This window comes from Gambusia affinis, linkage group LG21 (assembly GCF_019740435.1).
Source record: "Gambusia affinis linkage group LG21, SWU_Gaff_1.0, whole genome shotgun sequence".
Taxonomy (NCBI): Eukaryota; Metazoa; Chordata; class Actinopteri; order Cyprinodontiformes; family Poeciliidae; genus Gambusia; species Gambusia affinis.
In genome coordinates, this window is record NC_057888.1 from 22,564,382 (window position 1) to 22,697,827 (window position 133,446).

Sequence of the window (133,446 nt, forward strand, 5' to 3'; positions counted from 1 at the left end):
GCCTGTGCCATCAATGGACGAGTGCTACCAGCTTCCATCGCTTCAATTAGAGTTTCTGGCAGATATGCCCCAAATATTCAGGAACCACAGAACCCTTGCAGGTGTACAGGAAGATGCTGGCTGACTGTAGGACGATACGGAGACATTTCTACACAACCAGTCATAAACAATCTCTTACTTGAGGGTGTACATGCTGTGTGTTGGTTTTGCTAAACATGTGCTGTTAACTGTACCAAACTGTGCCATGCAACTCCTCTTCCGTAATATGACATCCATTATCTTTCACACACATTAACGTTGTCTCTATTTTCAACAAAAATGAATAAAAATATATCTTTGTTGTAGTACAGACAATTGAAAATAAATGCATTTTTACTATGGCGAGGTCAGCGTCACATTTCAGTATGGCATGTTGTAGTACTAGGTTGTAGTCTGTTGTTCCTGATCATCACAAAAGCAGCAAAAATAAAAACTAGTCAACATTCTTCACATACATTTTATTTATTGTTTCACAAATTTCTTCAAAACACAGAAGGAGAAATCCACAGTGAATAGTCCCTGCATATTTCTTCATGGAGAACCTAGTTAGCTCTAAAAACCACAACAGGGACTATTCACGCATTTTAGCAACATCAACAAGCACTGCTTGAGATTTAAAAGCTGCACTTCTAACAACTAAGCATACAAACATAAAATGTAAAGCAAACCTTTTTGGGACAGACAGCTGTTAAGTCCAAGAAGGATTCTGCTTGTTAGAGGAGCTGGAAACATCAAGAATTAATAAGAAAATTTTTTCTTTCAGTAAGGAGTCTTTTCTTTCCTTCCTCCATTCTTGGAAATCCAGTAGAAAAGTAACAATGAAAAAAACAAGGAATTTTTTTGTGTCCCAAATATCCCCAAAATCTGGAGCTGCAGTTGAGATATTTGGAACTCTCCTAATTATTCAAATGAATTTAAGGAACAGTGATCAGCAGGACATGCCCAGATTGGAGCATATACCATAGGAGCTGATATAAAATGCATCATACTTCCTTGTTATCTACATCTTGCACTCTGCTCCCAGACTTGGGTTTCTTCTGTTCCCACAAGTACAGTACAGACACAACCTTCTGATTTTCTACATGTATAACCAGCTCCACGTTTGGACTTGGACACTGACACCTCTGAATCATTGACACCTGGTTTAGAATTTATATTTTCAAACAAAGTCTGTAGATTGTCCTGACTTACCCTGAGCTTCATTTTTTTTTCTCTCACTATCTACTCTTCCTCTGACTGTTTCTACTATTATTGCTCCAGTTTATATGCATTTCTCAGTCCATTATTCCCACTAATGCACAACCTAATGTTCTTGTATTTATCTGTGTCTTTGTCGTATCAGTTCACATATTATCTATCTCTCATGAGTCCTGGTTTGTTGGAGCTGTTGCCATGGAAGTATCCTATGCTCACTCTGATAAAGAAGTTAAATTGTTGGAATCTGGGATTTTCCTTAAGTAGGAAACAGACAACATGAAGATAGACATCTAAAACTGAATTGCATTTAAACTGAAGTCCTCTATGTTTGTTTCATCTTGAAGGTAACTTGTTTAAAGTGCTTGAAAGTGATCTTTATCATAAATTTATCATTTTGTGCTTTTTAGGTAAACTAAACAGAATTGTTCTACATAAATAATTATCTTCTTAAAATGTCAATCTAGTTAAGTAGCTATAAGATCTGTTCCGTAGATTTTCAGTTCTCAAAACTTTTGCACTGTTTCTTATGTCCGCCCAACTGAAGCATTGTACAAAAAATACAGATAATTTACAGTGAGAAACATAATGTAGCATTTCTTTTATCAAGACACAAAGTGACACCAAAATATGTTTTTAAAACTGAGCTTAGTAAGAATAAATCTATATTACATTTAAATACATTCAGGAATCTATGTAAAAGCAGCCAAATGTATCCAGCCTGATTCTAGATTAGTGGTAAAATATAGCCGAGGAGGAAAAAGGCAGTTTCAAACCTGTCAGCTCAGTCATAGGGAAAGCTAAGTAACATGCAGAGTGGAGAACAACCATATCCCACCATTATTACAAGTAGAGCTCTGGTGTACACATGTCACAGTCCTGCAGGGCATTGAGAAGGAAATTGAACCCACACTGCTTCAGTTCATTGAGGTTTGAGGCTTTTATTAGCTCTTTTGGTCTCAGCACAGCATTTCAATCAGGGTGAGTTCTGGACTTTGACTAGATCAGAGATCTCCATCTCCAGTCCTCAGGAACTACTGCCCTGCAACCTTTCAATAAATCCCTACACCAACACAGCTGAAACAAATGATTGAATGACTTATTTAGGATGTCATCATGTTTGGCAAGGATCTGGTAATTAGCCATTCATTTAACTTTGTTATTTTGGAGCAGGGTAACATCGTAAACCTGCAGGACACTAACTTTCAAGTACTAGTGTTGTACTAGGTCGATCCCTGGGCCAGATTATTGCGACACCTTGATTTTGTGTATTTACATAGCAGCAGTAATTTTGCAGCTTGTGGATCATTGTTCTGTTTATGATCAAACTTTTGACTGCTGGTCAGAATGCCTCAACTGTTTGAAATATTGGACGGTCAATATTTATTTATAAATAAGGTCAATAAAAGACGATGATGTACTGTATTGTAAGACAATACAGAATGTTTCCATATTGAGATTTTTTACCTCATCATATGGATCAAGAACTCTTTCAGGATAGATTTATGTTTTTTACATCAAATATTCTAATTACATTCAGTCTAGTTTTGTTTGTTTGTTTGTTTGTTTTGTTTTAATGTTTCTGGCTTTAATCTTTTCAAGTTTATTGACAATCAGCAGGCAAAAAATAACAGAGGTCACATTAGGATATGCTGTTAAGAAATGTAGTGTATTACACAAAAGCAGAGTACCCTTGTCCTTTTTAGAGTGACTCATTTTGGCATTATGGTCTTTGAGCCAAAGTCCACACAGCAATGTTTTCTTCATATTGTTTGAAAGGAATGTGCATGTTTAGAAGGTCTGCCAGTCTGAATATCACCACTTTAATAAGAGCTGATGTTGTTTGTAAGCAAAAGCTGAAACCAGCAGCTTTCCAAGCTATGACTACTGATTCACAGAGGAGAAAGAGAACCAACTCTTACTCACTAACATCCCATAAATTTAAGTTTCACTTTTTAAAAGTACTGTTTTCTTTTTAGCCAAGTAATTTTCAAGTCTTGGACAGTGACTCTTTAAATCATATTTATTTGTTGTAGAGTCCAAGCAGAAAGGCTGTACCACATAAACTGATTGGCAGATTACAATGAACTGAAATCAAAGAAAAGCTGGAGGGACCCTGTATGGGTATGATGTGACTGAAACCTGCAACAGGCTCAGTGGTGTGTAAGTCTCAATTTAGACCACAGGGTGGCGCCTCCTTCCTATTCCATGTAAAAATTCTGTATAAGCACTGGAGTCACGTTGCTCAAAGAGAAGACCAGAAATTATTGATTATAATATGCACTCACTACCCACAATGCATCCCGAGACACTGGTGGAGGTGCAAGCTATGGCAAACATAACATGGCTGAAATAGAACTGCGCACTGTAGTTATTAATAAAGTTAGACAAGGTTTCTAGTAAACAGGCCATTAGTCATGTGGGATGGTGACATGGAAGAGGCCTGGTGGAAACACAAATCACTATTTATGAGAGGATATGATGGAAAATCCCATTTTTACAACTATCTAGGAATGCTTGATCATTGAAGATATCATTTGGACATAATTTACCTGTAGGATATTCCAAAATAACAGCATCTCTATGTCAGTTCACAGACATGCAGTGTCTACAGTTACATTCCACTAATTTGGGCTTTTTATATGGAAATGTAACAGTGGAGCACAGACACTGTAAAAGGTTACAGTGTTTAGTTTGCGTGACTGAGTCATTCACAGTGGGATGAAAGGCTTGAGATGCAGTCTGATAAAACAACAATGCTCTGCTGTGTGTTACCACTTCCAACTTAATGGTATTAAGTGAAATAAATTCTCCAAAAGTCAAAGTCTCAGATAAGTACTTTGATCTATTGTTGGCATGTGTTGCTCTGTCATGCTGTTTATATATAAAATATTCAAGCAAAGGCTAAGAAGCTCACCGCCTGTTGCTAGCTCTCTTTCGATGCACCACACTGTTCACTGTTCAGACTCCTTCAACTTCCAGAAAGTATCAACTAAATACTTTATGAGAAACAGACCTAACTAAAGCTGCACAGAATTTTAATTTTTTTAAATTTATTTATTTGTTTACTGTTTAATTTGTGTTTTTGATGTTGTATAGCAGGGGTGTCCAAAGTCGGTCCTTGGGCTGCGGTATTCTGCACATTTTAGTTCTCTCCCTGATAGTTCCAACAACCTTTCCAGCTGTCAGTGTTCTTCTTAGACCTTCTGTTAGAAGGTCTAAGAAGATGGCTTGTTAGCCATCATTTGATCCAGGTGCGATAAACCAGGGAGAGACTAAAACATGCAGGATGCCGGCCCTCCAGGACCCACTTTGGGCACCCCTGTTGTAAATGTTCTTGTTTTGAAAGGCGCTGACAAATGAAATGCATTATTATTATTAATATTATTATTATTATTATTATTATTATTATTATTATTATTATTATTATTATTATTATTATTATTATTATTATTATTATTATTATTATTATTATTATTATTATTATTATTATTATTATCATTATTATTATTATTAGTTTCATGCTTAGTTAAAATAAATTGTGCAAGGCAAATCACCACTGTTAAGTAACATGTCAGCCGGGTAACAGTGGTGGCAAAAACACACTGGTAAAAAGCAACTTGTAAAGTGGAAACATGCTTCATCTCAGCTGCTAACTGGCTTTGATCTGAAAGTAAAAATTGTATATTGATTAAATAATTTAAAATATTTTTTTTCTGTTCAAATGCAGCAGGTTATTACAATAATCTAATCAGTTTATAGTTCATAAATATAATTAACATAGGAAACTTCTTGGAGCTTTTGAATCTTCTGCTCTTAACTGTCATAGAGGATGAAAAGAAGGTTCTCAGGAATGTAGGTGACCGTGGGGTTATTTTTCTAACCATCTGACAGTGATGACAGAACATGGGATAAATAGTAAATATAGTCAGAAAAAAACTCTCCATTGTTTTTCTTTCTTCTCATTTGATTTTGAAAAAATATTTTTTTATCAAATCAAAATGTTGCCCTCCTGACTAAAGAGAAGTAATCTAGTGGGTGCTTTACCATCACAAAATGACATAATTTATTGTGGCCTGTACTTGTTGAAGAAATTATACTCTCCAAAATGTTTAGAATTTGTTTGTTACCCCTTTATTTTGTAAACTGAATATTAGTTGGAAATAATTAGATTTTGGTGCTCAAGTAATTTAATAAATGATTTTAGTCCTCTTACCACCTCTGTTGATTCAGAAGTTATTGGAAAATGCTCGAACTGTCATTTTAAATGAAAATAATGTATAAGCTTTAACCAAAACATTGTTTTTCTAACTCATTTAATATACTGCAAAAACTGGTGCTGAAATTAAAAAGGGACTTCTCCTGACATTCTCACTGTTTTTCCAAAGTGTCACAAGGTTATGTCACAACATGAAACAAATAACGATAATAAATGCATCTAACTTGATTAAAAACATCAACCGTTGCACCTCCAATGGCAAAATGGCAACTTGTTCCACTTCAGTTGTTTTTTGTAAACTCGCCTGCCTCCCAGCGCAGAGCCATGGCACTCTTCCGTCTTCCTCCGGTGTAGGCCTCAGGAAACTGCTAGGCAGGTAAAGATTTTTCTTCTGTTATTACACAGTTATTACTATCATCTGTCTGCTCTCTCCAATTATTTTACTTCCAGCCATGCCACACATGGAAATCACCACAAACCGTCTGTTGGAATACACTAAGGTGTGATTTGTTTTTTTCTGTGACTGAAATATTTGGATGACTGTTCCTCTGCTGTTAGAAGGTTTATGTGATGCATCACCACTGATGTTGATCTCCTCATGCACCACACAGTATTTGTGCAGTATTTGCAGTATTTGCATTGATCTCAGCTACTGTTGTGTTTTGAGAACATTCAGGGTTAGCACTCTTAGACAGTCACAGAATTTTGGTCATTTTATTAAGAAAATAACTTGGCTGATATTTGATTCTGCATTGAATACATTATTTCCCCTTTATCACAGAATATTGCATCACTTTAGGTGAAGGTTGGGCAACATCCATTCTTCCCATCATCATGCCTTCCTCACATTGTATCTTGTTCGGGTTACAGGCTGATGAGACAGACTTATGATAGGTTTTTCCTCACCATTTTTTTAAATGTTTCAAGAGTGTCAGATATGATGCACAGGTTCTTCCTATAGTTTTTCACCGCTTCAATAACACCAATCTACATGTTTCAAAAAATAAATAAAGCATGACTATAATAAACTGAAAACGTTCAATTAGGAAGGTGTTGTCATGTTTTTTTGTTTGTTTGCTTTTTTTTTTTTTTACCAGTTAAACAAATTTAAACAACTTTCATGCATCTGGAATGAGTCTTTTTTAGAAGCTTTTCTTCTCTTTGATCGCACAAACATTAAGGAGAATAGCCCTAACTTTGGATTACTGTGCAGTTGCTCATCTTACAGCTAGCAGACAGAGATGACAGAGACTGAACCTGAGTAGAATCAGAATCAGTGTAGCTAAAAGAGAGAGAAGGATGGTTTTCTTCCTTGGAAACTCACCCTGTGATCACAAGATAAGGCAGAGCGATCCATCCTGTGGGTTGTTTTCATTGGTGATGATGGGGAGGACTTGCACTTAACTGGTACAATACCTATTAATGAGATTGCACACATGAATTATGAATAAACATATAAAATGTTGCGAGTGATGTAATGTATTGAGTGTTTTACTATTATACCTGAGGTATCAAATGTCAAGGTGTCCATGCGATTTGACAGGCCAGTTTCTGTGCTGAACATGTCTTTACCATACAAGGTTGCCCTCTCCTTTCTGAGTTCCTCCTCCCTCTGCTTAACCATCCTTATCTCTTCATCTACCAGGGAGATTGTGCTTCTTGACCGCAGTTTGAAGAAGGGGTTGTTGAGGAACATTTTTTCTTGGGGCTCTTCACAGGTTTTATTGAGGGAGAACTCAGAGGCACTTCGAATGATCAAATTAGACGTTTCAAGGATGATTAGATTGGAACTGCTTTCCTCAGAGCACCATTCTACAGGCCCAGAAGTTGTGTTGTCATTGCCACTTTTGGAGCTGGATGTGAAATCATTTCTTGGGTCTACAATTATAACATTGTTGGCAGACACTTCATGCTTTACCGGTTCTTTTGTTGGTGAGGAGGTTATAATAAATGATGGAGTAAGAGGAGTACTTGTGGATCGAGGGATACTTCGTGATGGAGCACAATCTGTTGATTTTCCCATCCTGGCCAGTCCCCTCTCTCTTTTCAAGTTTTCCTCCCTCTCTATTGAAATACGAATCTCCCTTTCAATCGGTGTTTCAGCATCATCATAGGGGGACCTGTAACTGGAATCATCCAGGCCAGAGTCTTCTGAGCAAGGGCTAAATTGGGTGTGAGAATAATCTGTGACCAGGTTTAAACTCTCCAGATCCCGCGCTTTCTTGGGAGTTCTTTCAATATTGCGGACTGGTGTATACATGAAGCTATGGCTGCTTTGGAGGTGTGACTGCTTTGTTGCAGGTGAGACAGTCTTATTTTTCATTTGCGCCTCCATTTCTCTCCATTGTTTGCGAGCTAGCTGGAAGTCTACATGTTCTGTACTGACATTTTCACTCTTTGTCTCCTGAATTACACAGAAGTCTTTGGGTAGCTTCTTGATTGTGTCCACATTGGTGTTCTCCTGGAGTTTAGCGTAGTCATGATTAGCATCTCTGTAGCTTTCACTTTCATCTTCAGATATTTTTGACAAACCTTGAAGGCTGAAAGGATTGTACTTAACCTCTTGAGAGGGCATCGGAGAGGAAGGCACTACCTCAGGTTGTTCCAAAACGTCTAGTACTTTTGGGACCTCAAAGCTAAACTCTTCAAAGTTGCTGCTCTCCTGATCATTATATTCTGTCTCCTCAACTTTCTGGACAAAGAGCTCCTGGGCACTCAGCTGAAGACTATCCAAATATGAGTCATCATCTTCTTTATTTATGGAAGAAGAGAAAATTGCTCTCCATTTTTCATCTGTATCACTGTCAGAAGAAGCTGCTGCAATCTCAACTCTCAAACATTCATCTATCTCTTCTGGGTTATGGTAGGACTCATTTGACACATCTGACATCGCCTCTTCTCTTATACACTGCTCTAACGGAGACTCTTCATGAAAAGGTGGTTCAAATAGGATTTCATCTGGCTCTGGGCCTTCATCTGGATATTCTGCTAGATTTTGATAGGGCTCATCATCTAGATTGATAATATCTCCTCCCTCAGGGTCAAATTCACTGTACAAATCCAGCTGGGGGTCATTGTCAAGTTTGGAGTATTGCTCAAGCTCAGTGCCTTGTTCAGGTTGAAGGTCTTGTTCGTGCTTAGAGTGATCTGGCATCTCAAAATCGTCATTAGTTTCTTGGTCTGTTTCTTGCTCTGACATGTTCACCAGACCACCATCTTTCTCTGGCTCTGGATGCTGTTCTGATTCTGGCACCATTTTAGTTTTGACACACTGCTCTGACTCATGTCCCTGATCAGGATCTTGCTCTTGGGAGTCTTGCCTCCTACGGCGGGCCTCATTCTCACAAACAGTGTCAGCACTGGAAAAGGTATCCGACACAGATGAGTTGATTGACTCATTCCTATTGAGCTCCTCATGCCCTTGCTCTAATTTTAATGTGTCTTTCCCCTCTTGACAGGGCATCAAGGTGCAAAGGCTGCTTTCAGAGCAGTTACTGTTGTTAGCCAGACTTGTGCTGCTAGGAACATAAGTTAATGATGAGCTAACTATTGCTTCCTGAGAGTCTGATAAATCTGTTGTTAACCCAGATAGCTCATCACTAGTGCTGCAATCCATTTCATGCACAGGTGAATCAGACACAGCACCCTCCATTTCACAGTCCATCACCAGCTTTGATTGTTCGGCTGTTTCCATGGTGACAGAAATGAAGTTGTGATTCTCAGTTGTGCTGCAAGGCTCTTTCAGTACTTCTTCATCTGCCTCTTTATCCACAGAGGTAGCTTTCTGTGTAAAAACAAAGAACAGAAAAGAGAATGGTAAAATGATGAACTTTGTGTTCCTTTAACTGCCAATGCAACGCTCAGACGTTATTCTTCCGTCCATATATCAAATGTCTTGTTGCACTTAATGTAATTTTTGGTTTCTTAAAAAGTGAAATGAGATTTTTATTTTTTGTCTGAAAATAAGAAACAAACAGCAGATCAAGCTTACAGAATTACGGAGGCAAATTCCCTATTATTATGTCCTTTGTGGTTTAGTATTTGTCAGCAATTGCACACTGTCAGGACAGCACCGCCACAGGAACAGCACTGTCATACCATTGTGACAATCTGAATTTCAGTCTAACTTTCCTTTAGTTCTCTCTGTGTTCATTAATGTGTGTGTTGTGTCCAGGGCTTGGCAGCAGGAGGCTGTGCTTGCTGTTGCTATACTTTCTGAATGCTTTCCTAAATCAGTTCTGTGTAAAAAGAGAGGAAGTTGAGGAAAAGCAGCTGAATCAGTTGGTTTGATGTGTGTTCTTATGTAAGGCTGCTGGACTGGATCACCTTCCCACACACACTCCCAGATGAGTAAGTGTCCCTGCACAATGACAAGCTGTTCTCACTCCTCCTCATTTTTCACACAAACACTCACTTGCTGTACTAAATCCTGTGTCAAATGTCACTGATTCATTTCTTTGCCCTGAATGTGACTATATGTAAACAAGTCATAAATAAATTGACTTGAGGTAAATTTCACAGTGGTCCTACTCAATTGTAAACAGCCATGGGGATTCACATGACCTGTTCAAGTCTCTCCTTCTTTCCTTTCTTTCTTGACTGTTTCAGAAAAAAGTTTTAAAATTAAGACTCATTGTGGAGACGCCTGGACCATCCATCCATCCATTTTCTATTCACCCTTTGTCCCTAATGGGGTCAGGAGGGTTGCTGGTGCCTATCCCCAGCTAACGTTCCGGGCGAGAGGCGGGGTCACCCTGGACAGGTCGCAAGTCTGTTGCAGGGAAACACAGAAAACATACAGGACAAACAACCATTTTCACACACAGTCACACCTAGGGAGAATTTAGAGAGACCAATTAACCTGACAGTCATGTTTTTGGACTGTGGGAGGAAGCCGGAGAACCCGGAGAGAACCCACCATGCACAGGGAGAACATGGAAACTCCATGCAGAAAGACCCCGGGCCGGGAATCGAACCCAGGACTTTCTTACTGCAAGGCAACAGCTCTACCAACTGCACCACTGTGCAGCACACCTGGACCAGAACTTCAAAACACAGAGGCAACAGCTTATTTGCTCATGTAATTTGTCATAAGAACTATTTTAGATCTCTGGCTTGGAAAATTGACTTTGGAGGAAAAGAAGATGCTGGTGGACTTTTGTAATGGAGAAGAACTCTCTGATTCTACAGATCCATTTCCAGAAATGGGAATGAATATTGATTTCTCAGAATTGACGGGGCATCTTTTGATCACTCAAAAAGATTTTAATTTTTGTATGTTGATTGGAAAATGTTTGTATAAACTGGTTCATCAAGGGTTGAATATGAAACAATTAAGTGGAAGAACTGATACTGTTTGGAGAGACAGGTTTAAAGTCGGGGATAATCAGAAACCAATATGGAAAGTTTTTTATGAGCCCCCCTTGAGTAAGGGGGTAAGCGACCTCCAGTTGAGGCTTTTGCATGGTGCTGTGAGTGTTAACAGTTTTGTAGTTAAATTTAGAAAAGATTTAAATGAATTATGTGCTTTTTGTGAAGAAGTAGAAACTATTTTTCACGTTTCTTGAGTGTAAACGACTTTCACCATTGTTTTTGTTAGATGTTTTAAAAAATGTGGTGTTTATTGGTGTGAAGTAGCTTTTATATTTGGTGCAGGTTATACAAAAAGGGATTGAGTAAGTGGAATTTGTTAAAATTTCTTATTGGACAAGCAAAACTTTCCATTTATATTAGTATAAAAATTAATTAAATAGTGTTTTGGGGGAAAATGTCAATAGGATGTTTATTCTGATAGTAAAACGTAGAGTAAAAGCAGAATTTATGTTCTTTTCAATGATGAATAACTTAATTGATTTTTTATCTTTGTAGTGTTTTAATAATGCCGAATGTTTTGTGGTTGACAGAAAGCTAGTTTTCAATTCAATGTTTGCATGAAAGATGAACTAATTTCTGTCAAAATGTATTTTTATTGAGAAATCAATGTGTTGTTAAAATCCAACTTTTCCTTCTTTCTTCCTTTCTTCCTCTCTTCCTTTCTTCCTCTCTTTCTTTCTTTGGCCTATTCAGTAATCCTGCAACATTAAAACAAGCTTTTGATTGTATTAACTAAACAAATAAAGCGAAAATATTTATATCATAACGCATCCTAAACAGTGTCATACCTCATGCAGTGTTTCTGGAAAGCCACCAATGGGTGCTTGAATCTAAATCTCTTTGCAGCAAAGACACAACTGTTCCAGCAGAGTGTGTTCAGAGTCATTTCTTACTTTATGAACATAATGTGCCGTTATCTCAAGGCTGACACTCCCACAACTCCTGAATGTCAAAACATTAGCTTTAACTTGTCATAATGCAGATTTAACAATGACAGTGTCATTATTAATTATGAGTTTAAGAGAGCCATTTATTTCCTGCATGAAGTTTGACTAAAACCAAAAATTTTGTTTTTCTTTGGCCTATTCAGTAATCCTGTAACGCACATGGGAAGTAGATACAACCACCCACATGCGTCTCTAACATGGACCTATAAGTGCTGGTCCTTATCACATGTCATTAGTTTTTAAGATTTTGGAAATGAGTACATTGATACATTCTCACAAGCTTTGTCAGGGACACGTGCCTGCAACAGACTGAGTGTCATGGTAACCATCAGCAGGCCTGACACTCACTGCAATAGTCAGCTGTCACCTCCTCCCCCTCAACACCTCATCAGCAGACTGCTAAATGTGACAGGAGGCAGGGCTGCACTGAAATGCCAGGGGGAATAATGGAAATCAGAATAAACACAACAAATTCTAACTGATGCAACTATTCAATGTATAATTATGAGCATCCACTTTCAGTCTGTCCAGCTAATTAAATGATGATGTAGAGCAACTACTGCAGCAGATCGACAATAGGATCAGATATAACTCCAGCAAAATCTGAAGAAAGTAATTACTTTAATGTCTTGTTCTGCTGCATGACGCTGTTAATATGAGGTTGTCAGTATTCACCCATCCCTTCCTCTTCTGTTTCTGTTTAATCCTGTTAAGGGCCGTGGGACGGCTGGAGCCTATCCAAGCTGTCCCTGGGCAGAAGGCAGGTACGCCCTGTCCCCCGTCAGACACACCACACCACCAGACAACCAGGAACCAACACCACCTCACCAGAGTGTGGTAGGATTATTGCTGGGGAAGACTGGATTGCTCAATAGATAACTGAAGCAAATGCAACTTGTGCATGAAATCGACATAAGAATATGCACAAAGAAATGTGCATGAATTCAAAATTCATGTATATTATAATATATGTCTGTATTCCTTGTTGGACTTAAATATTACAGCTTTGGAAATTATATCCAGGAATCTGACCAAACAAAGTACATTTTTATCATTGTTTTATATAGACAGTGGCAGGGAAGACATGTTTTATTTCCGTTATCTGAACTGGGTTCATCATATTGCAACAAACAAGTGATGAGCTGTAAAATGATTCATTGACATAGATGTCATCTTTGCTTGTTTGAATCACTAGCTGTCCCACTCCTTTCTAAGTAAGACTGAGCAGTAATGAGCAGAATACATGAACCACATCAAGGAAAGGTACTTGTAAGTCACCTGTTACTTTGACTGTTGAAAAAAAAAAAACCATTACATAAATATCAAATTTCATGAACTGCAAAAGTTTTTATTAGTAACCTATTTAGCAAGATATTCCGTTTTCAAGATGTCTTTACAAAAGAGGTAAAAGCAAATTTAATAAATCAATAACCTGAAAGAATTTAATCTCCTGTCAACCAGTGAGTGATTGTCCACATAGTAACAATATCCTTGAACATAATGCTGCGCTGGGAGGGAAAATCTCTGAACCAACATTTAATACAACAAATACACACATGTATTTTACATTAATGATATCAACCCTTTCATGCATGAATTTTCTCAAATGTTTTTGACTTTTTCAAGGCATAAAAAGTTGGGAAAAAGTTTTATAAAAAGAAAAATAAAATGTAATTTTTTCTAAATACAGATTTGTTATATGGAAAATACATCAGTAGTTTTAGTCTTTAGGGCTTACTACATTTTTTTTTTTAACTGCAAGAGTCTTTTACAATAGAAGGAGGGACTGGATATTGCTTTTTCATTTTTCTGCCATTTTGGATTTAGCAAACATTTTCTTGCTATTGCAGAAATGCAAGAAAATGCAGTGTATAGTCTTTACTATACGCTGCAGTGTATAGACCACTTAAGTGGTCTGTGTGCATTTATAACATAAAAATCCACAAGAAACATAAGAAAATGGCTTTTAGATACTGTAGCTTCCACTGCAGTAACCTCTATGCATGAAAGGGTTAAGATAAGGCTAAGGAGAAATGATGCCCTCCTGTGGCTCATGTGGTAGCAGTGATTAGAGAGCGACAACTTAAAGTGAAACTCAGCCCAAATCAACTATTTTTGGTGATAAACTGGGTAAATGGATTATTTATGGTTCTAACTGTATGTTTCTGTACAGTTCTTTTGCCTGAAACCGTCTCACTATGGGCCTCTCTGGTCAAACAGTTCTTAGGCAGTTGAATTTTAGTATTGGCTGCAGCTATACGCCTTGATACAACTTGGTCACTTTTCAAAAGCCCCAGTGGATGTTGGCAGATGACCGTTCACACTGAGCCAGGTTCTGGTTCTGTTAGAAGTTTTTCCTTTCCACTGTCACCACATGCCTGTTTAGGATGAGTGAATGCTGCAAGTCAATGACTCCATACAGTCTGTTGAGTTTCCATAGATGGAAACTTTTTAAATAATGTGAATAATAAACTGAATTTGACTGCATTGATAACTATGTGTATGATTGAACTGAACTGACATTTTTGAGAATGAGATGATTGAGTTCTGAATTGATGCTAAATAACATGAATCAAACTGAATTTCTTTTTCTTTTAAATTACTTCCCAAAATGATTTATATAGCAATGTCAGCTCATGGAACCAATGCACTGCAAAAACAATCTGTAAAGTATAGTAGTTTCTATTTATTCTTTGATCATTTCCTGATACTGTCAACTTTATCAATGATGACAAACTTTTCCATGTTTTTCCAGAAGCTTAATAACGGTAGTTATTTTTTTTTATTGAGTGTTTATTTTCCATAAAGATGTTTATGAAAAATATGAAATACTTTGATTGTGTTAGAAAAGCATCCAAACAACAGCAATATTGTGCTTCTCCTAAAGTATCCCCCAGCATAAATAAGCATGATTTTTTAAAATCATGTTGTTCACTGTGAGGGCTGCCAGAACTTGTTTTGTCTTCAAAGACGGCACAAGTGCAAAATCACAATAACTCTGTCATTATAATGACTACACTCACCTCCTCCCCTCTCCCCCGCCCACACACACACACGCACATGGCAAGACCTGCACAGAAAGCAGAGTCTGTTCCTGTCTGTTCCTTCATCTCAGAGTGGAAAGCTCCAACAGATCAAGATCATGTGGAGCTGCTGGATGTTTGTGCTCCTGTCTTATAAGAACTGATTGCACTATCACGATGCACAAACATGCACCTAATGGCAGCAAAAAGCATGAATGAAGACAATATGAAGGCAAGTTTGTGTAAAATTTCTACAGTTACAAACAGACAAAAAACTGTCTTTTCTTATATTTACGATGACTGAACTAACTGTGTGCACTTGGCTGCACTAGGTAAGATGGACAGTGATATAACAGGCCGAATGTCTGGTTGCTAATCATTGGAATAGACTTTCAGAACCCTGGACAGCAACAAAATGATCATTGAACTGATTAAACATTTTAAAATCACAATCTGCCCCAACACACACATCAGAGAAATGCCATTTAAAGGCAGAACATGGAATCTGGATGAACAGTATGATGAACAGTATGATATTCTCCACACATAATTAATGTGTGGAGAATATCTATGTAACCATGGGGGGCATCTAATAATTGGACAATCTGAGCCTTTAGTATTGATTGCTTTACTAGCAATCAATACTAAAGGCTTTAGCAAGTTAAAAAAAAATTTTTTTATCAGCAACAATGTATCTTACCCCATATGAGAAGTGAACTACGGTAATGATCTATGGAGACAAATTGATGCTGCACATAATCGACACACAGCTTAGTCTCAGTCCAGGACTCTGCTCTGCTCTGAGGTTTGCTGCATCCGTCCGTGCACATCCTCTCAAAACACATGACGTGATTCCTGTTTTAGCAGCTGAAGCCGACAATGCTGAAAGCACTGAGGCACTACCAAAAACATTTTGCTCAAGTTCTGAATAGCAGTGTTTGTTTAAATGAACCTACCTGAGCCAAAGTGGTGGAGTAATGCAAAAGGATCTGCTCTGTTTCTAAGTGCAGCCATCCACTGACAGCTCTGACTGGAAGCTGCTGCCTCTGATTGGACGGCTGCTGAAGGGGAGGCAATGCACAGGAGGCAGCCAATCCTGGGGCTTTCTCTTATAAACACACACTGAAGAGGAGGAGAGCTAACCTTGTACTCAATGCCATAGCTCATTCAGTTAAATCACCTTCTCTGCAAATGAGTTGGGAAATGATGGAAAATTACAGGATGTTTGTGCAATTTGTTACAAATGTACTTAAAATTGTTTGATTTGCCTTTAAGATCTTCACTTTATTTTCAAATGTGTAAGAAAATGACCTAGAAGGAATAGTCAAACTAATTTAGCAAAAGGAAAATCAGTGCTGTGCTGCGTCAAACTATTCTCCCCACAAACTGGATTTGTTAGCTTTACTGTTTTCTCCTCTGTTTGTTCAATGAGAGCATCAATAGATATCAATGAATTTTAAAATATAATTCATTATAGTTACTGTGCGCAGTGCTGTGATACAAAACACACTATTTATGTGACTGGTGTCCTAAAGAAATGCATTTCTCATGGGTGTACATTTGTGTGTGTGAGCTTCTGACTGCCATACAGTTACCTTAATAACAAGTAATAGTTCTTATAATCACCTTTATCATTATCACAACAGCCACACAAAATATCAAAATAAGACTCCATAATGTCCACCTCTAGCAACATAAACACAACCCAAATGCACACAAAAATAATGATTTCATTTATTGTGGGAGGGAGATTGCTGATTGGCCTTTACTTACTTGTGAAGCCAATCTGATATTGACTTATCTATCTTCCTCAACAAAAGTTTAAACATCAGCCACTGCCTGCTGTTGCTATGCTGTGACAAAGGTTTGACTGACAGACTGCCCACCAGGAGTCTGCAGTTACACCACTCATACTAACTCATTGACTGTCTTGCTATATTTAGTGACATTTCAGACAAAGAAAAGTCAGCATCGGCTAAAATTGTCATCAGCAGATTAGGCAGTTTTAAAGATTGATAATTGACCAGAAAACTGCAATAGTTGCAGCCCTAACTACAGGGAACAGATATTCAAGCCACACTGAGTCAAAAATAATCTGAATCTAATAACTGGTTTTACCATCAAAAGCAGCCATTACCAGTTGCTGTTTGCAACTCATAGTGCAACTGGTCTCTTATGTCACAGAAGGAATTTTGACCTTTGCTTTAATTCAGCCACATTGGAAGGTTTAAGGGTAAACAGCTATGGCTAAAATGCTACGTAGTTTACAGCAGACGTAACAGGATGCATGCCTTTCCATAATGATCACTACTGTGTTGTCAGTCACACCACCCAGTATGAGGGGCCAGACTGACAGCCAAAACACAACCCCAAGTAGGAAGAGACCAAACACACACACTGATTGAACGTTTTACAGAAATGAAGATTTTTTTGGTTGGATTTGCATCAAGCAAGCACAACATGCAAAAACAGGAAGACATGTTCTATTTTAATGGTTGTTTATAATATCTGAAAAGTGATGAGCACTTTTTCCGAGGAGATGGAGGAAGGGGGGGGGGAGACGGGGTACTAGTCAGGACAGCCTGAAAGTCCTTGTAATAACTGAACGTATTTAATCAGTCATGAGCCACAGCGGAGGAGGTGTGATCATTTTCTACCATTTTTTCCATCCTAATAGTAAAGAAATTAAGTAATTTTGTCATAAAATGAAACATCAAACTCTCAGTACTTCCATCTGCCTAGTGATGGAGCTGTTTCAGAGTAAATTCTTTTGTATCAAGGGGTGAAGTGTGAACAAACAAGCAAATTAACTTTAGAATCAGTAGAAAGTTTTTCTTCTTCCTGTGCGTGGGTTGGATTAGAAACAAAATGCTAAAACACCACCAACATGTTTTTATCCTGCAGAAAAGCAACTTTATTGAGGTTGAAAAAGAGATTATTTCTGACAACATTTTTACCACTACAGATTTTGACATCAGCTGGAATCAGGAGCTTCTGTATTCACTGATCCTCTGCAGAATGCTGAACATCTTCTACTGGATTTAAGGGAAATCCTGAGTTTGCCATGTCGGCTTCGCCATCTAACATTTTCATTTAAAACATGAAAAACCTAACATTATTTAAATAGCATCTTATTAATAAGCAGTGGCCTACTATAAATACACTTAGACCAGGTAAGCGTCAGCTGGTTAAAATTACTCCAGTTGACATAATGTTGGATATTTTAAGATTATGTAATGACAAGTCTTTGCCAGGAGGTGGCAATAACACAGTTTGCATCTATAGTTAACCAATTCCAATACAAGAAGAAGAAAACAAGCAGAACTCTGTCTCATCTTGTTGTTAAGCAGAGCTGCTGCGGTCTGATGCAGCATGACTCTGCAGGCTGTGCCTCGCCCTGGTCCAGTGCGGAGCGGCTGCCATTCCCTAGCTTGTGGATGAATGTTGGCTTGTGGAGCTCCAGATCCCTGCAGTGTGTGAAGCTGTCTCCACCTGGCTGTCCTCCTCCAGCAGCCCTGACTAGCCCCACTTTGGGTTGGAAGATTTTACTGATGCATCCTTCTGGGTGGTAGGACAGAAGTTCTTCTCTGTAGTGCAAATTATCAAGACACTTGTGGTGATCATTGTAATCCTCTTCACCTTCACTGTCACCTATGATCACCAGCTCAGCTTGAATGTCTTCCTCCTCTTCATCTAGAGCATTTTCATAGCCAATGAAAATCATTGTGACTGGTTCCTCCTCTTCCTCCTCTGGTAGTGTGTTGAAGAACTTCACAGTGTTTTCTGTGGCTGGGTGGATGTCGAAGTCACTCCGTGTCTCATCAGCTGTGGTTGAGTCTCTGACGACTTTGGGTAGAAGTTGATCTAACCCCCAGTGAATTGGCTGGGTTGCAGGTATTACGTCAGACCTCACAGTAAGTGGCACCGGTTCACCAGGCTCTGCACTGGTGGTGTCGGCCTGGCTGCGGGGGAATCCTGGTGAGGTTTTGGCATCAGAGTCTGACCTTCCTGTGAGATTCATGTTATTTTCGAATTGTACTGCAGTGTTACAACAGCGCCGCTTTGCTTCCTCATTAGGCTGGAAGGCTCCTGAATTGAAGTGCTGGTGAGGTTTAGGTGGAGGTTGCTGCTCTCGAATAAACGCAGATTTTTCTTGATCTTTTTGACTTGGTGTCCTTGTGCCTGTGTATGGCACAGAGAACACCGGCTGATGGAACTGAACCTCAGCAGGCACTGTTTGGTCTGTGGCCTGATGCAGAAGCTCTTCCACTTCAGTGCTGGACATCTCTCCCAGCGCGCCATCAGGGACTGTGTCCTCCATCGGCGGCAGCGCGTACACAGACTTGCGTCCATCATCGTATACCTTTAACCCTCTCTCATGAATGCTGTCTGGGCTTACAGTTGCTGAAGAAACTACCTGATTTCTGCCCGTTCTGTTATTATGTTCTACACTGATTTGAATTGCAAAGGTTGCTGAAACAGAGAAAAAAACGTTTATACAGTGAGAACAGAAACATTATAGTGAAGAAAATGAAGTTGACTTAGTTTAATGGTTTCTTAGATGAAGCAATAAAATAATTTTCTTTTTCTTCTACCTAACAGAATATACAGGATCTGTTACTGGATTATAAACAGCCAGATTAATGACTGTTCACATGATTCGGTTTTTATTTATGGCTTTCTCATTGGTGATTTTATGATGTTTATGACTTCTTATTCTTGTGTTTTTATGACGTAAAGCACCTTGAACCGCCTTGTTGCTGGAATGTGCAGATCAACATGATTTTTTGGTTTTGTTCATACATTGATGCATACAAAATTTTGACACTGCAGAACAAGTAAAAGACACATTAGCTAGATTGCAGCTTATGGTTTTTATTTAGTAACTATATTTCTAAGTTTTTTTAGTAGGTAAACAAAGAGTTGATCCACTTGTCTGAAAGATTTGCAAAACATTGTGCTGTGTTTTAACTGTTTTAATATTTGTCACCAGATTCTGCACCTGTTGTTATTTGTTCCTCCCCAGTTTCCACCTGAATATTCTGTCAGTAGTGGGATTATTTTGCTAAACAGAAAAAAATCTTTAAGTATGTTCAGTGCCTGGACTCCAGGCATCAGACCTTGCTTTGTTTCAGCACTGTTGGCTTCTTTAACTCCAGGGATTTCTGCTTTGCTTTGAGGAAACAACAGGATGTTTTGGGTCTTGAGGGGAGAATATGACACATCTGAAAACAAAAGAAAAATTAGTAAAATTAAACACTTTAGAAGTGAAAGAAGCCTTTTCAGATTGATCAAAATGGCTTTAAGAAGATGGTTTCATGACGTTAACAATATCATGCTCCTGTTTGTGTTTGTAAGCTCATTATCCTGTCCTCCATGTTCACTGATCCCCTTATTAAAGATGTGTAAAAGGCTTCAGTTAGTTTGGATTTTGGAAGCGAGCTTCTGTTTACTTGTTCTCAATAGTTTCCTTACATGTTGTATGACCAGGAGCTTGTTGGAAAAAAAGGTAGATCTGTTTAGGAGGTAGAAGCCTAATCGGTGGACAGATAGATCCCAAATTTACCTCATCAGCTACTTCAGTGAATCACTCGAATGTGACAGGTGTTTTATTTTCTCTCCCCAATGAAAAAAAAATTGACATGCACATAATGGTGCATTTTGAAATTGGGTCTTGTTCTGTGTCTTCTCTTGTTTTGTTTGGTAAGTGTTCATGCAGTTTTATTTTGTGCATGGGGGGACTTATGGAGAAGGGATTTTCTCTTGATGATTTTGTAAGTTCACCCTTCTTGGGTAAAATTGGAAAAATGTAGAAAAACGGACCTGCTTATTGTGGCTGACCATTATGATGTTGAGATATCTTGCATTGATCAAAAATCAGAACTGAAGGAAATGCCATATGAAAAACTGGTGGAGAAAGGTGTGTTGCAAGTGGCTGTAGTTGAGGAAGTCGGAGACGCCGCCCTTGGAGCGGTTGTTGACGCACCACTGGCTGATGTGCCTGCTGCAGTCTCAGAGATCAACAAAGGCTCTAAACCTCTTGAAGGTATGTCGTCTGAGGATCTGCATCTCACACTCCATATCAGGGAGGTGCAGAACTGCAACAAGGAGCTGGAAGTGGAAGCCATGCATCTTCAAATCAGAGCTCTTGAGCTCCAAAACAGTGCACCTACAGTTTTACCAAAACTACCAAGCACAGATTCTTCTGTTTCTGTTACTTTTGACATTAATAAGCACATCACATTGGTTCCACCATTTTGTGAGTCTGAGGTTGACTCTTATTTTGGCGCCTTTGAGCACATAGCCACTGCTTTGAGCTGGCCCAAGGAATTCTGGTCCCTTTTATTACAGTGTAAGCTGGTTGGAAAAGCCCAAGAAGTGTGTTCAAGCTTGTCTATTGAGCAGAGCTTAGATTATGATATTAAGAAAAATGTTTTGCAAGCTTACAAACTTGTCCCTGAAGCATATAGTCAGAAATTTAGAAATCTTAATAAAACCGCTAATCAGACATTCGTTGAGTTTGCACGAGAGAAGAACGTTTTCTTTGATAAATGGTGTCATTCGTGTAAAGCTAAAACTATTGATGATCTAAAATCGCTCATTTTGTTGGAAGAGTTTAAAAAGTGCCTGCCTGAACGGATTGTGCCTTATTTGAATGAACAGAAAGCGTTGTCTTTAACAAACGCAGCACTTGTGGCTGACAAATTTATTTTGACCCACAAGAATGTGTTTTCTTCACAAAATTTGTTTCAGGAATATTTATCCAAACACAAAAAAATACATCTTCAAGCTCAGTGAGTCAAAATGTGCCATCAGTTGCTTCAAAAGCACACAACCGTGATTGCTTTTATTGCCACACACCTGGACATTTAATTGCTGCATGCCCGGTCTTGAAGAACAAAGAAGCTAAAAGCATAAAAACCCCTGTGGGTGTGGGATTAATAAAGTCAGCTTCCCAGCTGAATGTATGCAGTGACATTCAACAAAAACCCAAAGTAGATGTTGATCCACAGTTTTTGCCATTTATTTCGCAGGGTTTTGTTTCTTTGACGGGTAAGGAAAAGGATAAAGTCCCAATCACAATCCTTAGAGATACAGATGCTTATCACTCTTTTATTAGAATCTGTGCTGCCTTTATCAAAGCAAACATCTTGTGGTTCAGATATTCTTGTGTGGGGAATAAAAATGAGCATAACCAAAGCCCTTTTGCATATGGTGCACCTATGTTTACCATTAGTTTCAGAACACGTTAATGTAGCCGTGTGTCCGCGGTTACCAATCAAAGGAGTTTCCTTCGTTCTTGGTAATGACTTGTCTGGCGAAAAAGTGTTACCTATACCAGAAGTTGTTGAGGTCCCAATTCCATTTACCCTAGTGGCTGAATCGGCTGCCTCATTGGATCCATTCCCTGCACACGCACAGGCTCGTAAAATGGGTGAAATTGTAGATTTTTCTGGGTTCTTCATGGCTACACTTGATGAAGATGGCTTTGATTTGAATGACTGTAAAAATGTGACGTCTCTGAACTTATTCCTACAGGTAAAACTTTGAGATTGAACATTACTAAGGAGATGTTAATCAAAGCGCAGCAGAATGATTCGTCACTGAGTTCTTGCTTTTCTGTTGCAGGTAAGAGTGGATCTAAAGCCCAGGTGACCTACTTTGTTGAAAACAGCGTTCTGATGAGATATTGGTCCCCAGATTCAGGTGATCTGCATAGAATAAACAAGGTGGTTGTGCCAAAAGATTACAGACCTCAGATTCTGTGTCTCGCACATGATGCCAGCTTGATTGGACATCTTGGTGTTAAAACAAAACAACTTATCACTGTGTGTTGCGTAATTTTTTTTGGCCTGGGTTAAAGTCTGATGTAGTGAATTATTGTAGCCAATTGGTAGGAAACAAACCAATTTCACCAGCCCCTCTTCATCCCATTCCAGCGCTCGGCGAACCATTTGTTTTATTGGACTGTGTGTGCCCTTTGCCAAAAACCAAACAGACACTTGTTTTCCGGAGGCTATTCCATTACGCACGTTAAAGGCGAAGAACATTGTGAAAGCCCTCATAAACTTTTTCTCAACTTTTGGTTTATCTAAAGTTGTTGAGACGGATCAAGAGACACATTTTATGTCAAAGGTGTTTACTCAAGTTTTGAATGAATTGAAAATTAAACATCAAACCTCCAGCCCTTATCATCCAGAGTCCCAGGGTGAGCTGGAGAGATTTCATCAAACCCTGAAAACCATGTTGCGCAAATACTGCCTTGAATTTGGTAAAAGTTGGGATGAGGGTCTTCCACTCTGCTATTTGCAGTTAGAGAAGCCACTCAGGAATCCCTTGGATTCAGTCCGACAGATTTGGTATTTGGACAAACTGTTCGTGGTCCACTCCAACTCATCAAAGAAAAATGGTTGTCAGAGTTGCGTCAAACTGAACATAATGTGCTGGATTATGTTAGTAGTTTTAGAGAGCATCTTTTTCATGCATGTCAGTTGGCCCAAGAAAACTTGGCTAAGGTTCAGAATAAAATGAAAGCTCGTTATGCTCTTCACCCCCACCATATCATGTGGCAGATGACAATTTGAGGGAGAACAGCAGTTGCATGCCTGTGGCTCGTTTATGGAATTCGGATGTGATGGGAAATTTGGAATCTTTTCTATCTCATTTGTCACAGCCTGCGTGAAAAGATATCACTGACCTGATTGAAGCTAATTTATTGCTTTTCTCAGATCATCCACACCAAACATCCATGGTATTCCATAATATTGATGTGGAGGTTGAAAAACCAATTAACCAACATGCTTACAGAATAAAACCAATAAAGCATGTTTTAACGCAACAGGAAGTGGCTTTTTTCTGCTCTTCTTGTGTGTTACCAACACAATTTAGCAGTAAGCCCAACTCCAATAAAATTAACACCTGAGTCTGGATGCAGGTTCTTTATTTCCACTTTATTCTGGTGACCCGAGTACTCGTATAACATGGAGTAAACTGGAACATAAATAAAATAACTGCATTTATTATGAGTACAAAATGGTTATAATAAAGAACACATTCTTAAATAAGATATTAAATAAAATCTACTCTTGAATATTAAATTAAAACTTACAGACGTTGATGTCGATGGCGTAAACACAGAGCTGATTGTGATAGATTCACCTCCTCATGTGACTGAGTAAAAGAAACCTAATGAAATAGCTGACTTCCTGTCCCAAACCTACCATGACCCTCAAAATAAAAGCCTTATTACTCTAACACAAAAATGAAAACTAAGAACCTATTTTACAATAAATTAAAGGGCAGAACAGGCTTACCTGGTTGAACATGGATTAGCAGTGCCCAGTAACAGCGCGTGGAGTTCCCCCTGTATTCTAGTCCCGAAACCAGATAATACATCTCAGTTTTGTACTGATTACAGAAAGGTTAATATTGTCACCAAGCCCGATTCTTTTCCACTTCCTGGAATGGAAGACTGCATTCATCGTGTTGGCTCCGCTAAATTTGTCACAAAGTTGGACCTGTTAAAATGTTACTGGCAAGTCCCATTAATGCCTACGGCTTCTGAAATTTCTGCTTTTGTAACTCCTGATTATTTCTTTCAATATACCGTTATGCCTTTCGGGTTGCTCATCGCACCCACTACATTCCAATGCTTAATGCAAAAGGTATTATTTGGAGTGAAAAATTCTGAAACATATTTGGATGATGTAGTCATTTATTCTGCTACGTGGTCAGAGCATCTGGAAACTCTTTCAGAAGTGTTCACTCGTTTTCGTGACGCTTCTCTCACATTGAACTTCTCAAAATGCGAGTTTGCTAAAGCCACAATCGCTTACCTAGGAAAGCAAGTTGGTCAAGAGCAAGTATGTCCTATTGCTGCTAAAGTGCAAGCAATAATTGATTTTCCTATTCCACAGACAAAAAAAGATTTGTGGCGATTTTTGGGAATGTGTGGTCTTTATCGCGGGTTTTGTAAAAAATTTTCAGCTGTGGTTAGTCCACTGACTGAACTTGTTAGTCCTTTGAAACCTTTTGTTTGGTCTTCATCTTGTCAGGTTGTGTTTGAGTCCGCCAAAGCATTGTTGTGCAGTGCACCAGTGCTGGCTACGCCAAATTTGAGTGTCCCTTTAAAATTGAAGTTGATGCAAGTTTATGTGGTGCTGGAGCTGTGCTTCTGCAAGAACTTCGAAGTTCATATTGGTTCTAGTGTGCACCCTGTACAAGTGTTTACCGATCATGACCCGCTGGTTTTTGTCTCCCAAATGCAAAATTCCAACAACCGACTGATGCGCTGGTCTCTGCTGCTGCAAGATTTTAACTTGCAGATTAATTACAAAAAGGGTAAGGATAATGCATTGGCTGATGCTTTATCTAGACGTTTTTAACTCATTTGTATTAAACACTTAGGGGTGTGTTTAATTCTTGTGAATGGAGGTGTTACGACTGGCGTCGTCAACTCATGTAAATGTGAGTGTGCAGGTGCCTGTCTTTGATTGGCTCCTAGAGGATGACGGAGTCGTCCAATTGGTGGACCCGTTACGACCCATCTGTAACGTGCAATTTGACTGCTTTTTGTAAGCAACAATTCCTATTGATTTGTGTTTACTAAGTGCAATGATTAAGCAAAGATTAGAGTGTTAAAAAGTCTTAGCATTAACATTTACAACAATTTATAACAATTAGCATTTGTTGATCAGAACCTGAAGAGCCCACTTCCCTAGAAACTTCCCGGCTTTTGTACAAGAGACTTTATCATGTGAAATAGATTCAACATGTCTCAGTACACTCAACCCACAGCCATCTCAGGAAAGAACCAATTACTGTTTTGTGATTACTGTGCTATAAACAGAAAAGGTGCTTTGTATTTGGATGAAACATTAAGAAGGGGGAGTTGTGTGTTTGAGATTTTTCTTCTTTTTCTAGGTAAATCAACATTTTGTTTTTTGTTGAAGAAAACCTAGATGCACTTTGGTGAGAACTGAATCATACAATTGCTGGCTAATGAACGTAAGCTGAAACTGCAACAATAAAAATGTTCTATTTTGTTCTTAGTATAGCTCTGCCATTTGGGAAGGTATCAATGTCTGATAATATTAAATTTAGCAATAAATATGATAATATTTAGTTTCAGTGGTTGATAGGAGCTGCAAATAATGGGGGTAAAACAACGAGCTTACCCTGAAACAGCAAATGTATCCATCAAAATATGAAAAGGTCATGTAGATAATAATAGATGGTCACAATGATACATCTTATTGCTTATCACAAAAATTTTAGAATCCAAATCAATCTATGGAAAATATTATAGCTTTTTATACAATAAGTATCCTAAACATATTCTGTGTTGAATTTGAAATAAATCATAAGCTAAAAGAGTAAAATTTATTTACCTGGCTGGAACTCTGTGTTTAGGTCCTATACATGAAGACAGAGAAGTTGTGAGTGAAAATTTAAAGGTGAGAAGCCAGTTATTCACTGTGAAACAGAATACAGCATTCCATAAACATTTAATCTAGAAGTTAATGTGTTAGTGAGACTGAGGGATGAGGGACCCTGAGCAGAACCAAGGCCAAGTCATGCACATCAGAACTGTGTGAGTAATCCATTTACCTGGAAGTTGAATGTGTGATGGATCCTCTCAGCCAACAAAACATGACCACGCAGTCAGTTCATCCCGTTAGAAACAAGCAGAGATTAGAGGAGGAGCCACAGGTGGTAAGGAGGAAGTGGAAGGTGGTCAGATTTAAACTTTATGATAGGCAGCTCCAAATGTCCAGCATGAAACCCTGTGAGCCCAATTTAGGCTACATTTAAACAGCAGGAAAATGCAATCCAAATCCCAGTTTTTCGCCCATATGTAACCTATACGCAATGTTTTCAAAGCAGTCTGAATGGGCCAAATCCAATCTTTTCACCCCAAAAACAGCCTTCTCTACAGATGTTGCTGCTCCAGAAGAGGCCATTGCTATTGATTGTGCTTTTTTTAAAAGAATAAATAAGAAGTGCTCCACTAGCATAAATGGTGACTTCATACTCACTATGAAATCTATGAAGAGAGACTGTGAAGCTACAGTATCTCCACATTAAAACATGCAACATAAAACATTCTTTGTGGAAATCACAAACAAAAATACCAACAATGCAACTTTCTTTATCTGCAAAAGTTAACAGGGTCACAATCCCTTCTTTGTCTGTTCCACCTGAACTCCACTCTGACATGGCCTACAGTAAATTTGCAAACTTCTCTGCACAGAAAATAAAAAAAAAAAAACACTGAAGGGTTAATTTAAACATAAATACCACATCAAAAATTAATGCTGTGCTCAAACATAACAAATGTAGAAAATGGTTACATTACACCATTAGCCATGAAAACTGCAAAAATTCTAAATCAGCTAAGCTCAGGTGGCTGCTGTCCTGGTGTCGTACTCACAACTTTCCTTAAGAGAATTCATTCCAAAAGATTTGATCCAAATAATAAACTTATTGCTCCATCAGGTGTTTCCCTTCCGAGGTTTTAAAACAGTTATCAAACCCACTAATTAAAAAGAACAATCTGGACAAATCACCACGGCAGAACCAACCTCCCATTCAGCAGTAAAATCATTTAAAAAAACTGTTCTGACAGTTAAACATCTTCCTAAAGATGACCAACCACTTTGATGTCTTTGAGTGTGATTTCCATGGTTGCCGCAGTTCTAACACCCTCATTAAACTGCTCAAGAACATCCATATTAATATGGGCTGTTGAGGAATGGTTCTGTTGGACCTCAATGTTGATCATGACTTATGAGTCAGTAATACATGTTAGTACCAATGATTGGAGACTTGAGTGTGTTTTTATGCTTCTTTAATCTGGAACAAACTTCCAGAAAACTACAAAACAGCTGAAACTCTGAGCTCCTTTAAATCAAGGCTAATATCCCACCTGTTTAGAGCTGATTGTGATTAATTTGGGACATATATATATATATATATATATATATATATATATATATATATATATGTATATTTGTTCATTCTTGAATACTTTGATGATGGATTTGTCTATAGCTGTTTCGTATGGGCCACTGTGTTATATTTTTATCATGTAAAGCACTTTGAACTGCCTTGTTGCTGAAATGTGCTTTACAAATAAACTTGATTTTAGTTGACTTTTGAAAACAGCCTTCACAGTGGTTTACATTACATTTCTGTATCAAAAATGTTTTATTGATCTGATGTAATATTTTAATCTTTTTCATTTGCTGTAAGAAGAAAACCATCATAAATAACTGACATGAAAGAATTAAAAACATCAGTTAATATGTAGTTAAGCTACACGATATGCTTCTGTTGGTGATTTAATTTATTCTGTGTGAATAAATTAGCTTTTCAGTGATATTCTAATTTATTGAGTATAACTGTATATGAAGAATATAGCCTAAAACTGCAGCTTTACTCTTATTCAAATGTAGTGACCTACACAAGTAAATTTAATTAGTCCTTAGAGTCAATTTGAACATTTTACTGTCTCCACCTGTCTGGTCGAACATCAGGCTGCTTCTGCTTAAACCGTGTTTGAAAGCAGCTTCACATGCAACTAGACAGATATAAATGCATTCACCCAAGGAAAGAAATGTCAGCAAACTGGCCATTCATCAGTGCGAGTCCTAAAGGCAAACCATTATGTTGTTCATAAATGGTAATATCCATGATAAGACTGACAAGAGTGGCACTTGTCCTTAGATAACATCAGTAAGTCAACTCCCATTTCATCATGAATGTCATCATTCATGTCAACTAGCAGTTTAAGAACTAAGCATCAGCGCGGCCAAAAACAAGTCATTAGGCTTTTTGTTAAAGGTAGCGATCTAATTAAAACCTACCTTAATGATGTCTTCAGGTGTTCTCTCCACCTCTTTCAACCGCTTCAGGACTATCTCTTCATTGAATGAGATGCTAAGCTCTTTCTGTTCCAACGCCTCGATCTCTTTTTCTATTCTGTGTGTAGGAACAAAAAACTTTGTCAGTACATGAAGAGGACCACCTGAGCAACCGAAGGATTGTGACCTTACCTATTCCTATTCCTAACACCAACTGCAGTAATATAAAGGTCAAGGTGTGTGACTGTTTTGATGATAAGTCTAAACTGTGTACGCTGTAGCATCAGGCTACCATCAGACATGACAATTTTAGTTTCCCCTTTCGTCTGTACAACCATTCAGATTTAATTTTCCCATTCCAGTTGGTGAGGAGATTTTATTCCACGTAGCTCAGACTTTCAGCTGCTGGAGCCCTCCACCCTTTTGTTCTTTAGTTCCTTCCTTCAGGTTTTCCATCATCTCACAACCTCAGAAACACATAATTAGCTTCTTCTGACATCACCAACATCAGGGTCTAAACAGCAGTGAATGTGCTGGACCAGAATCAAAATCAGAGTAGAATCACCATAACTAGTCTGGTGCCTTTGTGATGACCAAATCCATAGCCACACTCCAATACAATATTGGAGTGAAACTAATTTATTGAAACTAATAAATGTTTCAATAAAGACATTTATTAGTTGATTTGGATACATTCGTTCTATTTGTTAGCACGCACATTTAGTTAGCATGTGTATTTATATCAACTTAAAGTTAACTTTGTTTCCTTACGATTAACTCTGTTTTTCTTGCGGTACTTAGCTGCGTTGGAGTTGCCAGACAAAAGATGGGGGTCAGGGCTCAGCAGGCTTAAATGCTGATTGGACTACACCACTAGTACCTGCTGGCAGGGGGAATTTATAGTTACTTTGTTTAGATAAGTTTTATATTCAAGTAAATATTGGGATTTAAAGTTTAATACTTTTGATTTTCATTTTTGGATCTTTAGTTTAGCCAAACTTAGCTGTACTGTTAGTTCTTTTTGTGTCATTTGTAATTATATTCTGTTTATTCTATTGGGTCTTAATTGGTCTGATCAGCCAGCATATAAACCCCCGTGTACCATTTCTATGCGAGGTCAGTTATGTATGTTTGTTTGTTTATATATATATATATGTATATATATATATATATATATATATATATATATATACATATATATATTGCCTGAGTTCAGTTTTGTTTCTTTGACCTCTTTTATGAACTCAATTTATCTTTTGTCAATTATAATCTTTGGGTTAAAATAAAATAAAAAAATTTAAAAAACCCTAATTTTCTAATATGTCCTGTGACTCCTGTTTTAACTCGGTCCATCACAGCTAGTAGCTTTGTTAATGTACAGGAAGAGATCTCTGGAAATCCAGTTTTGAATTACTGATCTCACTCATTACAGCTTGGAGCAAGTGTTTCTGGAGTAAAACAGCACACATGGTCTTCTCCTTTGGTGGGATTCAGCAGCATATATGAGATCTGCTTAGAGCAACCCACTCTTCTAGAGAAGGAATAGTAAAGACAGTAAAGGATCTCTTACAAAAAATCCCATGAAAATCACATGTGATTTTCACATGTGATCACATGTGGTTCACACAAATTTTTACATGTGAATCACATGTGAAAGCACATGAATACGTGTGATTTTGGAACGTTTTGTGGTAAAATCACATGTGATTCACACATTTCCACCACGTGATCACATGTGATTTTTTTGTAAGGGATGTCTGACTAACAAGTTTGCACAGAAACCAATCTGCCATGGAACAAAACTGTTCAATATGGTCAGACCTTCTGAAAAAAGAAGAGAGACAAAGTCCCATCAGCTCTCCTATCCCTAATCTGAGGGTGGTGATGCTTCTGTAGAAGAAGACATTAAAGCAATCGTTGGCAAAAATGAAATTAGATTTTTGTTTTCAGAAGCTACTGATCTATAATTGACCACTTGGAACTGCCTTTAAAGTGAATGCCTCCTCAATGATAAAAGAATCATACTTACAGCAGTTCTACATACACTCATGACTTTCATCTCTAGTAGTTAGTTTTCCTAACGTTCATCAGTATACTAGAAACTATCATGAACACTAACGATATCCAGTTGTGTGTTCTCCAGTATCTGTGTCCAGATCTTTCCAGGATGACGTTACCTGAGGATGTTGCTCTGCAGCTGATCACTCTGCTGCTGCTCATCCTGAGCCTGGAGCCTCATGGCCTGCTGCTCCTCTTCCGACTGCTGACTCAGCCCATCCATCAGCCACTGTTCCCGCAGGGATTTCTTCTGCCAGTCAAACACACCAACACAGTTTCACCACCTTCTACATATTCTGTTTTTTACTTTTTACCTTCTGTGACTCTTGACTCACTCAATCTAACAAGTTTCCCTTCCTGTCTATTAAATAAGTTAAACTACCTTTTTTTAATCAATTCCTCAATCAAAGCAATTTCATATGCAAACTTAAATCTCAACTTCCAGCTGGATAAGGAGAGCTCTCATCAGAGCAGCCAAGAGGCCCATGGTGACTGTAAACCTGACAACCACCCTAAACAGGGCTGGTAGAAAGAAATCCTAAAGACTAACAGCTGGAACTGCAGCAAAAGGTGGTTCCACAGAGTGTTGACATAGGGGGGCTGAATACTTTTGCTCACTGCACTTTTCAGTCTTTTATTTGTGAAAAATGTTTTCATATATAATTTTATTTCCACTTCACAATTGTTGATGACTTTATCTTTCACATAAAATTCCAATGAAATACATTCACTGGCCACTTTATTAGGTACACCTGTCCACTTGTGTACACACCATGTCATAAAGCCTGTATCATCTCAGGCTGGTTTCTTGAACACAACAATGAGTTCATTGAACTCAAATGACCTTCACAGTCACCAGATCTCAATCCAATAGAAAATCTTTGCGATGTGGTGGAACAGAAGATTTGCATCATGGATGTGCTGCTGACAAATCTGTAGCAACGTATCATGTAAATATGGACCAAATTCTCTGAGGAATGTTTCCAGTACCTTGTTGAATCTATGGCATGAAGGATTAAGGCAGTTCTGAAGGCAAAAGGGGGTCCAACTTGGTACTAGCAAGGTGTACCTAATAAAGTGGCCAGTGAGTGTATAGTCACATTTGTGGTTGTAATGTGACAAAATATGGAAAAGTTCAAGGGATATGAATACTTAAACAAGCAACTGTAGACTGTTGTAGGAGATGAATACTCAGTGTGTAATGTCTGGCATCAATAATAGTTGGATCAATGATACACTGGAAGAACACTTGGTGGAAACAGAATACATCTGAAATCTCACTGAAGATAAAATCTTCCCTGCTTGTCCTTGCAGAGTTCCACACTTTCATCTCTAATTCCCAACACTTTAGCTTCTTTTGCTTTGTATCAGGCAGATTTTGGCTGCTGCCTAACTGCCAGGTGGAGCAGACAGATGGCTGCACCACTCAAGTCTGCTCCTGTTGGGAAGAAATGATCTTCCTAATCAGTATTTACTGCTTAGATACTATACCAACAATGGTGCACAAGCATTTTGTTGAGAGATTGTGCCACCTGTTGTTCCAGTGAGGTACTGCATATTGCTGGGACCTGATATTCAATCTATGAGCTTTTCTTCAGAAGTACACTATAAAGCATTAAATACCTTTATGTACTGGAGTTTTAGTTTCTCCTCTTCAATCTGTCTTCGTTTCTTGGCAATGTCTTCTTGGATTCTTCTTTTGTCCTGTGAACAAAAAGCACATGTCTGCAGCATGAGTGCATTTTATGCACACATGGAAACTATTCCACCTGTTGCATCCCAGTGCTGACTCTTCACCCTGGGCCTGACAGCTGAAGAGCAGAAGCCAGAAATGCCTAAAGGCACAGAGCTCCTGCTCTCTACCTGCTGTTTCATGCCAACCTGTCCTTCAGTCTGCTTCTTGTGTCTAAATGACAATCTCCTCACCTATCTCTGATTGAAATAAGACAAAGATGAATAAAAGGCTTTCTTCCAGCAGCACATTGTTGTGACTCTGTAAGAAAGCAAGATTCTGAATGTCACAATGAGTCGGTTACTGATGGCTAATATTAGCTCTTGGATCCAGGATCAGTGTAACTTTTGGTCACAGTGAAAAGAGATCCCCTCATGACATCTGCTGGTATTTATATCTCCGCCTCTATCTGATGAAGCTGCATCAGTCCACAGAGCAGAGTTGCCTCCACCAGGAGACACAGATCAGCTGATCCAGAATGCTGCTGCTGAAGTTCTCTCTAAAACCAAGAAGATAGAGCACATCACAGTTCAAACAGTTTAAAGTCTATCATCTATCAGTCTATCTGAGATGATAGATTTTAAAATTCTGTTAGTTGAACTGCCTTGCTGCTAAAATGTGCTGTACAAGTAAACATAATGATGGATGGACAGACTAATCATGATTGATTGATTGATTGAATGAACATGTGGAAAAGCATAATGTTATAATGTGCGGTGGGGGATTGGTGATGCAGTGGCCCAAGAACAAGCTCCTGGTGTAGAATGCAGACACCCTGATGATGGGTTATCAAGTCTTGAGATCTAAATAACTCAGGATGGATCAACAGAAGCTAAATCAAAGTTAATCCCAGTCCTCAGGCGTACAGGGAACCAACAAGGAGAGCAGAGGAAGAGAAGGTGTGACTTAGAGAACATGATGAGTTTCTTACTGTGATTGCCTGGAGCCTCTCCTTCAGCAGGTCTGCCTCTTCCATGGTGGGCTGGAAGAAAATTAAAGGCCATGAAGTAAATAAAGAGAACTGGGACTCAGTTTTGTTCTACTGGATACACCTGAATGTCTAAATGCAAAATAAGATCCAAGACACAAATATACCATCTCTACTTCCAACCCAACAGAAGCAGTATGATCATCAGTCAGGGTCTTATTCTACCTGATCTCTATGTAAACCAACATTCTCATTTTTAAAATCAGAATGTATTTCTGATGAGGTGTGTATCGTTCTTCTGTTTTTACACCAGTACGTTAATAGTGCATGTCTGTTAGTGAGAATACAGAAGGAAACCATTCAACTAGGTAGAAGAAAACCCCTAAAAGGTTACTGAAAGGTGTGGCTTGCATATGAATTCAGCCACCCCTTTTCTCTGATAGCCCTGAATAAACCCAGCTGCACCAACTCATGTGGAAGCCAGAGGCCCCATTTCTGTTTCCTATGAAGGAGACACAGAGAACATGGAAGGTGATCATTTATCAAACATCATCCGCACATAAATAAAAATGTATTCATCCTTTACAAAAGTTTAATGCTTATCATTCATTTAAACCTACATGGAGATAAAATGGTGAATGCTCAAAAAAATAAATATTCCTGGATTAGAAATTGATCATCAATCATCAGGTCACTGATGACTGCAGCTCTAAATGAGTTTGACTGAGCTCAACCGAGTTGTGGCTCTTTGTACTGTGAATGTTGCTGGCCCCTGGTCCAGTGAGGTGTCGGCCCACCTGCCAGTCCCACCCTGCATGACTGATGACTACAGTCATTTCTCCAGTAACTAACTGACTGCTGGACCTAATGAACAGCCTTTGTTCCCTTTCTGGGATTTATTGCAGTACATACCAACACATGCATGTGTAGTGGATGACTGACAGGCTTAGAGTCAGAGAGAGAAGCAACATGTCGGTGTTACAGGCCAGAGAGGTGGAACATGCTGTGGTATATCATACCACAGCAAGGCGCCAGTATTTGTTAACAGAAAAGAACAGATAGTTTAGATAGATATAGTGTGGTTACATGGCTTGTATATTGTTCAACTGAAACTGGAATGACTACATTGTGTAACATGAGTTCTATATATTGTGAGGGCTTGCAGCTCCAAATCAGAACCCAGTGCAGTTCGCTGCCGTGTTTGTTCTCCGTCTGCAGACAAAATAAAGCTTTGCTCTTTGCCATTTGCCACAGTCTCAGCCTGATCTGTTATCATACAGATTTTTGTCCACAGGGTTTTAACAACTTGGAGCTACTGGTGGATCCTCAGGAGAAAAGTCTATTAAAAATATTGCTTCACAGGTGGACTTTTCTATTTTATGTACTGTATTTTGTATGACAACTGAAGCATTCTGTTGCAAAATGAGAGGCTTAAATTCTGGGGAGTATGATTAGTATGATAGGGTGCAGCTAGGAGAGAAGGTGAATGTGGAGATGGAGAGAAGATGGAAAACTAAAGAGAGGAAATAAGGACCCAGAACTCATTTGTAGCAGTGACTCGGTGGTGCTGCGACAGACTGGCGACCTGTCCAGGGTGTACCCCGCCTCTCGCCCGGGACGCAGCTGGAGATAGGCACCAGCAACCCTCCCGACCCCATAAGGGAAGAAGGGTGTAAAGAAAATGGATGGATGGATGGATGGACTCGGTGGTGTCAGGTTTGAGTTCTGTGTGGTTTTCCTCTCTCCACTTCTCACACATTCCCACTTTCCTGCAGCTTCCTTCAGGTTCCTCGCTTCAATGTTCCTCTGAATTCCCCAGACACACCCCAGACTACACTCACCTCTCCCTGGGGGACGTTTCGTCATCATCAGTAAGATTTCAGTTCATCATTTGCATTCAGTTTTCAATCTCCAAGTTTTCACCACTCTCCTACTCTGTTCCAGTGTTCTTCATTCCCCATTTCTCCAAAGACCAGCATTTATCATTATTGTTTGTTCAAAAAAACCTTATTAACTTTTACCTTTTTTTTTGCCTCCATGTGAGCCAGAAATATAACCAACAGCATGAGAGGTGGGATATATTCATAAATAAAATGTCAGAAAAAATACTGAAAACTAGGCTGGATTCAACCTGAAGAACAAGACAAACTCTTTAGTCAGATTCTCAAACACAAAAGAAGAAGAGGGGAAAGTCTACTTTGTAAAAGTTTACTCATCCCCTCATTATCTGTAATTTTTATGTGTTGTTTAATTTTGAATGAAAATCAGCATTGTATTGGTTCATATATGAAGCTGGAGCAAACTCCTGATTGTTCAGAGAGTTTTTTGGAACATTGGATAGTAAAGTTTGACTTAGCGTGTAAGCTGGTTATAATGACTTATTTTCTAATAGTTATTCAAGTCCTATTATTTCCACTGAAGGTGTGCTATTGTGAGTTTGGCCTTGGTCATTGCCATGTCTGCTCTCCATGGCAACCCTCAGTCCCAGAGGCGTGACCTTTTCCCCCTGTCTGGCCATTTGACTTACACTCTCTGGACTTCCAATCCCAGCTTCTCCTTCTTAATCTGATCTCTGGTGGATTAACTGTACACTCACTGCCAGCCTGCTTTTCAGCACTCAGTCTGCTGACTGCTTAGCCTCACTTCATCCAGCTGATTAGCTTCAGATTGATGCCCACTTGTTATTTTCACAAGTCAGCACTATATATATATATATATATATATATATATATATATATATATATATATAAACAGAGAGATACATGCATGTCTTCAAACTCCTTGAATCTTTTCATATTCTGTTACATTACATCCAGAAACATAAAAGTAGTTTTATTCAATTGTGAAGTAGAAATAAAATTGTACTTGATTCAAAACATGTTTTACATATTAATAACTGAACAGTGTGGTGTGTAAAACTACTCACCCCCTGAGTCAATACTCTGTAGAACCACCTTTTGCTGCAGTTCCAGCTGCTGGTCTTTAGGGTTTCTCTCTACCAGCTTTGCACATCTAATGAGTGAAATTTTTGCCCATTCTTCTTTGTGAAACAGCTCAAGCTCAGTCAGATTACATGAGGAGCCTTTGTGAACAGCAATTTTCAGATTTTGCCACAGATTTTAGACTGTGGACTTTGACAGGGCCATTCTAACTTATGAATATTTGTTTTCTTTTAAACCATTCCATTAGAGTCCTGGCTTCATACCTCCAGATGATGGATTGAACAGTGAGATGTTGAAATCTTTTTCCAGCCTTGGCCTGCTTTAATCCTCTCCACAGTTTTCTCCCTGACCTGTCCGCTGTGTTCCTTGGACTTCATAATGCTGTCTGCTCTCCAATATTCTCTGAACTCAGAGGTTCAGAGAATATTGAAGAAAAAGCAGCTGGATTTCTACTGAGATTAGATTACACACAGCTGGACTCTGTTTAGTCATTAGCAAACTTCTGAAGGAAATCGGTTGCACTCAGAGTGGAAGGGGTTGAATAATTTTCACCCTAGAGGTTTCAGTTTTGTAATGTGACAAAATATGTAAAAGTTTATCTTGGGGTTGACGGACTTAGCCTAATATATTTCTCTGAAATTGTTTTCTCAAACCTTCTCCTGACTGATCGGTTTAAGCTGTGAGCTCCTCTCGGTAAATGTAATAAAGAACATCAAAATCCCAGTAGGAGGTAAACTCTATCTCAGATTAATTTTAATGATAAGAGTAATTCAACATCTGGTTTGATTGTAGCAGGACTCAGGTGAGTTTCGTTTACCTGATTCAAATTATTTTATTTTCCTCTTTCTTCAAAGCTCAGTGATTAGTATGCATCGATTCAATTTGGTCAGGTCTTTCCGAATATGAATCGGATCCATTTATCTTATAAAATGCCTTGATATGACATTTTGTTCATGAATAATAAACTGAAAAATGTCTAGAGAAACATCCAGAAATGGAAGAGTCTTGACTCTTGCTGAGTGGAACACCTCTGTCTGCTTAAAGCACTGCCTATAGATTGTGTGATGAACTTTCCTTTCTGTCAATAGTTAGAAGGATGAGTCAGTATTAAACGTTAGACATTTGCACCACCAGTGCACCAGAACCAGCCTGTAAGCTTCCAAACATACAGAGGTTATGATGGTGCCGGTGTCTATCTTCAGTGGTGAATGGGTGAGAGGTGGGGCCACCTGGGCAGGTCACCAGTCCATCTCAGTATAGCTGTTCTAAACTAGAATAATTTAACTTTTATGATGTGTCAGGAACAGAAGCACTGTGTTTAGAATTAACAATATTAGGACTAACTTTATGTTTCCATTATTTTCTTTTCCCGAAGATCTGCAGTAGAGAAGATTCCATTCCTCCTGCTTGGCACCATGAACTTTGGTAAAGCTTAGAAAGAACCCTCAAAGGAAAAGGACGCTTTAAATCATACATCTTGAAAACTTTCTAAAGGGAGGGCACATTATTAGAACTTCTTTATGTTCTATAAATATTATATTTGAAGAGCATTAATATGATTTAAAATGCTGAAAAAAGCTTTGAAATGGCCACTGCCGTGTTGGCATTTTTTTGTTCTTTCCTCAGCTCTGCAAATGTATTAAGGAGGAATGAAGAAGAGGCTGACAGACTGTTTAACTGACTGGTTAGTTGACTGACTTATTTACTGGCTCTCTGAAGGCAGTGAGGATCGGCTGAGTGGGAAGGTAACAGTCCTACTTTAAACATGCCCACATTCATGATGTCTGCTGTCAGTTTTGGTGAGTATTTGATCAGCCTTTGTGATACAGAGAAAGTTTCTGAAACGACGACATGATTCCATGCAGTGATTCCATGTAGCTGTCCTCATGTGAATATTAATAGTTAGTTAAAAGCAGAACCCTGCTGGGATGCTGCAAACAGCTGACAGCTTAAAGGAATTAAGAGATTAGGGATCAAAAGACCCTTGGTCTTCCTTTTATTTTCAGATCAACAACAACTTATGTCCTGATGACTGCAGAGTCTTCAGCCTACGCAGTAGCAGAGCAGCAGTAGTTTGGTCTACGGACTCATACATAACAAGATGTTACTGTGGAATTCTCCATTGCTTACATTATAGGCATCAAGGCAACCAGGACAAGCCAGAAGGATTAGAAAGGTGTACTCACAGGTTTTAGCTTTGTCTTTCCTCCAACAGCAGAGTGTTTCAGAGAGGTAGAGCTCACTCTCACAGCGTACTCAACATTACTGGGGCTGAGGCTGCTGGGAGAATATGTAGGCTGGGAGCGAGTCAGAGCTCCCCCTCCACCTCTCTCTCTCTGTGTCTTTATCTGTCATAGCGCCGTGCTGTGTGCCTGAAATACTAGCACCCAGCAGCTTCCCTCCGCCTGGCTCTTAGGGAGGTGTGTGGGACCTTGGTATGGTTTTTGGCTAATCGTCTCAAGGCGTGTTAGAAAATAACAATAAATATTACACCCTGTGTGTTGTTGCTGTGTGTTCCATTTTAGTAAGTCTCTGTAGACGAGAGGATCTATTAGATCTGGAATCATAAAAGTGGCAGTGCATCAGTGCATGCTGCCTTTCAGGCTGCAGTAGTCTGGTTGCTTCCTCAGATGATGGAAACCTGCGGAGTTTACAGCAAACTTTAAGATCTGGTGTTCTCATGACAAAAGAATGTCATTTTTAAAAAAATAAAAAATATTGTGTTGCAAGGGGAACCTCAGTAAAGTTAGCTTAGCATGATATCTCTTATTAGCCCAGCCAGCTATTAAAAGCTAGCCACCTGTGCAGCTCTGGACATGGATTAGTCCAGGGCTTCTGCAGTGCTGCATGCTGGAGGCAGAGTCTGACAAACTGTATTTTCCTTACATATATAAAGGCTTCCCTGCATGTAAATTATCTGAGTAATGTTTCACAAAATAAAATAATTATAAGATTATTAGTGAAATTGTGTCTGTGAACAAATTCAGCTGTTCATCCCAATGACTGTGATCCTACATCCAATCATCACCACCATGTCAGAGTGAGAGCAGCACAGTATGGAGAGGCATGCCTCCATCTGCATCCATTGTGACTCAGCTGCAGTTATCCCAGAACCAAACACACGCCCTCAGCGTGAGCCGTCAGCTTCACACACCAGCCTCAGAAATAATGCCAGGACAGACCAGACAGCCAATATTAGAAAATTGTTGCTTCCCTATTATGTTCCCTCTGTGGTGCTTTACATGAAGGCTTTAATTTGAGAGGGTACTGTTGCTATAGCAACACAGTCTTTCCAAATTTCAGAGAGCCTTCTCTCTGAAACCAATCTGCAATTTCAGAAATTGCAGATTGGTTCTTTTTATTGTACTCTGATTAAACCCAGATGTAATTGTGCCATGTGGCGACCTTCTCCCTACTGAATGTCAGAGTTGAAGACACGTCACACTCAAGAGACAACAATCAGATCAATGTAAACCCCTGAAAGTTAAATACTCTAAATAAATAAAGCATATTTTACCCTGTTTATTGTCTTTACAGATAAATCCTTGATGGCTTTCTGAAAATTGTAACATAGAGTAGAAGGTGGAATTTCTTTTTCCTACATTCAGTGGGTGGCACCAGAAGAGGAGATGCAGCCACATATTGTGGCCACACAATCACACCCAGGCTCGCTTTCCAGAGGAACACTGTCATCCTATTGGTTGGAATGGTTGCTAGGCGACAAAACTCCTTGGTTTGTGACAGCAAAAACATTAGCAAGCAGAGCAGAGAGACCTGTAATTGCAGATTAGATCCATGCAGAGAGAAAGTTTGTGCAAGTGGAGAAAAAATTTGTTTGAGAAGCTTCAAATCTAAGTGAAGAAATAAAGTCTTGAGTGTAGAGTTTCTGACAGAGAGATAAAATCCTGCTCTTCCATTAAAAATGCCAGCTATTCATTTTTGCCATTAAATTTCTCCACACAAAGAGGAGAGAAGCAAAACTGTGGTAACTAACTCCAACTAAAAACAGTCTGACTTAAGTGCTTTCCAATCAGGCCTGAGCCAACTAGCAGCTATTAAACTGGCTTTTGTTTGATTATCAGATATTTCATTGCTGTTTTCTGTCTTCCTATTAAAAAGCTACTATAAAAGTTATTGTGTGTTCATTTTTTAGGGTGGAAAACTTATGTGATGGCATAATTATTTCCTGCACTGTATGCAAATAACTTGCATAATACTCTGGAAAGTGAGATGTCTGTGTCATGGTTTTGCTTCACTCATGAATAATCCTTCCATTTTTAATAATTTCATCACTGTTCCCACCTCCATCACCAGTACATTACTTTTACTCTTGCACTTTTAGTCTTGCAGTCTTGTTACTATGGCAACACATGAAGTGATTTAGCTTTTACAGTCTAAAGATAGAGCCCTCAAAAAATCGACAGCTGGCACACCATTTCCAGCAACAAATACAGAAGTACAGCTTAGAGTATATAGCCAGCAAGTCCTACGCAAAATAAAAAATAACATGAACACAAACATATTCATGGCATTTATTGATTTATTGCTACACCAATAAATGCTTAATTTTTTAAGGTGGAAATATATATATATATATGTGTGTGTGGGGGGGGGGGCTTGGGGGGTGCGTGTGCGTGTGCACGTGTGTGTAACTTTTATTTAGAAAAGTAAAACTATTTTCTCTATGTTGTGACAGTTTGATATGAGACAGATGATCTGTCTTACAGTCCTGCTCTCATCTACTGAAATACACCGCTCCATCAGAAACAACCAATCACGGCCAAGAGGAGGGTCTCATAGCTGTCAATCATCAAGTGTATGTGCTGCTCAGACCCCATTGTTTTCTGGTATGCTACAGCTGTCTCATATTATATCATCATGACAGAGTGACAGTTTGAACAAATATGCAAAAAACTGTTTTTGTACATACTGCAGCTTTAAATGATTTCTCAAACATGCATGAAAGGATCAAAGCTACACTCCAGCTATGTTTTTGATTGAATGATTAGTGAAAAATATAACATGATTTTAGGCTTAAAAAATACATTTTACATGATGCAGCCCATTTACATTCTTGAAATTTCAACATTGTTCGTTTTCTAAATTAATTAATACTATAATTAGCTTAATATGCGGCTATCCTCTTATTGTATGGGTTCCACACACAGTGTCCTGCAGGAGGCAGTGTTGAACCACAAGTGGATAGATAAATCATTTGAAGGCAGTCGCAGTCCGTGCAGTTTAGAGTTTCTTTGCTTTGACTGAAAACATGAGTGTCTTCATTGTTGTTGATCCCATAAACATTCCATTCCATCTGGCACAGGGTGTCTTGATTCTGTTCAGGATATCATGAAATTCCCAGAGTAACAAGGCACTCTGGAGAGAAATGTGCTGCCTGGTCTCAGTGGCAGGTCGTGGGTCTTCCAGCAGGATAACGACCTCAAACTCTAAAATAATGGCTGAGAGCAGAACAGTGGGATCTTCAGCAAGGATCCTCAGCAGCCACAGGTTGAGTGAGGGGTCAGCTCTCCACATCCCCTCCTCATGAGGGTCATATGAGGCAAACAGTTCCCTGGGAGCAATTCAGACTCCTTGCATGTCTTGGAGTGTGGAAGTTAACTGGAGTACATGGAGAAGAATCTCTCTTGTATAGGCAGAACACAAACTGCACACAGACAGGCTCCAGCCCACCTGGGATTTGAACCTAGGATCTTCCTGCTGTGAGGTAACTGTCTGAACTTAAGACTAAATAATAACTGCTACAGGTGACTTCTCATACAATGTTTTATTACTTGCATACAAAATATCTGAATCAATACAAAATAAGTGTATTGTATTGATTAAAGCTGCTGTATAACTTTTATAAAAGAAAGGTTTTTTTTTTGTTTTTTTTTTTTTACATATTTATTAAAACTGTAACCATGTCATGACAGATAATCTGTGAAAAAAAAATCATGCTCCTTCACCTCCTCTCTGAGCTACTATAACCATCTTCTGAAATGCACTGCTCAAATATTACCTATCAGAGCCAGGAGGATGGTCTTAACATTGTCAATCAACTTTGTGTAGGTGCTGCTAAAAGAGCTAACAGTGGAGAACAACTTACAGTGACGGGAAAGCCATTTATCCACCATCATCGGTGTCCATGGTGTCACGTCCCACTCGTAGGCGATGACAAAAATGGGAGACAGATGAGCGGATCCATTGAAACAATTTATTTTATCCATTATATGCTCTGAGAGAACTGCTCAGCCAGTCGGAGAGAAGCGTGGACCAATGCTGCTTGTTCCGGTCTGGTCCAGAGGCCAATCAAGCAGGGGCCCGGTGACTGAATGGATGTCAGTATTTATCAGCCTCCTGGTGCTTTCAATTAACAGCCCATCTACCTGCTTCCTGAAAAGAATAAAACAAACAAAAAGTGGACTAGAGACACCTACTGGACAGGAGGGAATCTTCACAATGGTAACTATCCTGAGCATTCATGACAGACTATATTGTGGCATACAGCTGTAGCATAGAAGAGAGCAATAGGGAGAGTGTGAGCAGCACTTACATGAAGTGATTTACAGCTCTAATACCCTCCTCTTGACTCTGATTGGTTGTTTCTAATGGAGAGGTGTTTTTCTGCAGATGGCTCAGGTAGGAGGTGGAGGAGCTGGATGTTATCACAGACTATAGGTCTCATACGATAATGATACAACAAGGCAACAGTTTTAAAAAAACATAATTTTAAAAATGATACATACTCTTAATTCTTCATTTCAAGAACTTTAGGATATTAGAAATTATTTTTGTAATATTTTTAGCACTTCCTTCCAATCATTCTTTTATATCCTCCAGCCCTTTCTTTATTCCCTTGATGAATAGAAACCATACATCAGACGACAGAATCAGAAAACATTTATTGTTCATCCAAAGACGGCACATTAGTCTACACATGCAAAGATCCTCCATCCACAGTTTGGATGGAGGATCCAAACTGTGGATGGTGTGACTGGTCCAGTGTCACGCTACACGTTTGGATTCCACTGACTTCTAGGAAGTACAGAAAATCAGATCTGTTGTTTTTTTCTTCTAACTGTAAAACAAGGTGTGCTTTTTCAGTAAACTCAAACATCATGCTGTACAGAGTGTTTAAAACATTAAGGCTTGGATCCAATTATTTTTTTTCAAGATGACTAGAGTATCAAAGTTTGTAGGAAATATACTTTTTAAGAATAACACATTTATAGATTTTTCACATCATAAAATCTACTCCAGTAAATATTAAAAAGCACACCATCAATTACTATTGAGGCTGGTGCTGGGAGCAACAAACAGGATATGTTTGTGGCCTTTGTGGCCATAAGACAGAACCTCATTTACTTATTATCTGCTTCTCTGTAACCTTTTCCCCTTTTCATCACATATTATTTGTACCCAAACAATCCCTAGTGACATAAAGAGAAAAGAAAGAGTTGAAAGATGCTGTTCTAATTTAGTTTTTTTATAAAAGCTGATCTTCCAGCTTTTGTGTGTTTCACATTGCAGACAGACAGAGTGATTTCTCTTGGCACTTTTCAAAAATGAGAAGTAAAATGATTCTGAGGTGAACTCTAACAGCCAATTCACCACCTGAGCAGCCAAACCATTAAATGAGGTAATAAATAAACATGACATAAAGTTTCATATGTAAACTATTTTGGACTGCTTAGTAAATAATTATTTCCTTACTGAGAAATTGTCTTGGCTTTCGAGACTATTTCCTGCAATTTTCTTGAGTATGTACACATTTCACATAGTCATCAGTGACAACTGTAAAAGTAATAATCAGAGTACCTAGATACAAAGCTTGTCAGACAAAGACAAAGAAAAAAACATGATGATATATGGTTATAGTATGACTAAATTCTACTGTTTTATATTATAAAAAACATGCTTATAATGTCTCTGGGGTTACAAAATTAGCTACACAAATGTTCTGATGTGAGAAAAACCAGACTTTGGTACATCTTGCCATATCACAATATGACAAGAAACAGTTGTCCCAGTTTCTTTTTGTAACAAATTTTAAAATACCAAAAGTGTGTGGGTGTTTTATTACATAAACATTTAATAATCAACATGAATTTTGTCAGAAATTGTACCTTTTGACACAAAACAAAACCAAAGCATCAACTAGCACAGTCTAAAACAAATTTGAGATTCTTTGTTTTAGTACTGTACAACCAGGAACTTGAATAGAATTTAGTTATAAGTAATGCATCTACAAAAATGTTCTTAATATTACTAAAGTAAATGTGAAAAGCAATAACATAAAACTTAAAAGTGGTGTTTTATGTATTTCCCCCCCCAAAAAAAATTGAGCTTCAAATAAGAGAGTTCATGAAAAAGCTGGTATTGACTGTAAAATTAAGGTAATCATTAAAAATTTGTTAACATACTCATTGGAGATTTGACATATACTTGCATAAGTGTAATAAGATGCTGAGGTCACCAGAAAAGGTCATTCAGCATGCCAGAGTCTGGCAGTATTCAAGAGTCTGGCATGCTGAAAAAACTTTGCTACTGTGGAACATGGTGGATCACTCTGAACGGTTTCCATTGGAAGAGATTGAAAATACGCAAAAATTAAGATTGGTGGCAGATAATAATGAGAAACTGTTTATAGGGAAATTAACAGATGTCTTACAGTGAAGTAAGGCTGAGACAGAAGGTGATGTTGGAGCAGGTCAATAACCCAGAGCATGCTCCAGTCTGATTGACAGCCCATGGTATAAATTATACGCTGCTTGACTCATGACTTTATTAGTTCTAAAGGACAATTTTAAAAAAAACTTACCAACAGTAACAGTACCAGCCAGTTGACACATCAATGGCTGGTACTTGTAAAGCAGCCAATCCAGGAGTACAATAAATTGTATGCATGTTAAGGTATATTTTGTGTTCTATCTAGTAAATTAGGCAGTTCTAAGCTTTTTTAGAGGGGGTTTCAAGTTTTCATAGATTTCAGGCAGTGGTGGTCCCTAAACCCATACAAATATAGGGGTCCGCTTTACCACTAAAATGATTTGGTCAGCTTGACTTCCAAACCCCTGTTTCTTACATAGAGTATTCAAGAGTCTCTGCTGAAGTCCAACTATCTCTGAGCAGTCATTCTCTATGTCAGTCTGCACAAACCTGCGGTAGTTTGTAAAAACAACAACTACAAAAAATTAAATAAACAAATTTTAACAAAGCTGCTCCGGTGATTTGAAATAAGACAAATGATCAGTTAAAAGGTGAGGCTGCATTTTGTTAAAAGCAAAAGAAAAAAATCAATAAAAAACTTTGCATGAGACATGATTGTAGAGTCTACTGGAAATTGAACACTAAAGTGTGAAGGTAAAGAGATAGAGAACCACCATGTCCTTTAAAGAATTTTCAGAACCAGAGAACCTGAAGGCATCAGAGTTGAAGAATGATGAATGCCAGTATTCAGCTCACTAACACATAAAGGAGCAAACTCAGATTTTCCTGAACAATGCTCAGGTTTCTGTTACCTGTCTTACTTCTTTTTGACAGTAATATTCCACCTTCACCCCACAAAGTTCATTTAAATTCCTGGTTGTCAAGCAAGAAAACAGAGAGAACCCAATATAGCTATACACAAACAAAAACCAACAGAATGCATTTTAATTGAAATTGTCACTTTATGTCTAAATCTTTTAGGAAACTTTTGTTGAACTCTGCTACACAGGCAACATTAGGTTGTTTAAAACAATCTGTGCTTTTGCTACATTGGTGTACACAGAGGAATACAGCATTTAGATATTGTGAACAAAAAAGATCCCTCTTTCTAAAGCACTATATACTGAAGTACTGCAGCCTCAGTAATAGATATTGCAGTTGCTCCCTTAAATGCCTTTAAGGGAGCAACTGCTGCCTTTTCCTTTAAGGGAGCTTTTCTCATATGTAATTGCTATAGATGATTATACAGTTTTTGGAATTAGAAAATCAAACCTGAGTGAATAAAAAAGCAGTTTTCAAACAAGGATTTATTTTACCTATAACGAAAAACAAGCTATGCAATCCAAGTTTGCCTGATGTGAAGCCACAGATGCTCTGCCACACACAGCAGCCACAGGTTGCTGTGTGTGGCAGTTTCAAACATGAAACATGGTGAATCATAGCAACTGTATGATTTAAGAAAGAGCACAAATCCTTTTTCACATATTGCTGTGTTGGTTTGCAAAGCTTTTGGTCCTTTAAAAAGATATTCATCTCATAATGCTTTTGTATTTACACTGACTGAAGTAGGTCTTCTTTTTTATCCACTCTTACTGACTCAGGTAATTCATGCACACAAAATGGATTTCACTGGAATACTTCAAATACTTTCCAAAAAAAACAAAATATATAAAATGGAGTCAGAAAAATTCTGACGTTTTGTCAATCTTTCAACACATTTAGAAGTTGTAAAACTGGTGAAATAGTGCACTGTTTTGCTGATGTATGTGCTCTAAGAATTGATTGCCATTCATGTACAAATGTACTCACAAAAAGTTAGGGATATTAGGCTTTCAGAAGAAGTGTCGGGATGCATTATAACCTTTCCAGCTGAACTTAATGTGACTTTTGCTAAATCTTTGAATACGCATATCCAACTGCTTAATGTTTAAATACATTTTGAACAACCTACTTTTCTCTGATGGCAAAATTCACAACAGGTGTATGATCCCTGAATCAACCAATACTTTTCCTACCTCAATTGTTTTTTTCTTGTATTAAAACAGTTCTTAACATACTGCAAACATTTTGACATCATGACAAGTTAGCAACAGCTAACAACTAACCAACATAATTTCCATTGAGAGGCTTCCAACAGAATGTTCTCAGATGGAAGTGGCCACTGAGCTTACAGAGTCACAGTATCATCAGCAGGTTGCAAAGTAGATATAGAAAGACTGGAAGAGTCACAGAAAGGTATAAAAGTGGACTTTCTTTGGCCTCGTCTGCTATGAAGTGAACAATTCCCAGCACAACCGGATAATGAATGCCATTCAACTCCTGGTATATTTAAGAGAGGTGAGAGGCTCCCAGATGCCACATCAGATCATTAGGAATCATTAACATCAGTGTGGTTTGTGTACTGGACAACCTGCAACAATAACTGATCACACCAGCAGGCTGAGGGGCCAGGCCTTGTATGGGCCAGGGAACGTTTCTTTGATGTAGGTTCATTCACGTTTAGCTGAAATGATACAACCTAAATAACATCATTAATCCAGTCATGGATTAATGATAAAAAACAAAGGGATGACAATGCTCCAGGTCATCGAGGCTGTATTCTTGAGGAACAGCTGCTGAACACCAGGGTACAATGACTGGAGTGGCCAACATTTTCACCAGAACTGGTTCTCATGGAGAACCTGTGGGGTCAGCTGTACAGAAACTTGTAACTCCATCTTCCAGAAACCCAATGATTGGAGGGCCATCCTTCAACAAGAGAGGGACGTCATGCCACAACAAACTATAAGTTGACTTGTGAACAGCCAGAGACATTGTTGTCAGGTTGTAATAATGCTCAAGTCACATGACACATTATGGAGACATTGACATTAATTATTGTTGCATACCCACAACTTTTGGTTTTTCTTTTAATAGACTGTGTGAGGTAGGGAAATCACTGTTGGATATTTCTAAACTTCCTCACTTTCATGCTACAATATTATTGTTGTGTGAACTTTTTACGTCTTCCACAAATTTGACCAAAAGCAAAATATCCCTAACATTTTGTGAGTAGTATATGATTTTAGATGTATAAAACAGTATGATGCAGCGTACAATAAACGCTTACTTTAGTGCAAGTTACATCTAATTTGTCTTTGTAGCTACATGATAGATGCTAAGCTCACTTATGGTTCCAACAGTATTCTGTTAAAGATGGGCTACCTGTACAGAACAGAAGCATTAGAAAATCCTTCTTCCTTCATAGTTGCAATTCTTTGCAAAATAATTATTGGTGCATTTGGAGAATACAGAATGCTTTATACAAAGTAAATAGTTTTGGCTGGTGTAGCACCACTTTCAAGTATACACAGTATTTACAATGTAGGGAAGTAAACATTGGTTTCACAGCTATGGAACAACAATTTAGTCTTAATGTGACTGGCACATTGTTTTCTGTTGTTTTTTTTGTTGTCAAAAACATATGACTCTATAAAAAGGATTCCCATAGGAGTGACCACAAAGAAATACACAGTGATTATTTTGACAACACACAAACTGTTGCGCTTCAGTGTAAGCGTGTACAAGAACCATGCTACATATAAACTTCTTTAGAATTTGAATTTGCTGAAAATACACTTGTTCTATTTGCTATCTTCAAATGGCAGTCCAGTCACATTGTGTTTTATTCCTTGAAAGTAGGAGTAATTGAGGTTCCCTTGTAGAAAACATTCCTAGCATTATCAGGACTGTTGGCTCTCTCTGGGATCATAATTATATTATTGCTTTTTCTTCGCAGCGTTGACTCACGACTGGAAGCAACTGAGGGGATTTCCGAAGCTGCCTCTCCCCCGAAGTTACCACTTCCTCCAGCCCCAGGACCACATCCATCTCCTGGAGTGACCCTTATGGTGGACAGGCCCTGAGGATGGAGCCTCTGCTCTGACTGGCCAGTGTTCTGGGTGTGAACAGTAACTATGGATGGGGTTCCAACAGTTGAGGTGGTGATAATAATATGTTTGCCACGCTTCCGGTCAACAGACCCTTCACGAGCTGAGTCTGAACTCTCCGAGTCGACGTTTTGATCATTGTGCTCAACAGTCTGCCTGAGACTCCCAGGACCTGACCCACTACCAACACAGCTAGTCCCTGTACTTCCACCGACACTGTTGCCATGATCCAGTGATCGCCACCTCCAAGATCCACTTCCATCTGTAGACGGAGCTTGAATAACTGGTTTGTTATTTTCAGGGTGGGCTTCTACTCTGACAATTGCTCCAGTGCTCCCTGAAATGCTACCAGTGGTGCTGCCCAGTGAGCTGGGCCCTGTGGTGCTGATAGGGTCTTGATCGGTGAGTGCTCTGTATCGTGTACTACCATGGCAACTTCCATTATCATAAAAACCCATGCTGCTTTCATCTAAGCTTTTGGAATGGGTTTGAAGTAGACCCTGCTGCTTGGACATAGCAATCACTTGCATGATTCGTGGCTGGGTGCTCTGCATGTTTCCAGTCTTCTCAGCTGCTCTTTGCCAGTTAGCTTGAACTGTACAGTTGACTGTTATGTCACTTGCTCCTGTCCTTTGGGAAGTGGTGTTGTAATTTTCATGTGCTTCCTCTGGTATGTGCACTAGCTGTGAAGACCCAGGTCTAGATTGCATTGATATCCTGGTGCCTCCAGTGATTCCACTGCAGTTACTGGGTAGTGTGGTACTAGCACCAGCGGGTAGCTTGGACAAGTATGTGCTGGCATCAAGGCCCCCATTTATGCCCACAGTTGATGGTTCAGAGCTGGATCGTAGCTCGATGCTGCCATGATGTGGAAGGTGGCCAGAAGATGAGTCGACAGAGGAGGAAAAGGAGTCTGGGGACATCATGGAGCATTTATGGTTGTTGTTCTTGCTTTTCCATTGAGACAGAAGCTGCTTTGAGCGACTGGAGTCCATGGACGCCTGGTGGAGAGTGGCAGCATGGCGTCTGGCAGCTTCTTCATATGCTGCTATGGCCTGAGGGGTGTGAACCCGAGGGAGCGTATGGCTAAAACTCATCATGGCATCTTTGCTTTGGGGGCTGCAGGGCGACATCACTTCCACATTAGCATTGGAGCGCTTTAGGCTGTCTTCAGGTCTCTGCTGCTGAAGGCCTCGGTGAAGCAGGCTTTCAGAATGGGAGGTGGGGATACCAGCCTCACTAGACATACTAGCTTTCATCTGAAGGTGATGGAGAACAGCCTCCTGACTTACATGTGGCAATGTGCAAGACGGGTGGTGCAAAAGAACAGGAGGGTTGGTGTTGGGCTCCTCACTTGACTGGAAATTTCCAACTGCATACACCCCCTGGAAACAAATCAAACACAAGTACTTGATAATGCACAAATCATTGACATGACTGTGACACCTTTTATTTTATACAGTTTTAATAGGTTCTTATGGCTTAAGTGTTGAATTTCACTTATTCTAAAGATAAAAAAAAGAGAACCACAGGTGGAAACCTAGTCTATGGAGCAGTGATATTTCATTTAGGTTCCTACCAAGTCCTTTCTGCATTGGTGTGTTGGAGTGTTTCACTTTTGGACTGCAGGAACTCTAGGAATTTGTAGTTCCTAGAGTGTATAAATGAGCTTCTAGTTCATCTCTTATGATCTTGCCTCTTCCGATACAATAGATCTAGTTCATTAATCCCTCTCTTCAGATCCCATCAGATCCTTGTTGTAGTCATCTTATCATAACTTATGACATCAACTCTGTGGCACTTGAGCATTGAAAACTGTCTTTGGAGGCCATGCATTCTTATTGCAAGGATTATCTAGTACTTAGTAGTTTTGTTCTGTTCCATCTTCAATATGTCTTAATGTATTTTATTTATTTATTTATTTATTTATTTATTTATTTATTTATTTATTTATTTATTTATTTATTTTTATTTTTATTTTAGAATGTTCTTCATAAATATATATGAGGTTCAGTTTGGTAATCAGGTTTTTCTCCTAGGTTTATTTTTTGGTAAGGCAGACTGTCTTCTTTTAGGAATTTAAGGGCTGGCATCAAAACGTTGGTAACAGTGAGCTCCAATGTACTTCCAAAAGAATGTCATTAACCTGGGTTTCAAGGTCTCCTAATCCATAATGAACAGTATGCCACGCATGGAACAAGTTTAATTATGAAATTTCCTCACTGCTTATATATTTCAAACAAGGCCAGTCCAAAGCAAAGCAAACTAAGTGGCTCCTTAGGGTCCCAGGGCTACTAGGGAGCCCCCTAAGTGGAATTTCTTTTTGTTTGGTAATGATTCTATGTGATTATATTAACAAAAACACATAATTTCATTATAGAGTTCTGATTTTTACAATAATATGTATTTGATAATGCATGTAGAAATCATTCTTTATATGGGAAAGAAACATAAATTGCTCTTGGTGGTCCCCTGGTGGCTGCAGTAGGTCACGCTTCACCAGTACTATGAGCTGCAATTTACAGAGTTCATGCAAACCTCCAAAGCTACAATGGAAGATAAGTTAGCAAAACAATGTCACAAAAAAGGACTTATCTGTCAGGGAGAGAGAGAAAAAAGAGGAAAAACAGAAAAAAAGCCAAGCTAAAGTATGTTTGTATGTCTCTTGGTAATGTAATGTTTATCAAAAAAAATTGTGGAACTGCTAATAGAAAATTAGTCCTGATAGCGACCTTGAATGGTCCAATTCAATAGCTAAACATTTATGATACCATCTTTGTGTTTGGAGTATCTGGAGTGTTCCTCCAGATACCCCAAATAAGTATCTGGAGGAAAAATAAGTACGGTATTTGAACGCTGCGACTTTGCAAGTTCTCCCACTTAAGGATGTGGTGTCAGCTCTCTTCAGGTCATTGTCATGGAAGAACTTGACAATGACCGGAAGCAAACAGCCAGGATAACCAAGGAGTGGCTCCGTAACAAGCATATCTAGGTTCTGGAGTGGCCTACCAGTCGCCAGACCCAAACCCAATAGAAAATCTTTGGAGGAGCTCAAACTCTGTGTTTCTCAGCAACAGCCCAGAAATCTGGCTGATCTAGAGAAGGTCTGTGTGAAGAAATGGGCCAAAGTCCCTGCTGCAGTGTGTGCACACCTGGAGCAAAACTACAGAAAATGATTGACCTCTGTAACTGCAAAGGCTACAGTACCAAATATTCACAATGATTCTCACAAGTATTCAAATACTTATTTGCAGCAGTAACACACAAATAAATTATTAAAAAATCACACATTGTGATTTTCAGCGTTATTTTTAGATTATGTCTTTCACAGTGGACATGCACCTAAGATGAAAATTTCAGACCCCTCCATGATTTCGAAGTGGAAGAACCTGCAAAGTCGCAGGGTGTTCAAATACTTAATCCTACTGATTCCTGACTTTTGATGATCATCTCAGTTATATCCAATATGTGTTGCATGTGTGGGCTTGTGATACATGTAAATGTAAGTGAGACAGTTTGTCCAGATAGTCCCATATATGTTCATTTTAAAGACATATATTTGATACAAGATTATGGTATAGTTGTAAAATATCCATTAATTATTCTAGTGCTCTCCAAATGTCTGAATTATTATTATTTAATCTAATGAACTGAAGTCAATTCAGCCCAAAGAAGTATTGAAGTGAAAAATTGATAGTTGTTTATGATGAAACATGCTGTTTTCAAGACTTCAAACTTACAAGTAAATTATTTTCTTGGTAGCTACTTTCAACATATAAAAGATGCTAGCAAGGGAGCAATTTTTGACAAACTTACCAGGTACACGGCGATACCACCTCCAATTAGGAATCCCAGATAAACGTCAACAGCGTGGTTCTTGTACTGAATGATTCTAGTCAAACCACAAATGATGGCACTTATAATAAAAGAGAAGACCAGCAGAGGCTTAAGCAGTTTGGACGAGTCTGTGAGAGTGCTGTTGAAATACATCTGTCAACACAAAAACACATATCAGTCCTGATGAGTGGCATTGCAGGCTTTCTAAAGATCATTCAAAGTCCATCCTTCCATACATCCATATACGTATATAGGGCTGCAGATAAAGCCTATACAGCAAATAACCACATAGTTCACTCTGCACTTAGCTAAAACAGTCACCTGAAACATCATCACAGTGAATCTAAACATTTTTGGTTGTAGTGAAAAATCAGCTTAACTCCAAATACAGCAGCCTGCAGTTTTCAGCTGATCTGAACTATTGTAGGACTATAAGATGTGACAACACACTGTTGCTACCATGGGGAGCATATCTGATACACCGAACTAAGTATCAAAACTAGAAAATGACTTAAACATTTTTTATTACTAAATATCTTATTAAAAATTTCCAAACAACAACATTGACAAATTTTAAGTGCTTTAATTATTGTATCCATTCATCCATCCATCTGCTCCTTATCCTTTATTAATAAAATTGGCAGTCAGTTACAAAATGGTCATTTTTGTTTATCTTTTAGCAAATCTCATTTAAAGGGAACTAAAAATGGAATGATTGTGTACTGCTAACACACTGCTATCTGTTTAATGACATGCTGTTTAAGCTTGACTACACTGAAAAAAATTAACTTAGTGGGTTATCACATTAACAAAAGAATATCATGTACTTTTAACTAAATAATTTAATGTTTCAAACAAAAACGTGATACAATCATGTTGAATAAACAAGAAAATTCAACAACTCCATGCTTATGAAATTTAATCATGTTGAGATAACATGATTCATTATAGTCAGACTGATCTTGTGCTGAAGCCAAGTGAGATCACGGGACATCACGCGAGAACATGGAAAATCACGAGATATTATACGAGACCATGCAAGACAATCGTTTTTTGTCTCAACTTGAATAAAACGTATTCAAGTTGAGATAACGTGATTCAATTTAGTCAGACTCATTTCCCTCTACAGAGGATCTAGCGAGATCAGAGGATCACAAGAGATTATTTTTACCCTTTCACCCAGTCCTGTCTTAAAACACCTAATGTGATGTAACTTAAAAAATTGTTTTTGAATTAATGTAATTAAATCATGGAAAGAATTTTGGGGCTGCACAGTGGCGCAGTTGGTAGAGCTGTTGCCTTGCAGCAAGGAGTTTGCATGTTCTCCCTGTGCATGGTGGGTTCTCTCCGGGTTCTCCGGCTTCCTCCCACAGTCCAAAAACATGACTGTCAGGTTAATTGGTCTCTCTAAATTCTCCCTAGGTGTGAGTGTGTGTGTGAATGGTTGTGTGTCCTGTATGTCTCTGTGTTGCCCTGTGACAGACTGGCGACCTGTCCAGGGTGACCCCGCCTCTCGCCCGGAACGTATCTGGAGATTGGAACCAGCAACCCTCCTGACCCCATTAGGGACAAGGGTGAACAGAAAATGGATGGATGGACGGATGAAAAGGATTTCCACACAATTAAATAGCTTTCTTTCAGCATGAAGCATGTTTGTTGAGCTAACTTAATTTTCATGTGTTGGATTAACTTAATAATTATTGTGAAGGTATCACTGTAACATATGTTGATTTCTCGGGCGTGCTGTGGTGGCTCAGGGGTTTAGCACACTGCACATTTGGAGGCCCTAGTCCTTGATACAGACATCGCTGGTTCGACTCCCGATCCTGGCGACCTTTGCCGCTTGTCCTTGCCCTCTTTCTTGTCTGCCTATTGTCTAAAAAATACGACCCCCTAGCGCCGCAAAAACTCTTTGGAGAGAAAAATAGAAAAAAAAAGTTGGTTTCAACTAAATTGCCATCAATCCAAGTCAAGTAAATTATTTTGTCCAAAGCATTGCAAATTAGTTGGGCTGGCTCTTTTAAATTACATTGAGTCCAACTATAGAACCGTAAATGAGTTGAATCAACCTTAATAAATTAAGTTGAGCCAACACAATTGCTTTACATTGGAATAACCTTAATAAATTAAGTTGACCTAACACATTTGCTTTAAATAGTAGTAACAGAATTACATGGTGCTGAAATAAAGCAAAGTAATCAGATGGAAAACCTTTCCATGGTTTTTTATGTTCATCCAAAGAGTTATTTTTTCAGTGTAATAAGAAAATAAGTCTTTAAATACTTTTTTACTGAGGTCTATACTGAAGCTCTAGGAACTGAACCAGCTGCCAGGCATGTGAACGAAGCACATAGAGCAGATAATAAAAGACTATTATCCTCAACTAAAAAGTGTAATTAAATCTGTCCATGGTATTTGTGTGCTTTTAGAAAGGTTCAGTTACTCACTGATATGTAGACAGCAGCAAAGGATGCTAGTGTGGCATGCTGGGATGGGAAGGATTTTCTGTAACAAAACAAAAAAGAGAACGAGGGACTCATCACTAAGGCCAAAGAAAACCAATGATGATGCCAGGGTGTTTTGTTTCCATGGGTTCTCTCATCATTCATATTAGATATCTCCCGCATGAGTTTCTACCTACAACCCATCACAGACCCATAAATCATATCTAAGCATGCAGCCTGTGTCTGATCCAGCCTTGCTATGGTGCGTTTCAGCAGAAGCAGAGCTGGGAGCTGCAGAGGGAACGTGAACCTGTGGCCCACTTTCTCAGTGAGCTCCATCCATGTGACCTACTTCTACCAGCTCCTCACATTCTGTCCTCTAACCAGCTTAGCTATGTGTGCGTGGGTGTCCGTGCATGTGATGTGTGTGTGTGGATCCCAGCATCTTGATGCATTCAAGCAGTTGTGCATGCATGCCTTCATTTAATTTCCATCTAAAACATCTGTGGAATCATAAAAAATTAATACAGATGTGAAAACTGACTGAGCTGCTTCTCACAGAGCTGACCTAAATTTAGAGATGAAATCAGTCCAGCAGATTTCTTTACTACAACTCTGGTGGTTGAGTCTCTGGTCTTTCGGTGAGAAATCTCTGCAGTCGATGCCTGATGGCTAACGAGTGCCTCTGGTGGCTGACAGTTAGTTTAGTACAGACAGATTTTTCTTCTCTTTCCTGTTTTTTTTTTACTGAATATTGTCTAAGAGCAGTAATTCAATAATTAAAAGTGAAAAACAAATCTGCACACAAATTTACTTACTTTAAATCTCCAAATACAACTATTTGAACTTTGTATTTAAAATAAAAATTATTTAGACTGGCATATAAAATAAGCCAATATACTGTTTAACATGACTTCTAATATAAAATAAATTATTTAAAAATCAGTCTGCCTAAAGATTTGTACTTAGTGAGGATTAACTCCGTTCAGGTTTGCCCTCACTTAAGTAATATAGAATTGGAATTAGATCTGACAAAAAAAGGGGAAAAAAAACAAACTATAAATTCACCTCATTCTAAGCTATAGTGAGAATCCTATCATGATCTAGGTCAGGGGTCACCAATACGGTGCCCGCGGGCAACCAGTCACCCGAGGGGACCTTGTCAGTTGCCGGGGGAACAAGTTCTAAAAATAGCCATTGTCATTAGGGAGCACTCCCAAAGAAATTATTTTATTTAATCTATTTACGTTGAATTAATAACATTTGTTTATACTTAGATTTTTTAAAAGTAAATTATAATTTTTTAAATAAATTGCTTTATGCCTAAAACTCTTTTCTATAGTAAAAGTTCAGAACTGCGCAGTCGCCTGCAGGATTTTATCGGAGGGCAGCAGCGCCTGTAGCTGTACGGCTGCACACACTCTGCCTACCTTCAGATTTTACTTGAAGTAAAAAAAAAAGAATAATTTCTTAAATTTTTATCATCGAACCCTCTTTACAATTAAAATTGTGGAGAAAAAATAAGATCCTCTGCGTCAAAACATCTTGTGTAGCGCACGTCTGATTCTGTGGGGTTGCGCACACCAAAGCTCAAATCTTATTGGTCAGTTTGCTTTTTTGTATTTGGCAGCTTGGCGTTTTTTCTATAAGCTAAAAATGAATGAGCAGAGTTTGAACCTCCGGTAGTTCTAAGAGCGGTTTGGATCCCGGCGGAGCTTTTTACCATGTGCGGTTCTGGCGGGTCGCCTGTTTATGAGCTTCTTTGACGATTCCCGAACTGGAGAGCTGATAGATGACATCTGCCGCTCTTCCTGAGCGTCGCGCAAACTGGATTAAACAATTTAATCTAGTTGAAATGTTCCCCAATTAAGCAAACATTGTTGCTTCACCTCCTCCTTTGGACTTCTGACACCACCTGAACCTGGGAATCAACATCCTCCTCTTTCCGTGGATCTACCGTGTAGGCTTTGATTCCATGTCTTTATAATTTAGCATCGTTTGTGGAAAAAAAAAAAAAAAAAGAAAGAAAGAAAAAAAGGGCGCGCTGTTTCGTGGTTTAGGTTTGTGCTGGTTTTGTGCGACGCGCACATGATGCGCAGAGAGGTGGTTGTGCTCTTGCAGGTCAGGTACAGTGATAGTTTTGTACCTTCCTATCTGTCAGACATGTTTTTTTACATCTGCTGGTGTCAGCCAACAGGTGACCCGTCAGCTGTTGCGAAACCACAAAAAAAAATCTAATAAACCGTCGACCCGCCAGAACCGCGCACACTGTAAAGCTGACAGAAAAATCAAACTGACCAATAAGATTTAGGCTTTGGCTGTGTCAGGTTCTATGTTTTTCGGTGTATTTATTTCTAGTTTCCTGTGTGTCTGAGTCTCTGTGTTGTCCTGTCTCCCCTTGATTAGTTCCCAGGTGTGTCTCATTCCCTGATTACCTTATGTGTATTTAGTGTCACCTGTGTCTCTGTGTCTTGTCGGATCCTCGTCTTCGTCTTCGTTTACGTCTCGTCTCACGTCACACTTCGTCGTCCTGTTACTTGTATCCTGGTTTGTCATTAAATTCATCATATTTTACGTGCAATCTGGTTCATCTGCGTTTCTGCCTCACCTCCACCACCACCCAACATGACAGGCTGCCCTTTGACCCCCAGAGACTCACACTGATGTGCGCTACATACAAGATGTTTTGGCACAAAAGATCTTTTTATTTTCTCCACAATTTTGTTAATAGTAAAGAGGGTTGGATAATAAAAAAATACAATATATATATTTTTTTATTTAAAGAAAAATCTCAGTGTGTCCAGCTGTACAGCTGCACCAATCCATATGTCACTTGTGGGCAATTTAGAATCACACAGAAAAGCTCCAAAAGGGAATCAAACTTAAAACTCTGAACTAAGAACTTCTGATCACTTAATAACAATTAACCATATCTGCCATAGTAAATCAATACTAATAACTGTTGTCAGTAGTCCCTAACATTAATATGATCAGGTAGCATGTAATCATATATACATATATGTATTATTGTTATAAAGGGTAGCCAAGAATATTTATGTCTGTATCAAACAAGTAGCCCTTCGTGTTGCTCTGGACCCGTGAAGTAGTCTCTAAAAGGTTGGTGACCCCTGACCTAGAGGCATCAGGGTGAACCCAACAGATGTGCAGTGCAGACTGGAGAAGCTGTTGTGAAAGATGGAAATAATAAAGGAGATGTGGCCCTCAGAAAGCTAGTTAAAACATATACTGACTTGGCAACTGAGCTAAAAACAGTGACAGATGAGTAAGCAAACAGGCAAATATTCCTTTCACTGAAATACATCCAGTAATAATACTATGACAGCAGTAAGCCTGGTTCTAGTTTTCCTCAGTCCGTGGTTCATACCAGGCATGGTTCTGGTTCTGGTTCAAGCATCATTCAATTTCTGGAACAAACTTACAGAAAACTGCAAAGCTGCTGAAACACTGAATTCCTTTAAATCAAGGCTAAAAACAAGTTTATTTAAAGCCTTCCATCAATAAGAACAGGAAAAAAGTTCAACTCTCTCCTCAGCATTTTAACATGTTCATCTTTAACACCTTTTTAATTATGAGATATTTGTGGGTCAATGGAAGAATTATGGGCAACCATATCCAGAAATACTCTGCTGTCATGATCCCATTTAGCTGTAATAATCAAGAAGGGCCATTCATTTCCTTTGCAGTGATTGACTGTGGAGGCAAAGAAGATTGTAGTCCTCAGCTTCTGCTGTAGACCTAAGACGTTTCCATTTATCCGATTCAATGAACATTGAGGTATATTTGGTGTTTGAACTATTGAAAAAGACATTTAGAAGGATTTTTAGAGGGAGTCTCAAGGAATCAATGCTCTGGTCCCCAATGTACTTGACTGCCAGGTGGCCAGATTAAATACCTGTTGGTTGATGTATTTCAGCTGCTGAAACAGGCCAACCAATATAAATCCTTCCTCTTTATGAAAACATGAAGTGGACTGAACTAATGAATGTGTGACATTTCTTTTGAGGAAAACTAGGGTCTGGGCATTCGGATCAGTGATGAAAATGAAGTTAGGCAGGAAAAACATTCCAGTAGGGCTGTCACCACATCAGGTCAGTGTTTGTCATCACATCAGTTCTCACCTCAGTATTTTCCATCTATAAAATCCCTACATGCTCTTATAAATGGAAAAGACTGCGAAGCCATAGCTCAAAATATCAAAGCACAAACGTCTTCATCAGGTGCAGCATGCAGCTTGAGAACCGTTGTGTTCTCTCTAAAGGACGTAGGTAGGCGTGTTCCTGCATGTGTTTACACTAGTTTCTTATCCAATATCTCTGGCTTTTCACTTTTATCTACTCTGCTAAATGTTGCTCAGAGTAACTTAAAAAAACAACAAAAACAGAGACCGTGGGTTTAACAGTAATAACCTGCTCACATCCAGGCCTGGAGGGTTGACATCCTGTTACTACTAAATGTCTCCCTGATCCAACACACCTGAATCAGATGTTTATGACCTACTCAGTCTGCAGTGAAGTTCTCCAGGGACTTGCTGATGAACTCATGGTTTGACTCAGGTGTGTTAAAGCAGAGACACATTCAAAAGTTGCAGAACATTGGCCCTCAAGACCTCCGAGGGCCCCTTGATCTAGATGCTCTTCTGTAACAGTTTAAACATTTATTTCATGCGTTTAATAAAAATTCTGACCTGCTGATGTATTCAGAACTCAAACTGCCCAAACAGTTGATCAGTTCTTATTTAACACATATTTTAAAACTGTTGCAAAGGAACAAAATGCATACTCTTTAATTACAGTGGCTTACTGATTACTTTTGTCACTGGGAAGTTCTTAGTTCTAGAGTTAAGTGAAAGAGATGAGTGCTTTTCCTCCTCACCTCCCCTGGTTTATGGCTGCAGGGTCTGCTCCTGAGCAGATATCCTCTGTCACATAGGGGTTCTTATCACAGCTGACATTCAGTGTGGTGTAGTTGGGTTTGCACACAGTGAGGAAGTAGGGTGTTGGATAGCCAGTCATTAGCTGCAGGATGTCGGTAATAAGGGCTGTCGCACAGAGGCCAAACGCATGAACACCTGAGGATGAAAGGTTTGACGTAAGACAACTGTACAAGAGGTCCAAAAATCATACCTGAGATGATAATGTGAGAAAATGCAACATGAATTAAGAAGAACCAAGCGTTTATTGGTCTTAAACCAAAAACTAAGAAAGTGGGCATACCAACAAAGCGGATGGCTCGGCGAATGAAAGAGTTGAAATTGCAGCCTGCTGCGTTGATGCTAGCCTCCGTTCCACCACCAGTCGTCCTCCGAGAAAGGCAGCAGAACAAGATGGCCTCTCCAATCATGATCTGGAGAATAATCACTCATTTATTGCATGTGCTTACATATAGATGTGGTTGGTAAATATTTTACTAAGGATTACAGCAGACTCAACATTTAGTCTTCAGTGTGTTTTTTGTTACTTACTTGCTGGGCTTAACCTTTGCTGTACATATTCTGGTTGGTTACTGAATCATTGTTGCCTTTAATAATGTTTACATATTTTCAGATCTAATCCAGACACAACATAAGATTTAATTAATCCAAGATGTTACAGTTTCATTCAAGTTACAAAACAAAGCACCTTTCATTCATTATTCCAACTGATAGAATGTTTTCTAAGTAATCCAAGCCAGTTGTATTGAGCCATTAACTTCCCAGTGATCAGCCTCCTGAGTAAGGATGTGGGGAATGTCAACAATTGATTGCATTGAGCCATTAACTTTATTAAATTCTGGGCATGGTAGTTGCTCAGGGGTAAAGCACACGGCCCACATACGAAGGACTTAGCCTATGGCCATCACGGGTTTGGCCTGGACCGATGACCTTTGCTGCATGTCACATAATAGATCACTATTAAAAAAATCCTAGAAAAAAAATTTCCTGTCTTTCCATGCTTGGTGCTTGGCTGTCTGACGTGCAGTCATGGTGTGGAGGGAACTGGTTGTTTGACTGGGTGGGTGGGGTGGGGTGGGTGACCTCCTACATCTCCTGTGTCTCTATGGCTAACACTTCTGTGCCTTGCTGACCGTCTACCAGTGTGTGGGGCGTACATATTGCCCTGGGTCTGTGCCTTAAGTCTGTCTGCCTGGGGCATTCAATGATGACGTTCAGAGGCAAAAAGTAAGAATAAATTCACCTAAATGTCCATTCATTCATTCATTCATTCAAACAAACAAAATGCATTTGAACTGAAAAGTGTAGCTCACTCTGTTTATCACTGCAATTTCAAAACACTTTATTAAAATGTGATGAATCTTTGAACTGCCAGCCTCAGCCTCTGGCCATGTGAATGGCCTGAAGATTCCATTTCACTTTGGAGCCCCAGCTGAGGTTGTATGTGAACTTCTGGCTGTATTACAGTTTATGAGACTTTATACTTCTAACTGTACCTTATACAGTGAAATACTCTGAATAAAATAATTGTTTTAATACTGATATTTTCTAATATTCAACCATGTGGTTTTCCAAAGAAATAGGAACTCTGTGCATGTTTATGGTCTTAATACTCACAGTGATGGCTGGTCCAGCGAAGGCCAGGCTAAGCAGCATCAGCAGTGGGATGACCTCATGGTTGGGATCGATGTAGGGCAAGCTCAGGCTGCGGTCGTGGCAGTTATACCCAGAATTCACCGGCTTGAACACATCGGTCCACTCCAGGAAATAGAGACTGACCACAGATGAGACCAGGATGGGCAGCTATGGAGACCAGAGCCACACAGAGTTACCACACTTCCAGGTCATAAAAGCTGAAGCTTATGTAGATTTCCAGTCAATATTTCTTTTTATGACTGTAGCTGCTGTAATGGCCTTTTGGATCAATGAGCATGTTAATTTGATTCAATGATGCATGGAAGATTAGGGATGTGACCTATGAAAAGAAAAATGGAAGATGTTGAATGGAATTAACAATTAACTTGAAATGTACCCACTGACCCTAAATGTGATCAAGAAACTCTAACGAAAGTGTATTTGACATATTTAAGGTTTAGAAACAACAGAGGACAAACAGTGAGACATCTGGTCAGATGTGTGGGATTAAAGCTCATCTTAACGTCTTAATGCTGCACAGTTCTGTGGAGGCTGCTGGGGCCAGGCAGTCACACGGCTCAGCTCAAATACAGCATCACACCTAACCTGTCACAGAGTCAGTGGACAGGACTTTGGCAGCTGAACAGGTCAGAGGTGGTGATGGCTGGTGGCAGGAAAGATCTTCTGCAGCGGTATGTACTGCACTGAATCGGAAGAAGCCTCTGACTTAAGATGCTCTGCCTTCCCAAGACACTGTCATGAACAGGATGGTCAGGGTAGTCCATTATTTTCTTAATCCTTTGAAAAATCCTTCTTTGCATAAGAAGGATGGAAAGAAGACAGTCGTCCCCAGAACAGAACCAGACTTCTTTATCAGGCTGTTGAGCTTTCTAATGTCCCTGGTTTTGATGCTGCTGCCCCGATAGATGAAGGCAGCAGAGTTGATGCATTCAACAACAGGCTGACAGAAGATCTGCAACATTTTGCTGCAAACCTTGTATGAGCTTAGCTTCCTACAGTCTGCTCTGTTTCTTTTTCTAGATGCTTCACTGTTGCATCTAGATGAACATCAAGGTATTTACATTTCTCAACCACCTCCACTTCTTCTCCCATGATGGAAATAGGGTTTGATCTAACCCTTTTCCTACTGAAATCAACTATCATCTCCTTTGTTTTGTTCACATTTAAGATGAGATGATTGATGATGATGATGACCATGACACAAAGCGATCCATCAGCTCTCTGTACTCATCTTTGATTCACCCGACAACTGCAGAGTCATCAGAGTCTTTATGTAGATGACAGAAGTCGGACTTGTGCTGGGAGTCAAAATGACTCCAGCTGTGTCTACTATTAAACAACCTTTTGTTGTAATGGTAAAAGTTATAAAGTAAAATATATTTGATAGTACATATCCTTTAGTCAAACAACACAGACTGCAACCATCAATATTTAATCATGTTTTCTTCATGACATTACATCTAGGATAGCCAGTCTGCATAATGAAGCCCGGAGTGAATGGTGCTGTGCTCTACAGCTGGTTCTGTCTCTAGCATACACAGCTCTCACACACCAAACACACAGCACCACTGCTGCAGAAACAATGTGCAATGATTCAAATATCACAGTAATGACCAACAATAAGTATTCAAGAATTTTTTTTATGTTTATTTTATTGTTATTTTATTATTAATATCACTTGGAGTCACACTGCTGTGTAAGTAAACCGCCACTAATACAGCCTGTGATAAATGTGTCAGATAAAGACTTGGAAAGCAATCAAGTGAGTCCAAAAGGGTCACACAGCATCTGCCATGCCAGTCTGAATAATTGTTTCAAAAGCTAAAAGTTAATCTGCTGTATTATTGTAAAACACAATACAATTTAAACTCCAATCCTAAATATTCATCATGTCTGTGAATTAAGTGATCTTTTCCTACAGGTGTACGTGACCTCTAAAACATTTAAATAAAATATGACTAAAACTATCTGCTAATGTGCTGTTAAGTTTAATTCTGATAACGTCCTACTGAACTCCAGCTCTCCTTTCACACCTGAAGTCTTTTTTCTCCTTCTTCAACATGTAAAAATTATCACCATCACAATCTGTCTCCCAAGCTCTCTCAGTGTCGTTAGTTTTTTCCATCTCAGTTTGAATGACAGCAGATTTCACCAGCAGGACATTTTGGTGAGCAAAGCTGTGAATACAGCACTGCTCTCCCAGTGTGATCAGTGCTGTGAGAGCATGGTAAAAATTAGGAAGGGGCTTTGTAAAAAAGAGATCCAGGACACACCCATGAACCCACAGTGATACCCACTGTATCAACCAATCAATCAATGAATCATCTTTATTTCTATAGCACATTAGAACAGAAATAAATTTTAAAAAACATACATGTCCACAGCAGGCATATTTTAAGGTGCTATACAACAAGGTTGAAGCAGATCAGATAGATGAGGTAGAGCAATGTTGGTCAAGCATTTGAAATAACAAAATAACAAAAGCTTAAAATGAATTCTGTAGTCTATGGAGAGCCAGTGAAGGTATGCTAGGATGGGGGTGATGTTTTGGCACCTGGATCTGAGTTAACAGTTGAGCAGCAGAGTTCTGCACAACTTGCAGGCAGGTGGTAGAGATCTGGCTAATGCCTACTAGGGCTGTAAGGATTCCTCGAATGATTGAAGTACCTCGATTATTACACCCAGAGTCAGATCAGAGACTAAGTATTAGGGCAAGACTTGAAGCTTTGTTCAATTATGTTTTATTATTTAGCGTACCATGTTCCGCCCGGGTCATTATTTGGGTTGGGCAGCCCTGTCACTTCCGCCTATGAGCTGTTGCTAAGTGCTAGCAGCATGACATAGAATTTTCTGGTGTTTCATCAGGGTTTGGGGGACCAATACGCATTGAGAAATTGTCTGCCGGTGTTCTGTTGTAATGCTTGGAGTATGACAGCTTTTCTGCTCTCGGAACCGCGTTGCCACCAAAGAGAGAGAGGGATCCGATTACTTGATTAATCGTAAAAATAATGTATAGAGTACTTGATTACTAAAATATTTTTTACAACAGCCCTAATGTCTACATACAGTGCATTACAGTAGTCAAGACGAATTGTCATAAAAGTGTGAATTAATTTATCCAGTTCCTGTTTTGCTAAAATTGATTTCATCTTTGCTATTTGGTGAAGATGATAAAAACCTTAATGAACAACAGTGTTGATCTGTTTCTTTTTAAAATCAAACTTAAAGTCAAACTTTACCCCCAGATTGGTGAACCAATCTGAGCCAAGATTTACTCCAGGGGAGGGACAGCTACTCGGTCCAAACAACAGAACTATGTTTTTGTCATTAAGGCAGCATGCGAGTTGATAGACTGTATTGTTTTGTGCCAAAGGAAAAAGATCTGGCATAATAGTGAAATGAAAACAGGATTTCATGTCTTTTGTTCTCAAAACTTTTTATACGTTTGCTTACATTTTCATGTTGAAAGCAGGACTTCATGTCTTTCTTCTGAAAACTTGTAACACTTGTACTCAAAACTTCTTCTCGCTCAGACTTAGTCTCTGCTCAGACTCTACTTTCTTATGAAACATAGAACTGCTTTTTGGCACAGTCGCCTGGCAACCTCTCAGCCAATAGAATAAAAGTGTTGTACTAGGTACGTTTGTTTCCTTCTAGCGGGTGGAAACAAATGCCTGTGTGCCTACTATTGATTGTAGCAACCTTTGCCACCCATTGGATTTAACAACAATGTCAGCTTTCTGCACCGTAGTACACTAAACAGGCTTATAATACACTGGGGGAAACACTGTTGGACCAGACCTTCAGTGAGCATTGACCCATGACCCCATCACTGTTTCACCTGTTCCTTCCTTGGACAGCCTTTGAAAACTGGCCTTTACTGGCTGGGAAACAACCACGAGATCTGCAGTTTTGGAACTCCACTGACCAAGCTGTCTAGCTATCAGGGTCAAAATGTAATTCCTCAGAGGTTTATACATTTATCCTTTTACTTTTTTCTTGTTAACCATGTCCAGCTTTGGTTTTTATGTGGACTATGGGCATTCAGCTACGAATTAGCACATTTGCAGCAGCCAGAATTAATCCTCCAGTTGTGATAGTTTCTGAGATACAGCAATAATGTTCCTGGGCCAATTTGACCCGTGGAGTGTTTAATACATGCAATAGTGTCAGAAACCAAAAAAATAAAAAATAAATCCTCTAAAACATTTTTGTATCTGATTATTAACTCCAATACTAAACATTTCAGTCAATATTTGTACAATTATATTTTTTATTTCTCCCAAATAAAGAATTAGTGATGACAATTTACTCAATTGGACATAAAAAAAATTAATTTACATTTTTATGTCCACTGAAAAAACAGAAGACAAAAAAACAATAATTAGCCTAGAAATTGATTTTTTGTAGATTTTTTTTTCTATATTACATTTTGAATTTTTTTTCAAGGGGTGATCTTTATAATTGAACTTGAGATTCTGTTGTGGGTCAAACTGATTATTAGTCTTGAAGCTCTCTTCAAGACTAATAATCAGTTCGACCCACAACAGAATCTATGTTTTATGTTTTCCCCCACTTCTGCTGTTTCCACTCTGAGTGGATGGAGTTTGTCCACGGGAACAGAAAAGGTTCCCGTCAAAAGTTGCATGAACACCTGCTTTCTCACAGTTTCGTAGTGAAGTAAAGAGAATAGTGAGAAATTGTGTGTGTGCATGTATATGTGTTGAGTGCGTGCGTGGTTGTGTATGTGTGTGGTGAAATATAGTTCATAGTTGCAGGGAAACAAATAGAATTGGACATTTTTAAAACTTTTTTACCCTTCAACTTGATTGCCGGTGTTCGGTTTATCTGTGCAACCCGTAAATTCATCCTACTTTATGATAATGCACACATCGATGCTACGTCACATACTGCTTACTCAGTAGATTTCTTATAAATGCGTCCTACCTATGAAAGTACTGTTTCATGTGTTTTCTTTCATCAAAGATTACGGTAAACTATATTTAATTTATTTTATATATGGCTTTCATTAAGCTGCTGTATTACTTCATGTTTTTAATTTACATGACAGGCAGCTTGTATATTTATGGCTTTAGTTTGCCATCTGCAATGTCGTTACTATAATAAACAAGTCTTTGTTTGGTGGTTAATCAGGACAAAATATGTTGTTTTGTGGGCTATTATGTCCCTATATTTAAAAAATGTTAAATAATGTTATCCAATATATTTCACATTCACACAATCCACTATAGTTTTCTATTTGTAAACATGACGGTAGCACTTTTGGACACGTAGCCCTGACAGAAAGACTTAGCTATCTATCCGTGCTACGGTAGGAAAATCTGATGAGGTAGCACTGATAGTCAGAACACATGATGCCAGTTTGACTAGAGAGCTACAGGCCAGCGGTGAACTGGAGCATGAAAGCATGTACAACGGGAGGAGGAGTGACAGTTACCACAAGCTGCATGGGATCTGGAATCCTTTTCATTTACATTTGCTCTAATGTAAATGAAAACCCAAACTTGTCCTGTATAGAAATCATTTCCTTCATGCTTTCAGCATTCTGCAAAGATTCTTGCCTCTAGTAGGTTTGATGGCCGACGTGCTTTACTTCGTATCCCTGATGAGAGTTACAAGCACAGAATGATATTTCTCTTCTGACCTACTTTCCCTGAATTCATGCATAGAAACAGATATTGATAGGGCTGCACTGTTTCTCTAGACAACCTCCGATTATTTTAGTTGCATTTTTAATCTCTGTTGTTTAGTAAAGGTGTACAGATTATAAAGGAGACATATTTACCCTCTAACATACATTATTGTTGTCGATTCGTTGCATGTGTTAACCAGCCAATCTTGCATCATCATGAGAACATGATCCAGCTCTGCTTGTATTTGCAGGATAAAACAGATTCCTGCATTGTGCAAATCGCCATAAATATCCTGCATATTCTGTTTTGGAGGAACATCCCAGATAAAAGCAGCACGCTGAAAGAACATAAAATTGAACTCATGTTCAAAATTAATGATTCTTTAATTACATTCTTATTAAACAGGATGTTTTTCTTCTCATATTGGAGTGTAACTAATGGATCTTTGATGCCAGTTACACAACCACGTACCCCTCTCTGCGCGGGTTAGTGGGCCACCGCTGGGTGGAAACCAGAACTCACCTCCACAAAATAGAAGCAGGGCAACAGGCTGACGCTGTCTTTGGTCAGGACCCCCTTCTCTCTAACAGACATGATCAGGCCTCCGGATGTCCAAACGGATCCAAAATATAACAGGGGAAATGAAGGCGTTCTGCCGGGATCAGGAGCGCATCATGCCGCCTAGGATCCAGAAGCTCAACCCGACAGCTGCTCGGACTCCAACCCAGCGGCTCGGTTTCCGCTCGGACCAGAACCGAATCTGCGCTGGTGGGGAGCTCCGGGTCTGGTTCTGAGCATCTCGCGCTGCCAGCTGTCAGATGGAGAGCGGGGCCGCGTATGGAGGGAGGAGAGGAGAAGCATGCGCACTGAAGAGCAGCTATGACAACAGCCAGACTAACTCCAGGCTCACATCCTCCTGCTTTACATTACATTTTAGAATCTTCAGCTTAAAATGCAACTTTAGTAAAATAATCCATTAATTAGACAGAACGTTCAGTTATTTTGAGTTTACATGCTGTGTTTGCGACAGTCTGGCGACCTATCCAGGGTGTGCTTTGCCTCTCGCCCGAAACGTTCGCTGGAGATAAGCACCAGCACCCCTGCAGACCCCACTAGGGACAAGGGTGTTAGAAAATGCATGGATGGATGAATGGATGGATGGATGGATGGATGGATGAATGGATGGATGGATGGATGGATGGATGGATGGATGGATGGATGGATGGATGGATGGATGGATGGATGGATGGATGCTGTGTTGTAAAAAAGCGTTTGCTCCCGTATAGTAGCTTCTGTTTTTGTTATTCTATCACAGGTGTCAAGAAAAACCGAGATCATCCCACTTCCCCATGCTGGAGATTTAAGTTTAACAGTAAAAATAAATAAACTTATTTTTAAAATGAATCACTCAAGTGAAATCTATGCCTAACAGTAGACTTAAACGTCAATAAACTCAATCTGGTTGTGTGTGTGTTGTTTTTGTCTCCTATAGACTTTGCTTCAATTCTACTTCTTTTTTCTGTCTAATTGTGGTGGGATGGTGTTCCACCCTCCCCACTCTGCGCACCAGGTATAGCAAGAAGCGTGCCATTGATTGGTGGGCGGGGCAGATAGCTTTATAGCTGAGCAGGCCGCTGCGAGGTGCGTGAGTCTTCGTTTCCTCCACTATATGTCGGCTGCCCAAGTCGGTGGTGTGCTCGATCCACTCATCTGAACTCGTAAGTACCATTTGGGCTGGGTTTGTGGTTGGATTCTGGTGCTATACCTGCCGTGCGTTTCTGCAGCGTTGTTCGGCTGGCGTTAGCGGCTGAAGCTGGAGGTTGGTGTGGCGTGCGGCTTCCATCTAGCCCTCGTCTGCTGATCCGCTCCCTCCCTGGTCGGCTGTATTACAACTTCTGGGTAAGCTCCCTGTTATTTAGAATATAATTTACCTTACCTGAATCCAAAGTTAATGGGATCAGGTAATGGAATTACACAAAGAGTAATCAAGAAGACAAACACCTGGGAACAATCAAGGGGAGACAGGAGAACACAGAGACTCAAAATAAACACAGAACAGGAACAGATCCTGACTTGGAGAGAGTCGTGAAACAGAAAGATCAGGTTTCCTGGAAGAAGAGAAAGTAAGTTTCCAGCCTGCAGATTTATAAAACTAGTTGAGACTATTCCTTATTTCAAAGCATGAATGTTTTAAAGAATGAAATCTAAACATTGAGTAATTGGATAAGATTCAAAGTAAAATACTTATATTAATATTGGTTTCTTGTAAGAATACTTGCATTTACACTTACATTTGTGAGCACACTTACAAGTAACTGTAACTTTGGTATCATTTAATTAGAATCATGGATTATTCATTTTTTCAGAAAACATCTAATAACTCACATTATGATTATAATAAGAGTACTGGTAAATAATAAGTTATGTTTATAATATTATAAATGAATGCTAAAGAAGTTATAAATGTGATTTTGACATTGAACTTGAAAACGTGTAAAATGTGTGACTATAATTAAAGATCGCTGATATGTTGGAGGTTGATGGAATGTGAAAGATTAAGGGGAACTAATAGGAGAGCAGAGATGGGCAACGCCTTATTTGGAAACAGATTGTTGAACAACTTAAACTTTTCAGAGAAAAGGTTGTGCAGGCAATGAACATAGGAGGAACATTGCGCAACCAGAGACATTAACACAGACATCAGGACACAATGTCTCTAAGACAGTGATGGACATGAGATCATCTGTCCAAGCAGACCGCCAATGAAATAAGCACAGCAACAGTGCTAGCCAATGCAAATGCACCAAAAGGTGGATAAACCCTATAAAAGGTCAGAGCAAAAGAGGAACCTTTGGTTGGATCCTCCAGGCAGCTTCGACTCAAGATCGAGATGGACAAAGAACTCTGCAGCTGAAGAAGAGCCGGGGCCACAGAGCCCAAGACTGTCCTGTTCATGCGGACCAACCCGTCAGCCCAGCAACATGTGGCTTCAAATTGCACTTCTCTCATCAGCTGGGTTCAGACCACAAGACGAAGATGAAGACCAAGGTAAAGAGAACGGCTGCAACACCTTCTTCTTTATCAGCCAAGTTCTGTGGTTCAAAACACCAAACTCTGTCCGTCTCTCTCAAAGGTTCCCTTTTTAGTTCTCAGTGTCAGCATTAGGGAAAGATAGACTAGATGATTTTTACTTATTTGATTATTTCTGCTAATGAATTAAGCTGTACTGACCCTTGCAAAATTGCCTTACTAATAAAATATTTAGCATAAAGAAAATCTAAAAGATGTTGTGGACATTCAATTAATGAGTCACCTTAAAGTTCTTTGATGGTTGTAAAATAGCTCTGATGTTTGATTCTGGAGAGGAAGAGCTGGAAAATGTTTATTGGTTGCTGATAGCCCAAATTTAAAACATCATCCTTGGGACTCGCCTGTGTCACTAAAACCTACCTGGTTCAGTAACAAGAGCAAGTTGTAATAAAGAGAAGGAGCGACCGTTAACAGGTGAGCTCTGTGAAACCAGTTGACTGCAGGCTGATCAGTCTGGCTAATTCACAGAGGGGCAGAAGGGTGGGACACCTGGATGGAGGTCGTGAGGAACCAGGCGAATCTTTTCTCAGAGTTTATTCAGTTCTGAACAGGGTAAATCCCAGCAGATTTAGGAAACTTATTTCACCCGTTAGACGGAGAGCTGGTAGCACATCTTCCCTCTCAGAGGAGGAAGTAGAGAGAGAAAGGGAGAAGGGGTGTTGCAACAACAGAGACAAGTCTCGGTATAATCATCAGAACTCCACTTCTCTTGACACCCCCTCCTTGGAGTTTTGATAAAATTTTAACTTTGACAAAACCCCCCTGAAAAATAGAAAGTTATTTTCAAATAACACTTTCATTCATGATTAGAAAAAAAACTCTCCCAAACAAGGAGTTCTGCAAGAAAGAGGAAAAGAAAACTGTTTTAATTCATTCTACTGGATCATTCAATGGTGCTGTGCAACTGATGCAAAATCCAAAACTTTATTCCTTTTTAGGCAGCGCCAGAGCTCACTGGTAAATCACAGCTAATCTGTCAGATTTGTACTAAGGTGACAGAACAAATCTGAGTTGTTACAAACTGCTTGGTCATTTCCGGATCTTGTGCTGTTACATATCACCATACAGAACAAACTATTGCAGGCTGACGATGGCTGTTGTTTATTTTAGTACTAGTTGTTATTTTCATCTGATTTGAGCTCATTTTGCCCTGTGTTCACTTTCAGCTTCTTGTAGCCCAGAGTTCCATCTTTATGTCCTATCCATAATCTTGAACAACAGGCCCACTACAGGCTGGCTCAGCTTCTTGTTCATGGTCCATAAAGCCATCAGCTTTCTGCATTGGATCTGCAACTCTGCCATCAGGGTTATATGAGTGAGAAAACCTCCGCATCCTTCATCTTCTCTCTCCACCTCAGAGTGCAGAAGCTGTTTCATGTGGAGTAATGATTCTACTTTGTTTTTGATTATTTTTCTTTTCAGTCGAGACAAAGAAACACATTAGCTTGACTAGCAACAGTTGTCTGCAGAGTCTCTCCATCTCAGCAGCTGGAGTTTCTAACTACTTCAGCATAGTCCTGGTAACCGTGTCCTCTTTCACTAGCCTCCCAGGTCTCTCAGGGTGTGAGGATGGCCTGATCAAGGCAGATTTACAAATAGACCAGATTCCTCTCATGTCTTGATGATTTAACTGAACTCAAGGGGATGGTCAGGGCCTTAGAAGTTTTTTTTGTTTGTTTGTTTGTTTGTTTTTTCTCCGTCCCCTGACTCTTTCTTTTTAATAATATTTTCTCTGGTTGGTTGGTGTCTTTAGTTTTCATGCTATAATTGTAGCCAGGAATACTGATGAACCAGTGAATGGACTTCCAGAACCAGCTGCTGTTACACCACAATCACTGGAGACACTTAAATATTTTTACTTTATTCTAATTATCAAGAAATCAGTTTGCACTCTGGCATTAAATATGTTTTTTTTTTTGGTCAAAAAATCCAAATGTTGGGCGTGCTGTGGTGGTGTAGGGGACAGCGCAACCCACATTTGGAGGCCTTGAATCCTCGACGCGGCCGTAGCGGGTTCGATTCCCGGACCCGGCGACATTTGCCACATGTCTTCCCCCCTTTCCTGTCAGCCTACTGTCATATAAGGGACACTAGAGCCCACAAAAGACCCCCTGGAGGGGAGAAAAAAATCCAAATGTTGTTTATCTTGTCTATGGAAAAAAAGGTTCAAAGTGGTAAATAGTTGTGAGAAGCACTGTGTCAGTGGACAAATGTCTGACCATGACTGAAGGTGTTGTGACAGTAGCGACATGTGTCACAGTGCAACTTTTAACAGCTCAGCTTTCAGATTGCTAAAGGTAAAGAGACACCTCATGGCGGGAGTCCTGTTACTGCTGCTGCCATGGAGACGGGCCTGGAAACACTTCTGCCCTCTGCAAGCTCCTGCTCTGTGAAATCCCAAAAGGAAATACACCATGAGGTTATGGAAGCTTCTAATATCAGATAATTAGTTCAATAGTAAAGGTCAGCTTTTAAATATTAAAAAATGTGTTTGTGTAAAGTGTTATGCACTTGGAATCAATTAAAAGTACTTGGCTAATCAAATCTAAATCTGAGTCTAACAACCATATAAGAATACAACCAATAAAAACATAAGAGAAAGCCTCCTTAATGAAACATCCATAATCTTATATATAAAATTAAAGCCTCCAACAAGCATGTGTAAAGAGATAAGAATGTTCTGTCACTTTTCTACCTGTCCATAACTTCCCATTACTTGGAATTATACATAAACTGGAGTTTAACATGAGATAATAAGAGTAGCTTTATTAAACTTTAATGTGTGACTTGTTGAGAGGTGGACTATACTCCAACATGTTGGGCTTTATTTTTGGGGGGTTATTGTTGTCCTTGTGTTTAGGGGCAGGGTTTATTTTACAATTACATCACAGGAACCCTCCAGACAGACATGATGGACATGCGCTGTAGCAGCAGAGCTCCCTTCCACATGAGCAGGTGAAGGGAAGCTGAAAGGTAGAGGAAGGGGGCTCAGAGTGATGGAGCAGACTGAACACTGCTGACTGTGTGTGTGTGTGTGTGTGTGTGTGTGTGTGTGACTGACTGGATGGTGAAGCAACAGATAACCACTGGCTGCTGTCTGGCTTCAGGAAGGCTGAACAGTACTGGGAGCAGACGCTTCTGCTCTGCTCTGTGTCTGCAGTAATATCACCCAGGCAGCGGAGCTACAGGAAGGTAACGAACCATCTAACTCCTGAAATGTAGATTTTACTGTGAGGCTCACAAACCTGAACTTATCTCACTGTTAGTTAAACTACTGTAGCTCCTTCTTCAGTTCAACAACTGCAGTCACATAATGCTCTTCTGTTTCTTTAAACAGGAGATTTCTAAATGGGAAAAGATCACAATGTAATCTAAAATCCAAAATATGGATAAAAACCTTATTGATCCAAGTTTTGAGATTGTTGATTCTAAAGGATTGTGAGGTAAGGCAAGGCCCAGGGGGCGAGATAATGATGTCGCACCCTGGCAACATCATTATCGCCAGGGGCATAATGACAAATTTCTGCAAAGTGGAACAGCTGTACTAACAAGTGGTATCTGAAATGAGGGACAAAAGAACATGACATCAAAGTGTGAATAAATAGAAAGTGTTTCACATTCTAAGACTATACAACTTCATGGGTGTAATGTCAAATAAAGCACCTAAGCAATCAAAACTAGGTAGATGGAGAAAATGATAAAATAGGAAATGAACAGGAAAAAAATAACCCTCAAACAACTGAATGGTTATCCTTATTTCATAAGAAAGGACTTGTTACAACAGTTGCTTTCCCAACAAATGGCTTTCTTTAATTTGTAAATAATACAAGACAGGTCCTGCAGGATCATTTATGCCTCTTTCATTACACTGCCTTTATAGATATCTATTTAGATTCTATTTAAGACATCTTAAATTAACAGTCTGACTAGTCAGAATGACATTACTGATATCTTGAATATGTATTCTTTATAGTCAAAATATCCTTGACTTATGTGGCAATTTGAAAGTTTAATAAAACAATGACAAATAGAAAAAAGAAAAAAAGATGTTTGAAACTTTCATGTTGAAAATGCTTTGACAATAGCAATTTTGGCTTTTCAAAGTTGTTTTTAAGTGCATTCGGTTTGTCGGAAATGAATAAACAGGAAATTCTTTGCAGATTTGAGAAGCAGTCTTATAGTTGATGACGTTTTGCGTTCTCCGCGCGCATATCCAGTATTGTCGAGCTCTTTCTACGTTGTGGCATTAGTGACAATTTTGTACAGGAAACAAAATTCTGCAGGTAACTATTTGGACAGCACAAAGGGTCTTCCACGCAATTCTTAATTCAGATATCTAAAATTTTCATTTTGACTAGTCATAATTAAGTTCAAGATATCTTAAATTGTAATTACGGATGTGTCCCGTCAAATGATGGATCCAGTGTCGCAATTTTAGGAAAGGAATTTTGACTTGTCAAAATGTAATTGAAGATATCTTGAATTATTATTCTTACTAGTCAGAATGTAAATGCAGATATCTTAAATTACCATTCCAGATAGCCAAAAGGCAGTTTTGCCTGAATCCGTCTTACATTGTGGTAAAGCACATGCGCACATCGATGCTACGTCACATACTGCTTACTCAGCAGATTTCTTACGTCCTACCGGTGGAAGCATCGTTTCATGTTTTATTTCATCGAAGATTACGGTAAGCTTTATTTAATTTATTTTATACCTGATTTTCATTAAGCTGCTGTATTACTTCATGTTTTTCGTTTACATGACAGGCAGCTTGTATATTTATGGCTTTAGTTTGCCATCTGCAATGTCGTTACTACTGAACCAGTCATTGTTTGGTGGTTAATCAGGACAAGTTACGTTGTTTTGTGGGCTATTTTGTCCCTATGTTTTAAAATATTTTTGTTTAATTGCACTCTTTTTTTATTATTAAAAACAGATTGCTAAGTAGGTGTTGGTAGCAATACTACGTGGGAATGAAGCTGTACATAACAACAGTGTAATATTAGTGTACTTTAATCATATCCTATCATTTCAGGAGCACAGTGACCTGCGCAGTTCGGTGGACACATTGTGGCTGCGCTGCATCTGATAACAGACATACAACGTATTAATGTGCAAAAAAGAGTTGCAGTGATCTGTATTTGTCTGTTTAACTCCAATAAAAACGTGTTTCCCCTGTCTAATACTGTTTTATTCTTGCAAACACATCTGTATTTAAAATATATTTTAACCGGTGGGATATTCTAGTAAAAGGATTTGTGCATACATCTATAGCTTTTCATTTTAAACAGGTAGGATATTCAGATGAAGGAAGTAATCTTGTGGAGGAGTTCAAGTATCTCGGGATCTTGTTCACGAATGAGGGAAGAAGGGAGCGAGAGATCGACAGGCAGATTGGCGCAGCATCTGCTGTCAAGTGGGCGCTGTACCGGTCCGTCGTGGTGCAGAGAGAGCTGAGCCAAAAAGCGAAGCTCTCGATTTACTGGTCGATCTACGTTCCCACCCTTATCTATGGTCATGAGCTTTGGGTCATGACCGAAAGAACGAGGTCATGGATACAAGCGGCTGAAGTGGGTTTTCTCTGTAGGGTGTCTGGGATCTCCCTTAGAAATAGGGTGAGAAGCTCAGTCATCCGGGAGGGACTCAGAGTAGAGCCGCTGCTCCTTCACGTCGAGAGGGGCCAGTTGAGGTGGCTCGGGCATCTGGTCAGGATGCCTCCTGGACGCCTCCGTGGTGAGGTGTTTCGGGCACGTCCCACCAGGAGGAGGCCCCGGGGAAAACCGAGGACATGCTGGAGGGACTATGTTCCTCGGCTGACCTGGGAACACCTTGGGATTCCCCCGGAAGAGCTGGAAGAAGTGGCTGGGGAGAGGGAAGTCTGGGCCTCCCTTCTGAAGCTGCTACCCCCGCGACCTGACCCTGGATAAGCGGAAGAAGATGCATGAATGGAGGGATGGATAACACAATCCACTATAGTTTTCTATTTGTAAACATGACGGTAGCAGTGCTACAGTAGGAAAATCTGATGAGGTAGAACTGATAGTCAGAACACCAGTTGAATCATTTGCTTTGTGAAATTAAATTAACTAATGTCTCGCTTTTGACCAGTCTTGTCGTCATGTTCTTACAGTTTACACACAGTCCCCCCAGTCCTCTTTACACACACACGCAGACCCATAAGCATGCACCCCACCCTACACACACACACACACACACACACACACACACACACACACACACACACACACACACACGCGAACATGTGAACTTCGCTAGGCAAAAACATGGTCCACTGCACTCCTTGCTTCATTAAAGCAGTGTAAAAAGAAAATAACTAACAATAAAATATATTTTTTTCATTTTATATATAAAAAAACAACAACTCTGAAATGTATGTTTGGAGAAGAGTAAGACTTGCCTGCAGTTTGCAGATGAAGTGTGATCAGATCAGTGTGAGATCAGGCAAAATCGGTTTTTTCTCATTATGTGTTGATGACATCTAGTGGAAGAGAGACAGAACTACAGCCTGACTTTGTATATAGTTTCCATTAGACAGAAGTGAATTGATTTCAGGGCTGCAGAGTGGTGTAGTTGGTAGAGCTGTTGCCTTGCAGCAAGAAAGTCCTGGGTTCGATTCCCAGCCCGGGGTCTTTCTGCATTGAGTTTGCATGTTCTCCCTGTGCATGGTGGGTTCTCTCTGGGTTCTCCGGCTTCCTCCTACAGTCTAAAAATATGACTGTCGGGTTAACTGGTCTCTCTAAATTCTCCCTAGGTGTGAGTGTGTGTGTGTGAATGGTTGTGTGTCCTGTATGTCTCTGTGTTGCCCTGCAACAGACTGGTGACCTGTCCAGGGTGACCCTGCCTCTTGCCCGGAACGTAGCTGGAGATTGGAACCAGCAACCCTCCCGACCCCATAAGGGACAAGGTGAATAGAAAATGGATGGAAGGATGGAATAGATTTCAGACTGCTTGGTGTGATTTTTGAATTTCTTGTCTTATATAATCATGTACATTTGAGGCACATGAAGTCATCATGTCATCATGGTTAGACAGTTAGATTAACCATGTAAATCTAATTGTAGATTTACATGGTTAATCTACAGTTAGCTCAACGTTATTCATACCCCTGGCAGATTTAGATTGAAAGATAGTTTCATTCACACAAAAGTTTTATATGTGATTGAACACTGAATTAATATAAACATTTACTTTACCTTTACCTTTTTTTAAAATATTTTTTTAAACAGTAATTTAGATAACCTCATAAATTAGTCTCAGTTATTGCTTTTAGTTGCCTGATGTGAATGCATCAATCCATTTATTTTCTGCAATGAATTAATAAAATGACTGTTTTTATGGCAACACTGTAAAAACACAGAATCATTTTCATTTTAGGATTACTGTTTTCTTTTTATAATTAACAAAATGATTTGACGTAACATCTTTTTAACTTTCTGTATAGCTCTTTTAAGTTGCTTCTGATTTCGTTGCAGTTTTTGCTGACAAGAGGAATATGCCTACTAAACACATTAGTAGGAAAGAGCAGAGGAAATTGTACACCTCATTGGCATATGAGGTAAGAAGATCAAGACTCACATTATTGCTGTAAAAGTGCTAAAAGTTTACTACTTGTCTGAAGAATTCTAATGAACCAAACTGGCCTTGAGCCTGGAAGATTACTAGATTTGTATATTTGACTAAAAATTACCATGATGTTGTAAAGGCAAAGGCATCTCAACCACGATCAGTTTTGGACTGTAAACTGTAAAGATGACCAACTGGAAAACAGTCCAGATTACATTGTGCCTATTTTAACTACATATACCCAAAACAAAGCATCTCTGACTTTCTCACACCAAAACATCAACTCTATCATTGGATTTAACTTTGAGGTATTTGTGAGGTCAGTGATCACAACCGCTTGCTGACAGCCTGAGACCCCCTCTTAAACAGCTTTGAACAATTCAAACTGGGTCCTCTCTATATGGTTAGGTCCAAAGTCAGTCATGCCCCTGGTAGATTTAGATTAAATCTTTCAGTGAGAATATATTACTGTTCTTCTGGAGAGTTATGCTATATCTTTTGTCCCATTGGTATACTCCCAACAAAGAAGCTAGACATGTCTTAGGAAAATGGATTCTGCATGTCAAAATAATGTAGTAGCAGACCTGCAGTAGAAGTGTTAGAGGTTAAATGAGGCCTCTGGCTTTTCTGATTTGACTTGGTGACTTTAGCATGTGGAGATGACACAGTGGGTTCTTCTGGAAGGTTTCCCAACCCTTCAATGTCACTGCCTATCCTTCATGCCACAATCATTTTTATTCAAGAAAACTGGCCTGTAGGAAGAGTCTTCACTTCACTGGGTTGGATGAAAGATGCAGCATAAATTTGTTATGAAGTATGACATGCCAGATAAGCTATGACTGCTCCAAGCATGCAACTTTGATGTTTTCCCTTGCATTGCCTTGCCTTTGAATAAGTGATTTTTATTTATAGGCAATGGTGGAATCAAATCTTAAATGCTGAACTTGGCATGCCTGCAGAAATGCTCTAGATCTTTCTCAGTACCTATTTTGCACTGTTAAACAAATTTTCTTTGTCAGATAACAATTCTTTAGTAGGAACGTAACTTAGATGTAAACTAACAGATGCAAGTTTATTACTAAACTAAAGTCATTCCAAGAGTAATAGTGCAGCTGCAAAAACAAAGCAGAAGCGAATACAATATTTAGCGCGTCTAAACCAGGCTTACAGAGCAAGTATCACTCATCCTGTGGACAGTAATGCTCTTCGTCCGTGTGCCTCAAGCAACACACTTTGAGATTGCTCGCGCAATCTGGGTTACCTGCACTGGGTACTCAGAGATAGGTGTGTATCAGACCTGCGGTAACAACAATGTAGTCAAGAAGTCATAATTTCAACATGGCATAAACATTGTTTGCAATAGTTCTACTTTTTGAATTACAGTGTTTGGAGTCACACAGATGGTCTATGAAAAAATACCAAACTCCTCTGCCTCTGTCGGTCATATGGCAATTTGCAGCAATTAACCATTGCAGCAATTTGACTTCCTGTCAGAAGAACCAATCAGAGCCAAAAGGAGGGTCTTAGCTCTGTCAATCATGTACGCATGACTTGGTATAGGCAGCGTGGGTATGCTCAAGACTGATCGTTTCCTGCAGCTGCTAATGGTGGACAAACAAATCACTGTTACAGAAAAAGTGTTTGTCCACCGTCATTGGTGGACATGCTAACGGCTGGCTTTGCTGTGGGAAAGGAGCTGTATCTCTGCAGAGAGCAAGAATGACTGACAGTGTTAAGACCCTCCTCCTGGCTCTAATTGGTTGGGAGTCAGAATGGAAGGGCTCTAATTGGTAGGGAGAAGGCAGAAGAGCTTGATTTTTTCCAAGTTGCTGCTACCATGGATATTCTGTTTTTTAAGCTGTTCAGTATCATTTCATTAAATCATCCAACTCAGCAGCTGCCTCTGCTTCTCTGCAGGGTCCACGCGCCAACAACCAACATCATGACACAAAGCATCTAAAATGATGATACATTTCATGTCCAATTCAATACATTGACTGCACTGTATTAAATAGTTTAAAATTATTTACCACAATAACTGTGTTGAATTATTAGCACCGTTACTGTGTTGAATTCAACATAAAATGTGTTGTCCGTATTGCGTTGGAAGACGGTAGTGAAAGTAGCAGATGGACTGAACGGGAAGTGGCTCGAGGGGACCTTGTCAGTCGCCGGCGGTGCAAGTTCGAAAAATAGCCATTGTCATTAGGGAGCACTCCCAAAGAAATTATTTTATTTAATCTTTTTACATTGAATTAATAACATTTGTTTATACTTAGATTTTTTTAAAGTAAATTATAATTTTTTTAATAAATTGCTTTATGCCTAAAACTCTTTTCTATAGTAAAAGTTCAGAACTGCGCAGTCGCCTGCAGGATTTTATCGGAGGGCAGCAGCGCTTGTAGCTGTACGGCTGCACACACTCTGCCTACCTTCAGATTTTACTTGAAGTAAAAAAAGAAAAGAATAATTTCTTAAATTTTTATCATCGAACCCTCTTTACAATTAACAAAATTGTGGAGAAAAAATAAGATCCTCTGCGTCAAAACATCTTGTGTAGCGCACGTCTGATTCTGTGGGGTTGCGTACACCAAAGCTCAAATCTTATTGGTCAGTTTGCTTTTTTGTATTTGGCAGTTTGGCGTTTTTAAGCTAAAAATGAATGAGCAGAGTTTGAACCTCCGGTAGTTCTAAGAGCGGTTTGGATCCCGGCGGAGCTTTTTACCATGTGCGGTTCTGGCGGGTCGCCTGTTTATGAGCTTCTTTGACGATTCCCGAACTGGAGAGCTGATAGATGACATCTGCCGCTCTTCCTGAGCGTCGCGCTAAAACTGGATTAAACAATTTAATCTAGTCGAAACGTTCCCCAATTAAGCAAACATTGTTGCTTCACCTCCTCCTTTGGACTTCTGACACCACCTGAACCGGGGAATCTACATCCTCCTCTTTCTGTGGATCTCACGGTAGGCTTTGATTCCATGTCTTTATGATTTAGCATAGTTTGTGTAAAAAAGCAAACAAAAAAAAAAAAGAAAAAGAAAAAAAGGGCGCGCTGTTTCGTGGTTTAGGATGCGGCTTTTGTGCGACGCGCACATGATGCGCGTTGGAGAGTTGGTTGTGCTCTTGCAGGTCAGGTGCAGTGATAGTTTTGTACCTTCCGATCTGTCAGACATTTTTTTTTTGACATCTGCTGGTGTCAGCCAACAGGTGACCCGTCAGCTTTTAAGTTCGCAAAACCACAAAAAAAAACCCCTAATAAACCGACGACCCGCCAGAACCGCGCACACTGTAAAGCTGACAGAAAAATCAAACTGACCAATAAGATTTAGGCTTTGGCTGCCCTTTGACCCCAGAGACTTTTGTTAATAGTAAAGAGGGTTGGATAATAAAAAATACAATAACTTTTTTTTTTTTTTTTTTTTATTTAAAGGAAAATCTCAGTGTGTACAGCTGTACAGCTGCACCAATCCATATTCTCTGTCACTTGTGGGCAATTTAGAATCACACAGAAAAGCTCCAAAAGGGAATCAAACTTAAAACTCTGAACTAAGAGCTTCTGATCACATAATAACAATTAACCATATCTGCCATGGTAAATCAATACTGATAACTGTTGTCAGTAGTCCCTAACATTAATATGACCAGGCAGCATGTAATCATATATACATATATGTATTATTGTTATAAAGGGTAGCCAAGAATATTTATGTCTGTATCAAACAAGTAGCCCTTCGTGTTGCTCTGGACCCGTGAAGTAGTCTCTAAAAGGTTGGTGACCCCTGACCTATAGACTTCTCTGGACATATCCTTTATTCTGCAGCGGAGGATTTGATAGGAAGCTCTGTGTGATCCAGATTCATGTGACATCTCCAGTTGTGTCTCAGTCTATCAATCTGTCCGCTTTCTATTCACCTGGAAGTGAACTCCTCCTCCCTCAGTCATCCACGAGGCTGTCCACGTCTCTCTCTCCTTCTCTCTCTGCCTCCCTTTCTCTGTTTTCTCCCTCCCTCTCTCCGTGTCACACACTCTGTGCTGAAGAGCACCAGGAGCTGTGAGCAGAGGAAGCGGGAACAACGCGGCTCCTCGCGAGCAGCAGAGCCGTTATGAGCGGGTCAGCGCCTCTCAGCTCTGCCACCGGCTAGCACCGGGAGGAGAAGAGGCGAAGGGAGGAAACCGCAATAAAGGGGTTTCTAAATAAATGTCTTTCGCTGTCCATCTGCATCATGCTGTACTTCCAGCTGGTGATCATGGCCGGGACCATCATGCTGGCCTACTACTTCGAGTACACGGACACCTTCACCGTGCACGTGCAGGGCTTCTTCTGCTACGACACGTCGTACACCAAGCCGTATCTGGGGCCGGAGGACAGCAGCGCCGTCCCGCCCATCCTGCTGTACGCCGTGGTGGCCGGGCTGCCCACGCTGCTGGTGAGTCCACCTCGCTGCTGTCTCATTCATTACAATAAATGAGGAATGTCAGTTAGCATGTCTGAACTGCTGGTTTCTCCCCTGAATGGGTAAAAATGGCAGATAGCCCACTGCTCATCTCCTCACGATGGGGCTTTATAGAAGCAATAGAGTTTACTGGCTTTGTAAAACCTGCTTGAAAATGTACAAGGAAGGCGATAAGGTTTAGCTTATGGAAAAAGGAATAAGGACCTTTTTTATTACATGTAAGTAATATGACGTTCCACCTGAAAGTTAGTTATCCTTCACAACTGGTAGCTCACAGATGCCCATCTGTATTAAAGTCAGTCAGAGATTAATGTCAGAAATCAGAACGTTGCAAATCTGTGAATAAAGTCAGAATTCTAAGAAAATGTTTGAACTCAGACAAGAAAAAGTTACAATTTTGTGATTAAAGACAGAATTCTTTATTTTTTAGTGTTCATTATCTTATGCTGTAACAAAATGTTTTTTTTTTTTTCAGATGAATTAAACAACACCAAAACTAAATTTAGTCTTATAGAAGGAACCATGAATTATCAAGAGTATCTCAAACAAGTCATTCAACAAATAAAGAAACCACAATCTTTTCAGAATAAATGTAAGCTGAAAGACCTGAGTCCAACGACTACTACTACAGAGAGCATTTATATTAGAAATAAAAAGGTCTTCTTTTGACTTTATCATCATCATTCAGTTCTAAAATGTAAGATCTAATTCATTTCTAACTTTCGATGTAAACTGTAGGTGTGAACTATGATTTGAGTATTTTTTCCTTTTCCTGTACCAGAAATGTCTTAATTATGAACAAAGTGGAACCAAAGTCTTACACAAACTTGACAAATAAGAACAATTCTGAATCTTCATTCATAAACAGTTTAGTGGGAAATGTCAAATCAAATAGAGGAGGTGAGTCATCCTGCAGAATAAGGAATTCCCTTTGTTGCGTGAGGATCTGGATAATACTCACAGTGACAGCATCTCGTGAAAGAGCATCAGCCAGACTGAAGTCAGTTTGCTGCACTGAGAAAATAAGATCAAGAGCTGGATAAGAACTAATCCATCTGAAGGATGGCTGTTGCTCATTAACTATAAAACCCTATTCAATTCGTTCATTCATAAAAATACTATAGGATTGACAAGCTACCATGTTACATGTCATCATCTGTGTGAATGTCTGATGTGAATCCTCTTTATATGCCCTCCTATGAATAGCAGGCAGTTTTACCTGCGAGTGTCTGCTGGATAATCAGAGCTCTGCCATCTATCAACAGTTGCTGCCGCAAAGCCTGTGACAGCAGTTTAGTAACATGAAGCTGAGGAACAGCCCCAAAAAACCCTGGTTAGAACATGGTTAGGATAAAATAGTGAAACATATTAAGGTCTTTGAGATGTCAGTATTTCACAGCTTTACAAGACAAACAGAAATATAAAAATACAAAATAAATATCCCTCGTTGTCTGATAGTGGAGAAATTCAAGTGTACCAGCAGGATGTGGAAGGATGTAGTTTGACTGAGGTAGACATACACAACCATAAAAGCTAGAAAAGAGACCAGAAGGCCAAGTTTACAATGATCAAAAACATCATTTTTAATAATTTTTAGCTGATTCTTACATAACTCAATATGTCTAAGTTGCACATTATCCTACTGTGCAACTTAGTAGGATAATTTGATAAATGTAGAAAATATGCGCAAATTTTTGTGCACTAAAAACAATATTTACAAGAAAATGAAAACTGCAATAACAAAGTTATGAAGACATTTTGAGTTTAATGCGGGCAGAGGTAGAGGAAGGACTTGTGCACCAATACAGCACATTTTGCCTTGTTAAATCACCACTTGATTAAATTTAACACTGTCTGTTTGGTCCTCATCAGACTCAGTGTGTTGAGTGGACTAGTTTTGTACTGTTATAATTTCAGAATTAAAATTAACTGAAGATTTAGTAAAACTTTAACACAAGCTAACAGTGACAATAAAACAATCAAATCACTGCAGAGAGTAAATATGATCCTAAGAGTTAATAAGTTGCCCTATTGTAACAAATCAACTCTTATTCTTATACTTTTAAACATTGCATTGAGTTATTGAAGGTTAACACCAGACACTCATAACTCCAATGAGAGTTCATCTTACACATACCGAGTTGATTATTTACTCTTGCTCAGACAAATTCTACCACTGCACAGATAAATATGTTATATGCTTACACTTTTGTAGTGTCGAATTGCATCTATCAATTATGATACTTTTAAAATGAGATTTTTTTTTTGGTCATTATATTCCTAGAACATAACAAAAGAGGTACCCTCAGTGATACATAAAGTCTCAGTCGGTTCTTACGAGGCAGCTAATGGGTGTGAGTGTGTCTGTGGGGGGGCAGCAGGGTTGGAAGGTGGACAGATGGATTTCCCAGCTCTTGAGAAAGGAAAACCTGTTCTTTATCTGTGTGGTTGTCTTTATGTACTTTTACCGTTTCCCAGACAGGATTCTTGGATTTTTCTTCTAGGTCATCAGTTGTAATTTTCTCCATATACAAAGTTATTTGGAAAATACATCAGTAGTATTAGTTTTTAAGGATTACTAGATGTCACAATATTTATTTTTATCTGCAGCAGTCTTCTACAGTAGAAGGAAGGACTTGGTTGGTCAGCATGCTTTTTTGTCTGTCTGCCATATTGGATTTAACAAAAAAAGTTTTTCAATTGCGGGCTGCACAGTGGTGCAGTAGGTAGAGCTGTTGCCTTGCAGTAAGAAGGTCCTGGGTTCGATTCCCAGCCCGGGGTCTTTCTGCATTGAGTTTGCATGTTCTCCCTGTGCATGGTGGGTTCTCTCCGGGTTCTCCGGCTTCCTCCCACAGTCCAAAAACATGACGGTCAGGTTAATTGGTCTCTCTAAATTCTCCCTAGGTGTGAGTGTGTGTGTGAATGGTTGTATGTCCTGTATGTCTCTGTGTTGCCCTGCGACAGACTGGCGACCTGTCCAGGGTGACCCCGCTTCTCGCCCGGAACGTAGCTGGAGGTTGGAACCAGCAACCCTCCCGACCCCATTAGGGACAAGGTGAACAGAAATGGATGGATGGATGGATGTCTTTTAATTGCAGTGGATGGCCAGTAGTTGATAGTGTGATGCACTGGTGTCCACTTCACTGGTCCATGTGCATCTATAACATAAAATTCCACAAGTTACCCAAGAAAATGACTTTAACATAGATAACCACTTCAGTGACCTCTATGCATGAAAGGGTTAAATTAAGTCCAGGTTTGGTAACTGACTCCCATGATCCACTAGGCAGTTTTCACCACCCTGGCCACGTCCTTTTTTTCCTGGACTGTGCAGTTGCCGTACAACACAGTCATACTGAGGTAGAGGATGCTGTCGATAACGGCTCTACAGAAGTTCGTGAGCTGCTGAGCAGAGACTCCAGACCCCTGGCCTTTTCAGTTTCCTGAGGAAGAAGAGTCTGTGTTGTGTCTTCCTCATCATTGTTTATTATCAGACCCACTACAGTGGTATTATCTGCGAACTTTAGAACCCTTTTATATGGCTATACAGCCATGGATAAACAGTGCAAAAAGAAACTGAAAAAGTACAGAGCCATGTGGTGTGCCTGTATTCAGAACCAGAGTGGATGATGTTCTGTCCCCTATTATCACCACCTGAGAAGGACCATGATCCATGATCCAAAGACACATTGATGATGAAAGTCCCAGGTCAGTAACACTATAAATGGTATGCTTGCCATTATATTTTAGAGCTTCAAGTTAATTTTAAAAATCTTTTGGGTTAAATGGTTTCAGGTGTACCTGCTGTGCCAAGCAGCTGATCTCAAAAATACATGAGCATTGATAGTTAATTTCAGACTCCACTAGCACAATAATCCTCTGCTTAAAATGGAAAAACATATAAGGCGTTATATGCCAAACCTTACTACATTTGAACCTGGTTTATATTGGACATCAAATGGATCATTTATGTGCAACACTTTTAGAATCTTGTCTGGCTGCAGCTTGACCTTGAGGGTGTGATAATGGTTTTCAAAACACATTCTATCTATTTTCTACAGAGAAAAATACTGTAATCTTTTACTGCAATCATTGCAATCTTTCAAAATACAGGCATCTCACATTCTGCCCCGTTACATGAAACACAATTCCAAAATTTTCACCAATTTTTTCACCCTGTTTTAGGTGTCACCATCTTTTCTGTTTCTTGATGTTTTCTAATTGTTTCTTGAATAAATTATGTTTGGGCCAATGGGGCTTATACTTCATCATGGAGTGATGCTTCAGCTAGAAATTTATTTCAGGAAATAATTGCATGAGTAGTTAATGATGATAAATGATTAGTTGTTTGAGGTACATTGAGATGTGTTGTGACAAGACTGGTGAAAATAGCAGGTTAATACATAGAAGCAAGAGTAGGAAAGTTCAGTGTCAAGTTCTGTCTCAATCTAGCAAAAAGAGGCATTATTGCATAACAAGCGCCAAGGCTGAATGGCTGTCAGCCCCAAATCATTACCTCTAATCTGTTGTTGTTGATGGACGTTTTGTTGCTGATTGAAACCGTAGTATGCAGATATTGTACTAGCAACTTGTTTAGGAGATAGGAAGTTACCTTGAATGTTTTTCAGCATCAGTTTCACATCAAATTGTCCAACCCCTCTAGAATATTATATCTATAGAGAAGTTTTTGGCTGTTGAAATACTGATGGGAATTAAACTGATTAACATGTTTCACACCACATACATAATGGATCTAGGATTTGTTTGTACAGTCTGACAGTGTTGTTCATACTCATAAACAGTTCTTAAAACAACGTTTGGATCATCTTTAGAGGATACAGTTTGAAAACTGTGTTCTTCGAAGAACCAAAGACAACTGCAACATTGAGTCCCAAATGATTCTACAAAGGGAAACTATGCAAACCAATATTGTTCCCTGCAACCTGAATGCTATCGTTGGGGCAGATGAGTTGGAAGTTGCACTTTCTTTCAATTACCTCAGCAGCTATTTAGCACTTTCTCACTGCAGGCAGCATGCTGAACTTCTCCTATCTATCTGTCTGTCTGTCTGTCTATAACAGAGCCTTGTTGCACTGTGTAATGGCACCTTTACTGTTAGACTGAGTGACATTATCAACATGAAAAGATTATTAAAGATGGTAGTAGGCCTTTATTCTAAAATAGTAGATTTTAGCTTTGAGTTAAAATTTAAAACAAACATTTCTGCCAAGCAAAATGAGTCTTACATCAGTAGTGGCTGCACATTTCTGCTGAAACCATCCCAACCAGCTTCAACCTCACACTGCAGGGTCCGATTACCTCCTTCTTTCACTTGCATAATATCTCTTTGACAACTGTTATCTTAAAACCATAATGTTCAAATTGTTGAATGATGATCTCTGAAATTTACAGTAGAGACAAAATGGGATAGTCCTCAATCTTGTCCCAAGAGTCTCTTTGTGAAGCCATTTCTAGCCAGTGTTGTTTTTCCGTCTAACATCTGTTGTGGCTACGAACCTAATTATCCTGCAGACGGAGAAATATGGAGCCAGTAGGAATGACAGTGGAAGCTGTCCGGAGGAAGGTTAAATGACCTGCTAAACCTTGTCCTGTGGTGTACTGCTGATGATGACAGATGAGCGTCCTGGCATAGATGTGTATAAAATTAAATAAGTGACAGCTTAAGGATGAAGGATCGAGGAAAAGAAGAGTGCACAAGTTCAACATCACCAGAAGAGCAGTTGAGGCAATAAGCCATAAAAGGACAGCCTGACCACACTGTCCTGCTGCAGCCTGCAGGAAGCAGGTCCACTCAGACATATATGAACAGAAAGCAGAAAACACAGGGAGGTACTTAGGGACTAAACAAGTAACACATTGTCACTGTGACGCTGTCAGCTCCTGTTAAAGCTGATGAGGAAGTGGACAAATGGTCTTTGGCTCTCAGTGCTGCTAAGTCAAGACTGCAGTTTGACCTTGGACCTCAGCCATACCTTGCCTTTCCCAAAGATGGTTTCTAAACATGTTGGGCAGTTGGAAGAGATAAGGAAAAATACAACGATCAAATAAAACTCACTGTGGACAATTGTCTTTTTAAAATAATTGCAACTCTCTTTTTGTGAGTAGTTATAATTAGGAAAATGAGTTGCACAAAGGCCTAAACTACTCTTAATTTACAATTTTTCTCACTAAATTTCATGTTCATATACTTTCTATGGAATGTTAAAGACGGTGTCTAAAAAATGGTGGCGGACATTTGTCTTGAGAAAAAGCTAAACTTCCCTAATGTTTTCCTGAGACGTAGCACTGTGGCTCCCAGAATGGAAGAGCTACCATCTGATAGAAACAGGCAGCTGGGCACTAAGGGACAGGTGCATTACATGAAGTGGTCAGTTATCTATCTTTCTGAGACAAGCTGATGAGAACTTCAACATAACAGAAAAACTTCTAGACTTCCACAGAAGAATAAGGTTTAAGATTCATTCACATCCGGCTGTTCAGTGGATGATAGAATAAAACAACAGTGGAGTAGAACTGAATGAGTAGAATTGTCACTGGTTCTCCGTGAGAACTGAGTGGAATGAAATTCACTGGGGAGGATGTCAAGGAGATAACTGTATCATTCACCAACTGGTCCTCTTCCTAAAACAACTCAAGTTTGATCATCAAAGCAATAGAAGAGATAATTGAATTAATTACAGAATTATTATTACTTAATTTTAATCCCAGGAAATCCAAGCTGAACATGGAGACACAGTTCACCACAGTGATGTTAGATGGCGGAGGCGAGGATCTGAACCCTGTGTGAGAATGTTGGACAGGTTATGGAACATTTTTGCAGTTACAGCAACCTCAAACCAGCAGCAAGCAGGTAGATAAACACATAGCATTACCTGCCACACTGTGGGCTCCTGCTGGGAGAACTAGTTGCCTCCAAGACCACATAACAGACATTTGTGCTCAAACTTGTGCACATCTGGATACACTGTGTTATATTAGCTGGCTGAATATTATATGTTTGGATGTTCAGCCTAGTGGAAACATCCAGCCCAGGTGGTTTGGGAGTTGTTGGTTCAAATCCCAGAGGATAGAACCTCTGAATTAAATATTAACTCCTTAGTAGTCTGAGTGTGAAACCAGCCAGAAGCACATTACCTGGATCAGAACTGCCCTGCGCCATCAGCAGCATCCTGGCAGAAGAAGCAAATAGCCACACGGCTTAGATGATTTGGAGCGTACCTCAGTGAGAGCACAATAAATGGACTCCCAATCCAAACCTGGCATGGCATTTTTTCTACTCCCTTCCTCCAAATATCATTTAGAAAATGCCCCCTGAATCATCAGGTGCATCTTCTGTCTGTGGGTAAAGATACCAGACTGAAAGATGTGTTACTACATCAGAGTCACATCAGGAACTGCTGGTTGCTGACTGGTCTTGATAAGCAGAACCTAAATCAGCAGTCCTCAGTTTTCAGTTTTTTCATAACTTTCACAAAGAAAGATTTTGTCTAAGAGAGGCAAAAATCCCACAGTGGAAAAGAGTTTTCAGACAAATTTCTGACAGCAAGAGGTTGGTGTGGTCTCTAAAGCAGGGACATCTCTACAGGCAGTATCTTCTGAACTAAAGAAAAACCTCAACACATAACCATCAGTGCCCCACGTTCACATAGAAACAATGTTTAGGAGACCCTAGAAAGTTTTTTTTTTAAATGAATTCCTGAATGGAAATTTCTCCCTGTCGTATTCATGTGAACAATGAAAACTCCTCTTTGGTGAAAACACTGATATATTAGTCCAGCTTCTATGACCCCAAACATGTCACAAATAACAGAGGTGGATTTTACATGTTTGTCTTATAGTTGATTAGCTTTATAATTTAATGTGACACCGAGAAGAAGTTTCTATGTCATCACTATTTACAAAGACTTCACTTGTAATTTGTTGGGCTCCCTCTGGTTCCTTTTTTCTTGTGTTTTTTAGTGTGATACTAAAGAGAGCTGAAGGGAAAACGGGTTTTGTGAAGTATGGTTCTAGTTGCTGAATACTGGCTGCTGTTATTTTTATCTCTACAGCTGCAGCACAGCCCCAGTGATGAGAAGACACTGTTCTGTGTGCAAATAGAAAAATGAACCAGGAACATGTTCAGTATTACAGAACAATGATGACAGAGGGCAAAATCACTTCAGTTTACCAGACTAGAGCTGGGCATATCTAGTCTTAGCACTTATTAAAGTTTGTTAGTCATTAAAACATGTACAAATCCAGGTTTCCCTCAGAAAACTAAGCCGGGTGGTCAGGGCACAGAGGCGGTCCACCATGTTTTGTATTAAATGTCAGGCTGACAGGAAATGTAAAAATATTACTAGGTAATAATGGAAGACACTGTTGACAATATTTAAACACAATCATAGAGTTTTAAAAGCAACAAACCAAAATAATACAATTAAAATAAATAATTTTTTGCTCTTCTGTTAAATCCCAATCAGCGAGTGGATCTTCAAACACAATGTAATGCTGATCACAGTTAGAGCCGGCTCAAGGCATAAATAAACTAAGAAGCAGTTGAAGGCCCCAGGACATTTTTAACACAGACTGATATAGAATTTTAACATTTAGAATCCAGCCAAAGATGTTTTTACCCTAACATGCTTTTCCTTATGAGTATTCTGAATAGTATTGTCTTTGTGTTTAATTATCTGTATCATTTGAATTTCTCTCTAGATATTTGATCATGTTTTGATTTTTGTTATTTTTTTCTCTGTGAAGCAATTGTTATCTGTGAAAAAGTTCTATATGTATAAAAAAGTTACTCATCCATTTGCTCATGTCTTATGACTTACTGTGGACCGCAGTAACCTTGAAGTAAAACGTTTAACTGGATTTTCTTTTTTTATGTCTAGTGTTATTTATGGTCAAACAGTAACAACATACTTCAGGTCCTGGTTTTATCTGTTGTGCTGTCAGTGTTCCTGCAGAGCAAAAGATCCACCCAGGTATTCATTTCTAGATTCCAGCGTTCACACAGCAGTAGTTTTAGCCTTCAGGCTATCAGACTCATTTAAAAAAGCTAAATCTCATCACATAAGCTCTCCTTTCTCCTGCAGTACTCCCTCCCCCTCATATGTTTCAGCGTATTCCACAGATGTACAGATGGAGCCCACAGTCTCATGACTATGAAAATATTCATATGAACTGAATTCTGTGATTTGTCTCTGATCTTTTTTTGCTATTAGATCACAATCACTGAAACGGTGTTGTTCCTGGTCCAGTACACATCCAAAGAATTTGATCGCTCAGAGAAGACAGTGGCAACTGGCGACTGCTGTTACCTCAACCCGTTGGTGCGCAGAACCTTCCGGTTCCTCGGTAAGGTTCTCATTTTCTCTCAGAGTAAATGAAATCAACCTCTCCAGCTTTTTTCTAGTCATGCTGACCAATCAAAGCTGCACTCCCAACATTCACACACAAAGTCTGTAGACAACATAGGATTAGTTTAGGGGTAATGGCAGGTGGGTTGCCATTAGGCAACACAGAGACAGAAAACTATCCACTAACAGCAAAGGATAATTTTAGAGTAACAATTAACAGTCATGGTTTTGCATTGTGTGAGGAGGCTGGAGTACCAAAGAGAACCCACACATGCACTGGAACATGCAGCTTCATGCAAAAATTTTAACCAAAGATCTTCTTAACCTCTCTGCAAGGTTAAAGTGCCTCTGTAGCCACACAGACAAAAAACTAGTTTGAGTAAAATATGGTGCAAAGCATCTTTTATTAATGTCTTTTGGATATTGAGGCTATTAATTAAAGTAACAAATAAACAACAACAACCAGCTACTTCAATTGACTGTTTTTCCTGTGGAAAGTTCCAGAACTGCAGACATCCACGGAGAAATGTGATTGGTCAACAGCTTAACATATTCTGTGTCCAGTTTTTTTGTTTAACAACACATAATATGTAGAAAACAACACAAGATGTGTTTACTTGATAATAGCACAGAAAATGTGTTGATAAACAGCACATTTCAGAGTGGAGGCAACATTCAAATGGCCATATCTTTGTCTTTTTTTTCTTTTCTATGTGTTTGGCATTATTAGAAAGCTTAGATACACACTTTCTGAATCTGTATCAAAATGCCTCTAGGGACACTTGCTCCTTGTTTTGTCATGGTCAGTCACAGTTTCTCCAGTCTGGGATCCGGTTTCAACAATGATCTCTTCTGGTCTCCCAAAACATCTGTTCCTTGTGAATGCCGTCACCTCATCTCGTCTCCGTGTGGACAGGGCTTCAGCAGTACCAGAACTTCCCACTTAATAACTCGTACCACATCGGCCGCTGCCCAGCCCCCTTTGTTAAAAGCCACGACACTTAAAGAAAGTTTGCTAAGCCACTGACTAATGACAAACTTTCAGTTTCTCACATAATCTTTTTTGAATTGGTAAAATGGGGTAAATAAATAAATGGAATTTTGGCTGAAGAGAACATGTGTAAATGAAGTTTTGCACCTGACGTTGCTGTGAATGTGGGAAAGCAGTGTTGCCACTGGCAAAGGATGTGTTGTGGAAAATACTTTTGTGCTTCAATTAGAATGCACCATTCTGAAATATATTTCCTCTTTAAAGAAGATCGAGCATGATCCAACCATTAATTAGAAAATGACTATTGACTATTGTGGGCGACTGTGGCTCTATGGTAGAGTAGTCGTCTTGCAATCGGAAGGTTGTAGGTTCGATTCCAGCTTCCTCCTGTCAATGTGCATCTGGGCAAGGCACTTAACCCCAAATTGCCTACCAATCTGCGTATTGGTGTGTGGTTGTGAATGTGACTCTAGTGTAAAGTGCTTTGAGTGGTCAAAATGGCTGGAAAAGTGATAAATAAGTTCAGTCCATTTATTGCTGCTATATGTACACTTTAAAATATTTTTATTCAAAATATATTATGATGTATTTAATTAAAGAGAAATTAAGCCAGAATTAATGACTAGAATAACGTGTAATATTGCTGGAGTGATAATCAATCCACTTAACCCTTGACTCATTGTTTCTAATGGGCTTAAGGCATATCCAGCATTCAACCATAATCTTAGAAATTGTTTCTGTATGACCAACAAAATATTCTTTTATAGGTGATTCTGAGAGAACAAACTGTTGGTTAATGCCATCATTTTTAGCAATCTTGCTAAAAAAATGATGCTTTTTACAAACATGATACTTATTTTAAAACATATGTAACATTTGATCACATAGCACATTCATGGATAGCAATCACAAAGGTTTAATGAAAACAAAAACTAAACACATAATAACTAAAAGAACATGAAGACTAAAACTAAATCATAAAAATATCTTCTGCTGCCCTCAAAATCAATCAACACAATGTAAAGACAAGAAAACAGTTTTAGAAGTTCTCTCTGATTGCCCGATCAGATGATCAAACTTGACAAAAACAGAAAGACAGACAGATAACCACTAGAGACACACAGTGAAATGATCAAATCTATTAAATCTACCAATAAAACAAGTAATAACTATGAATACAACAATGAGGAATTTAAAGTGAGATAATTGATTCTTTAACTCTCAGCTGCTCCAGCCCTCTGGGAACCTACCGAGGGCCCCTGCCAGGTAGTCAATGCTGAGACTTTAAAACTGGCTTAATGTGAGTTTGCTTTCTGGTCCCCAACAGAAAATGTCCAAAATATATCAATGAAGGATGTTAGTCCAATTATTATTTAAAACAGCTTTTTTTCTTGTTGAATTAAATGTTATGTTGTAACTCATAGCTCAGTTCCCCATGTGATAATCGTCAGATTTTCATTTGTTAAACAGGATTTGTTATGCAAAATTGTTTTTTTTACACTTTTTCTACGTTAATTTGGTCTCAACAGCTTCTAGAAACAATCAGCGCATTAAAAAGTGGCATTTTTCAGAGCGCTGATTGTAGAAGATGCTCAACACTGAGTTAAGATGCTCAACACTGAGTTGTTATTTTATTGACTGTGATCAGCTGCTGATGCTGCCATGTTCCTCTCTCACACACATACACCTGCGCACCCCTACAAACACACGCACGCCCACAGGTCTCTCTCGTTATTCTCCCAGTTGTCTGCTTTATCTTGTCTGGCTTAGGATTCTTATTAGCATTGTGAATGGAAAGACTGTCATGCCTCTATAAAGAGAAGTAACAGATTGTATTCCTTAAAGACTGCAGCAGGTGTGTAAACAGTCCACATATTTTGATCTTGTAACTGTTCTCTTGTATAATTCACCACAGTGAAAGCTTAAAACAGCATCAGGAGAGACATCCAACATTTCCCTCCAAGTCCTCCTGACATCAAGCAGATGCCAAACGCTTTCAGCTTCTGCTTCATTTCAAATGTTGTCCTGCTTTATTTTAGGTAATAGCAAAACTCACATGTGTTTCACTCAGTGTGTCTGCTTCTGTTCTGCTTTTGTATATCTGCATGTGTGCCAGTCAGAGCTGATTTATTCCCACTGGTTTCTGCGTCTCTATCTGCAGTAGAGCGGCAGTCTCGTGTGCTCAGCCATCTCTCAGCTTCACAGCACTCTCCTCTCATTCATGCCTACCCAGGCTTTGCATAATGACTCAGTGTGGCTGCTCTGGTCGGGGAAGATTAAATTTAGAACAGAGCTAAGGGCCGTGGCGCTCTCACACACTCTACCAGTGTCTTCAGCTGCATGCATTCAGAGCTTTGTGTTGATGCACATTCCACTCAGTCAATCAGTAAGATACTATGCAGAATTCTTAAACTGTAAGTGTATTTTAAATTAGGGGCAGTGTTATATTATAAAATAGATTATTTTTGCATAGAAGAATGACAATATGAGCTATGAATAAACCTTTCCTTTCTGCTCTTTTATTTTCATTAACCCTGGGGTAAAGGATCTAGGTCAGATGTGGGCAGTAAGGACAGAATGTCCACCCTAGTGGTATATTCTTTATTGGAAAGAAGATTTTTAATGCATGACACTAAAAATCCTACTCACTTGCCTCCTGTTCTACTGTCTGACTTTTGTTTCTCACTGGTTTCTGGTTTGGTCTTGGTTGGTTCATGTTCTTGTCCATGTCATGCACTGTTATTCCTTCTTCGTGCACAGCCAGTTATTTAGTTCTTTGCTTTTTTTACTTATTTTTTAAATAAACCTCAACTATGGCACTCTACTCCCGCTGTTGGTGCTTTGGCTCTTTATGATTCAGCCTCAGCAACAATAACAAGAATCAGATAATCTCTTCTTATGATGTGAGTATGTGGATACACCTGCAAGTTTCTTCTATTTACCACTTTTACCTTTTCACTGTACTGCAGAAATGTTGCTGTTCTGCATCCTCCGCAGATATTTCAAAGATATCAATGAAGGATATTTCTATTCTATGTCGACATATTCCTCTTGAGTGTAAGGGTGACAACAGTCAGATAAACATTTCATAAAATATGAATTAACACTTTCACACTGTGTCACTCTGTATTCAACACCTCTGCTTTGACTTTGCCAAAGTGTTGTGTGTGAGCACTAGTGAGCGGAGAGTCTGGGGAGCTGTGATAACTTTGATGTTGACTTGTGTAGAACTGCAGCTGTGTGAAGATACTGGCACTAGATCAAACAAGAGGTGCATTACAAACACACACACATATATACATGCATACACACATATACAGGTAAAATTCAGATATTTACATCCACTGTATAAAAACATTGAACCTTTCTTCTCATTGTTGGATATTAATTTAGTCAAAATGTTTCTATTCATGGCAGGTAGGATCAAAAATATTTCTGTATTAACATCTGTTCGTCTGCTACCTTAGACTCCAGGCTTCACACTGTTCAGCTGCTATAGCCTGCATCTCCAGCTGAACAGAAACAAAACTAAAGTTATTATTTTTGGACCTAAAGAGGAGTGATATAGAGTTATAGATCTAGAGTTATAGATCTAGAGTCAGTGCACAGCTTCAGTTATTACAACTAAAAACCAGCGATCAGCCCGAAACCTGGGAGTAGTGATGGACTCTGACCTGAACATTCAGAGCCACGTAAAGACAGTTACAAAGACGGCCTTCTATCACCTGAAGAACATTTCCAAGTTTAAAGGACTAATGTCTCAGCCAGATCTAGAGAAACTCATCCATGTGTTTATCTTCAGTCGTATTGATTATTGTAACAGCGTCTTCACAGGTCTGTCCAACAAATCAATCAAACAGCTGCAGCTGATCCAGAATGCTGCTGCTCAGGTTCTCACTAAAACCAGGGAGATAGAGCACATAACACCAGTTTTAAAGTCCCTCCACTGGCTCCCTGTAGCTCAGAGAATAGACTTTAAAATACTGTTAGTTTATAAATCACTGAATGGTTTATCACCACAATACATTAAAGATTTGCTGCTGTTGTATCAACCTTCCAGAACTCTCAGGGCTTCTGGTTCTGGTTCTGCTCTGCATCCCCAGAACCAGAACCAAACGAGGAGATGCAGCATTCAGCATCTATGCACCACAAATCTGGAACAAACTTCCAGAAAATTGTAAAACATGTGAAACACTGACTTCCTTTAAATCTTGACTAAAAACCAACCTGTTTAGGATTGTATTTAAAATGTAATCAATAGCAAATTTAAAGATGGAACTTGACTTAATGTCATGTTTTGATTGTTGATTCTATGTTGCATTGTGTTTCCTTGTTCTTGACCAAGCCTTCAGTCCCTCTACCTTTTCTCTTGTCTATCCTAGATGTGACACTTGCCAACCCATCGCCATTATTCAGACTCCCGCAGGATTGGAATAATCCCCTTTTGATTATTACAATCCATCCCTCTTAACAGTTCCTTTCTGTATTCTAAACAAGCTCTGTTCCTGCATTCTCCATTTGCTCAGTGTGTCCATTTTCTGCCAGATGTTCCCTTTTTGGATTTCCTCTCATATGCTGTTAACGGTTTTCACTAAAGATGTTCACCAAAGGTGCCTCGTCCATCCTGTAGATGGCGCTCCCTAAGAACTATGCAGAACCACAACTAACACCCTGACAGAGTGGCCATCAAAAAGTTCTGATCTCAGAAGTAAAACACTCCTTGAGACAGAGACGGACCAAATTCCAGCAAGCCACTGAGAGAAGCTTGTGAAAGGAAACCCGAACATTGTACAGTTTAAAAAGCAATTGTAGCAAATTCTAAGGAACTGTATGTAACTTATAAATTTCAGGAAAGTAATGACAAAAATGTTGCTCTCAAATGGGAGAGAGAATTTGGGATTTTAGCTCTGCCTACTCTGATATTTAGAAAACAGAAAATAATTTTGCTCATCCTAACTGACCTGAAAGAGAGGCAGTTTATTCTAATTAACTGTCACAGTGAGACAAAAAAGTTGTGTGTCTTTTTAAACAGTGGATGGAAATATCCTGATCCAGCTGTTTGACAGATGGACTGCCTTTCCTCCACGAGCATCTGCTCAGAACACACACACACACACGCACACGCACCCACGCACACACACACACACGCACACACACACACACACACACAGCATTTCTCCACAGCAGCTCTGATGCCATGCTGTGTTCAGAGAAAGCAAGCTTTCTCTTTCTCTCATGTCCTGCTAAGCAAGTTTTGCTCTCCTTCTGTGGTTCCTGAGTCAGAATGAATGAAGCTGGGGGTGAAAGCCATCCGTAAAACACAGAGCACCGGAGAAAATGGGACAGTGTCAAAAAGATAAGGAGTGTGGTGACTACATAGCTACTGAGTCACACAACGCTTGACTAAACCTATTTGATGCTTGTTAAGAAATGGAGCTGTCAGCATCTAGAGCAGCTCCACACTCTGTTGGTAAGACAGGAAAGACAATGAGTTCAGCTGATGACAACCAAACTCCTCTGATGCTACGCTGCAGTCTCTAATCATAGGTTCCTCTCAAAGCCTGTAAGATTTAATTAGTGTTGCACAAATGCTTGGCAGGGACTTGAGAAGCTGTGAATGTTGCTTTGACAAATAACACTTCTCAGACGTGTGTGTGTGTGTGAGAGACTGTATGTGAAAAACCTGCCTGAGTAAACACCTGTTGGATAATTCAAACTGACAGGATTGGACTATAGCAAAGTGGAAGCAATTATTCTCTTAAAGCCTTTCAGTCACTGAAACATAAAGGCTGGTTGGTTGGTTTGAGTGGCTGAGTGAACATGATTCAGGGAGTATTAACATCAAGAGATTCTGCAGAAACATCCTCAGGTCTGTGCTGGTTGACGTTGAGCTTCTACAGCACAACTGGACTTTTCACACTATCCTTTTGGATGTTAACTTAGTTCTTGGCAAGCAAGTAAATAAATAAATGGCATACTGTAATGTTGTGGCGACTATTTAGTTTTTAATAACCTCGTTTTATGACAAAATATAAATATAACCAAATTATTTGTTTTCAAATCTCTGTCCACATCTCCGGTAAACTACTATAGTTAAATAATACCTGTATGTCTGAATGCTTAGCTTTGATCAATCAAACCGATTTGCTCAGGAAAAAATTAAATACTTTAGTAAACCAAACATTTTACAAGTAGATATTACCTGTCTGAATAATATCGGTGTTTAACTTCCACTTATTGGGGAAAGCTAGAGGGAGTTTTTGAAACAATGTGCAAGGAGTTAGGCGTTCTCCTCCGGTATACTGAACCTGAGGAGCCCGGCCAGCTGGCAGCTGGCGAGGGAAGCTGGCTGTTAACGCAGCGGGGGCAGGCTTGTCCGAAAATGTCAGAGCAGGTTATATTTTGGTGAACTGAGCAGATATTCGAGACTTACATTCTTGCCTAAAAATATTACAAAATCACTTGCCATTTAAAGTGTAATGTAACAAAAATAATTTGCCACTCTTCACCGCCATTGTCATTCTGCCTGAACGCCTGGTTGGGACTCGCAATAAATTATGGGATATGGGGCGCCGTGAAGGATACACCGGACCCATCCTTCAAGTCTGGGGAAAAGGAGGACGCATTTGGAAGCCACATGTGAAGGAGTCTTCGATTTCAGACAGGCCACGCTATGATGCAATTAGCCTACAAATCCATACTTCGAAGGATGCAGACGCTGAATTTGGACACAACTAGAGTTGAAACATGATTTTTAAAAACTCATAAAATAAACCCTAGCAAAGTAAATTATTATTACTATTAAGATCTATGAGGATTTCTATGACATCAGATTTGTGATCTAGTTTATCTTGTTTATGATCTGTGGTCCAACTCTTCAGCTTTCATTTCTTCCCCAGGAGTCTACGCCTTTGGCCTCTTCACGGTTGACATCTTCGTCAATGCAGGGCAGGCAGTGACAGGGAACTTGGCGCCGTACTTCCTGACTGTGTGCAAGCCAAACTACACAGCACTTGGGTGTCAACAGGCGCTGCGCTACATCAGCCACCAAGAGGCCTGCACAGGGAATCAAGACGATGTCCTGAAAGCCCGCAAGACCTTTCCCTCAAAGGAGGCTGCTCTCAGCATCTACGCTGCTCTCTATCTGGCTGTGAGTTTATCTTTCTGATCTGTGGACCAGATTAATCTTACAAGCACTCCGATCAGTTTAGCAGTGTATCTACACTGTTTTCTGAAGGCTGCTGGTTCAGTTTTTCATTCTGTTAGCTGTATTTTTGATTGCTCTGTGAAGGGCCCTCCAGTCATGTATGCATGGCTTTGGACTGCCAGTTACTCCCTGAATCGAGTGGAGAGCAGATTGCCTTTTTTATCTAGGTCATTTAATAAAGAATGCCATGCTGTGTGTGTGTATAAAGCTCATATATATATATATATATATATATATATATATATATATATATATATATATATATATATATATATCTAGATATATATATATATATACACACACACACACACACACACACACACACACACATATATGAAAATAAAAGATATGGCTCTCGAACCACAACAAATTAAAGGGAAGCAATGCATAGGATAACTTAAAATAGGATTTATTTAACAAAAATCATAACTTCAGTTTTATGAAGCAACACAATTGGTGAAGCTATGACCCACAGGTGACAAACTCCAGGCCTGGAGGGCCACTGTCCTGCAACTTTTAGATGTACCTCTGCACCACACCACATATTCAGGTGTGGTGTACCACACCTGAATAGAATAATTAGGTCATTAACAAGGCTCTGGAAAACTTATCTACACAAGAAGGATGTCATTAAGCCATTTCATTCCAGTGTTTTAAAAACTAAAAACTGCAGGGCAGTGGCCCTTGAGGACTGGACTTTGACACCCCTTCTATAAATGAAACAGCAGGACAAATCTACTGTAAATGCAGCATTGGGAGACTGCAGTCCTGTGCTGGAGAGCCTGATAGAGGCTGCTGTAGGACTGTTGGAGTGGAGACTGTTGATACAACAATGTTGAAAGAACTTAAGGTTACCAGTCAGAAAATCTAAGCTGAAGGTTATGGCTGGTTCTGGTTTGACTATGTTTGAGAGGTTTCACAGATTGATTCTAGGTGTTACTCAGGGAGACTTGAAGAGAAGGTAAACACAAGCAGTAGTTCACACTGAAAGCTAATCAGAAGTTCACAAGGAGGACTTAGCGTTGCCACATGGGTTAACACTCAGGCAAAAAGCTCCTTGTATCCAGAGTATGATGAGGCTCGAGGAGTTGCAGTGTGCAGCCACACCTGAGAGGAATCAGCCCTTAATCCTGCAACTGGCTCACCCTGACGCCCTCTGAAGGCTACCTGGTGTAAGTGTAGCGCCACAGAGAAACACTCCACTTGTCCGGAGTGTGAGTGGAATTAGAAGTTAAGACCTGCAGTTCTAGATCTGCTCATATTAAGACTTCGTGTGAACTTAACCTTCAGTTTAATGCATCAAGCAACATTATCTATGACATTATAATTCATGATCTATAATGAATTATCTATTATCTATGATAAACTCATTCATCATGTTGACATATATGTTTTACCAGTAAAACATGCTAATGAAGATTAAAAATCAGACTAAATGTGAAAGATTTAGTATATTTTTGTGTTGATGGAGATTTTTTTAATCTCCAAAGCAAACATTTTACCACACAGCAAAAATAATTTCTGCAAATTATAATATAAACTGCCAATCAATCTTGTAGAGGTCTGCTGTGACCATCAGGGTTATATTGCCACCCAGTCTGCAGGCTGCAGCCAGGGGCTTGTCTCTAGAACAGGAAGACAAGCCCTGAGGATGATCATCTGAACCTGGGCTCCTGCAGTCCCTACGGTTCCTTTGCTGGAACTGTAGGGTGTAGCAGAAAGAGAGAGATGCTCACTGTTTCAGAAATCCTCCTTTAGGCATCCATTTGTGTCTGCTAAACTTTTGTTCAGAGGTTCCTGCTCAGACTGCTCTACCACCAGACCAGGCAGTGAGATACAAGGTCACATCACAGATTACCATGACAATACAGAGAATGACATGACTTTTAGTGTACTGTGATATGTACTTTAATTTCTCAATTAGTTAATATAGATGGATGCTGAAGCAGTAAAAACATTTTCAGTCACTTTTCTGTTCATTTCCTGCAGCAGCAGTGATAAGGATGTGTGTGCCTTCGATACACTCTGTCATATTTGGCAGGTCTGGGAAATGACAGCTTAAAAGGTGACTGACCCCTGTCTGAGACTGTGCACAATGTCTGTTTTAATTGAATCTTATTTCAAACAGGCCTATGTAACTTCAGAGGATTTAACATCACCCAGCAGAATGTAATCCTGTGTAAGTCTAATCTATCCAATAGGTTTGTGCCTCAATAAAACGTGTCATGAGTGGAAAGAGGCATTAGTGCAGCGGCTTCTCATTCATCAACACAGTGCTGCCTTTCTGCATCGCCAATGTCATCCAGGAAGCAGGTTTCTGTAGAATCTCAGACCTTCTTAAAGAAATCCAAGCAGGCTGTCTTCACAGAAGCTGTTAGTTATATAATTGAAGTTTGATTGCATGTATATACAGTTGTGGTCAAAAGTGTACATACACTTGTAAAAAATCATAATGTTATGGCTGTCTTGAGTCTTCAATAAGTTCTACAACTCTTATTTTTCTGTGATAGAGTGATCGGAACACATACATGTTTGTCACAAAAAACAGTCATAAAGTTTGGTTCTTTCATAAATTTATTATGGGTCTGCTGAAAATGTCACCAAATCTGCTGGGTCAAAAATATACATACAGCAACATTAGTATTTGGTTACATGTCCCTTGGCCATTTTCACGGCAACTAGGCGCTTTTGGTAGCCATCCACAAGGTCCTGGCAAGCTTCAGGTCGAATGTTTGACCACTCTTCTTGACAGAATTGGTGCAGTTCAGCTAAATGTGATGGTTTTCTTGCATGAACCTGTTTCTTTAGCACTGTCCACATGTTCTCAATGGGGTTTAAGTCAGGACTTTGGGAAGGCCATTCTAAAACCTTAATTCTAGCCTGGTTTAGCCATTCCTTTACCACTTTTGATGTGTGTTTTGGGTCATTGTCTTGTTGGAACACCCAACTACGCCCAAGACCCAACCTTCGGGCTGATGGTTTTAAGTTTTCCTGCAGAATTTGGAGGTAATCCTCCTTCTTCATTATCCCATTTACTTTCTGCAAAGAACCAGTTCCACTGGCAGCAAAACATCCCCAGAGCATAATACTACCACCACCATGCTTGACAGTAGGCATGGTGTTCCTGGGATTAAAGGCCTCACCTTTTCTCCTCCAAACATATTGCTGGGTGTTGTGGCCAAACAGCTCAATTTTTGTTTCGTCTGACCAGAGAACTTTCCTCCAGAAGGTTTTATCTTTGTCCATGTGATCAGCAGCAAACTTCAGCCGAGTCTTAAGGTGCCTTTTCTGGAGCAAGGGCTTCTTTCTTGCACGGCAGCCTCTCAGTCCATGGCGATGTAAAACACGCTTGACTGTGGAGACTGACACCTGTGTTCCATCAGCTTCCAAATCCTTGCAGACCTGCTTCTTGGTGATTCTTGGTTGACTCTTGACCATCCTGACCAATCTCCTCTCGGCAGCATGTGATAGCTTGCGTTTTCTTCCTGATCGTGGCAGTGACACAACTGTTCCATGCACTTTATACTTGCGTATAATTGTCTGCACAGTTGCTCTTGGGACCTGTAGCTGCTTTGAAATGGCTCCAAGTGACTTCCCTGACTTGTTCAAGTCAATAATTCGCTTTTTCAGATCCACACTGAGTTCCTTTGACTTTCCCATTGTAGCTTTTGTAGCTGAGTCTAATCACTGGGTCAAATGAGCCCTATTTAAATGGGCTCATGAGAAGTCAACAGCTGTAGTCAATCAGAATCACTTAGAAGAAGTGAAGAGGCCATGACATGAAGCTAATTTGATTGACACAACTCGCTACATCACCAAAATTGACATATTTTGTTGCTGTATGTATATTTTTGACCCAGCAGATTTGGTGACATTTTCAGCAGACCCATAATAAATTTATGAAAGAACCAAACTTTATGACTGTTTTTTGTGACAAACATGTATGTGTTCCGATCACTCTATCACATAAAAATAAGAGTTGTAGAACTTATTGGAAACTCAAGACAGCCATAACATTATGATTTTTTACAAGTGTATGTACACTTTTGACCACAACTGTACCTAGCTGACTTAAACAGATTGTTCACAAAAATCGCTTTGTGGAGTAGACCCTTCTACTCCCTGTGTGTATTTACATCTCTTCAGAGACCTTTAAACTGTCCGAGTGATGTTTCAAAGAATGCTTTCTATTAATTCATTCTAGGACATCTTATGTCCTTTTATGATGAACATAGAAAATGTAATTCCTAAGAAAAGGAAGAATATTATGTCAAGGCAACAAACAAATATTTTTAACACAATACCAATATTTTATGCCATACATAAACATAGAGATAACTGCTGATTGACAGTTAATCTTCAAGAGGTATTGGGACAATAAGCTGGCTGTTCAGAGTGCAGTGGCCAAAAGAAACAACCCAAGATCTAACCAGCTGTGGCTCATAGTACAGCTGGAGAACTGATAGCTGGATACAAAGAAGTACAGAGTTCGGGGGCTGAGCTGGACTCGATGTCTCCAGACCCATCAAAGGAGCCTATACAGGGTCATGTCCAAATTGCAGAGCTCGTAGACCGAGAAGAGGAGTTCAGAAAGTCATGACAAGCTCTGTAGATTGTGTTAATAGAATAGAATAGAATAGAATTCAACTTTATTGTCGTTGCACTGTCACAAGTACAAGCAACGAAATCTAGTTTGCGTCTATCCAGAAATGCTATACAGGATACAAATATTTATTTACAGGTGTACAAGACTAAATATAAATATAAATATGGGAGCTATATGCACAGATTATACAGAATATACAAGAACGTTAGGAAATGGATTATATATATGTATTAGTAGGTTTATAATACAAGATAAATAATGGCAGATAAGATTTACAGATTGCATATGTGTGTGAGAAAAATAGTCTGTGGTGTGTGTGTGCGTGTGTGTGTGTGAGGATAGTCCATTTGTTATAGTTGTATGGGAGGATAGGGGAGTACAGTCCTTATAGTTTATGTTTTATGCCACTGATGCAAGGATCTAAGAAGCAGTGGACAAAGCCAGAAGGCCACAGAAACCCACGAAGAAGCACTTGTGACCCTTAAAGAGCATGAACTGATTAAGGCGCTTTGGAGGACATCTAGGAGGCTGCGGACACCCATGAAGAAGAACCAACTAATGGAGTTTGAAGGTCTGCTGAATGGTTGCTGACCTTTATCTATCACTTGTGATAGATTAATGACGCAATGACGAAGCTGTCATTGTGGCTCTGGAGTTTGATGAAGACAGTTCTCTGGATGCAGACCAGCTGACCTTTTTGGCACTCGTTAAGGGAACAGCAACTGGAATCAGAAAAGGAACTTCTTAGGCCCCCTTTTGGAAAATTCTAAAAACAAGAAATTAACATAGAGGCACAACGTCCTCGGCCCCCTCGTCAGAAAGCAGGAAGCTTAAAAAGAGGCAGACTTGTCAATGCCCCCTTGATGAAGAGCTCAGGAACAAGAACACAAAGGGAATCCTCTGGAGGCAGAGACATTCCTGGTCCCAACAGCACAGATATCAGTTGTTAGGGAATTTGTTTTATTAAAAGTTTATTACACTTCACTAATCCTACTACTGCACTGTTGTCCTCACCTCAAACTTCAAAAGCATTTAAACCTTTTTTTAGGTTCAACATATACTTTACATATGCACCACTGCTACAAAACCAGCATTGCTGTAAATGTCACAGCAATAACTCATTAAAGCTTTTGAATTTCATGCTGCACTGTGCAGAACCTCAGTGCAGACACCTCATCATGCTGGATACTTGAAATGGTTGACAGTGCTAGGTTATTGGTTCTGTTCATTTATTCATTCAGCTTGTTGTTTACCAATTGTAGGAGCTCATGCTCACAGTCTAAGAGCAAACAACCTCCTAGCCTAATAGCCATGTGACAGAGGCTGCAGCCTCAGCTTTCTCCTGATCCCTCTAGGTCAGGGGTCACCAACACGGTGCCCGCGGGAACCGAGGGGACCTTGTCAGTCGCCGGTGGTGCAAGTTCTAAAAATAGCCATTGTCATTAGGGAGCACTCCCAAAGAAATTATTTTATTTAATCTATTTACGTTGAATTAATAACATTTGTTTATACTTAGATTTTTTAAAAGTAAATTATAATTTTTTAAATAAATTGCTTTATGCCTAAAACTCTTTTCTATAGTAAAAGTTCAGAACTGCGCAGTCGCCTGCAGGATTTTATCGGAGGGCAGCAGCGCTTGTAGCTGTACGGCTGCACACACTCTGCCTACCTTCAGATTTTACTTGAAGTAAAAAAAAAAAGAATAATTTCTTAAATTTTTATCATCGAACCCTCTTTACAATTAACAAAATTGTGGAGAAAAAATAAGATCCTCTGCGTCAAAACATCTTGTGTAGCGCACGTCTGATTCTGTGGGGTTGCGTACACCAAAGCTCAAATCTTATTGGTCAGTTTGCTTTTTTGTATTTGGCAGCTTGGCGTTTTTTCTATAAGCTAAAAATGAATGAGCAGAGTTTGAACCTCCGGTAGTTCTAAGAGCGGTTTGGATCCGGCGAGCTTTTACCATGTTCTGGCGGTCGCCTGTTTATGAGCTTCTTTTGATTCCCGAACTGGAGAGCTGATAGATGACATCTGCCGCTCTTCCTGAGCGTCGCGCTAAAACTGGATTAAACAATTTAATCTAGTCGAAACGTTCCCCAATTAAGCAAACATTGTTGCTTCACCTCCTCCTTTGGACTTCTGACACCACCTGAACCGGGGAATCTACATCCTCCTCTTTCCGTGGATCTCACGGTAGGCTTTGATTCCATGTCTTTATGATTTAGCATAGTTTGTGTAAAAAAGCAAACAAAAAAAAAAAAAGGGCGCGCTGTTTCGTGGTTTAGGATTATGCGGCTTTTGTGCGACGCGCACATGATGCGCGTTGGAGAGTTGGTTGTGCTCTTGCAGGTCAGGTGCAGTGATAGTTTTGTACCTTCCGATCTGTCAGACATTTTTTTTTTGACATCTGCTGGTGTCAGCCAACAGGTGACCCGTCAGCTTTTAAGTTCGCAAAACCACAAAAAAAACCCCTAATAAACCGACGACCCGCCAGAACCGCGCACACTGTAAAGCTGACAGAAAAATCAAACTGACCAATAAGATTTAGGCTTTGGCTGCCCTTTGACACCCAGAGACTCACACTGATGTGCGCTACATACAATATGTGAAGACCGAGGTGAAGATGATTTTATTCTACTTTATATATATATATATATATATATATATATATATATATATATATATATATATATATATATATATATATATATATATATATATATATATATATATATATATATATATATATATATATATAGATGCTGTATATGCCAACATTAATGTGCTTATAATATTACCCTTAAATATATAAATATTTCAGAACAGATTTGGATTTTGAGCTTTTTTGATCAGTATGCATCCTACTATATGATTCGAAGTAGTAAACAGATATGACAATGTATAACATCCAATGAACCTTGTAAACATTAGTACTTCATCAAGAGGTTTACAGTTGCAACACATTAAAGGCAGCATTATGTAAAACAATAGCTTCAGAGCTCTAACAGTGTATGAATGTCCTATCAAAGAACATATGTTAAATAATCTCTGCATGCATTGTTTATCTGTTTTACATCTCTCAATCTGTAGTTATGGTTAGTATCATCAAGGAGTGGCAGACTGAATTCTGCTCTGACTTAGACTAGGTTACAAGTTTGTCAGTCAAAACCTTGAAAGATTTGTTCCTTTTTGGGCTGGTAGTAAGCATAGTGATGTAATTATCTATTATTTATGTTTTCATTCAGACATTTCTGGAAAAAAACTAAGCTATATGCTTTTGAAAAATATGGAAGAGTTCAAAGAGGAGATAAGAAGTGGGTCACTGGATTGCTTTAGGTAATGTTAAAGAAAGAAATAGTACTAAGTTAGCTTAATTTGGAAAAAGCTTGGCTCTCTATTTCTTCCTATTTCCCGGGTCCATCCAGCGAGGAGTGTGTGCCAATCAGGAGCAACATGCGTGATGACGTCACAGAGTTACAGCGTTTAATCTCACAACAAGCAACGTATGAGTTAACAAGAAAACTGCAGAGTTACAGAGACATACATTCATTACCTGAGACAAAAGAATTAAAACAAAGACAGAGACAGAGAAAGAAAAAGCAAAGACATGTCTTTGGAGAAGGCTGATGCCAAAAAACGGCAGAAAATAACAGCGATCTCAATTATTATTATCGTGTTCAATCTCTTTATAGTGGAGGCGTTTCTCTCCTTGTTAATGTATTCATTAAGGCGTACCCCTGGTTCGACCAACCAGGAGCTCCCCTGGACACTCAGAGGAACTTAGACCTTCCCTTAATTTCACGCCAGAGATCAAAGGCCATTTGGTCTCTAGAAGAACAATGGAGCAAGCAGCTGCATCCTAGTCTTCTGGCTCTAACAGATACCTGTGAAATTCGGAGTGCCTCCTGGCCAAATTAAGTAATTTAGTTTAAGGAAAGATTATCTTCACAAACCTAATTCTGGTCTACTGCATTCAGCATTTTCCAAAGATTTAAGTCCTTGCTTTATCACATAAAATCCTGAACAGTTTTCTAATACTAAACAACACATTTTCATTGAAACAATTTCCATTTGGTTCAGATATTATCATAGACAGTACAATTTTCAAATACATTCAGCATTCACCCTTCTAAACTTAGATAATGCACTTTAATTATAAACTTGCTATTAATACTTAGAAAACTGTTAGTGATCTCAACATTCTATGTTGCATTTTAGTTTAAACCCTGCCAGATGTGGTTCTAAAAAACCTTTGATGTTCTGTGAACCCAATCGGCTTCTGCCCTGCACTAGATGCTAATTTCGTGGCTTCCTGAGCCCTGATAACAATACTAAAAGATCTCCTTTGATCTGCATCTAGTTCCTGACCTTCGACATTTACCCTGCTGGGTAATTTAACTGTAAATTCTTCACACAATTTCTGTTTAAAACAAATAAATTCATACAACATAGAATGTTCAAGATACCTTTTACACATGACATAAAATTAACTGTTTAAAGCATTAGAAATAATCATTTTTCTTAACAGTAACATGGACTGTTACCATGACATCTGCGTTCTAGATTATCATTTGTTTGGAATGTATTCCGTAATAATGCAAATATTACGGAATCATAACCTATGATTGGTGTATATACAGCAGTATTGAATAAATGTTACTATTACTTAGGCCTGTCCCGATAAAAGATAAATCAATTAATCATACCATAAATTAAAACTATCGACGTCATTTTAATTATCGGCATTATCATCTCTTCTGGCCTTTTTCTCTTTCTGTTGATGACACTGAATGAAAAAAGGCTCAACTCCACTGCTCTCCACTGACCCTCCCTTCCTCATTTCCTCATGTAACAGAGAGAAAAGTGTGTATAAGTGTGTATGTGAATTTTGCTCAAAATAATAATAATAATAGTGTATATGTGTTTGGAATGGGATTTTCAATTTATGTGTTTGGAGCCACCTAGTGGTGTGATGAGTGACTGCACGCAACGGGTCCTTCAGGCGCTCTCTCGGCTTCCCCCAGGTGCGAGAGAGGCAGCTCTTTGCTAATTTTTTTTACTTAGGGTCATATTTTTCTAGTTCAACAATTAACAAAATACTGAGAGATTATTTAATATTTAGAAATATAATTTATAAAGTTTTCTCGTGGTTGGACTGGAAAAATATGACCCTATGGGTGAGAGCAGCACCAGTTGGTGTTTATGGCTGACAACCGGTCACAACGCTAACTGCGTCTTTTGGTTTTTTTTCAGCTGTGGACCAGTTGTGCGGAGTCACATTGTTTCTGTTCATAACACATTAGGTGACAACCAACAAGAAGGTTACACTCAGTGTAATGTCCAGTTCACACTACACCATCTTAGAGCTGTCGGCCGATTGTCGGCTCATTTTCAAAACCTGAGAGATCACACATTAGCCGACAGAAATCCTAGATATAACGGTTCCATCGGGTTCCATCGTGCAGTGTGGTGTCCAACAATGGACACAAAATAATGGCTACAAGTCCAGATAACTCATTTTAAAACCAGGCATTAATCAATGCTTTACTACAATCTACCTGCAGTGCATGTGGCTCTAGTGTCAGCGTAACGTTCTGACTGAATGAAAATCATTAGAACCTATTTATGTCACGTTAACAAAGAACAGCTGAAACGTTACCGGGTTCATCAACTGTGTAGCAATTTAGCTCCAACTCCTCCCCTCATCATTTCTGTATTCTTCGCACAAAATGTTTTATAAACATTAATGTTGTTTCCACTTATCATCTCCAGTGTTTGCTGGACTTCAGGTTGCTCCAAAGTGTCAGCTGTTTGGGATTCCCCTCTGTAATTTTCCCTCAAAAAGCACTGATTGGCTACCTGTCACATTCAACACGCTGTGTTAACGCTCCCAGTGGGGAAAACCCCTGAAATAGATCTACCGTAACACACCACACACTGCAGGATGATCGGTTATGAAATCACAAGCGACAATCTTAGAACAATTGTCGTAAGGGTAAAATGTAGGTGTGAACTAAGTGTAGTGTGAACTATTGCATCAGGTAGTCGATGTTCCATCTTCTCTATTTACATCTAATAATTACTGAAGGCAATATGGGATACAGACTTCATAATCTGCACTTTTTTGGTTGAATGCAGTATTTATTTACACTTTAGTGTTTTTATTCAAGTACATTTTTGTTAATGAAGACTTAGAATCCATTTTATTTTTGTTTTTGGTTGTTTTGTTTATTTTATCAGTTCCAGTGTTAAGTGTTCTTTTGAAAATCAAGTGTGTCTATTTTTGGTAGGAAATCACATGCATTATTATGTCATTTCCATTAAATCAGTGTAAAAAGGTCTTCTAACAATATTATCATTTATCGCAATAGTTTTTGAGACAATTAATCGCTCAGCAAAATTTGTTATCGTGACAGGCCTACTATTACTGAAAAGTAATTTAATTAACGCGGTTCACTATACAACATATTATATTGATTAATTCCACTCAGACTGATGAGCCTGTATCTAATAATTATGCTGATTTTCTGCTTACAACTGACAAACAGGCACTGTAAGTAGTTTGTTTGCCATACAGGCAGACAAGCCACGTCTGTCTGCCTGTATGGATCAATCTGAATAAAAATAACAGGATGAAGGGGTTAGGAAAGAAAAAATAGAGATGATTTAAATCTTGAAGGAAATGTTGAGCTCAAATCACAAATTATAAACTATATCCTTAGAGGCTATCTACTGCTTCAATACAAGAGATAAGTCATTAGAGCCAAAGACACACCATATGTGTCTCCCTGCCTCACTTTCTCTCTGGAGTTTTAACCCTACTGGCACTAAATCAAGGCCAGACTTGTTATTAACATGCATGTGTGCCATAGTTTCACAGTTTTGTTCAAGAAAAAGCTCTAATTCTGAATCTGCCTCAGTGATGACAGAGGGCTTTGAGACTTGGAAGTGTGTAAAATCGCTGCATCTAACAACTGCACAGATTCATAACTTAACATGTTCTAAGTATAATTCAGCTGCAATGAAGCCACCATGTTGTATGGTTTCTGTTTCTTTTTAAGTTGGTCAGGATATTTTATATTTTCTTCTCCTTTGTGTGAGTTTTTATTAGACTCTTTAGAATGTTTGCTCTTGGTTTAACTTTCTTCTTGAATTTATCTCCTAACCTCAGTTTTGCAGATTTCAGCTCTTCTTTCACCTTTTAATTTTAGGTTCTTTATCAGTTTTTTCTCTACTTCTGGTCTGGTGAAAGGTCTTAACAATTTCCAGGTGAGGGTGAGGGGCGGGGCCTTGTCACAGCCAACTCTACTACCTCCAACAAACTACTCCTATTAACATTTCACATATAATAGTCATGTTTATCTGTGTATCCATGTCACTAACACAACAATCCACAACAACAAAACCTACATTTCCACCTGACCAGTAGCACCTTGAGCTCCCACAGTCATGTCACAGCGGCCTGTCCTTCTAACTGCCTAACCAGAATCTAACTTTACTCCCCCGAGCCTCCGGATGTTGAATTGGTGGTTTTGATGCACTAACGGCTGAGATCATAAACAGAATCATCTGAATAGGGCTGTCATCTCACCCAGTCATGTGTTTCTCCTGGTAGATGTATGTGACCTGCACAGTCCAGGCCAAGGGGACGCGCCTGGCCAAGCCCGTCATGTCTCTGGGGTTCATGTGTCTCGCCTTCCTCACTGGTCTGAACCGTGTGGCGGAATACCGCAACCACTGGTCGGATGTCATCGCAGGTTTTATCATTGGCATGGCCATTGCCACCTTCCTGGTGAGAATCACACATTTTTGTCACTATGGAAACATTTCTGTTTAGGAGAAGCAAAGTCCTGTCCTGGCACCATTTGAATAGTCCAACCTTCACAGTGTTGTTTTAGAAATATGACACAGAACAGTAAGTCATTGTACTAGGATACAGAAACACAGTCATTCTGTTGAGTTCCTGTCTTCCCAGCAGAAAAGAAACTGTCCTCATCATCCTGACAGTGGATGGGGGAGAGGAGACAATCCATTGTCTCCACACAACACCAGAACCAGCGAAGTGTTTCTTAATGTTATTATTAGAGGACCAGAATATGGGTTGTGAGGAGATGGGACTGTGGTTCAGCTTTGTCATTATTCATATTTTAATCCTCATAGATCAGTATTTCTCAGTTCTGGTCCTCATAGACTGCAGGTTTTTGGTGTTTCCTTTCTGCCACACACCTAACTTGAATTACTGGTTGATTAACAGGCTTCTGCAGCTCTGAATGGCTGCAGAGGAGGCCATGCAATCATTTCAATTAGCTGATCTGGAACAGAGACACATCTCAGACATGCGGGACAGTAATTCCTGTCACAGACAGTTAGTCAAGTTAACCAAATACTTTAATATTTGTAGTACTGTGAAAAAGGACTCCCCCTGTCATTGATATAGGTAAAAAAAAGATTTTATTAGGGAGATTATTTATAATTCTTAATATCTTTGATAGCTCTATTCTTAATATCAGACAAAATTACCTTGAATAAATACAAACAAGTAAACATAAGTACTTTAATGATCACAAAAGAAAATTAAATGTTGTTGCATCTCATGATCCAGTTTTCCTCAGAGCTGGTGTTGAGATGGCTGTGGGCAGGAAGGGTCTCCGGTAGCAGTCTGTATTACAGCAACTCTGAAAAAGCCCTGACTGAAGATACTGTTTTTCTATGACATATGTCATCCATAGAACATAACCTTTACTCCTACTCTGTGCTGTAGCAAAGTGAAACCTCTGAATCAGCAGCTTCATGGTGTCTGCACCTACGTTTCCAAGTGGAAATTGTAGCTTGAACCTCATAGACATTTTTTCCCTAACCCGGGAGGAGCTCCACTCCTCCCAACAGTAGCACCATGAGGACGCAGCCGGCTCAGAGTGCCCTTTGCTTTTCTGCTGTGTTTTTGTTAATCATTGTACCATTGTTGTTTCTGCAGGTGGTGTGTGTCGTTCATAACTTCAAAGGCAAGCTGCTGCTGAATGACGACTCTCCTGCTGAGCTGCAGCCCAACGCGGCCATGCTGAACATGGGCCACCTGGACAGTCCTCTGGAGAAGTACATCGCTTCCCAGGTTGGTGAGCATTTCACACATCAGGTTTGGCAGAATTGAACTTCCTCTTTCATCCTATAAGGATATCAGGAAGGAGATCTAGATGCTTTTTTATTTAAATGTTTAAATTAATTAGCGAAACATGAAGCACATTTGAAGACAATTTGCAGAGATTATTTGTCATTTTGGGAACATGTGGATTTTTCTCTTTGTGATGCCTCAAATGCACGTTGCTACTGCAGGAGACAGATGACGAAGATGAGGAGTCTTGCTATATTAAGGAATGCCTCCATGTTTTCCTGCGCTGGCTCCGGGGCCTCAGCTGGTTTCAGCACCTCAGAAATAAAAGGCAAAAGAGCTTTGATTTGGTTTGGAAGATGATCTCTAGACAAATCTGCTTCCTCCTCTTTCCTATTGTCTGTATTTGCTTCTGCTGCTTGGTTACCCCCATTAACCAGCCACCAGAGGTTGGTGTGAACCAGAGGTTTACCTTTAGTGGTTGGTTGATCAACCACTAAAGATAAACCAACTTTAAATCCTTTCCATCTCACTGAAGCATTGAACTTTGATCTGTACTGTATTGAACTCTTGTACCCTAAAAGTAACCAATTTACTGGAGCCATTTTCTGTAGCCATCTTGCTTGAAACGGTCACTGGAACAGCTTATGATAACATTTTCAATGTGAATATTCAGTGAGAAATCACAGTCCTCTCACTAAATCAATGACAAATGATTTTGTCATTTTCCAATTCAGTTTATAATTCAGTTTTTTCAGAGTTTTAATGCAGGTTACATGGATCATCCACTTTAAACTGCCATCTTGATTCTGTGCTCCATAGTGCCCCAAAAAGTCATATTTGAATATTTTAATGATTGCCCTTGTGATTCATGCGGCCCCTGCTACCACACAGGTCTTAGATAACTTTCTGACCACCAACAGCTGGCATGATTAATGCAGTGAATCTATTAAAAACATGCAACTGGAGAAGAAAACCCAGGTCTTTGCTTCCAGGCCGCCTGTGGTTTAGTTTTGGTCGTGTTGAGTGGGAGTCACTCTGTTCTCCACTTGTTATAAATTCTCAAAGTAAAACCTGCCATGAAGTTTGCTGGGTGGTTCCTCTGGCTGAAAGTTTGCTGTTATGATCATAATGATGAGGTTGATGATGATGATTATGATGATGTGTTTTTCTTCCTCCTCTGGGTGGAGCTATGTTTCTGCTCTGCTGCTACATGTTTTCCATTGTTTGTGTTCATTAAAAGTAGATCAGAAATTAACATTAAGACAGTTAAGTTTTTACATTTGTTACCTGATTAACAATCATTTAGGCAACAAATTTCAGATTTTTACTTGTTAAAATTGTAGAGTTTCGAGCTGACTAAGTCGGACTGAAAACATGACATCAGAAGATTGCAAGTCACTGATTGGCTAAGGGGAGGAGTCACATCACTTCTCCACTGGCATCCTTTTTTTGCCTCTCTTCTCTTTAGAAATATCTACAGACTGAGCAGACTAACACATTTTGGTTGTGTTGTATTTGATCAGACTCTGGTCTACTATGTGATCCCAGTAGAAAAAAAGTTTGCTACAAATAGTTTGGAAATCAAATTTTTACACCTCTAGAGAAGACTTTAAAAGCAACTCTCATACAGAAAAATCTAAAAATCCAGAGAACCTACTGGATATGAAAGCAGGAAATCCCAGAAGATGACTTGTCCGGGAAACAATGTTAAGCAAAACTATAAGTGACATACTGTACATGTTAAGGAAATAAATAAATCTGACCTAAGATGAACAAATCAAAAGGCATTTTGATTATTATTTTAAGAAATTAAGCAAAGAAAATTAGCAATGACTCCACTGGGTAGTCCAGGAAAGTAGAAAAAGAAGAAAGTACATTGCTTTTAATATTTAAAAAAAACGTACACCAACCCTGGGATACACCAGCCCTCTGACAAAGAGGTTTCAGTTTAATTCACAGCTCTGGTATTTGCACCTACAAACTGTGACCCTGGACGGTTCAATCCCAGTTCAGAAATACCATTTATTATGTGTTTCTAGCGAGCTGCCTCCAACATGAAGGGTGCTTCATAGATAAAATTGTTTGATTGCTCGATTGATTTAAATAAAACAAAGTTTTACTATAACATATATGCCATATTTTCAGTGGTTAACCAGTTTAACTGGCCTTTATAAAGTCTGTATGTTAGAAGAAAGGTAAACAGTCGGTAACAAGCTGTTTATAAACCAAATGTTTCAAACCAGATATTTCTTCGATGCAAAGTTGAATCAGATGAAGGAACTAAGCATCAGGAACCATTCTCATTTTACTTTGACACACTGCTACTAGTGCAGTGTTTTGAATATCTTATAATTCACTTCATTTTATTTTCATAAAAATCTGAGTAGTCCTACTTGTGTTTTCCCCTGAGTTCCACACCAAACACAAAGACAAAATGTCCCATAGTGAGCACCTGCTAGGGTTTAGATGTAAATGCGTCTGTAAGAATCCAGAAACTCAGCAGGCATAGATAAAAGAACAGGGCTAATGAGATGCTTCATCTTACATGAATAGAGGAAGAAAATCTTTCAAAAACATCAGTGTTTCCTGTAAAAATTAACATAGGTCTAGAATCAGAGGCAGATTCATCCAGTCTGACCACAGTATGATAAAAACAAACACAAGAGCTCACATTTACTGTCAGACTAAACCTTTTTCATTATTCCACATCTTTGGTCTGTGGCCCAGTGGGACTTTTCCCGACTTAGAAAATATATTTCTAAATTATTTAAAAGTAAAATAATTTCACGAGCTATTTATCACTTGTAGTGATAGAAAGCTGCAGAATCACTTGTGTAAAGCTGCCACAGCATCAGATTTGACCTGTGATCTAACTAAACTGAGATCACTCAAAAAGCTATGTTTAGTTTTTCATCTCTAGCTAATCTACTATTTATTTATGTCCTCTAAACACTGTTTGAACCATTAGTTTTCATCTTAGAATATATGCACACTTCCAGTTCACAGATTATCTAATTATAAATGGTTTATAATGTTGCGCTGGAAACAAGGTGCAAGAATACTCTATATTACCATATAGAGTCATATTAAATATTAAACCACAAATATGAAAAATAAAATTTTAAAGCTATTAACTTTAGCAATATCTGACTTCTGTGCATGTTGGATAATGGATGGATGATTACAACTGTCAGATCAGACTTTACTCTCTTGGTTAGTTTTTCTACTGTTTCCTTGAATCTTAGTGATCTATTCATCATCTTTAAATATCTAGATGTATTTGGAGGATCTCTGGATTTACAGCTGACTTTTCTCATCTTGTTTTTTTACTCCAAAGGAAAATTAAACTTTAGCATGTATCAAATATACAGCATATATCTGATGACTGTTTTCCTGCAGAGTGTGTCCTCAGTGGCCTGACAAGGAGCAGAACATTTCACGCTTACGTCGGCTATGAGGGGCTTGGAGGAAAATTGCATGATCTAAAAATAGCAGAGCCTAAAGATAACTGAGAGCTAAACAGGCCACAGTGAACAAAATGCCACGGCATGAGGAACCCTTAAGTCATCTAGTATGAACATGTTAAAACAGGGAACTCAAATATAAATACTGAAGGTCATGAAGACACTTTTCAAACAGTCAGAGGTCCATTTATTATGAACGGTCAGCCCACAAATTTCTTTCTACACAAAACAATAAATATATGGAAAGAAAATGGAATTTTAAACTACTGCTAAATTTACATAAACAAGGAACTCCTGCAAAAAATAAAAACAAATGTGACGAGGGGGTTTAAAAAACATTTTATATAAAAATGGCAAAAGATAAGGGCAAAAAAGGAGGTGGGCTGTGGAATGCAATCTAGGATGTCATGATTGGTGAGTGATGGTTGGACCCAAATGCAGAACAGCAGGGGTGTGGAGTATGTGAAGACATTAATTGAACATAAAGAATAAAATTTACAAAGACCTGAGGGAACCAGGGCAGAACACAAACCATAACCAGCAAGGACACATGAGGAGAACATGATGTCAAGTGGGGAAGGCATGCTGTTGGCTGGCATCCACAAGGCAAACAATCCAGGAGCACCGCTCATTTTTGTTTTTGCTGTACTCCAAAGAGTGAAGCAATGAAAGACTGACACCCATTACAAGAGAACTTTTAAAGGGTGTGAGGAACACACTCAGTGCCTCACTGCTGTCACTTTCCCCACTAAGCCAGAGAATTGCTTTTTGCTCCTCTGAGTTCTTAAGAAAAGCTACTGAATGTTGCCTGTGCTTGTGTGCAGAAGTTGTTCAGATTAGGCTGTCTGAATGTGTTCTGGAAGGGTTGCCAAGTAGGGCTTCTGTTGTGCTGTTGAGGCCCTTTAATCTGCAACAATGGTGTTACCGTAATGGGATTGTTTCAGAGGAGTGGCCTCTCAGTGGTTGTTCCTGGATTTTTCCTATGTGCACAAAGTGGTTTAAAAATGTCCTGGGTTCCAGGGGACTTTGGGCCTGAGGTCCATGACCACGCTGATAGTCGCTGTTGCTTATCAGACATTCAGGGTTATGATATTAAGAGGAAGAGCATGGCGGAACTATCAGCCGGTCACCAGACAATGACATGTATCTGCTGGAAGTGGCTGCTGAAGAAACAAACTACACCCTATGGACTGGTGAGGGTTTATTGGGAATCGTGGTAGAGGAACCTTTTCTTTAGATCTTCATCTCACTCCCCCTGGAGGATTTCTGTCCTGAACGCGTCCTGGAGCTACAGAGAAATATATGCAAGTTCAAGAACTTCAGGAGAAATTCTTTACTTTCCTGGAGGAAGGAAGCTGAAGAAGAAGGCCTCCGGGGATTGGCTGCTCCCAGGGACTTTGAACAGGAGACAGATACCGAGTGGTCAGAAGAACTGTGACTTTGTGGTTGGGCTAAACCTCAGGACAGGGAGACATTTTGAGGTTATAGTGAAAAACTTTTATTTGACCAATCTGTTTGACAACTTAGAGCAGGTGGGCCTCATTCCAGGCTTTGCTTGCTTTGAGGGGTTGAATTGAGACTATTGTCAGGTTGTAGAGGGAGTGCTGAAAGACTTCTCAATCTGGACATCATGTCCTTGTTCAAGCAGACCACCAAACTTCTCTTAAAAAGCTTTCTGTGGTTGAACCTGCTGAACCTTGTTGGATGTGTGTTGTAAGTAGCTAGGAATCATCTTGCTTGCTTAGGTGTCATTCAAATGCTGTCTCAAAGAGTTTTCATTTACTGGTAATATTGGGAATTCTCTCTAAGGGCCGGCACATTTCCTGCCTCTTTACTCAGGCCCCACAGCCAAAAACTACGTTGGAGATGGTTAAACTCTTTTCTGCTGCATGTCTGGCATTGAAGTGTTTCTGTGCAAGGACGTTGCTATCTTCAAATAAATTTCTCGAGTTTTGAACTTGGTGTGCTGTGGAAAGAATTTCCTATTAAAACTCTTTGAATAAAAATCTATTTTATCAACTTTGAAATTTTTTGACATGTTTCCCTCTTATTGCTGTTTGGCATTGCATTCCTTTTCCCTCTGTATGTCTAAGTTTGGTGCCGTTGAGAACAGACTTCAGTGATGTGTAGACTGAAAACTGAGTTTTCCTTCAAACTCTGATTTAAAGGGTAACTCTTTCTTTCAAATATTGATTTTGCTCTTCTACCTGTTTTCTAGAATCACATCGCCTTCGCTGAGGTCACATGATGTGGAATCAGCTGTATGGCAGACCCATTGGACATCCACACTCTTTACCGTCCAGTCTTATTAGCCGGAGTGCAGCAGTAAACCATACTGTGTGTGCGTGTGTGTGGGCGTGTACGTGTGGGCGTGTGTTTGTCTGTATGTTGTTGATCTATGTTGTCTCTATCAGGCTCCTATTGTCATCCACAGTTTACTGAACTCAAAAGGGGCAAAAAATGTTGAGTCAGTAACTCGGTGTGACAGGCTGCTTCTGCTATCCTCCATCTATGCACTTATTCTGAGTTTTTATCAGACTCTTTCCTCCCAAATAGGGAATTTTAGTTCTAAAGGCTTCAACAAACAGAAGAATTGAACATGTTCACATAGAGTAAAACAGTGTTGTTGCAAAACAGTCATAGCATAGAAAAGCACTCCCATTTTAAATTTTGAGAGTTTTATATGTTAAAAGAAAAAATAAAACGTCTTTTTAAATGTGCAATATTAGCACATTTTCCATATGAGCTGGTAAAGACCGGATCAGTTCTGCTTTATGCCAAACTAATAGCACAGTTTACACTTTCTGTTTGAGTTGCTGACATGACAGCAAAAAAAAATTTATCTGAACAGCAAATTGACAGATGGGATTTTTACACTCTTGGTAAACGTATTAAACTCAGACCTGAAAAAGAAACCAAATGTATGTAAAAAGTTTAATGTCCGAAAACAATACAAATTTAACAGAAGTTGTCTTTCACAGGACAACACCTCTGCTGTGAATGACTGAAGTTAGAGAAAGGTTTTTACTGCTGTGAATCACTTACTTCAGTTTTATTAAGGACTTTAGAACCAAAACCAGAAGGATTTAGAAACTTCAAAGTCAAAAAGATCCATTGAAAACAGCAAATATTTGCGGGTATGAATGGATAATGTGTACACTAAATGCTGGGTCTGTATTGTAACAAAACTGTTAAGAACTTTATCAGCCGCACAAGACAATCATCTTGTCGTTCCTTCAGTTCATCCTGTTGTTTCAGTCAGGAACAGCACATCCAACAGGACAAATCCTTCTGTTTCTCCAGTGAAAATATTCATTTGTCCTCCGTGTATTTATGTGTTTTTGAGATCACCATCAGCAGCATGCTCCACCAGATATTTTTCCTGGGGTCTGTTTACATAAAAGAGAGAGGTTACATTTATAAAAAAAATTATATTAGAGATGAAGTATTAAAATAACACATTCAACCTTCCAGCATTTTAAAGAAAAATACAAACATTAGTTTAAGATAGGGGAACATTTTAGATTCCCCTCACTAGGTCAGTAGATTTTTTTTTCTTTTATATATAAAAATAAACTATTCAAAATGACATATCAGTAACATACCTGATCATGATGCAGCAGAGAACTGTGAATTACTCACAGCTGATCTAAATTCACCCACAATATTCAAATTGGAATCACATTAAAAACAACACACACTGCTTAAGGATTTCTCAGCCTTCATGTTTTATAAATTCCCCCTCACTGCTCAAATAACCTGGGCTGTATTGGTTCATCAAAAGGCTTGGTTTGGTACATAATTGGGTTTTAGCCTGTCAGTTATGATGTTGTTGGTACACTTCAATCAACAAAAATTAATAAATCTTTTTTTTAAATTATAATTTGTTTTTAATAAGATCCTGCCAATTTTTTAGAATAAAACACTTAAATGACTTTGGAGGGGCTTTGATATAAAGACAATCCAGTCTGCCAACACTGGACACAGATTGGACACCGCTGGCGGCTGGCTGGACGTCGGCCGATTTTCTCCAATACTAGTTGTGTTTACATTCAGATTGACTTGTTTCAAGTGAGAGCAGAGTCATCTATTCTGCTTTTTAAAGTCACATTTTAAAGGTGGATTATAGAACGTTGCTTTGTGCTTTTATTTCCACATATAAACTTTCTGCATGTGTTCAGATTTGAAACACGCCGTTCGGTTCAGTTCCTGGAACATTCCTCCTACAAACAGCAGGATTCCTGCTGACCTGTCAAGATAAACAAATCTTGTAAGCTGGTTTGTTTGCTAAGAATTTGTGAAAAAGTAATTGTTCATAAGCAACTCACTCAATGAGCAGCACTATTCTGGGAATGGTTATACAGCCATTTTAAAAGCCTTTAACAGCTATTTACACATTGACATAAGATTGATATGCAGTCTTTACAGATCATTGCTCATAAGGCAACCTTCTGCCTGCTATTATTATTTTTTGATAAAACCTAAATTCTTATGGCCAGTAATCCATAACTAAGGAGGAAACTGAAAAGGTTTGTGTTTCGGACTGCTGTCACTGTGTGTGTGTTTGCTCTCCTCACAAAAGTTTTAAAAAGAACAAAATGGATCCATGAGAGTCTGAAATATAATATCAATAAACCAATATAGTTTTTATTATCTTGAGTGAGACTTCGTTTCAACACCTAACGTCACGACTTGATGAAATAATGAAATAATGATGGCTTTGTTTTCAATCGCCTCTTGACCTAATGTGTTAGCGATGGCAATCACCTTTGTTATGCTGAAAGTTTGACTTGTTCATACCTTAAAAACAGCAGATGTTTTGGTTTGGTAGATTTTTATTTTTTTTTATCTGGAAGGAAACCTGTTGGGTTCAAATACAATGTCATATGGTGCAGGAAGGCGAACATTGAGAAGATAAAAAGTGGTTTTCTTTATGTTTTGAAAGCTTGATGAAAAAACCTCAACAGTCCAAATAAAATGAAATTTATTACACAATAAAAAAAAGAAAACAATCTGATGTTGATGTTAGTGGTCCATAATGTAAATTAACTTATGTTAATTAAATATGTTTTATTTTATACTCTTTTTCTGTTGAATGAGTTATGTAATGTATTAATTTGTGGAGGACATGATAAAAGAGACAATTATTCTCAGGACTTTGAGACCAAACCAGTGACTGAAGGAAAACCCAACTATCCATCCAGCTGCTTCTGTGAGTGGAGGCTGGATGTAGAGCAGGCTGGACAGACACACCCAGACACTGCAGGAAAGCTAATGTCAAATTTTACTTCTCTGTGTCGTGTTTTCACTTCCATTCATCCTCTGTGTCATGTTGTAGCAGTAGCAGTCTTTCATCAGAGGATAGGAAGGAATGAAAAGCGATAACCCCCCAACACACACACTCAGATGTCTATTTTTGTACGGACGACTGAAGCAATTGTGGTCGGAGTGCAGGCAGTGGCATGCCAACAGCAGGAGCTCTCACTGCTGATCATGTTGAAACGAACATCATACTCCATCACCTGACTCAGTTAGTAAAGCTGATCAAACATAAAGTATATCCTAAAAGTCAATAATATTCTTGTTCAATTAAAAAAAAAATTGTAAAGATGTTTATGTTAACACATTACTGCTGTCTATTTTCCTAAGACTGTGCACTGTGTGACTGTTTCTTCTGGTGGAAACTGTTATTGTTTTCCTCACGTCAGTTCATGTTGATCACACTCACAGATATGTTTCATACTTTGTTGTGTGAATATTGATTGTCATGTTTAGTGAGAACTTTTACTGAGTTTTATTCTATTCCTGTTGCTCTACTAGATCCTTACATTTTATTGACTTGGTTTCTACTATTTCCCACAATCCTTGTGCTGTATAAGATATATAATATATAAAATATTTATTTCCTTTTGTCACAGGTGTGGCTGCTCCTTTGCTGACATATTTAATTGTGTTTTTCCATTTCATTTTCTTATTTGTCTGTGTTCAGTTTAACTTGTGACCTTTTACACTGCAGAAAAGTATCTATCAGAAACTTTGAATAAAAAATATTTAAATCCTCCAAAACTTGTCCTGTGTCACTTTTTAAAGACAACACTAACATATTGTTTTCTATATTTATATCCATACATGACATGTAAATCACATGCTAAATACACGGTAAAATGTAAAAGTAAAGTGTACTCAAAAAGAAAAGTGACCTGAACTCATTCCAGCTTATTCTGTTGACTATACTAACTTAAACTTAGCAAAGACAACTTTCTACTGAGGCAAGTAATCAAACTCATCAGCAGCAAGTAACCCGAACTTGGAGTTATGAGTGAGCAAAACGCATCTGCATAACCAGCAAAAAACTCGGCATCATTCGGCAGCTCTCGTTGAACGCACATGCGCATTGGACACTGACGAGTGACGACGTGTTTGAAAGAAGCTCCAAACTGTCAACAATACGGCGGTTGCTGCAGCTAAGTTTTGTCACGGTAAGTCCCACTGTTTTTTAGCAAACTTATATTCGTTATCTCGGCCGTATAATTCATCCGTAAGTCCAGGTTTTGAGGTTAACTTTATGTGTAATGATTTAGCGATGCCTGGGACTAACGTTAGTCGAAAATATCATGTTTATTTAGTGGCAACAAGATGGAGCGGCAGTGCAAAAAAGCTGTCCGGGGCGCAAAACAAAAAAAGGAAAAGGGATAAGGATAAAGATGGCGGGTTAAAAAGCCGCTGTACTGTTATAGAAGGCTTATGATGAGTAGACTGCCATAGGTTGGGCAGCTGTAAACTGTAGGAGAAGCAGCCATGATGAAGAAGTGTAGGGTCACCAGATTTGGGTTTCTGAAAAGGAGGACACTTCTTTTTTTGTTGGCGGGGGGGTAGAATCGGCGGACACACACGCGCCAACGGGGGGTGGAGATGGGGGGGTGGGGGGGAACATGTGTGTACATGTGCTACCGATTTCTTTGCCATACAAAGAAACCTGGAATGGAGTAGTGGAACGGAGTGGCAATGTAATCACAATGCACTGTAAGCTATGTAATGTGTTTTGAGGCAGTTGACCAAAATCCCTAACGATTTTTAAATTCCCCCCAGACATTTTTTTAGGTCTGAAAAGTAGGACATGTCCGGGAAAAAGAGGACGTCTGGTCACCCTAAAGAAGTGTTATGTTGATATGTAATTGTGGTGTTGCTTCTATTGTTGTTAGGACTGCGAAGACCCAGACGTGTCTCACACCCCCATTGGGATCCTGACCATCATTCCTGAGGACAGGCTGGCCTCCACTGACTCACTGCACCTCCAGTCTTCAAGTACTGCCATCATTTTGGAAGGAAGTCTTGTCATGAATGATCTTGGGAATCTTCCACATGCCATGTGTTTGCTCTTTGGACTTATTTATTCTCTGAATTTGGAGTACCCTCAACAACTGAAGTACACCTTTGACTTCATCCAAAGGGTGCTTCTGTCACTTGGATATAAATCCCTAAAACCAAAAATACAATCACTCAAAAATCTTCTGATGCAATGAGTGAATGTGATGTGACATTATGGATCAACGTTGATACCTTTACCCTTATTGGAAAAGTGATTTTTATTTCTTGTTTGATTCTTTTTTTGTTGGAGAGAGCATCATTGCATTTGCAGACTACTAAATGGTTTTATGTTAATGAGGAGAAACATTACTTCACTTCACTACTTCATTATTTTCTTTATCAATGTTATGATAAATGTTGGGCTCTAGTATTGAGAATTTAGTTTCTGTTTCACACTAGTCAAGAAAGACATTTAAGCAGGAATTCTCAAAGTTTTAAAGACTGAGGGCCATTTGAAGGATTCAATATTAGATTGAAGGCTACCCTAGAAAAAAAGTCATGTCATTTTTTTTCCCTAAAAAAAGTCTGTGGAAAACTTTGTTTCCAGGTTAGTGTGTATGTAACCACACTTGAGAACCTTGTATTTAAGGTAAACTTGTTTAATTATTAAACATTTTTTTCCATTCAAACTGTTGTCTGTTGGCTCTTCGTTCCAATAACTTAACACTTTTGGTTCATCTTACTTGAACATATCAAGGCAATCGGTTTCCTGATATTTTGCAAGTAATGTGAACTCTTAAATGTGTAAGTATAACTTATTTTTATGAGTACTGCTTAATTGACATAACTCACAATTTGAAGTAGTCATAATTGACATTTTATAGTCAACTTTAGTGTGGTCTAAACATAGTTATTTTTAGCAATAACACCTTAAAATGAATTAGCTACTTTACTTGAAGATTTTGAGGCAATCGGTTTCCTAACTTTTTTTAAGTAAAGTGAACTTATTACTTTTTACAGTGTAGAAATGATTTTAGTTCAGTCCAGCCAATTTATTTATCAATTCAGGAAATCCAGATTGAGTTACATACAGTCAGTTCTAATTAGAAAACAGTGCAGTCAAGTTCAATATATTAAATGATAAAAATGTACTTAAATAAAGAAGAGACTGTTGCCATCCAGCCCGTCTCCAGCTGTCACCATGTTCACAGTCTGGGTCCTCCAGCAGTAAAACTAGGATTCAGACTAAGTTAACTATGTTAGTTCTAACATCAACAACCAGAATACTTTGGCACTGTACACTGTAAAACATTTGAAGGTGGTTTAACTTGAAAATGAAATCCATCTTCTGGTTTGAAAATGCAATTTAAGTCAACAAGATTATGTTGTTTTAACTCACAAATTAAAGTTCAAGAAGTTGACTTAACAACAAGAGACAAGTTGTCTAAACATTGTTTTTAAGTTCATTAATCTTGAATTGAGTTTTAACTTAAACCAAATAATTATTTCTCAATAAGGAAGAAAAAAACTTTCCTCACTTAAAGAGCACACACTTCTCTATTATTCTTACTTACAATATCAAGTTAAAATAACTGCATATTTTACTTTAGAACAATTTAAATTCTTGTTTCAAATTGCATGAATAAAATTTATGCTCTGATAACTTTTATTAAACATTATGTTAGGTAAATTAAATTATTGGTATTATCGAATATTTGTTCTTTCATGTAGCCTTAGAGTTACATAGGGTGACCAAACGTCTGTAGGACCCGGGACATGTCCGTATGTCACGTCCTGTCCCGGGTTTTTTTTAGAAAGTGAGGAAATGTCCTGTTTTTTAAATTACTTTCATTGGACCATTAAATTTACGGGCACTAGGGCATTGCGCACGGCGCTGCGTGTGACGTAATCCCTGAGCCGCGTCAGTGCGGGCAGCCCTGTTCTTAATCAGAAGATCGATAGCTTGGTTGTCAGTACGCCAAGTACATGGCAAAGCGATATTCCCAGCAGCAGTGACGACCAGGTCCAACAGGGTTTATCACTCAGCAGAAACCAAGGCCTTCCTGACCTGTTAGATCGCTATAAAACTGTCGCCGTGAAGATGTACAACTTGCTCTGTTTTACCCTGTGTCTAGAACAGAAGAATCTAGTGTGTAGATAACATGTGTCTAGATAGTGACTGACATTAGCGCTGCAACTATGTGATGATTTGTTTTCCCCGCCCTTTGAGAGTTGCAGCGTCCTATGTGATAGGGATCCTGAATGCAATAAAAAGAGAGGAGCAGGCAGATGTGATTTCAGAGCGGTAGGAGATTGTAACTGAAAGCACATCTCTGTCTGTTCTCCTCGCGAGTATTCAGAATCTATCTCTCTTGTCTTTCTTGTGTTTAATTAATTTTGTGTTTAATAGGTGTTTGAACCTGACACATTACAATGAATTCTTCTGAAAAACATTCAGTATAAACAGACTGTAGTCCTCAAGTTTACAGACTGACCATTGCATTTGCAGTACCACAACACTGATATGACGTTACAGACTCATCAATGTAACACACTTTCATCTTTGTATCCTGTGTTACAACACAGGATACAAAAACATGCTGCTAAGCACTCTGGGAAACAGTTCCCACTCCTGTTTTTATTTTTTTTATTTTAGATTTGTTTAAGTACTAACCTAAAAACTTTAGTGTATCCAACTTGGAGGTTTGACAAAATTAATAATAAAGATAACACAACGTACTACTGTAAGTTTATCTTCCATCATCTCACACATTTAGGTTCAAAATATAAAACTTGCTAAATGTATTTGACTTAAGGAGCAGAAGATAGTAGACACAACTAATTGCGTCTCAAATGTTTTTCATAAAATCAATAAAATTATGGTCAGAATGCTTCAGGAGATCCTTCCTGCCAACAGCTCTGAGCATTTCTCCTCAGGACTAATAAGGTATTTTTGAATTTGAATATTGAATATTTAAACTTTTACAAAATTTACATTTAAACCTTTGAGATCATCTACAGTTAATGGAGACTGGCCTTGTTGCAGAGTGAATGAGTGAATACTTCCTCAGGGTCCACTTGGCTTCTGTTACTCCATAACACGATGAGAAAACATATTTATGAAGCAATGACTTAAGAGACCAGATGCTACACACTAATACTAATTTATGGAACAGATGAACACTTTTCTGATTAAATACTGATCAACTGGAACAGGGCAATTATCAAACCCTAATAATTAATGATTCAGTCCCAAAGGAAAAGTCAGTACAGAGATAAAGTTTCTGGTGTCTGTTGGTGAAAGAGGATCAGTGTATGAATGAATCAGAAAACCAGAACCCACTTTATGGGAGTTATTGTTTTATATCTTAACAAAGAGTTGTCACAAAGTAGCAACAACATTCACCGGTGGATTTGATTGTGTAACATAAATTGTTGTTTCATATAAAATACTTGGAAGTTTAAAAAAAAAGACAAAAAAAACAAACAAACAGCATAAACCCATCAAATGACACATTGATGAGAAGCCCAGAATGTCCTCTAAAGAGTGTATGAAGGATAAATTTAAAAAAATCTAAAAAGATCAGACTAAACAATGTCCACTACAGGACACTGTTCTGACATAAACAGAACATGTTGGGGCTCAGGAGGATAAGCAGCTCAAGTCATGCAAATTCAATTAAACTTTGAAATGATGCTGCTTCACTGCAGGCCATCTGAAATAAACAAAACGAAAAAATTTTGCTTTCATTTCTGATCTATGTAAGCCAAACAACATGGCTTAAAACATCCTGTCATTTTCTTGCAGAAAGTGATGGCCTGCGCTGCTCTGTTTCTGACATCATGTGAGGACTGCATCCCACGCAGAAAGCCTCCAGGCTAACACAGAGTCAGCCCGATAGAACGCACGACATAATAGGACTTAATGACTGTGGCCGAGTCTGATGCTGGGCCACAGTCCATGTTATCTCCTCGTTTTGGTTTTGTTCGCCTTCCCTGACCCTGGTTATAATGAATACTGTTCACGTCTCACTGCTGTTTCTGGAGTCTGTCCATTCAAAAGGACAAATGTAAGACCATTCAAGTAAACATGACATTTATGAGGCAGAAAGTCTTTCTGTTGGACTGAAGAACATCTAGTGGCATTCAGACAGTGAACAGTCAAGAGCTTCTCCACTGCTACAAATCTGAATAAGCAATAAAAATTTCACATGCAAAAAATGCAATTTTTTTCTAATAAAGAATGAACACTATATCAAGCACACTTTTCTCAGGCGTGCTGTCGTGGTGTAGGGGATAGCGCAACCCACGTTTGGAGGCCTTGAGTCTTCGACGTGGGCGTCGTGGGTTTGATTCCCGGACACAGCGACATTTGCTGCATGCCTTCCCCCTTCCTTTCAGCCTAATTTCACATAAGGACACTAGAGCCCGCAAAAGACCCCTTGAAGGGGAGGTAAAAAAACAAAACACTTTTCTCAGAATATCAAACATTTTTCTTGAATATTTTTTCTGTTGCTGTTGTGTAAAAGCTAAAACACAGTTAGCTCTCTGACATCTGCAGGAGGCAGGAACCACCAAACACATGGTGCAAACTACTGAACATATCAAACATATAACAACAAAAGATTTATTCTTTAAAGCAAAAGTAACAGAATGAGAACATTCTGTAGATTGGTTTGAAGTTTAGTCCCACTGGACAAAACCTTTCGATCTCTAAGTGAAGATGTGCAGTATGCTCTCTTCCACTTTAACTGGATGATGAGTTATTTAAGGACCAGAAAACAATTTGTGAAGATGGCAGAGAATCTGACTGTCTCGAGATTGCATGTGGGGTACCTCAAGGGTCAGTACTGGGACCAGTTTTATTTAATTTGAATATAAATGACATAAGCAAAGTGTCCTCCTCTCGCCCGGAACATTAGCTGGAGATAGGCACCAGCAACCCTCCCAACCCCATTAGGGACAAAGGGTGTATAGAAAATGGATGGATGGATGGATGGATAAGCAAAGTGTGAAATGTATTAAAATTTGTGTAATTTGGTGATGACACAAATATTCTAGTCTCTGGTGAAAACTTAGAACAACTTCTTTCCATTGTCCTGTCAGAAATCAGTAAATTAAAGAAATGGTTTGACGATAAAAAAATGGGTGAGTTAACATAAATGTGTATATGTAAATATAAGCTAATGCATATGTGTGTGCGTGGGTATGGATGTGTATATTTAGATATATGTGGGTTTAGTGAGTCCATGACAAAAAGATAAAAGATAAAAGGGAAAATGAATTAACCTGATTTTCCTTTTTTTGATTTAATAATGAGGGTTCGTCTGAAAACGTTTTAAGTTTATGGGATATGAGTTCATAAGTTTTTTAGTTCTACCTACTCCTTTTCGAGCAAATTAAGATTATTATGGTACAAAATATGTCTTTTGCATTCTTTGTTAATGTGTGTAATTTTATACTGCTCTCATGTTCAAAATAAATAAATCAAATAAAAACCCACCTGTTTAGAGTTGCTTTTGAGCCATGATAAAACCAACCAACAGATATGATGTGTATTGAGGATTTTTATTATGGTGCTCATCTAACTGTAATGTTTGTTACTGGTTTTCTCATTGTTGACTGCATGGTGTCCTATATTTTTTATTTTTCTCCCCTCCAGGGGGTCTTTGGTGGGTAACCTATTTGAAAATAGGCTGACAGGAAGGGGGGAAGTAGAGAGGGACAGACATGTGGTAAATGTTGAAGGGTCCAGGAATCGAACCTGCGACGGCCGCATCGAGGACTTAAGGCCCACTATAACGTGGGTCGCGTTGTCCCGTACACCACCACAGCACGCCCCACATGGTGTCTTTTATGACTTTGTTTTTGTGTGTGTGTGTTTTTATGATGAAAAGCACTTTGAACTGCCCTGTTGCTGAAATGTGTTGAACAAATAAACTTGATTTAACTGCTGGTTACGGACTAATCCTTTAAAAAGCAGCTTAGTGACTTTCCTGATTGCCTGATTAAAAGTTAATTTTTTAGTTCCATCAGTTGTTCTGTCTGTCTCGAACCACTGGTAAACATTGTGGTTGCTAGAATAAATCTGTTTGCATAGATAAATCTCATCATTGCTCTTATAAATTATGCATGCTTCACAGTTCACTCAAGGATGAAAAAAAGTCTTGCTTTAAAAAATGTATTCATATTGAGATTTATTGACTTTTTATACATAATTAGAATTTAAAACAAACTTTATCAGCTGCTATACCATTATTGCGACCTCTCATTAAATGAGAATACTATTATATCAATAATGACATCCTCTTACTCTGCTACCATATTATTATATCAGATGAGTTAAAAACTGAGAGCTAGAAATCCAAGTGGGGTCCTAACTATAAATTAATGCATAATGAACCTGAACCAAATGTTTGTCTGTGAGGCAGTAATGTGTTAGAAGCTAGAGTAAAACATTCAAGACATCAATCAGTGGATCTGTGCTGTTCTCTCAAAATTAACCTCTTCACAGATTGTTTATATGGAGCATGTCAAAAATATTCAAAACCAAAGAGCAGCTGGGAATCTGAAATGCACTGAGGAACAATTACTGTCCGGCATTAGAAAAGCCGCCAATCCAGAAGCCTCATTTGTTTTCCATGTATGTAGAGCCAATCAGTGCTCTACATACAGGGCACTATAGATGTTAGCTTATGCTGAGTATCAATTTGTATGTTTGGTGTTTAAACTATTAAAACAACATTCACTAGCGTGAATACTGGAGATTTTCATTCCACCGGTAACATCTAGAATGTTGTCAGGTTGTTACACGAGGGCTTCAAACCAGCCTCAAACTTAGCAGGGATTTTTTTAGCCATTCTGAGAGCTATGGATAATCCCTCTGTAGTATTTTCATGAAAATACTACATTTGTTTATTTCTTTGCAACTCTTGCAGACTTCTTCTGATAAATGCAAGTCAACATTTACCTCATTAAAGGGATCCCACAACTGCCTCATTGTCTTGGGATATGACAGCCTCATTGTCAGTCATATCCACCTGTTCCATCAGCCTCACCCTCTGCGCTTTCATTGTAATTGACAGAGAAATGGAAAAAGGCTGTGGAAGTGGGGATTCATACTTCTAAACTTCAAATTCCCTATTTCCCATACCAACCAACTCCAACCAACTGACTTTGCTTTTCTCATTCTTATTCTCTCTGAGGGATGAAAGCAGCACACCCGGTAAGAGGCTGGCAGTCTCAGGAGGCAGATTACTGACATGGCAGCAAGTAATCAGTCTCCTATTCATCCTAACAGCCTTTCATTTCTTTTCACTGTGGAAGGGATTCATGGATTCATGGGAGCGGCTATGGAGCGGAGGAACACAAGGCTGCTGATAGCTGCAGGAAGGAGACTGAAACAAGATTCACATGCAATCAATGTAACAACAATCATAGCTGCTACATTACTGTGGGACATATCACAGTCAGACACAAATAAATGTGATGTAAGAATTGTGTTAAAGTCTGTAAGACCCTGTTCCATTTTAAACAGCAGATACTCTGGTCTTATCATTTGTCCTGAACGTTATCCTCTAATACCTCTTAACATTTGAAATAGTATCAGATCTGCTGGTATTTTGGTACAAACAGCAACTACAAGCAGAAAAATACCTGAACTTCTCAAAATGTTGAGACGCAATTAAGGTTCTTGTCATACCTGACAGAACATGAACCATTACTTTGATGGTGCAGTTTCAAGTTGGAAAATAGGCAGAAACAGCCATGAGAGCTACATCCTGTCCTGCCTCCTGCAGCCTTTATGTGTTGTTGCTGTTGGAAGCAGCTGAGGAATAGTGGGATCACTGGAATGGAAACAAACAACCCCAGAAGCTATACTATACAGGGATCCACCATTAGTTGAACATATTGGGATAAACATGTTGCAATTTTTCAGTTTACCAAATGCTGTTTACGTGTTCACTGTGGGGCTGCACAGTGGCACAGCTGGTAGAGCTGTTGCCTTGCAGTAAGAAGGTTCTGGGTTCGATTCCCGGCCCGGGGTCTTTCTGCATGGAGTTTGCATGTTCTCCCTGTTCATGGTGGGTTCTCTCCAGGTTCTCCGGCTTCCTCCCACAGTCCAAAAACATGACTGTCAGGTTAATTGGTCTCTCTAAATTCTCCCTAGATGTGAGTGTGTGTGTGAATGGTTGTTTGTCCTGTATGTTTTCTGTGTTTCCCTGCAACAGACCCCTCCTCTTGCCCGGAACGTTAGCTAGGGATAGGCACCAGCAACCCTCCTGACCCCATTAGGGACAAGGGTGAATAGAAGATGGATGGATGTTCACTGTGACATGTCAATGTCATAATTAGTTTGAAAATGTTTTTTCTTTTGTTAAATTTTTCATTTATGGAGGTCACCATTTTTTCACCTGCACAATGCATGCTGGGTTGATGACATGTTTGGGTCCATTCTGTACTATAATCTACAGAGTAAACACAGAAGGCCAACTTCACAGAGTTGCTTGAATCATATTGCATTTGATTGGTGTAAATTTAGACAATGCCACACTGCATCGCAATTGGCTGTAATTAAAATAACGAGGTGAGTCTGCATTGCTAATTTGTGCTCTCAACATTTTCCTCCAGAAGACTTTAAGCCATTTATTCAGGAAAATTGAAGAAGGATCGAACAGGTGGTTGTTATCCTCGCTACTACTTCCAGTACTGAAAACATGGACCTGGTACCAGACCAAAGACCAGACCTCAAAGAGGTGTTA

At 39.1% G+C, this 133,446-nt stretch overlaps 3 protein-coding genes across 10 annotated transcripts; 1 reads left to right on the forward strand and 2 right to left on the reverse strand.

Moving 5' to 3' along the window:
* Positions 1–4,667: 4,667 nt before the first annotated feature.
* On the reverse strand, positions 4,668–38,667 carry palmdb (palmdelphin b). 5 transcript variants are annotated; one of them, XM_044104459.1, is made up of 8 exons: positions 38,507–38,667; positions 33,382–33,432; positions 32,342–32,422; positions 30,838–30,968; positions 28,664–28,778; positions 6,956–9,236; positions 6,777–6,868; positions 4,668–5,817 (listed from the first exon to the last, which is right to left on the reverse strand). In XM_044104459.1, the coding sequence occupies exons 2-8, from the start codon at positions 33,424–33,426 to the stop codon at positions 5,734–5,736; spliced, it is 2,829 nt and encodes a 942-aa protein (XP_043960394.1). In that variant the 5' UTR covers positions 33,427–33,432; positions 38,507–38,667; the 3' UTR covers positions 4,668–5,733. The 5 variants fall into 5 exon arrangements, with proteins under 5 accessions (XP_043960394.1, XP_043960392.1, XP_043960393.1 ...); XM_044104457.1 differs by having other exon boundaries at positions 4,668–5,820; XM_044104458.1 differs by lacking the exon at positions 38,507–38,667 and adding an exon at positions 36,305–37,085 and having other exon boundaries at positions 4,668–5,820.
* Positions 38,668–43,132: 4,465 nt separating this feature from the next.
* On the reverse strand, positions 43,133–68,323 carry LOC122824292 (2-lysophosphatidate phosphatase PLPPR4). The gene is made up of 7 exons (XM_044104715.1): positions 68,023–68,323; positions 61,808–61,993; positions 60,474–60,603; positions 60,133–60,328; positions 55,243–55,300; positions 52,775–52,948; positions 43,133–50,343 (listed from the first exon to the last, which is right to left on the reverse strand). The coding sequence occupies exons 1-7, from the start codon at positions 68,092–68,094 to the stop codon at positions 48,694–48,696; spliced, it is 2,466 nt and encodes an 821-aa protein (XP_043960650.1). The 5' UTR covers positions 68,095–68,323; the 3' UTR covers positions 43,133–48,693.
* A 9,770-nt stretch (positions 68,324–78,093) lies between these two features.
* On the forward strand, positions 78,094–123,628 carry LOC122824305 (phospholipid phosphatase-related protein type 5-like). Of its 4 annotated transcripts, none has more exons than XM_044104742.1 (7): positions 78,094–78,169; positions 82,416–82,604; positions 91,865–91,997; positions 99,890–100,140; positions 112,419–112,595; positions 113,778–113,916; positions 119,595–123,628. In XM_044104742.1, exons 1-7 carry the CDS (start codon positions 78,107–78,109, stop codon positions 119,612–119,614), a joined length of 972 nt encoding a protein of 323 aa, XP_043960677.1. In that variant the 5' UTR covers positions 78,094–78,106; the 3' UTR covers positions 119,615–123,628. The 4 variants fall into 4 exon arrangements, with proteins under 4 accessions (XP_043960677.1, XP_043960676.1, XP_043960679.1 ...); XM_044104741.1 differs by having other exon boundaries at positions 113,778–113,912; XM_044104744.1 differs by lacking the exon at positions 78,094–78,169 and having other exon boundaries at positions 82,177–82,604.
* The last annotated feature ends 9,818 nt before the right edge of the window (positions 123,629–133,446 follow it).

Coding starts and splice junctions, on each gene's coding strand:
- palmdb (XM_044104457.1), bottom strand. CDS start 33,426: ATGGAAGAGGCAGACCTGCTGAAGGAGAGGCTCCAGGCAATCACA. Junction 32,423..33,381: donor AGAGGCTCCAGGCAATCACA/GTAAGAAACTCA, acceptor TTTTGTTCACAG/GACAAAAGAAGAATCCAAGA. Junction 5,821..6,776: donor CCTTATCTTGTGATCACAGG/GTGAGTTTCCAA, acceptor TTACCTGCCTAG/CAGTTTCCTGAGGCCTACAC.
- LOC122824292 (XM_044104715.1), bottom strand. CDS start 68,094: ATGTCTGTTAGAGAGAAGGGGGTCCTGACCAAAGACAGCGTCAGCCTG. Junction 60,604..61,807: donor TCGCTGGACCAGCCATCACT/GTGAGTATTAAG, acceptor ATTATTCTCCAG/ATCATGATTGGAGAGGCCAT. Junction 50,344..52,774: donor GTGGTATCGCCGTGTACCTG/GTAAGTTTGTCA, acceptor ATTTGTTTCCAG/GGGGTGTATGCAGTTGGAAA.
- LOC122824305 (XM_044104741.1), top strand. CDS start 78,107: ATGCCTACTAAACACATTAGTAGGAAAGAGCAGAGGAAATTGTACACC. Junction 78,170..82,415: donor ACACCTCATTGGCATATGAG/GTAAGAAGATCA, acceptor CTGTACTTCCAG/CTGGTGATCATGGCCGGGAC. Junction 112,596..113,777: donor TGGCCATTGCCACCTTCCTG/GTGAGAATCACA, acceptor TTGTTTCTGCAG/GTGGTGTGTGTCGTTCATAA.